General features: G+C 41.5%; 1 protein-coding gene across 4 annotated transcripts; it reads right to left on the bottom strand.

Moving 5' to 3' along the window:
• Positions 1-11954: 11954 nt before the first annotated feature.
• Positions 11955-107937, bottom strand: ITGB8 (integrin subunit beta 8). Of its 4 annotated transcripts, XM_014581219.4 has the most exons (15): positions 107784-107937; positions 83678-83763; positions 71313-71487; positions 59685-59931; positions 55693-55858; positions 51043-51201; positions 40678-40773; positions 40497-40586; positions 37367-37507; positions 35924-36058; positions 30847-31252; positions 24299-24524; positions 19988-20091; positions 18419-18582; positions 11955-18326 (listed from the first exon to the last, which is right to left on the bottom strand). In XM_014581219.4, exons 1-15 carry the CDS (start codon positions 107908-107910, stop codon positions 18204-18206), a joined length of 2445 nt encoding a protein of 814 aa, XP_014436705.1. In that variant the 5' UTR covers positions 107911-107937; the 3' UTR covers positions 11955-18203. The 4 variants fall into 4 exon arrangements, with proteins under 4 accessions (XP_014436705.1, XP_006138404.1, XP_075778354.1 ...); XM_006138342.5 differs by lacking the exon at positions 37367-37507; XM_075922239.2 differs by lacking the exons at positions 71313-71487; positions 83678-83763; positions 107784-107937 and adding an exon at positions 63144-71297.
• Between the last annotated feature and the right edge of the window lie 36242 nt (positions 107938-144179).

A 144179-nucleotide genomic window follows, 5' to 3' on the forward strand; every position in this document is an offset into this window, starting at 1 on the left:
GGCATCTAGAATCCCAGGCAAGCCCTGTAAAAATGAAAGGAAATAAATATAGCCCTGAAGTTGTAAAAACACAAAGCAGCTATGGAGATTTAGAATAACTCTGAGTTTACATGTAGAAACAATGGCACATGGCCAGTTTAGACTTCCAGAGTCTCCCATGCTCCAACAAAGGAGATTTCTGATAGGCATAATTCAGAAACAGATGAATAAAGAGTATTTGTATTAATGTCTGACCCATTCAAGTGTGGAGGAGGGATTCTTGATTTGTAACAGAGTGTTCCCTTGAGATTCGAAACCACTGGCTAGAACAGAAAACCCCCATGTTAACTCCCACCAAATACTCTTTCACAGATTGAAGACATCACTGTTAAGTTATAACTTGTTTTTCATAATGGAAACAATCCTTTTTAATAGAAATACTGATATTAAAATACTAACAATTGCCATACTAGGTGATGCTGTTATAAAAGGGATATTAGCATAGTTCATTATTCAGTTTTCCTGAGAATTACACTTTAGAATCAGTGTCTATATCCAGTTCATAAAACAATTCTCATCTTTAAAGGGATAGAATTCATTTTCTTTTTTAAATTTACATTTCTCTCTCTAAAGAAAGGTCAATTGCTTGCAACATCCCTGCTCCACTGGCACAAATGGAATCTGGAGCTGACACTGCTAACTGGAAGATGATTACTTTACAGTAGGAGGCTCTTTGGGTAGTGTAGAGCCAATGTATAGTAGGGTGTGATGTTGCGACTTTTTAATGTCATGGGGTTACCGTGTAAATCAATGTGTCAATTTACAGTGTTCATACAACATATGAGAATATAATAGTTGATATAGAATAAACATACTAATTTTATTCTGAGCGCTTCAATACCACAAATAGCAACTCATTGTTTAGTAGAAATTGAAGTGCATGTTTTCTAACAGCCAGCTCTTTACAATGCATATATCCTGGGCCTGATTCACCGTGGCACTTCTCTAGCTTTATAAATAGGGATCTATCTCATTTGTGGCTATGAAAATCAAGTCAAAGACCATGAAATTTGGTCTCCCTCATGAAATATGGTTTCTGATCATGAAACTCTGACAGTAGAGAGGAGACCAAAGGCTGCTGTCTGGGTGCCTAGCTCTGAAGGCAGTGTTGCTGCCAGCAGCAGCACAGAAGCAAAAATAGCAATATAACAACCAATCAATAGGCTTGTGACCCCTTTTGGGTCGGGGCCCCCATTTTGAGAAATGTTGTGGAGAAAGCATGCATTTTTAATAGGTTGGTCATGGCATAAATAACATTTCATAAATGTTCTACTCATCCACCTATCTTGCTTTTTATGCTGTGACCCCCACCTATGAAAAATCTGTGATTTCTCTGAATTTTAAGAAAACCCCTATTTGTAAATGGAATGCACACTGGTGTACCACTGGAGTAATGCCGTTATGGTTCTGCTCTTTACCTTTAAGTATATGTCTTTTTAAACTTTCACAATTAACTATTTGAAGCATTAAGGGTTTTTCCTCGCTCTGATCTCTAACCTGCCAGGGAAAATGAGTTACAGATTTTCTCTTTCCTACTTGTCAGAAACAAATTTACTGGGATATTTTTAAAAACACAATCTTGAGCAATATATTTGGAGCTCATCATCTCTCCCAATATAAAGCATGTGAAAATTCTAATTAACCAGCAAATGAATATAGTGTCCATAGTACCCTCTTTGTATGAACTTCCCCTCGCTCCCCAGTAGGGTTACACCTTTCTGGCTTCTATGCTGAATTAACTCCATTATAAATATTGAGTGAAATACTGAGTTCACAGAAGTCAATATGGCATGGGCTTTAATGGGGCAAGGGTTCCATTCTCTATCTTTATTTATAATGCAAAATTTTAGACAACTGTAGAACAAGCACCTCATTAATACAAAGAATGTTCCATTCCCAAAGCCAAAATTTAGGCTTAGATCCAACAACTGATGGCATATGGGTACACCTATGCACCCAGCCAGTCAATTGCAGTATTGTGGCTTTAAAAGGAGAACACCTTTTTTCAGCAATCAGCTTGTGAAAAGGATTCTATTTCTGAGACGTTTCATCAAAAGACCAGAAATGTCACCTGAGCTCTTGAATTCTATCATATCCCTGTATCAAGTAAACAAATGTCATGGTCTGATCTCTCACTGTAGTGAATCTAATATCCAAAGTGGACTGTGGGCTACACCCATTAAAATGTGCCTATGAAAATAAAACATGGTGGCACCTGTCCAAACCCCACACCTGCACATCCAGTCCATGTGATTACACATCTACTTGGGAGTATACGCAAAAACAATTTTTGGCAGGTGTGGCCAGGCCATTGCACCCATGTTTGGATTTGGTCCAATTCATTTTTCATTCAGAGTTCTTTACTTTTTTCAAAATACAAAATTAAAATTACTCCACTTTCAATTTAAACTGTCTAGCAGCCTGTCACTTTAAAACAAACTATATTCATTTTGTAAAATTAATCCAGTTCATGTTCAGATTGTATGTTGAGGGAGTTATACCACCTTAAATGCTATAGTATCGGAGTGCTCTTTGTGTAACCCTACTGTAGGTTGTATTATGTTTTACATTGTTTATAGAATTCCTGGGTTAGAGGTTTATGTTTAATATTAAAGGTAGCTTTTTCCCTGTAATTTGATTATTAAATAAGAGTAAAATGTTGTAGAATGGATTAAACTTACTTGTACAAATACTTTTCTTTGCCAGATTGGATTTTTTTATATAAACTATTGGTCAGCAACTAAAGGCCCAACTCTTCTTCTCAATTACACATGAGCAGTTGCTTTCACCTCCAAATTTTGAGAGAAGAATTTGCCCTTTACAATTCCAGTTCAATAAGCAAGCCATAACTTCTACACTGTAATAGTTCAAGCAATGTTGCAGAAGCCCTGAAAAAAAAAATCACTTTTCTTTGACCTTGGCCAACACTTGCAATTCTGGTTTCTATTGTGTCTGACTCAAAGTTTCTACATGAAAAAAACTAATCTGTTTTTTCTGTCTGCTTAGTGCATGTTAGATATGGCCTTCAGCCATATCACCCTGGATTGTGATCTCACTGGGTCCTAATGGGGTCAATCCACTTAATACCTTAGTAAAAAGCCATCAATAAAATATATCATTCAGTAAAAGTGGTGTTAGCAAAGGTGGCATTCTGCCATTGAAGTCAGTACTATTGCACAAAATGTCCCATTAGCACAGCAGTAGGGGACACTGTGCTCATGAGAAGAAAAATTATGGACTTTACGACTTGTGCTCCTTGGAGAGTCCATAACGGTTTTTATCTACATCAGAGGTGTTAAGCCCAGCGTACTACAAAGTTTTGCTATGTGTAATTACATTCTAGCTACTTAAATTCCATCTGCAGTTTCAATTGGATAAGCAGTTCTTCATACCATTCTGTGCTGCGTTGTGTAGTGCTACTATGCATAAATGGGTGTTGCAGTCTAACATATCCACAGCTGCATTTAAGTAGTGGGTGAAATAATTTGTTAAAATAAACCAACCCTCTCTCATCTAAAAAACCCCTCATACAGGCATTATATCCAGGCATAACTTGGCTAAAGACAACATAGTTGCTATACATTAGGGCTATGTCTACACTGCAGGTTTCTAGTGCAAGAACTGTTTTACGGAAGAGTTCTTGTGCAAAAAATCTTCCACAAGAGAGCGTCCACACTGCCATGTGCTTTTGTGCAAGAGATGTGCTTTTGCACAAGAGCATACATGGCAGTGTAGATGCTCTCTTACTCAAGAAAGCTCTGATGGCCATTTTAACCATAGGGGCTTCTTACGCAGGAAATTCATGTTGCCTATCTATACTGCCTTCTTGTGGAAGAACTCTTGCGCAAGAGGGCTTATTCCTCATGGGGAGAGGAATAACTCCTATGTGTCCCTGTATATGTGGATAGTCTTGTGCCTACCCTAATACAGGGTCACCCTCTGTAGTCCAGTAACATTTGTGGTCTGGCATTCCTGGCTGGAGACTCATGGGGAAAAGCCAGGGCCTGTGCTCAGCAACTCCTACCCCACCCTCCCAGAACACCACAAATAGCTCATTTGTGCACTCACATTCAGGGAGGAAGGGAGAGGAGTGGGGCTGAAGAATGCTGGGGAGAAGAGGCAGGGTGGCTGTGGAATTTTGTGGCCAGGTGTACAGCCTGGCAGCTGCTGGGATTGGTGCTTTCCTATGGATCTACCCTGCTGGCTCCCAGCTGTGGGGCTCTGCAGCCACCTTGCTCTTTCCTCACGTGTCCCCACCAGTCTCCACTCGGTCAATGCCAGCCTCTCTGCTGCCATCAGAGCAGAGCCCTGTAACTAACGGAAACAGAGAAGCCGGCATTGATCTCCCCTGGTCTGACAGATTCGCTAGTTTGGGACCAGTCAAAACCCAGGGTGTTGGACTAGGGAGGTACAACCTGTACAAACACTAAAAAATAATAGAAGAGCAATTGCAGCTTTACAAAGGTTTAGCTGCTACAGATGTGATTTCAATTAGAACAGCAAGTAGCCAAGTTAAACCCTACACATTTGTTTTTATTGTTGCTGAAGATAGCACTAGAAATGACCTTGTTTGTATGGAAGCTAGGTAGGAGGAGTTGCACAAGTGAAGTTTTCTCACAAAGAGCAAATAGTATGCAAGTTATCTTCAGAACTATTTTGCCATTCCAAACATGCTTAAAATAGCTTTACATTATTATAGAGAAACATTTTCTACATATTCTCACGTAACATTTCTAACTTCTTAAAGTGACACATATAGCATTCCTGATCAATGCAAAATCAGATCCTGATCACTGTAGCCCAATGCACTCTTTTTTCTGGGCCTTGTCTGTCTATGCTGGAGATCAGTCTGATTTCAGCTATTAGGAGCCAGCTACAAATGAAAGTGAATTGGTATAACCTCCTATTATGGAGACATACTACACCACTGGGACTTTCCCTCACTAAAACTGACCAACTGTATCAGTGGTTGGCCATTGATGGCTGAAATAAGGACAGATCTGAAATGGGTGTGCTACGCTGATGGTTGGCAACTGGTAGCTGCAATTTGGAGCAAACAACATTTGGTCTTATTTTGTCAGGTAACGTTCCTTGGCTAGAGGAGAGCCTTTGGCATTTTATTTCAGATTATCTATACAGACCTAGGTCTTTTCTTCCAGAAATATAATGAAAGTCAAAGATATTCCCAATAAAGCAGAGCACTGTAATTTTGCCAGATGAAATGACACTGGAACTGTTGGGAGGCAAAATCATGTATATTACCAGAAACCATGCAAAAGATACAGCTGGCTAGTTTTTAGGAAAACACTGGCTATGGACCAAACCATGCCTTCTATTCATGTGCAATTCTCATTGAAGCTAGGGGGATTTGTACATGACTAACAGCAGTGTACAGTCCCTAGGTTTAGATATCACTGTGCTCAATTTACTTTCATGCTTATTTTTTCAAATGGACAGGATTTGGCCTTTTGAAATAGACTTTCATAAATGCAAGTCCTCAGCCTTCCCTTCTCATTGTTTTTCTACTCAATGAAAAACAAAAGTGGAAAATATAGTTTGTTGCTGGTGTAACCACCACCAGGCGGATTTGAACCTGGGACCTCTGGAGCTGAACCTCTACCCACTGAGCTAAAAGCCAGCTGGCTCCCAGTCCATGATTTAGAGGTCTCTTGATCTTAACTGTTGCTGTGGTCTAGGTGCCACTGCATGGTAACCACACTAGGGCTATGTCTACACTCGCTGCTTCTTGCACAAGTATGGCCATTCTTGCGCAAGAAGCCACAGAGCATCTACACTGCCGGCCCACTCTTTCACAAGGAAATTTACAGTATGGCGTGGTAAGAGAGGGCTTCTTGCGCAAGAGCTATGCTCTTTTTTAACAGGTGTAAGCCCTCTTGTGCAGGAGCTCCTGCACAAGAGCGCAGTGTGGACGCTCAGCAGGGATTTCTTGCGCAAGAAAGCCCTATGGCTAAAATGGCTGTCGGAGCTTTCTTGCGCAAGAGAGAATCCACACTGCCATGGGAGCTCTTGCGCAAAAGCACAGCGCGCACATGGCAGTGTGGACGTTTTCTTGCGCAAGACTTCTTGCACAAGAACGCTTGCGCAAGATGTTCTTGCGCAAAAAGCTGCGAGTGTAGACATAGCCTAGATGTGTGGGTTATACTGGCAGGCCATTGCTGACCATATTGATCAAGATTTATATGTAGGATGGTATCACCTCCCCTAGCAAGGGCCTCCAGGCTACGGTCCCAAGTTAATTCCTTTATGGAGCTTCAGTGGTTTAGACTGCAGAGTATCTTTTAAGGGCCTTCTGCATGGAGATGGGATTTGACCTTCATGTCAGCACCATCGCCATTCTGGGCTTGTTTTTTTTTCTGACCTACCCATATCTCATTACAGTATCACTAATGCAATAGACTGTATTCTGGAGCCCTACTTTCTAATATGGGTATACTATTCTATAAAGAGTGAGAGCCTGTATGATGAAATGTGCTATAGGAAGGTGAAATATTCTATAGGTCTATTTTAAAGATTATAATCAGCCTAAGAGCCATTTGACAGTGATTTAATTAAAAATCCACACTTTCTTTAATGAGATCTTTGTACCATCATCTTTGGATTTACTGAGATTTCTGGTTAATTTAGAGTTTATTCCGGAGGTTTCAAGGATAACTAGGTAGGAATCTGAGATGTGATTTTACACTGCATATAACTGTAGTAATCCAGGCACTATCGTCATAACAAAATTGTAACACTGCCTTCACTGCCAAAGTTTGCAAAAGAATAATCATTCCTTTATCTTAAAGGCCACTGCACTTAGCTGGCAAACACCCACATTATGCTAAGAGAGACATAGTAAGCAGGTACTGATCAAATAAGCAGAAAGAATTTGTCAAGTTAAGCTACTTGAATTCCACATGTATTAGGTCACTAGTATTCAGCACCAAATTGCTCATATGAGATTACTTAAATTTAGTAACACACTTTGTCCTGTGAAGATGTCTGCAGTAATGCTGGAAGCATGGTCCATTTGATTACATTATATTTGTCAAGAAAATTTTAGTATAATCATTTTTATTAGCAAACAACAAAAAGTAGCTAACCAGGAACATCGATTTAGGCAACTAATAAGGTATGCAAAATAAAAACAAAACAACATAATTTAAGTATTTTATATTTTACATTCTTGGAGGCTTTCAAAAGGCTTTACAAACATTAATTCATGCCATCACTTTTGTAATTCAGATACAATTACACTATATCCATTTTCGGAGGAGAGATTAAGGACTTGATTTTCAAAGGTGATGAAGTGCTAACCTTTCTGACTGACTTCAAATGGTATTTTGGGTGGTCAGCAAACAAATCTAGCCTTATTAAATGATTGTACAATAACAGAAAAAACATAGTGAATAAGCCAAAATTCTCAAGTCCCAATTTCATACTTTACCCACTCGATAAAAATTTTCTCAATTGGAGCTTTGGAAACACTTGAAACAAATCATAGAAGAAAATCTTAAATCAAGGTTATTAGAAAAGCATTGACACCAAAAGGCCCTGTTTTTTTTAACTAAAACTTGAGCCAACTAATTATTATTTTTGAGATAATATGTAACAAAGTAGATGGTTCATTTTCCCTCATTCATGCAACAATGTATTTTCTTAATAGTAAATTCAACTTTCTGCTGATTTACAAAATAGTCTGCTTAAGCATTTTCTTGCATATCTAATCTTAAAGAAGAATGAAAAAACACTGACTTCCTAATTGTTTGTTACATACAAGGTCACACATTCAAAGTCCTTTCCAATAAATGAGCTACGGAAAATATGCATGTACCCATTACACATGCAAAATTATTTTCTCCTCTATAAGGGCATGTCTCCACTGCACAGATCAATGCTGCCGTGGCTGACCATCTGGGGTTTGATATAGCAGGTGTAGTATAAATCAACCTGCTAGATCGAACTGAAAGGGTCTTCCTGGTACGCCTACTCCTTGCAAGGAGCAAGAGAAGCGTTTGTTCCCATCAGCCTCCCGCTGTGTGGGCAGCGTGGAACACGATGTAAGATATGTCGATTCTAGTGATGCAATTTATGTAGCTGGAGTTGCATATCTTATTTTGACCTTCCTGTGTAGTGTAGACCAGGCCTAAGTGAGTAAACTCCCTGCATTTCCATGTGCACAGATACACAGAGAAATTTGTTACACCGGTGCATATTTGTGCTTGCTCCCAACTATGATATTAGATGTGCACATTATATGGTATAGCCATAAAGTAGACAACAACTTAGCTGGAGAACCGCTCTGTTCATTTTAGGCTGTATTGTCCCAAAACAAACAAACAGTGTCTTTTCTATGTTCTAAGAGAACTAAAGCCTGTAGCTGCAGAGCAGGTCAGTTTGACCTATTTGAGGGTCACTGTGCCCTGCTGAAATAGACTTCCTTCAAATAAATAGAAAAATAAAATAAATAAATAAATAAATATTACCAACATAGCTGAGAAGGCCCTTTGTTTGACTGGCTGAGATATCAACAGTAAAGGGTCCTCAGAGGCAGAATTCAGTTTCACCATCAGCTGAATTCAGACCTGTTGATTTCAGTGAAGCTGCGCACCCCTTTACAGAAGTAACGAATCTGGCCAAATGTGTTGGTTGCTAATTAAAATCTGACTGATTTTAAAAATATATTGCATAGCATTCCTTCAGCAACTGATCGTAGTTTGCTTTGCTGGTCATAGCTATAGTGCATCTCTATTTACATTTACCAGTGTCATTAAAGAACAACAATATTCATACTTGTGGAATTATTTGGTCTGAAGGCAAGAAAATAAATAAAGGCAAGGTGATGATCAGGGATGAGCGGAAAATACGGAGCTGAAGCTCTTGTAGCTGAGGGCCCAGAATCAGAGCTTGCTGTGTGCTGTGCACACATTACTTCCCACCAGGGGGAACTGATCTTATTTATTGGGTTAGCTAGCCTTTTAAGGGTCAGTTCTTTGGACACGCAACCCCATGCTCTCTCTCTCAACAGCATCAATGGGAATTGGCAGCTTCATCACCGCAAGCTATTTGCTCATGCTTACAACACTGGAGAGATCTTCTGAAATACTTTCAGGCCATGCAAGTTTTTCATATAGTTAAAGTTTTATTTGTTTTGTTATAAATCCTCGGTAGCAAGTTTTATTTCCAAGGTTCTTTTCTTTATTGTACATTGAGAGGACACTCCTCTTCACCAACAGAAAAAAACCAAAAACTGCAAAAAACTCTTCTACTAGTAATGCTCAGCTTTACTCCCCATCACACTGATCCCTTTTAGTTGCTATAGTGCAACTGTGTACTACAGATATTTACTTGAACCATTATTGTACTTTTTAACACAGATCTCTTTTGGACAGATCTCTCTTTCTTTCTCTCCCTCACACAGACACAGACTCTGCCACTTCTTTAGGCATGCTGCGTCAAATCTAGTCCTTGGCACAGAGGAAATCGTGCAGAGACTGAAATTACACAATAGAAAAATACACCTACATCATTGTTGTAAAAGAAGTAGTGAAGTCAGGGCCTCTTTCATCCCTAGGCACTAAAGGCTGTATTGCAAGTTTCTCTCCTCCTCTGAGAGCTTAAACTACAAGTCCCCCGCCCCCCCCCTGCTTTGCCAAGTGTATCTGCAAAACAATATGAGTAGCATTAGACTGTAGCCAAACTACCTTCATGCCTATTTGGGCCACTGACTAGACAATAAGGTAAATTATGTGAATAATTATAACACATTATATGCTATCATATGCCAAAATTATCATTATGTGGACAAAAAAAAACCAGTTTAATTAAACAGTCCCACTTAATAGCTGCATTTCACATCCTATGTGGAAATAGAGAAAGGCTTCATAAAGCTCTCCTACCACCATTCCATAACAAGAGTGAGCATTAAGAAGTACACAGCATAGCTTGGTACAAGGACCATTGTTGTTCATGGGGAAAGGGCTTCTTAAGGTCTCCTTTACATTTGACAAAAAAGATAGCAAAGACATCAGTTTCCACTTCACAAATTCTTTCATGAAAAAACTAGCATTTCTCAGCCTTCATTGCATTTGATATGCTTACTGGCTTTTTATGTGCATAAATTAATTTCCTATAGCTCATATACTTTCCAACAGTTCCTCAACTTTGTCCTCTTCCATTGAAACTATGCAAATTGTGGTTGTTGTTCTAACTTTGGAAAGAAAAAAGAGGTAAAATGATATATTTTGCCTTTTCTTAGTATTTATAAAACTCTTTATTTTGCCCTATATCATTTCCAAGATTTCTCTCTTGCATTGTTGAGTCCAAGAGCTCATACATGATATACAGATTGTCACAAACACAACCCTTACTTGAATGCCAGTCCTTGTCCCACCACTGTTGTGCAATTTCCCATTACACACACACAAAAACCCCCTTTTGTGTCAGAATTAGCAATTTATGGTCATGTTGAGAGAATGACAAGGGGCTAGGAAGCCACCAAGTAAAACGAAACAGAGCTAAAAAAGTTAATTTGCTAATGTCACATTGTGGGCAAGTTTTGAAGCAGCTCTGCTCATTTAGCCTAGTGGATACATCTACTCTACAGAGAACAATTGAAGCTGTTGCTGTCGATCTTCCAGGGCTTAAATTAGTAGGTCTAGTGTAGACAGCTAATTCAAACTGAGAGGGTACTCTTGCCAATGCCGGTAGCCCTGCTTCCACAAGGAGTAAGGGAAGTGGAAGGAAGAGTGTTCTCCCTTCGACTTCCTGCAGTGTGGACAGCCACAAAAGTTGAGTTAAGCTACTTCGACTTCAGCTACACAATTAGCGTGATGTAGACAAACCCTAACTGATCACGTATGTTCTTAAAGCATAGAAGGCCTTTTCATGTCAAAGGTCTGGCACAGTATTTTGTAGGAAAACTTATGAGTAGAATCAACACCAGAACAAAATGCATGCCCTTCACAACTTACAGATACCGTTTTGGCCAGTGTTAGTAAAGTAGCATAACTGTGTCCTATGAAGATACAAATGTATGCACAAAAGTACACCTCCTACCACAAATCAACCCTAGCAAGCCAATTCTTACCAAGAGTAGGAACAATCTGTAGAGGAGGGATATTTTTAGTTGCGTATTAATAGTCAGACCATGCCTTTAGCTATACTCTGTTACATTCCTCTGAGGTTCAGAGACAGTCTATGAAGCTGTGTCTCAGGAATGTTTCAAAGGGCATTTCTGCACTGCATCTGCCTGAGAGCCTCTTAGCCCAGGTCTACAGACCTGTGCCAGTGGGGCTCATGCTAGTGCTCTAAGAATACATGTGTAAATCTTGCAGCTCATGCTGTCTACAAAGCTGACAGGGGCTTGAACTGAGAGAGTCAGGTACTATTCCAGCATACTCAATGCTGCCCATATGGTTGCTGACGAATTCCTAGCTGCACTATCAGGGTATGTTTACACCTGCACCCTAGTTCGAACTGGGGATGCAAATGCAGGCATTCGAAATAGTCAATGAAGCGGGGATTTAAATTTCCCGTGCTTCATTAGCATGATCTCGCCGGTGTGCTAGTTCAAATCATAGCTGATTTGAACCAGGAAGTGCGTGCCAGGACGCGTTAGTTCAAACCAAACCCCTTGGTTCGAACTAACGTTACTCCTCAAAAAATGAGGTGTGCAAGTATAGACACACTCTCAGAGTGTTCTGGGCCACCATAAACATGCTTCCTGAGAGTTTGTTCCAACACTCTTTTTAAAGTCTTATTCCACCATAGACCAGTTCTAACCAAGTACCTCTTTCCTTAACATTGTCCTGCAGTTTATGTAGGAAGTGTTACAATGAAAATAACTAACTTTTTAAAAAGCATCAATGATAAAATACAATTAGTGTATTACAAAACATCACACTCCACAGGGATGAAATACTGCTTTTTTATTAGAGAGCAAGTACAATAATGTTGCATTAACTTAATGCTATGTCATAGCTGTTACAGTATTGATAGAAAAATAAACATCTCACAGTATACTACAGTGTCAATTTATTAATAAATATAATCAAAATAGAAGTTAGTAGTCAACTGAAATGAATAACCAGCTACAAAAGTATATTATTTTAAACAAAATAGTCAGTACATTTTCAAGCAAATTTAAGTAGTGATTCATTTTTAAAATGTCATTTCAAGCTGAAAATAAGAGTTACAAATCTATTAAAAACCTGCTTCCCTTCCTAACATTTTCTATGTATCAAACTTTCTAAATCTAAAGAATTATTATATATCCATATATATTTTAACAAAATGCAGCACATGTTAAACATGAAGATAACCCCCATATTACTAATAATTTTGTCATGCGTTTGCTAAATGAGACAGTTTGAAGTAATTAAAAAAAACCAGTAGTAGTAAGTGTGAAATAGATCTCAGCAGACATGTCCAAAACTAATGTGTTTGCAAACAGGAAAAAAAACAGGTAACTAGGGTAAAGATGTGGCCCTACTGAAAACTCCCTAGACTTGAAAGGGGACAGGATCTCAACTTACATCAACACATGCCAGACATTTTATGCATTTTTCCCTAACCACGTACCTTGTTTCCAAGTGTGTACAACAGAAAAACAAAACAAAGAGGAAATTCTAGTTGAAAAGGAATTTCTAAAACAAACGAACTTTCTGAAAATCAACTTCCAGTATCATGAACAACATTAAAATATATTGGCTCTAATTCTAAGCTGGTTTCCACTCTGTGCAACTGATTTGGCCCACTATATACCAATATTCCTGGTATGTCATTTTAACCTGTTTCTGTCATTAGTGCACTCAAATTTCCTTTAACTTCTATCAGTGTTCAGAATATAGAACAATAGTTAAAATCACTAACATTCTTCCTAACTACTGCTTCAATATTGTTTATCTTATAAGTCTTATTTTTATTTCAAATGCATGGCATAAACATTATGGACACATTTCATTTCTAATTTGACTGGACAGTTTGAACTTCATTCAGCACAAACAGACTGATAAATCAATACCATTTCTTGCTCCACACCATGGCATTTCCAAATAAAAATCAATGCAGATGTATCTTTCAGAAGTGCATTTTTCTAACTATAACTGAACTATGACTTAGGGCCTGAAGTCAAATGAAAAAATTCTCACTGACTTCAATGGGCTTCAGTTGAGGCCCATGGGGTCCCAAACTACAACCCTAGCTCAAGTAGCCTCTCTTAGTCAGTTGCTAACATTGCCCTTTTGGTTTACCCCAGGAGACAAGGTTAGGTACAGAGGATGCAAACAGCCTCCTCATCTATGCCAGGGTTAAACACAACATTTTCTTACACTCTACTATGTCCAGGGAATGCCTTGCAATGGCCTCTGCCAGTCTAGCCTCTTGAAAGTGTATGGAAAGTGCCATAGTTTCCTGCACAGGTTGGGCACAGAGGATGGATATAGTACTCTCTTCAAGGGCTCTATACAAACCGCACTCCCCAAAGCTCTCGGATCTTTCTGCCTGATTTAGACACTCTGTCTCCTTCAAGCTCCTGCTAAGGCAGTGCATTTCTGCACAACCCGAGCTATGCCTTAAAAAGGCATCATAAAGCCCAATGTGACTAGTTGGAAGAACAGGTTGCTTGAAAAGTAAGTTTAACAGGTTCACTATGGCAGTGAGCAACAGTCAATCAGGGACATCTATGGAAAAAAAAAAACTAATTCCCTAGTGTGACTTGAGAAAGTAAGGGTATCATGGTATTTTATCAGCTATGGAAAATGATTTCTTCTAATACAACAAAAAAGCATACTTTACACAGGAGTTGTAATGTTGTCACACTGAAAAAAATTAATACAGTTCAAATAAAACATAAAGTCAGACTAGACAAACAAGATTTATTTTTAAGGTCCACTTTAAACATTGCTCAGGAATATATGGGAGCCTTTCAAACTAGCACAATGAAAATGCCACAGACACCACGTGCACATTTTCTGAAAGAAGAAACCATTTCCCCATACTTATCTGTGATGTTATAATAAATGTATTCATAGAAGTTGGAAGAAATTCATAAAATTACATAACTCTGAATTGTTTTTTTTTTTAAATCAGAAGTAATGTGCACATTTTTTACTGCATAAGCATATGTCCTTTCTAAAATACATGCAAACAAGTAGTCAGAGATGACTAGGCCTCAGCTCTTTCTACACTCAAGTATCTAGAATAATTAAACCCTTCATATAGATGTTTAAACAAAGACCAACAATTTTTCTGCAGGTACTCATGCAACTATAGTACTTATGAGGCATAAAGTAAAATCAAATTTAAAAATCTCCAAATGATCACTTAACAATACAAATATAGGACCCAGGTGTATGTCTTTAATCAAATTTTTCATATTTTGGAGCTGGGTTACTGTAAAATTATTTTATATTTGCTTCATTTTTCAGTAGGCTGAATTTTCTCCCATAAGTCTGTAGTGACTTTTGCTGAGGCCAATTTTTTGGGGGGGAGGGAAAATGGCGGAGGGTTGGAGTGAACATCTTAGAGGCACAATATAGAAAGAAGAAATCAAGATATCAGCTATACAGAATTAACTTATTTACAACAGCTCACTACACAAAGCACAGACATAGTACCATAAGTGCTGATCAAATCTCTTGTGAATTATGGGCTAAGTGCTTTCTCATTTAAAGTTTTGTGCAAATGGGAGCACATACGAGTCCCATGATTGTGAGATTTTTGTTGGGTCATTCTTTCTCTGCACTGTCCCTTCTGAAAATCAGGGCCAGGAGCAGAGAGGACAGCTAGCAGGCAAAGTCACATTTTCTCATGCATGGGAGCCATCCATGAGAATTGGGCACTGTCTTGGGGATCTTGTTCTGTCTGACCTCCCCTCAGGCCTTCTAAAGATTAGCTTTTGGCCTGCATTGCTAAGCAACTAATTCTTTGTCCTCCACCACACATTAACACAATGCAAGGAGGAGTTACAATTACTTCAGGACAGCAGCAGCTTACAATGAAAGGTATGTTGCAAAGTTCTCCTGACCTGAGTGGAATATGATGCGCTGAGCAGCTGTTCTGATGGCAACATGCTTGCCATGCCCCTATTTGAGGAGAACTAGAGTTCCAACAACGTGCAACTGAAGGAGAGAAGTAGCTATAGGATGTTATTTTGGAGGCAGGAGGAAGATGTTACCATAAAGACCCATTTCTCTCCTGTATACAAAGTCTCCAACTCCACTTCTGTTCCATAATTTGACACTTCTCAGAAATGAGTTATTTTAAACATTACCAATTATGTCATTTAACTATATGTTGTCTTAAGAGCTACTGTATTTAATTCCAAGAGAATTAGGTTAAAGTCATGTTTCATTATTTATAGATTCACATCTTTTGTGACGAACATGAAGTATTTCAGTTAAATAAATAATTACATAAAACTGAAGCCCAGACTGTACCCTGTTTCCGTCTCTCTTTGATAAGAACATTATCTATCCGTATTTCTCATGGGCCTTTTTTCTGTTCCTAGTAAAGTTAATGGTAATCATCCCATTAACTTCTTTCTATGAGAGGATCATTGAATCCCATACTGTGAAAAATAACTGTAGCTAAATACATTATAAAGTTTAAATGATTCTCTATGGAAAATGTTCCAAAAAGCTATAAAATAAAAATGAAAGTTATGACTAATAAAATCAGTGTAATCTATTCCAATTTCTAGCGAGACATTTTTAAGCTGTCTGAACTGAAATTCAGCTACTACTGTGATGTGTGCCACAAACATTCTTACACAAGGAGTTTAAAAGGTGGCTTATTGGGGGAGTATGCAGTGATTTCCACACTGATATTTAAAGCTTTTAGAACAATGCCAATGGAAATTCTGAGCCATTGTCTTTGTATGTCCCCTCCCAATCTCAGTATGTATCAGTATGTTAGGGAATGCTATCTCTGAAACACATCCCATAAAGCTGATTATCTATTCCATATTACATGTACATCTCTCATAAATTTCAGTGGGACTTTCTTGTACAGAAGGAATGCAGAATGGGGAGAATTTGTTTTCTCATTTCTTATAAATATCTCAGTGATGTCTATTTTGCTATTTTTTAATATAAAGACATTTCAGTGAAACAAATATTCTCTGCAATAGGCATAGACTAATATAGAGTATCAATTTTTAGGAATGATAACATACATCATCTCAGAGAATTTTTTGGCAACTAGACTTTAGTTCATATTTCAAAGAGGTTTACCAGGACTTCCTAACTTTGGGTACGTCTAGACTATGTTTTATTTTCGAAAAAGTATATGCAAATTCCGCAGGATTTGCCTATCTTCTTCCGATCACTTTTTCGAAAGCGGGTCTTTTGAAAGTGAGAGTAGTCTGGACGTGGTTTTTTAGGAAAAGAAACTCTTTTTTGAAAAACTTTTTAAAGGAGGAGCGGTTTTTCAAAAAAAGGGGATTTTTTCAGAAAAAAATGCATCCAGACTACTTTCACTTTCGAAAGACCCGCTTTCGAAAATAAAATGTAGTCTAGATGTACCCTTTATGATAACGTAAAACAAACTAGTCTGACTGCTTGGCTGTACACTTTGTAAGATGCACAGCAGTGGTGGGTAATGCATACGGCTACGTCTACACTGCAGGTTTCTTGCGCAAGAGCGCATCCATACTGCATGGATGCTCTCTTACAAGAAAACTCTGATTGCTATTAACAGAATGGCCACCAGGGAAACCTGTGCTTCTTTCGATAGGCTGTTTTTGCACAAAAAAACCTTGTTTCCCGTCCACACACACCTTTTTGTGCAGTTAGCAAAACTACCCTATCTCGGGAGATTATCTTGGTTATTACAATCTTGCAGACCACTGAGATGAAGGAGGGTCATTCATGCAGCCCACTCATTAGTTTAGGTTGTCCACTGTTGGCATATAGCAATAAGAATGCGGTCTCCCTCACTGAAGAGTTTGTTCTATGGAGAGGTGGAGTGTCTTTGTACAATTTATTCTGTGGTACAAATTCTGCTCTCATGCATCCCACGAATATGAATCTAGGAAGGACCTTGCCCACTTATGAAGGCTCAATGTCAATCTACCTTCATCAATTCAATTCACTGGTTCTTCTAGGAAAATTCCTCTCCTATCTCTATATTCTTTTTCTTCTTTTGAAACTGACATCTTTCTCATCCTACTGGATACATATCCCAGTGCACAGCAACAACAATTTAGGTGGCTAAGAAAAGGGATTCATGCAAATGGATTCTCTCAGCTAAAAAATAGCAGATGTGGAAAAATCAGGCATAACAGATATTTAACAAGAAGAGAGTGCTTATTTGGCAAAACACTGAAATGTAGCTAGCAGACCAAATACAGCTCCTCTTGCCAACACCAGAGCTGAATTTAGCCAGTGTGTTTAATTATTATCTAGAGTATTCCAGCCAGATAAAACAAAAACCAAAACCACACAAGACTAACCCTCCACTCCTTTTCTTTATATTGACTCAGTTTTCATATATCTTAAAATATATACAAAAGCCTCTATTTTGGAACAAAAGGAATGGTAAAATGTATATACTTTATAAGGTGAAGAATATATCCTGTTTAAGTGACATTATCATTTGTAGACTTTTAAAAATACCAGTAGTAACTAAGCACTCATTAATCCAGTCATTTTATAAGTAACTATAAGAAGATGAACTGATGTCAAAGCAGAGAAGATCACTGGAACTTAGATAGAAGAACCACACAAAGTTTTAAGAAGTATCATTTTTACATGTACAAGTAGTCCAAAAGCTCCATCTATTGCCACAATATATAGGAATGTTAATATTTTAATCACAGTTTTTCCCACAGCGCACATCAATACTAGCTACATGTAAAGTGAGATCAGTGCTTTGTCACCCCTGTTCATATCTACATTCTATACCATAACTAAATAAATTATTTTACATTAAAGTGCTACACCAACACTAATGGTCTTGAACAGTAGTAATGCACATTGCTCTTTCAAAAAATACAGCAGCCATAACTTCAAATGTCGTCACATTATGTGACTATGCTTACATGTTGGTTTGTTACAGTATTAAAAAACTGCATGCCACAAAAACAAATAGCTTCAGTCAAGACTCTTACACAGTAAAAATAAGAAAATGAAGGAACTAACTATTTGCAGAAAAAACAGTCTTCAAAACTCGCACTTGAAAGTTTCATTTAATCGTAACTTGCTGATTTCGATATTTATTTCTTCTGGTTTGTCACGTCTGTATGTTACTGTTCTTGAACAAACAGTTGGCAAAAACATTTTATCCTTGAAGGAGAAGATACAGTTTATCAATAAATAGCTACAATATATACGCAAACAAAAAAATACTGAATATGATTTTCTCTGAAATAAATTACCTTCTTTGTTGCAGATGCTCTGTAATCTGAGGAAGATTTAACTTTATTGCTATTCCACTGTAGAATTATCTGTCTGATAATAAGTACATTAAGCAACCCGATCAAAAATGTAACTATAAAGATTATGAAAAAGATTCTGAAGTAGCTTGGGTCAGAGAAACATTCTGCAATAAAAAGGAAAAGAAATGTGTAAAGCTTAAAATATTAATAATTGCTATCCATTACACAAGTTTGTATTTAAGTCTGCACATTAATTTAGCACAGCTTCACCAAGCCAAATTCCTAAAATAACTCCAAATGATTTTACTTGTCAAAGTATTTAATAAAGTAATAATAGTTCAGATGGCCATATACAAACAATTTTTAAAAGAACTTTATCAGAAAAAAATCCAATTAGGAAGATATAGATAGATGGTCTTGGTTTTTTAATTCTTTAATCTTACAATAGCACTTTGAGGTCCCAATTAAAAATCAGAACTCCATTGTATTAGGCCCAAACACATAGCAACAGATAGTCCCTGAAAGAGACTTTATAGTTTAACCAGACAAGAGAGAGAAAGGATGGAAGGTAAAACCCAGACTTGTGATTTTCCCTGATAGTCAGTAGCAAAGTCAGGAATAGAACCCAGCTCTCTGTCCTCTGGACCAAACTTCTTCCCTCAACAGTTAATGGTAATGGTATTAAAAATCTACGGACCCTTCTCATAAATCCCAAATACAATTGCTGTAACTTCAATAGCCACTTTAAAACAAATTGTCTACAGAAAGCTATTAATTGACAAAAAGTGGTTGCATATATGTACTTTTTTTGCCATCAGGGCCCTGTCACTTGAATGGACTTTGGATGTGTTTATTATTAATTTCTTCTGCACTCTCTCATTACCTTACAGTTGTGTACAATTAAAGACACATTAAAATGTTTAATAGAGCTATGTGTTCTATTTCATTTGTTCAGCTCTTGTAATGTTAAATAATGTAAACATATGAAAAGTAGTAAAAACATACAGATACAATAATAGATTTATGTAATTCTCTCTTTAAACATTATGGAGCCACAGGACTAATTATTGGAGGCAACTTCTCAAGAATCTGGGAAATCTGACACAGTAATGCTGGCCAGTCACATTTCCTGTTATTATTTATCCTTTCATTTCCCCTGAAGCAAAACAAACTTTCTTCAAACAATCACAATCTACATTTGAAGGAGAATATAAATGCTAACTAGAGCAAGGAATGTTACTACAGAAACCCCTGTGCATCAGTGAGGTTATCAGATACAAAATATGTACTACATTTTGCAGGGCTGAGGAAGGCATTTCGGGAAGGAAGAATGGACACTTTTTTACAATTAACTATTGATTAATAATTAAGGGGGAAATTCCCCCCAGTGCAGAAGGCCTATACAAAATCCTGAACACAACTTGCACTTAATTTCAAAGAATTAAATATTTCCTGAGTGTTGCTTAGCATGTTGTGTGGGTTCTTTATGGTAGGATGAATTTCACTATGAATTCTGATAGTTTTTACACTTTTATTAAAGTGACTAGGTAAAACTAGGTTTTTACATACCGAATGTTGGATCAATATAATGCACCATATAAGCACATGAGGCTTTGCACTGGTCACGTGTTGTTTGTGATGCATTGTCAGAATGATGGCACTGAACACAATTTCTGAAAACGAAAATATAAATATAACATTTCACCACTACTATAAATTCATTGAATTTACTTAAAAGACTAAATTGACACAATAATTATTGTGTTCAAATAATGTTTTCTTGCTGTGAGAAAAATACTATAGCATCTATTTATTAACTTTGAGACATGTGGTCTCTCTCTCTCTTGCAATATTTTAATCCACTGTTATTTTCTGTGATGTTGTAGCTGAGTTGGTCCCAGGATATCTGAGAGACAAGGTGGTGATGATCAGGGCTCGACAAATCCGTTTATCTACTCGCCTCTGGCAAGTAGATTTCAGCCGGTCGCCCTGTTCACCAGCGGTGCACGCATGCACAGTGTGGGTCTGGCACATGCGCGGTACGGGGCTGGCGAGTGGATTTCACCATGATTTGTCGAGCCCTGGTCATTATGCTATCTTGTTTTGGGCCAGTTTCTCTTGGTGAAAAGAGATACGCTTTCAAGCTATATCGAGCTCATATACAGAATGATGGTCCAATAAAAGATATTACTTCACTTACCTTATCTTTCTACTTTAGCTCAACAACATTTTTCAAAACTATTTGGTGAAAAGTAGTGAAGTAAAATAGATAGATGCTGGCTCAAAGCCACCCATCCCTGGCCCTGGACTACATCTTTCATGCTGTATATGTAAACAGGTGCCGCACAGAATCCACCCCATGTATTCCTTAGTTTTCAGATCCACAAACTTCACAGTAGCTACTAAAATAAAGGTGGGTTCTTTCCTTGCATGCATCATCACTAGTAATAATGATCCTGCTGTTCACCTTTTCTCTCTTACCCCACGTTTTCACTGTGTTCAGTGGGATGCACAGGAATTATGAAAGAGAAACGTTTAGCCTTGCAAGTTTAATTTTTTTGATTATACATTAGGAAGAATGGACATGAGTACATTTTCCACACAGGGCTGGGGCTGCAGTGCCTACAGAAGTAAAGTAACAAACAACTTACTCTTGTTACCAAATGTCAACAGATCAGACTGAATATAAACAGGGAGTAAGTGGTGCCATTTTTACTACTAATTTCAGAGTGGAACTGAACTTTAAATGACTACAAAAGACAAACATCATCAAAGTTACCACAAAAAGTGCAACTGACTTATTAATTAAATTGAGATACATTTTTCATAGACAGAGGCACTAACTCCCTTTGACTTGCAATGAGCCTAACAGACAGGATACAGGCAGTCCCCGGGTTATGTACAAGATAGGGACTGTAGGTTTGTTCTTAAGTTGAATTTGTATGTAAGTCGGAACTGGCATCCAGATTCAGCCGCTGCTGAAACTGACCAGCGGCTGACTACAGGAAGCCTGAGGCAGAGTTGCTCTGCGCTGGGCTTCCTGGAATCAGCTGCTGATCAGTTTCAACAGCAGCTGAATCTGGACACCTGGGACAGAGCAGCTGGGGCGCTGTCGGGTAGGTCCCCGCAGCGCTGCACCTCAGCGCTGCGGGGACCAACCTGGCAGCACCCCAGCAGCTCTACCCCAGGTGTCCCCAAGTCAGCCGCTGCTGAAACTGGTCAATTTCAGCAGCGGCTGACTTGGGGACGCCTGGGGCAGAGCAGCTGGGGTGCTCTACCCCAGGCGTCGTCTGCGAGAAAAGCCTGGTCTGCTGGGGGGGTGCACTAGCTGCGCCCCCCCCCCAGCAGACCAGGGAGACGCGGGTGGCGGGACCACCGAGACACGACGCGGTCCCGCCTGCATCCTCCACGGCTTTGCTCCGCGTCTCCCTGGTCTGCTGGGGGGGGCCTCAGACCAGGGAGACGCGGAGCAGCTTTTCTCGCCCCGGAGGACGCGGGCGGTGGGACCGCAGCGCATCTGGGCGTCCCGCCGCTCGCGTCCTCTGGGGCGAGAAAAGCCTTGTTCGTAACTGCGGATCCGACATAAGTCGGATCTGCGTAACTCAGGGACTGCCTGAGTTCTACCTTTCATTCATTCTGCCAAGTCTTAGCATTCATCTCTTTCAACTTGGTCTGGCGTTTACCTCCATGAGCACGTACAATAACTAGATCAGAATTCCATGATGGATAACAATTCTATTTTTACTGTGTTTACTTTTTTAGATTAAGAGTTAGATTGCCCACAATGGGAATTGCAGAAAGATGTAACATTTGAGCACAAGCTGTTGGAAGCAGCATGCCTGAGAGATTGGCTAAAGCCTTCAGGAGCATATAGTTCTTGCTACAATTTTTGAATGGGTGGAGAACTAGCGGGGAAGGAGACACAAGGCTGGGGTCTGATCTACATGAGAAAATTAGGTTGGCATAGCTATGTCACTCAGGAATGTAAAAACTCTGCACCCCTGAATCGAGTAGTTTAGTTGCCCTAAGTCTCTGCACAGACTGTAGTAGGCTGACAGAAGAATTCTTCTGTTGACCTAGCTACAATTTCTCAGGGTAGATGGAAGAATGTCTCTTATCAGTGTAGTGTTACACCAGGGGTGGGCAATAAGATGGTGGCAGTTTGTCAGGGTTAGTTCCTGGAAGCCTGCTGCCTCTATATTTATCTGAGCATCAGCAGGTATGGGTGCTTGCAGCTCCCGTTGGCCCTGTTTGCTGTTCCTCGTCAATGGGAACTGTGGGAAGTGGCACGGATCAGGACACTGCTTCCTGAAGCTCCCATTGGCTGGGAACAGCGATCCACGGCCAATGGGAGCTGCAATTGCTCATGCCTATGGAGGCACAGGTAAATGTAGTGGTCGTGGCCCACCAATGACTAAACCTGGTGAACCAGATCATGCCTGGATTTGCCTGCTGATGGTTTACCCTGAAGTGCTACAGCAGTGCAGATACAGCAGTGCAGCTGTATTACTGTAACATTTTGACTGCACACTAGCCCTTTTTCTCCAGGCTCATTTTTCCTTGTCCTCTTTGGGAGGAAGCACAAGGACAGGGACTGTGACTAGTCTCTCTTCAAGGGTAAACATGGCATTAGGATTGATTCTGTTCTGCCTCTTTGCACATGGGAACAGAACTAGTCACCCTAATATCTGCCTTTAAAACTCAAAGCTGCACATCCCTGTAGATTATGCATTTAGAACCAAAAATAATGAATACCCTAACCTCCTTTATTACTATTTCCCCAAAATAACTGTGTTCCCTTAAGCAAAATGCAGGACAATGTAGCACTTTAAAGACTAACAAGATGGTTTATTAGATGATGAGCTTTCGTGGGCCAGACCCACTTCCTCAGATCAAATAGTGGAAGAAAATAGTCACAACCATATATACCAAAGGATACAATTTAAAAAAATGAACACATATGAAAAGGACAAATCAAATTTCAGAACAGAAGGTGGGGGGGAGGGGGGAAGGTGAATGTCTGTGGGCTAATGATATTAGCGGTGATAATTGGGGAAACTATCACTTACGAATAGCTACGTTTTCACTGGCAGGAAGGTTATTTTTTATGTTGTAACCTTTCTGTTAAAGGGTTAATGATCTATGTAGCAGATACCATTTTCAGACCTTCTCTAAATTATTCCAGTTTAGTAATAATGCAATGAGAAAATATGTTGCTATGATCATCCTGTATTTATAAAGAAATATATGATGTTATACAACAATCATCTCAACTACGATTACTAGGACACTATTTTTTAACCTGAAGTAAGTTTCAATGTATTGCATGTGAATCTAGGCTTGTCAGCCTCAGGGATGTAAAAATGCAGTTAAAAAAGTAACTGTGTAACCACTAAAAATAGCCATTACATACTCGTAGGGTTCATAGAAGCCCACAACGAATCCTCCCTGGCAGCAGGACCAGAGAGGCTTCACTGCAGGATTTGCAGCTTCCAGAGAGCCAGCACATAACCTGCAGTGGTTGGTGTGACAGCTGGGCCCACCACAGACAGATGCTGCTCCGGCGGGCTCCACAGGGCTGGAGCAGTCCCCTTCCCGTGGCAGATGGGAATCTTCTCCAGCCCCTACTCATTACTGAAACCAGTAAGCCTCAACCATTAAGTGTGAAGCTTTCCGGTTAACAGGTTAACTGGCTAATCTTTTACATCTCTAGTCAGTATGAATAACTCAGGCACAAATGAACTGCATAGTCCAAGCCTCAAGTCGAGACTCAATGCTTCATGCTTCTGTAAGATTACACTGATAGTAAAATTCTAATGCATACAGAATCTGAGTGGGAATATTAAAATTAAAAATGGAAATGTAGCATTAGAAACATACCTGTTATCATCACAGACATTGTTACAAGAAGGGCAATATTCACACAAACGGCCAAAACTTCTTGGATCAGTGCACTCGCATTTTCCACATACACATGCTCCTCTTCCACTGCAAATCTGGCCTTTGGAATTCATGCAGTGTTTTGCTGACAATGATGAACACTGGCAGCGGTCACCTTCCCAGCCGCGGAAGCATCTGCATTTCCCAGTTTCACATTCACCATTGCCTACAACAACAGATAGGCCTCAGTATATAAGCATTGAGTTAAACCCTCACCTGCCTTAGTAAGTGCAGGTCACATCTTGGCCAGAACATATTCAAAATTCTTCACATTCTCCAGCTTCCTGAGTCAGAAATAATTAGATTTAAATTTAGAAGTGTGAAATCCCTAATTAATTTGGCTTTGTCTACACTACGAGTTTCTTGGTAAAAATATGCTAATGAGGGACTCATTTGCATGAGTCACTATCTCATTTGCATATTTTCTGCCGATCTGCTGGGGGGTTTGCGCAAAAACAAGCAGTGTGGGTGTTTTCTTTTTGCGCAAAACCCCCTTTTTCTGCAAGATCCTTATGACCCAAAAAGGAGGCTTACCGATCTTGCAGAAAAAGGGGGTTTTGTGCAAAAAGAAAACGTCCACACTGCTTGTTATTGCGCAAAAACCCCAGCACAAAAATGGATTGGCAGAAAGTATGCAAATGAGTCCCTCATTAGCATATTTTTTGCTGAGAAAACTCATAGTGTAGACGTAGCCTTTGAGAACAGAGGATGTCTATAAGCAACTGGATACAGCAGTTGTTTCTATTTCACCTTGGTTTTCCCTTATTAAAAAAGCCTTATTTTTATGCCTGATATTTAGAAAGTTTACTTAAGAACTCACTAAGAAGGGCCTTTTCAGTGTTCTCTTTCCAATCCATGCAGATGGCTTACTTAGAAGACTGATTCACTGACATGGTGAAACATTAATTGTCTCTGCCATGCAGCTCAGGATCTACCCCATTAATTATTAGGTCGTGTTGCCACTTGAGGTCAAAATGTCTTTCTGTGTTTTTGTCTCAGATGTCTTTTTCTATGATCACTCAGGCTATGGCTACACTGTTGCCTTCTTCTGGAAAAGCTTATGCAAATGAAGCAAAGTGTGGATATCACCACACTTCATTTGCATAGTTAATTAGCAGCCGCTTTGTGCAAGAGGCTTTTGTGCAAAAAGACGGCATCTTCCTCATTTTTTTAGGATGAACAGCTCTTGCGCAAGAGGGGGTTTTTGCGCAAAAAGGAGCCGTCTACACAGCTCCTTTTTGCACAAAAGCCTCTTGTGCAAAAGCAACTTCCAATTAATTATGCAAATGAAGCACAGCTTTTTTACGGAAGAAGGCTACAGAGTAGCTGTAGCCTCTGATAATACAATATTTGTTAGGAACTGTCACTGCATCTGTGATCTGAGACATTGCACGATGTAGAGGATGGTACTAGATTACCTCTCGAGTTCCCTTTCAGTCTTACGCTTCCATAGTCAGCTGCTAAAATAATGAAAATGAAAGTGGTATGGTGATCATTTACAAATTAATTGTTTATGTCTCTTTTAATATGTATTTTAATGTTTTACAGTTTTGGATATAGTTTTAAGTTTTATTGCAATATTAAGTTTCTGACTAGCTAACCAAGACTAAGCCACTATTAATAAACTAAACAGGTAGTAAAAATACATCTACATCATTACTGCTAAAGCTCTAAGTTAGAAAGGAAAGTCTAAATCAAACCTAAGCACATATTTTGCTCATAACTTACGGAAACTTTCACCTTACAGGCTGAAATTTGCATGATATATACATACTGGTTTTTTTAAATCAAAACATGAGCAGTTACACTGCTCTCATAAAATGTTATTCTGTAATTTTCTAAACAGATCTTACATTAAAGCAGATAGGGTTAAAAAGTGTACATCTTGAAAGGAGATAGTCTTTAGGGATGAAAAAATCATGTAAGTGCTTTAATGAAAAATAGTATGATTTGGCCAAACTTTAAAGGTTTGAAAAACATTATTTATGAATGGCAGTTTGTTTTTGTTTTTAAAACAGGACTATAACAACCATCTCCTATGAAAGAGGGCTGTATCTAATTTAGAACTACAGCAACAACAACAACAAAATGTAATAAGATCTATTTCATTTAATGGGAATTTAAGCATACTTTCTGAAAGAGTCAAGGGCTATACAGAAGCCATTACCTCTTGTGAAGTTTTCCGCTGTGAAACTGCAAGGGCCTGAGGTAGCTACAAATGTGCACAGGCGTGTGTTTTACACTTTGTAAAACACTTTTATAGTTTCACTGATAGTGTTAGATCCTTCTTCTCCCTCCACCCCGGAAATGTGATTAAAGATGCATTTCAACTTTGCATTTTCGGAGCAGGAGTTATAAATATATAAAGCATGTGTTAAGATAACAGTGAAGTGGCAAATCTATGCATTCAAAATCAGGAAAAATAAAGTAAAACTTAACTGCCTTCTCTCATGCATTACATTACAGTACATATTTAAATGATCATAGTGTTATTTCCATTTTATTTGAGCAAAGTTATTTCCATGGTTACTGTGATGAACTGGGAAAATGTTTTTTTATGGATATATTTAATTGTTTCCCTATTCTGTTTTGTGCCTGTATTGTGCCTAAGTGAATACACACAGCTATACCAAAGGAGGTTGTAAAGAGGCTGTTACAGTAAAACTATGAAGGTATACTCTCAGGTATCTTGATTTTTTTCCATGGAATTAATATACTGGATGGGCCCTCAAGCTAGCAGGAGAAGTTATCTGGCTGGCTCCATCCATGTTAGAATGTTTTACTCTTCCCAGGACTAAGCAACAGACCAAAGGAGACCTAAAAAGACCATGAAAGATTAAAAAGGTGGCAGAAAAATACCGGTTGTTTTTTTGGAAGTAGGGAGTCCGCTGGGTGGCCCAGGTGTGTCAGGAAAAAGCTAATATACTATGAGGTCTCTGATGAAGAATACTGTAGGCAGCATAAACTGGTTCCCCCAACTCAGAGATGGGAAACAAGCCAGACCAACCTGAGCAGTGAACAGAAATGTTAAGCTTAGTAAAGGGAACTTGTGTGTAGGCCTGTTATTTTAAATCTACTTGTCTAAGCACTGTGCATCTTTTGGACAAAATAAAAAACAATTTAGGATGAAAAAACTGTTCCTATATCAGTGCAAATGTATGCTGTCACATGTGAACATAAGAACATAAGAACGGCCGGAATGGGTCAGACCAAAGGTCCTTCTAGCCCAGTATCCTGTCTGCCGACAGTGGCCAGCACCAGGTGCCCCAGAGAGGGTGGACTGAAGACAATGATCAAGCAATTTGTCTCCTGCCATCTCTCTCCAGCCTCTGACAAACAGAGGCCAAGGACACCATTTTATCCCCTGGCTAATAGCCTTTTATGGACCTAACCTCCATGAAATTATCTAGCTTCTCTTTAAACTCTATTATAGTCCTAGCCTTCACAGCCTCCTCTGGCAAGGAGTTCCACAGGTTGACTACACGCTGTGTGAAGAAGAACTTTCTTTTATTAGTTTTAAACCTGCTCCCCATTAATTTCATTTGGTGTCCTCTAGTTCTTCTATTTAGGAAACTAATAAATAACTTTTCTTTATCGGCCCTCTCCACACTACTCATGATTTTATAGACCTCTATCATATCCCCCCTCAGTCTCCTCTTTTCTAAACTGAAAAGTGCCAGTCGCTTTAACCTCTCCTCATATGGGACCCGTTCCAAACCCCTAATCATTTTTGTTGCCCTTTTCTGAATCCTTTCTAAGGCCAAAATATCTTTTTTGAGGTGAGGAGACCACATCTGAACACAGTATTCAAGATGTGGGCGTACCATAGTTTTATACAGGGGCAGTAAGATAGTCTGTGTCTTATTTTCTATCCCTTTCCTAATAATTCCTAGCATCCTATTTGCCTTTTTGACCTCTACTGCACACTGCGTGGAAGTTTTCAGAGATCTGTCCACGATAACTCCAAGATCTCGTTCCTGATTTGTCGTAGACAAATTAGCCCCCATCATACTGTACGTATAGTTGGGGTTATTTTTCCCAATGTGCATTACTTTACACTTATCCACAGTAAATTTCATTTGCCATTTTGTTGCCCAATCACTCAGTTTGGTGAGATCTTCTTGGAGTCCCTCACAGTCTGCTTCTGTCTTGACTATCCTAAACAATTTGGTATCATCTGCAAACTTTACTACCTCACTGCTTACCCCTTTCTCCAGATCATTTATGAATAAGTTGGAAAGGATTGATCCCAGGACTGACCCTTGGGCAACACCACTAGTTACCCCTCTCTAATCTGAAAATTTACCATTTATTCCTACCCTTTGTTTCCTGTCTTTTAACCAGTTCTCAATCCAAGAAAGGACCTTCCCTCTTATCCCATGGCCATGTAATTTACACAAGAGCCTTTGGTGAGGGACCTTGTCAAAGGCTTTCTGAAAATCCAAGTATACTATATCTACTGGATCCCCCTTGTCTGCATGTTTGTTAACCCCTTCAAAGAACTCGGAGGGTATGTCTACACTACCATCCTAGTTCGAACTTTTTTAAATGTCCGCTAGTGCGGACTCCGTGCCGTGCAGTTACACGCAGCACGGACTAGGTAGTTCGGACTAGGCTTCCGTTACGAGAAGTAATGGTAGTTCGGACTAGGAAGCCTAGTCCGAACTACCTAGTCTGTGCTGCGTGTAGCCGCGCGGCACGGAGTCCGCACTAGCGGACATTTAAAAATGGCGGCGCCCAGCTTTATGCAAATGAAGCCCGGGAAATTCAAATCCCGGGCTTCATTTGCAACTCCGGTTGCCTACATTACCACCCTAGTTTGAACTAGGGTGGTAGTGTAGACATACCCTAATAGATTAGTAAGACAGGATTTCCCTTTACAGAAACCATGTTGACTTTTGTCCAACAAATTATGTTCTTCTTCATGCTTCACAATTTTATTCTTCACTATTGTTTTGACTAATTTGCATGGTACTGAAGTTAGACTTACCGGTCTGTAATTGCCAGGATCGCCTCTAGAGCCCTTTTTAAATATTGGTGTCACGTTGGCTACCTTCCAGTCATTAGGTACGGAAGCCAATTTAAAGGATAAGTTACAAACCACAGATAATAGCTCAGCAATTTCCCATTTGAGTTCTTTTAGAACCCTTGGATGAATGCCATCCGGTCCTGGAGATTTGTTAACATTAACTTTTTCTATTTGTTCCAAAACCTCCTCTAATGACACTTCAATCCGGGACAGTTCCTCCGATTCATCACCCACAAAGGACGGTGCAGATTCGGGAATCTCCCCAACGTCCTCAGCCATGAAGACTGAAGCAAAGAAATAATTTAGTTTCTCTGCAATGTGCTCAGAGAAAAAAATCTTGCTGGTGCCAAGCTCACTGTACGTGCTAAATAACATGGCTGGAAACCAGGGAAGTGACACAGAAACCCAGCTGGAGAGTGGTTGGACTGTAACATCTCATCCCCGAAAGAAGTGGATGCCTGATACCTGAAAGGGGTACACTCTGAAGGGACTGGAGAAGGGCTTCAGAATGGGCAGCCTACTCAGCCACAGCAACAGTTACTGTAATGCTAAACTGGAATAATAATACAGAAGTCAGGAGTTGATCTAAATTTACACCACTGTACCTGTGACTTAAGTTTGACCCTCAGTGCACAGGTTGGGCACTATATGGAGAAGTGAAATTAAATACATGGATGCATTTTGTTGAACAGCACGGATTAAAAAAATTACAGAATAAATTATTTTAAAATAAATATTTAAATGTTACTTCCATTGAGGAAAAAAAAATTGGCTGGCAAATAACAATGGTACAGGGCACAGTCTGCCTCTTTGCTCCTGTTGTAATAGTCTTTTGACATTCATGTCACACTGCTACCTCAGGCAACAATTTTCATTTGTACCTTTGGTTGTGCACAAGATTTCACCCAAAGAATGGAATGAAGGTCTCAGGTACCAAATGAACAGCTCATTTGTTTTCATACTTCTCATATAGTCCTGTTTCTGACTTAGGTGTTTTGGGCTATGTTAGTATACTTTCTAGTATACAAAACTGAAGATCAACCTAAGGTCTATAATTATAGTATGCTATGCTATTGCATCTTCTGAATCCATGCCATAATGTAACCAGAGATGAGCCTGAGAGACAAAATCAGATGCAGAAAGATATTTCCCAAAGTTGATTGTGTTCACAGAGACTCAAATGTAGAAGTGGCTTCTCTTTTTTTATAGAAATATCCATGACAAAAGGATTATCATCTCTAGAAAAATAAGAGAATTTAGTCTTGATATTTTAAATTTGGAGATTGAATAGGTCCAGGGTTTTGCTTCAGACAATCTCAAAAGTGTAGAAAATTTTGAGTCAGCTGTAGTTAACAGAGGACGTCAGTCAGTGTTTGACAATCATATTCTTTATTGTTCGACTTCATACTGTATATAAACACATGACTGAGCAAAAACATACTTAAGTTCTGTAGCTTACCAGCACACAGGTTTCCATGGTAATATGGGCAAGAAAAGTCATCCATTTCACAGTATCTGCCATATACTTTGCCCAGTTTGGTTCTGTGACAGAGGCATTTTCCACCTATGCAGTCACCTTGACCACTGCAGATGGGCTGGTCTGGGTGTAATTTACATCTCTCAGAAGAAAACATATCTTCACTGGAACTACAGTTAGTGTCTTCACAATGGGTGCTTTCATCATCGAGAAAAGTTTCATCGGCACATATTCTGCTGTGCTTTGTACTGTCCTCACAATGACAGGCACAGTTTTTGTGTATATTAATTATAGTGGTTTCATTGAAACCAATAGGTTTGATTACCACATATTTTCTTCTTCCACTTGTACCACATCCTTTCATTGCAACTGACACATTAAAAAGCACCTAAGACCAAAACAAACAAACAAAAAAAATCCCTGCATTTATAAGGTAGTAATTGTTTCCTGGAAATGGTTTCAACATTCCATCAAAAATCAAAGAAATCCTACCACTTACAATACTTACCAAGCAATAAGACTGAAGACACAGTAACTACTTATGAATGCATAATATTTGTGTAATGACAAAAGTAACAAGTATTATGAAATTCAATCATACAGGATGATCAACAAGCTGCCTTTCATGTGGAACGGGCATGATACATTATCTGCAGAATGCAGATTTAAACAAAGGAATATAGAATTAGCAAAGGCAGCTGTTCCATTTCTAACTTCTGACACTGGTGTTAGAAATTTCCTTCTCTTGTTATGATTTATATTATGAGAGCTCCAGGAGCCTCGATCATAATCGGGACTCTGAAGAGCAAGGCACCAAATAGACACATCCCTGCCACTAAGAGTTTACAATTTATGCCAATATAAATTTATCAACCTTTCAGAGTTGCCTATTATCAGTGAGTTGATGTGTTGGCAAACTTTGTGACACTTGAAGACATAAATAAAAGTATTTGAACAGCATATACATGCCTGTTGCATGGTTAAGCCTGTAACATGACTTATACTTTTTGGCATTTCATCAACACTAGCCTACCAAATAAAAAAAGTTAAAATATTACATATCTGAAGGTTCACTATGCAATCTGAATGATACCATATATATGTATCCTTTGGAGAACTGATCTGGCTTTTATGCCTTCTGCATGAATGCTCTGGGTTAGGCCAGGCACAACACTGCTACTTGAAGATTATATAAACTTAGTTTCCAATATACAAAATATCACCGTGATCCCTAGCACTAAGTGTTGCTCACAGCCTAATGAATGCATGGGTGGGTTCTTCCCTTCATGACTTATAAATAAGTTAAAAGAGGAGGACAGACTGTACATAATGAGATCTTTCTGGCTGCTAATTTGTGCCCACTGCCAGCTAACAGAAACCAGTGAATCATCAAACCTTCTTCCACCAGACAAAAAGCCAGCTGGAGAGGGATTATGAAGATCTTCCTCTAAGAAATCTTCTACTACTTTCTAGTGGTAAGACATGGGAAAAACTCTCTTCAATTTCCTGGATCTTATACAAATGTAAAAAAAATAACAAGAACCAGCCTTAAGCTTGAGCATAGGATACATCTTACTCTTATCCTGTGATACAGCAAGCCTATGGGAACTTTTCATGGTTATCCAGCTTCCAGCAGGGGGCAGAAGGACAGATAGACTCAGAACATAGACCTGCAGAAAGCGAAAGTACAGTACAGGAGGCCCCTGACTTGTGACCACCTGAGTTCCGACCCCCTGCACATACAACCATTTTTGTAAGTGTGGAAGGGGCCGAAGCCCCCCGACTTACATCCTAGGCCCGCATTTACGAGGGCGCACGGCACCTATTATAAATGCAGGTTTGAGTAACGACGCCCCCGACTTGCGGTGCTTCCCCAGGAACCAATCGAATCACAAGTCGGGGGCCTCCTGAAGTGGTGCTGCAAATTACCTCTGCAGAGCCATCCTTTTTTCTTTTTGCACTTCTGCCAATGGATGCCCATACACTCTGATATGGCAGACCTCTGATTAACTAGCATCCATGACTTTTGGAAACCTTGTAGGCACTAGATACTTTCCCAGGGGTTGGGTCAACTGACTATTGAAACTTTCATTTCTATGGTACTGCCTATGGAGGGAACCAAGCATGGGAGCCTTTTCTGAAAATCTACTTAGCCTGCTAACTGGAAAGAGAATAATTTGATCTGTCTGTGTTCATAAGAGCAAGAATATAAACAGAAAGAAGGGGTGTTAAAAGAAAAGAAGGAAATGTTTTATTTTAGTGTTCCCTAGACTAAGTAGATTTGTAGATTTCTAAATTAAAGACCAGATGCAGAAAACATAAGAAACTGACTATTGTATTTACACAAGAAGTTTGGAATAAGTACGGGAAAGTAAAACTGCTTTCTCCTTTTCTTCTCCACCCACCTCTCTGACCCCCAGCTGGAGAAAGTCAGCCTTTGTTTGGCAGTTACAGCTATCTTGGGACCAGACTGAAGAAAGCCTCAGACCTGATTTGTACGTGGACAACATAGGGATGTTAGCAAGTAGTCAACTGGGGTATCGACTACTCGCTCCTCCCCTTCCCCACTGCCTCTCTGAGAAGCAACAAGGGGCAGGGGGACAGGAGCCAGTGATGGGGGGAGTCAGCTTAAAAGCTGGTTCTCCCCAGAAGTGTCTCCGTGGGGCCATCCTGCCCTCCCCGGCTGCCTCTATCAGAGGCAGCGGGGGCGGGGCGGGGCGGGTAGGGGACACTGCTGCAAAGCAACCTCTGCCTGCTGCAGGCCAAGGCTTGCTGTGGGCAGAGGCTGCTCCAACAGCAACCCCTATCCATAGGGGGTCCAAGCGCAGGGCTGGCCTTGCAATAAGGCGAACTGAGGCAGCTGCCTTAGGTGCCAGACTGTGGAGGGCACAACTACAACCCAGAGTGTAGAAAATTGTGTCAGCTGCTAGTGCATATGTATTCTCTCTGCTCTAGTTGCACAGAGATGGTGGAGTGCATCTGACAAAGTGGGTCTTTGCCCACGAAAGCTTATGCTCCAACACTTCAGTGTTGGAAGGTGCTACAGGACTCCTTGCCGCTTTTGCAGATTCAGACTAACACGGCTACCCCTCTGATACTTGACACAGAGATGGTGGAGTGCCATGAGAGGAGCAGAACAGGAAGAAGGCAGAATTGAGACCTTTCAAAGTTTTGGAACAAGCGAGTGGGCATGGGGGCGTCATTGAGCTCCCCGACTCCGGTGCCAAAATATTGTGGGCCGGCCCTGTCCCAGCAGGAAGGTGGGCCCCCCCACGGACAGGGGCTGCTGCCACCAAGCAGCCCCTGTTCGCGGCAGCTTGGGCTGGCTGTGTGCAGGGGCTGTTCCAGCAGAAGCCCCTGGCCACCGTGAACAGGGCCTGCCGGACTCCGTGCAAGCCAGGACCAAGCAGACCCAGCTCATGCTGGTTTGGGACGCTGCACCACTGCACTTCAAATGTAGTAAGTGCCTGGTGGCTCTTGCTATGTTTAAAATGCAGAGCTGCAGTGCATGTGGCTCCTGGAGCTGGCACAAGCTCGGATTGCTCAGTCCTGCCTTGAGCCGGCTCCTGGAACTACCCTCACTGTGGCTCTGCAGAGCGGTTCTTATTAACTAATCGTGTAGTTGATACAGATTGTATTGACTACACAATTAGCCAGATAACCACAATCCTTAGGACAAAAGAGTGAGAAAGGCTGTGCTTCTAAGCAGCAGGACACAGTATATTGTCTGTCTCCTGTGTTTTCTTGGTGCATGATCCTAAAATTGTGAGCTACATGTTTACATTATAAGTAGTAACATGCTTTTAGGGCACAGTATAAATACTATTAAACATTATGACAACCCTTACTGGTCAAGACAAGCTGAGCTGCCTGTATCCTGAAGTGATCACAGAATCTTCCAAAGCACAGAACAGTTGTGTGTTTTGGTAGGAGGGGAAAAAAGGAGGGTTGTGCAAGGAAAGGAATGTGAGAATTAAGGAAAAGTATTCTCCAAGTAAACAAATACTGAAAGGAAGATTTACTGTTAAGAAGTTAACCTCTTGAAGAGGGCTGATTTTCAGCTGCTGCTTGCTTTTAGGACCACTTTTGCTCTCTTTTACAATTAATTGGCTTTTTTTTCAATTAAAGAGAAACAGATAAACATTTATTTTTCTGTTCATTAGACAACAGAACTAATAACAATGATACTGCCTATGGCAAGCGTAGATGGGAACATTGTGTGAGCTTAAAGGAAAAAACTAGCAAACCCATCTGGAACTAGTCATGCAAACAAAATCCACACAAGTATAAACCATGGTGTAATTTCTAAATTTCACAAAGCAAATCCACTGATTTGTGGCTGTATGCATACATACAGAGACACAAGTGACATTATCTAAGCTACATACACTTGGTAACAGGAATAGAACTCCTTGATCTTGTACTCCAAAAACAAACAAAACAAAAAAAACCCCACAAACCTCTTCTTAATGAGCTAAATAAATTACCTTGCTAAAGATAAAAATGCATGACCAAATAGAACTAATTACATCACTAGAGATAATGCTCCAGGTGGGCATTGACTCTTTAATCTGATTTACACATTTTACCAATTACCAGGATCTCTGGGCATATATAGAAGATACACTTTTTAAATAAAGAAACAGGAGGTGGAGGGAAAGCTCCAAGCCATGGCCAAGCACTTTTCCGTCTCCCTCTAAATGACTCTTCCCCTCTACTCACATATCTTTAAGGCTTTTCAGCTGAAGAAACCTTTCATATAGAACATGAGCACATTCAGTAATGGTCTCTGGGGAATAGTCCTCATAAATATTATTTATGGTTGACAACAATGCTTTGAGCTTTATCTCCATGAGACGCGTGAGAAGAAACATTAGCTTTTGATTTCAAATAAAGTTCAGGAGAAATACCTCCAAGGAGAATGCAGAGAGTTCACGGCCAAGAACATAGAAATCTACTTTTAATTCTAAAAACATCCTAGAAGATACCATGAAACTGAAATCTAATAAAAGAATAAATAAATGGCTAATTTCCTTTGAGACTGAGAAACTCAACATACTTCGTCGTTATAGGCCACATTTTTACATCCTTCCATGCCTGCTCTTTTACTTCCATCAGGACAGATTGCAGTTATGTTAAAGTGTAGATCTTGGATCTGGTTATCCACCTGAATTTTCACTTCAGAGATTAGTTTCTGTAATAAAAAAGAATTTTTAATTACATTGCATTTAAACATATAATAATATGAGCTAATGTTTAAAACATGAGCATGTTTGACTGAATGGATTTAACTGAATTGTGTAAATCTTGTTTGTCTGAATAAAAGGAATGAATTAAGCATTTGTTTTCCATATAAACTCAGTTATAGTCCATATGCATGAAATTAGTTAGCTACCAAAGAAAAAGATAAAAACAGTAACAAACCTAACATATCTGTAAAAAATGCAGAGTCCTATGGCACCGTACAGACTAACAGATTTATTAGGGCATAAGCTTTCATGAGTAGAACCCACTTCATCAGACGAATGTAAGATTACCCACAAAAGTTTATGCTCATGTGTTGCTCATGTTCATTCCAGTATAAGTGTGTGCATGTTGTACGCAACATCACCAGATGTTTTTCCTCTAGTGGAATCCATTAGGTTGGCATCTAACCTCCAGAGAATCTAGCCTCTGCTCTTGCCTATTAGCATGAGGCTTGGGTAAAAGATGGGTAGAAAAATGTCCTGGTTAGTGTGATATGAAACCACTTTCAGAAGGAAGGACAGATGTGGATGAAGTTGGACCTTGTCTACAGAGCCCTGTGCAGATACAAAATCCACATCCATAGCTGCAAAAATGAGCTGCAGATATCTGCATCCACAGATGTGGATACCAATGGATACTAAACATATCCGTGGATTTGCAGGGCTCTCCTTGCGTATGAAGAAAACAGTATACGGCAGTTCAGAGGTGAGGGCCATTGGCTCTGACTGTGGCCCTGTCAGTCTTGACAGTACCAAAGAGGCAGGGGTAGGTGCACATGTGGATACAAATGCTCTAATCCCTTCCAGAATCAAGCATAGATTGGATTTGAAAATATAGACCAGCCATTCACCTCTGTGTGGAAGGCTGTGTGGAAAGCCAAGATTGCAGCTAAGTGAACCCTGATGGACAATACCACAAGAAATTCCTTCTTCAAATACAGCAGTATAATGGGCAGTCAGGCCTCCAAAGGAAGGGTCTTTCTCCGCAGCGACCACAGGGTAAAAGTCTTTCACTTAGCCAAATATGCTGTTCTAGTTGACTGCTTTCTGATACCCATAAGGAAGGCTTGCACCAGTGCTAAGCAGCCTTTTTCTGCCTCACACAGCCATGAAGCTTCCAAGCCATCTAGTGTAGGCATCAAGTCAGGCAGCACCAGAAGGCTGACAAGTGTCTCTATCAAGAGAGCCAGCAAGATCATGAAACAATGTTGGCATGCCAGTGCTATAAGGATTGTGTGTGCCTTGACCCTCCTTACCTTGAACAACCACCACTTCTGCTCTGGTCGTATGGACCACTTGTGATGATTGGCGAAAGATCTGCTCAGGAAGTCTGTCAGCCTGTTCTGAGTGCCTGGTAGGTAAGCGGCTTCCCAGGCTTCCCATAGCCTCAATGCTTCCTGGCATAAGGGAGAAAAGTGAGCCTCCCTTTGTTTGTTTGTGTAAAACGTTACGGTTGTGACATGAATTTGCCATGTAAGTTGTAACAAAATGCCTGACAGGCTATCCGTGCTGTTCTTAATTCCCTGACACTGATATGTAGGGTTAATTCTTCTGGCATCATGAGGGGGGCCCAAGTGGGCTCCCCATTCCATGTCCGAAGCATTGGAACCTAAAGACAATGAAGGGGTGCCATCATAAGGTTTGCTTGTGGAATGTTGCATACCATTTGAAGCTTTGGGACCAAAGCATGTCTGCAGCCCCAGGGAACACAGGAGCTTAGAAGTACTCTATCTTAGCTATCTGTTGATGAATGATTAATTGAACTTACTCACATTAAGGAGTATTTGCATGCAGAGTAAGAGAATGACAAGGTTAAAGCAACCATCATAGAAGGGAAAAAAGAACTGAGGAGGTAGTTAGGCTTGTGACTTTATACCATACCACTCCAATGGGCACCAGAATTGACCCGAAAAATACCACCAGGGGAAAAAACTTCTGGTGACGGTGCATGTGACATGCTCACACCTATATTAGAATAGATGTAAGCACGCACTTGAATATTAGGGTATCCATATTAAAGTTTTCTTCTATTTTAAATAGTTTTGTGACTATGTATATGACCACTGAAAAACCTATTGTAACGACTGTGCAACAAAAACTGGTTATTGTAGTGACAATAATGTCTTAACAGCAGTCTTTAAATAAAAGAGCAAGTCTGCATCTTTTGTTATCTAGCAGGAAAAGTTTCAAATTATCTCGACAGTTCCACTTCTGACATTTAGCATCTGCTTATGAAAAAGTTTCTCAAGTCTCAGGTTATTCTAAAATCTATACTGGATTAGACTGACTGATTTATTCAGGACAGATGGTATTAAGCAGGCAACAAGCCAATCCTCATTGGGTATTTCAGTGCAACTATTGTATGAATCAAAATACCAAACATCATCAAAAATTGTCTGCCTGTTCATTTTAGTGGAAATATTGCTTCTATTTGATTTATGACAGATTTATTAAAAATGGGGATGTAAGGGACGAATCGAGCAGTCGAGTAGTTGCATAATTTTATCAGATAGTCCAGTAGTTGCTTCCCTCTTTACTTCTCTATCAGAAGCAGCAAGTGGGGGGAGCAGGAGCCGGTGCTGGAATCAGCTGTCTCAGCTCGTGCGGGGTCCCCCCACTTTACTTCAGCCTTTTAAATGTATTAAGAGCCTGCTGGCTGTTAATACATTTAAAAGGCAGAGCTGCAGTGAGGTTAGCTCCTGGAGCCAGGAGCTAACCCCTCTGTGGCTCCCCCCACTTATCAACTAATTGATGGAAATTCCATCAACTAGTCAATTAGATGATTAAAGTAAATTTTAACATCCCTAATTAAAACTGATTGTTAAAAACTAGTATCTGTACAATAGTGACTCATCTAGGGTATTTTAGCCAAGGATTTTCAGCTAGTGTTTTCCATAAACAAGTCAATAGATTTCCCTGCTTAGAACACAAGTGCAAAAGGCCGATTATCTAACATTCACAATACATTTATTTTCTTATATAATTATATTTGCTTTCAGGAAGACAAAACATTCAAGTCATTCAAAACATTGTGTAACACACATGGTAAGACCATGTTAAAAACTGAAAGTACCAAATCCACATAATATGAGGATTAAAAAATAATTAAAATAATAATAATAAAAAAAAACCAGTACAAGAGGAGAGAGTGGGTGGATAAAGCAGGAAAGTCCCAAAGAACCGTCTCTGAAATAAAAACGTTACATTGTGAAATTTTCAGTTTCTATCATTGCATATCTGTTCAGGAGCATCTTCTAGAAATTGGGATGGAATATTTAATGACTAACACAAATGTGCCACATTACTGATTAGAAACTGTTAACAAGTAATAATCCACGGATACTACAGCATGTTAAAGAGGACAGTTGCCTTAACCAAATGCTGCTTAGCATACACCTTAGGAGTTTTCTGGAGATCAACTTTCAAAACTAAGCATTTTAACATTATGAGAGACGGCATGACACAGAGATTAAATTCACTGAAATAAACTGATTTATATGAATTCAACCACCGCTGCCTTTGTCTGGCATTCACTATTGCATAATGCCTGCTTTTAACATCATTGCAAGTTAAATGTGCACTGACATACTTTACTGATTTATTTGATATGCTTGACAATCCTCAGACCTAAAAAGATAATGGTTTGTAAAACTTTATCCTGGCATGAAAGATGGCAAATGCTCTAATATCTTTTTGCAAATCCAATCTTAACATAATTATCCTGTTATGGCAAAACCTACTTTAAGACTATATCACAAGTGGACATCAGTAAGACACTCTCAACTGCTAGAAGTTAAAAAATGTTGTAATATACAGTCATATCATAGATACAATGTATATTGTTTTATATTATATTTCTGAGCCTTTATGTAATATTGATATTGGGAAAAATAGCTAAAAAATAATGTACGCATGTGGAAAACAAAATAAGTAAAAAATAAGAGAAAAAGGAGAGAACAGATTGAGAACAGAATAGTAAGAGGAAGAAATAAAGAGAAAACAAAAAAATAAAAATGAGAGAAGGCAGAAATGATACAAAACTGTTAAGGAAGGCAGAGACACAGAAAACACTTCCTAAGAAGTAGCGTGCCCACAAGTGCAAAGGTTCCCCTTGAACAATTAGGAGCAATTAAGGCACCAATAAAATGAGAACCCATCCTAACCATCAGATGGCTAGGTCACTTTAATGTTCTTCAGTTATGGACCTCAGATTGGGAATTTCAAAGGATCCAGGAACCCAACCACTATTGACTTTCAATAGTATTTGGGAACCTAATTCCCCTAGGTACTTTTGAAAATCCTCGCTTTCGGCTGTAGTTTATTACATGTAAGAGAACTGCACAAATAAGGAAAAGAAACTATACAAAATCCTCATGAGAAACATACCTGATAGGCTTCTACCACCAAATCATTGAGATTAGCTGCTTGTGATTCTATCTGTCTTGCAACAGTACCAGGCAACAGAGGCAAAAGATCCTATGAAAAATGCAATCATTTATTCACAATTACAATCTTTATATTTCACTTTTTAAAAAGCAATCAGTAGCAATTATGACTTTTAACACACCTTATACCAGTGAAACTGGTTTCCTTGAACTGCAAAGATAACATTGATGTTGTTGTCTATGAGTTTTTCAGAAAGTTGCCCAAGCGATGGATGTTCCTGAAAAATATAATCAATATAAAATACTGCAGGTAGACAAAACTAATATTAATCATTTTCTGTGGCCTCTGAGCAGTGAAATAAACATACATGGGAATTATTCCAATCTTTGAATACTTAACAAAAATAAAGCTAAACACACATGATGCATGGGAAAGCATAGGGAACTAATTAGGACTTGAGCCAATAATTCCCAACCCTTTGACAGAGACACTATCTTCCTTTGTATTGCTTTATGGACTCTGATCCACTGATGCCAGGCCCTGGTATCATGGCTGTTACCTATTAAACTTCCTTCCCCTTACCTCTCTTGTATTGCTCTGTGCCGGTTTTCTCCTGCCACTGTCCCTCTCTTGTCTTGTTTTTCACCCTCTTTTTGATTGTTTATTGTTTCCCTTCTTTTGTTTGCTCCTAGGCTTCTACATTCTCTTGTTCACCAAAGGACAACATGCTACTAAAGATGATGAAAGTGGTAAGGACATATATGAAAAGTTGGGACATTTTTTGGTGTTTCAATAAGAGCAGGCTGCATATGCCTGTTATTGACAAATGAGGTGGCCCTGGAAGCAGAGAAGAGCAGGTGCTAGTGCTAGTAAGCTGTTGCTTTCACTTGCCACATGGAGGGAAGGAAGGAAGCTCATAATTCAACCACAGGAAGATGCACCTTATCCATAATTATTGGAGTAAAATAATAGGATTTTGTAGAACCCATCCCTTTCTTCCTATTCACATCACTCCCACCCACCTGTGACTAAGAGAGCACCAATCCTGGGACCCACCACTCAGGCAGAGAAAAAATGGCTAGATCAAACTTGTAAGTCCCAGCAAGGAAATTGACAAGGGGAATTGACTTTTCTGTATATATTTCAGCAAACTTCTGAATAAAGGCTATCTTGATAACCTCATGTGGCATTTTTACAAAACTCCTACAGTACAGACTGTTGTAGAAAAACAAATTAGAAAACTGAAAGAAATACAACTTCCTTTATAAAACAGGACCACCCAAGCAGCACCATTGGTCTGTATCAATGTGGGTAGGAGGAAGAAATTGTGGAGATGTTATTTATTCGAATCACTATGAGATACAAATGGGAAGACTAATTGTATGATTTCAGCTGCAATAGCTCCTGTTTATATTAGCACAGCAGCATAACATGCTGGGTGCAACAGTGCTTAGCTTCACTCAGAACAAGTGCAGTCATAACAGCAGACTGAAATCCCATTCACCAAAGGAGGAATTGTGTGAGTGGATTCAACGTGTTTTTTATAGAGTTACAATATCAAAATACTTTTGTATAGACAAGGCTTAGTACGGCTGGTGAAATGCAGTTTGAGAATCTGGCAGAATTCACTTTTGGCTGAATTCTAAAAAATAAGGAAAACAACTGTGAAAGGATCAAAACGGTTCTGAATCAAAACTGAATTTTTTTCAGTGGGGGAAATTTTTAAAAACATTAATTATGGTTCAAAAGAAACTATTTTCCCTGGAAAATTTTTGATCACTGAACTCAAAAATCAATTATTCCCTCAGCTCTATTTCTGAGTTTGTGCAACCCAGGCCAGGAGTCAAACTGCAGTAACAAAAATTCAAACAAAGTCAACAAGAGGCAAATCTGAAATCAGTGGCAAAACTCTTATGTTCTGTGGGAGCATGATTGGGCTCCTAGGCCTGATGAAACACTCACTCATACAGGGCTCAATGAAGTCTTATGCAAGTAATGGATTGAGTCCTAAGTTTGTAGCTGGTTAATTTATGAGTGCAACCTACAGGTTACCCAATTTTTCATTTTACCTCATTGTAATGCCCAAATTTGTTACATCATGTATTAAAATGTCATTTTAGATGAGTTTGAAAAGCCTTTTCTTATTTTTTTAAAGGCCAAAGTAAAAAATGTCAACAGAAATTTTTAGAGAATAAATTTTCTCTGACATTACAAACATATTATAATGTCATAACAAGGCACAGCTGGCAACAGGATTAGTCATCTACATCCTTTTGCTTCCTGTAAGAATTTTAGTATGTTTCATGCATTTTATCTTATCTTTTCTCTCTATTATTCAGGAAATTGTACTCTCTTTTAAGACAGCCTTTCTAGTTCTAGATACATCATTGTTTTCCCCCTACTTGAACCTACTGTTTTCTTGAGTTTAGAAGATAATTATCAGAGATACTAAATATTTTATGGTAAAGGGGAAGGAGTGAACCAAGGACATTTCTAATTAAAAAAGGGAAGAATGTCCTTCCTTTACATCACTCATAGTTCTTTGGAACCTTAGTAAAAGCCAGAAAGAAGCAAAGGAAAAAAGGAAACAATTTCAGTCTTAAAAGTGAATATTTTAAATATAAATACAGTGGAATTCTCTTAACTGGCTCAGCTAAGTGAAAACAGAAATACACCAAATACACTCTTCTCTTATTCCTCCTTTTACTTAGAGAGGCCAGCAGGAATATAGCCTAATGGCAAATGGTTCTTCTACTTCGTAAAAATATTATTGGAAAGTAATCTATAAGGAAGCAGAATGAAACCAAACACAAATAATTGTCAGTACTTTTTGTTTTGTAGATTTTTTTAAATGAGGAAAAATGTTCATGCCTTCTTTCTAAACCAAAATAGGTTTTGTTTTGGTGTGTTTTTAAAAAAAGTCAGCTCTATGTACTTTTTTCTTAGAAGGGTCCATAGATAACTATAGGAGTAGTAGGATTATTACAGATATCAAGAAAGTAAAACAATCTATGGAGAGGAGGAAGACTATTTTTTTCAGGTTTTATAATAGCTTATTAAAAAGTGAGTCCCCCCAGTCCCTTGATTGAAGGAGGAATAAAAGGAAACCTCCATCAACAGGGTTCTGGGATGTGACAGCCCTGATATTCCTACAGTAATTGGAAAAACAGAAAGACTAATCAATCAGTGTTCCCAGGTGTTCTATATGCAACAAATAGCATCAATCCCTATCTCTCCCAAAACTTTGCTGGTCATCCCTAGAAGAAACTGCAACTAGAAATCTGATCTATTAAAAGGGCAGGCAAGCAGCCGGTAGTGCAAAACTGACCTAAAGCACTATTAGATATTTTCCATCTCTAAGATCAGGCTGGCAGGGACCACCAGACATACTAGGTACTATGGATTAAAAACTAGAGAAAAACAAAGCAGTTCTTTGTGTAGGAAACTGCATGGCAACCTTGCATGTATACATGTTATACTGCTGCATCACGTTTATTCCAAAAAGTCTTGATATTGTGAAAGATTCATGGTGTAAAGAAACTTTTTCCCATGTCTGCTGTTACACAACTTCCCACATTTCTGCTCACATCAGCCAATGGCAGAACTAGAAAGAGGGTTAACAGAGCAGTTATATCAAAACATGCCTCATTGTGGGAAATCCAGGGATAACTTGATTTGGGAATTTAAACCTACTGCCTATTCCACAATAATTCCTCCATCAAAATTCATGTCAAAATTTGACTCCAGATGGAAGTATCCATGCACAGAAGAGTAAAACCCCAAAAGCCTTTACTTCAGAAAGATGAGTTAAAACTCCTGCAATCAGCAGCCATCCTGGCTTAATAAAGTAGCCATTTTGTTTTGTTTTGTTTTATACAAAACAAAACTGAAAACTGAAGTATCAACTAAATTCTCAGTAATCACAGAAAACAATGCATTTGCTTTGTAACAGATGGACTATCTATAACATCAGAAGGGCCTCGGGCACCAGAGGAAAAATCTATATTTAAAACAACTGTTTAATATAAAGAGCCAAATTCTCCTCTGTTATAGTAGTGCAACTCCTTGGAACTAAAAAGATATTATTATTCACAAGTATATAGTCTTTTGTTCTGAAGCCAGTGGATTACTTTCATGAAACAGATTAAATGGAATGGTTGTTTACATCACTGGATCGGTATAACAATCCTGAAACCAAAACAGGCTAGCCAAAGGGGAATAAACAAGTCTAATAAGCAAAGGGAAATATACAAAAGGTGACGGGAGTCAATTAATGAAAGGACATTTGATAATTTGAAATCCAAACAGACTTTCAGTCAGTCTGCCAAGCTTCTAAACACCCACTTGTTCTCAGAAGCATTTCAGCTTCAATGATCACACAACACAAAGTGGCTATTCTGGTACTTTACTGTGACATTCCTACGTACACTGGACTTTTGGGATCAAAGTCAGGCCTGGCATACAAAGGTGAGATTTCTATTGATTTCATGGGGATAACTGCCATCTTACACTATAGCTAAATGGGTGTCTTACAATATGAGCTCCTTCCTAGAGGCAGCAATGTTACCTGTTAGCAACATTTATCTCATGGACAATGCTATGTTGCAAGGGCACTGCATAAACCAAAGACTCACCTGTCATTTCATATTTCTGGTCACTGCTTATTTGTAATGTATGGATTAGGCAGTGATTCCTATTCCCCCAATTAAACTAAGATTAACCAATTTCACTAACCCCTACAAATCTGAGAAAATCTGATTTCCAAAACTGTAGAATCTTTCATACATTACTGAAGATGACTTTTGAAAGCTAAAACAAGTCTGCTGAATATAAACAGTTTATCGTTGGATGCCAGTGTACAGGCAGTCCCCGACTTACGCGGATCCGACTTATGTCGGATCCGCACTTACGAACGGGGCTTTCTCGCCCCGGAGGTCGGGGCGAGAAAGCCCCGTTCGTAAGCTGCTCCGGTGCCCCTGGTCTGCTGGAGACCGTCTCCAGCAGACCAGGGGCACCAGGCGGGTTCCCGCGCTTCTGAGGCTTTGCCAGAGACCATCCCCAGCAGACCACAGGCACCCAGACTGAAGCGGCAGCAGCGGCGGTTCCCCGCGCCTCTGAGGCTTTGCTCTGGCTGTGGCTTCAGTCCGGGTGCCTGTGGTCTGCTGGGGACCGTCCCCAGCAGACCACAGGCACCGGGACTGAAGCCGCAGCCGCGGCGGGGTCCCGCGCCTCTGAGGCTTTGCCAGAGCAAAGCCTCAGAGGCGCGGCACCCCGCTGCCGCTGCGGCTCTGCTCTCCATGTCCCTGGTCTGCTGGGGGGGGGGGGCGCAGCTAGTGTGCTCCCCCCCCCAGCAGACCAGGCTTTTGTTTTGGACTCTGGGGCAGAGCAGCTGGGGCGCTGCCAATTGGTCCTGCAGCGCCGCTCTGGGCACTACTGGACCAACCCGGCAGCACCCCAGCTGCTCTGCCCCAGGTCCTGATTCAGCCGCTGCTGGTCAGTTTCAGCAGCGGCTGAATCAGGATGCCTGGGGCAGAGCAGATGGGGTGCTGCTGGGTTGGTCCAGTAGCACCGAGGAGCGGCGCTACTGGAGCAACCCAGCAGCACCCCAGCTGCTCTGCCCCAGGCGTCCCAAGTCAGCTTCTGCTGAAACTGACCAGCGCTGACTACAGGAAGCCCCAGGCAGAGTTGCTCTGCCCCGGAATTCCTGGAATCAGCTGCTGATCAGTTTCAGCAGCAGCTGACTTGGGGACGCCTGGGGTTCTTAAGTTGATTCTGTATGTAAGTCAGAACTGGCAGTCAGTTTCAGCAGTGTCTGAATCTGGACGCCAGTTCCGACTTACATACAGATTCAACTTAAGAACAAACCTACAGTCCCTATCTTGTACGTAACCTGGGGACTGCCTGTATTTGATGTATTTTTTGCATGAATACATAAAAGAGTAAGCATGTTGAATTCAGATGTATCTAAATATGTGCTAATTCTTTAAAGCCCTCTGGCACAGGACTCCTTTAAGTGTGCCAAGGTTGAATTAGTTTCTTACTATTATATACTAGCCAATTAGCCCATCATAAGACTGGATTTTCAGGTCTTCTCTCCTGAGCGCTCTCACTCCGTGTCTCTCTCTCTCTCTCTCCTCCTACTGCCTATCCCCCCTCTCTCTCAGCTCTCCTCCTCCTCCTGCCTCTCACTCCCCCTTTCTCTTCTCCTCCTTCTCCTGCCTCTCTCTCCCCTCCGTCTCAACCCCGCCCCTCTTCCCCTTCCCCTTCCCTCCTGCCGTGGTGCTTGGCTGAGTGCTGCCTGCCACGAGGGAGAGGGGCAGGGCGGTGATGTATACGGCCAGGGGGCAGAGCCATGTACGTCACCGCCCTCTTTTCCCCTCCCACTGCCGGGAGTTAAAGAGTGGAAGTTAAATCCTAGGGAGGAAAATAGAAAGGAGCATAAACTCTGACAAATTAAGTGTAAAAATATAATAAGGAAAGCCAAAAAAGAGTTTGAAGAACAGCTAGCGAAATACTCAAAAAGTAATAGCATAATGGTTTTTTAAGTATATCAGCAGCAGAAAGTCTACTAAACAACTAGTGGGACTACTGGAAAAAGGAAATGCTAAAGGAGCACTCAAAGATGGTAAGGTCGTTGTGAAGAAACTAAATGAACAGCTTGCTTCAGTCTTCATGAGGCTGTTAGGGAGATTCCCAAACCTGAACAATTATTTTCAGGTGACAATTCTTAGGAATTGTCCCAGATTGAGGTGTCATTAGAGGAAGTTTTGGAACAAACTGACAAACTTAATAGTAACAAGTAACCGGGACCAGATGATATTCACCCAAGAGTTCTGAAAATACTCAAATGTGAAATTGCAGAACTATTAACTGTGGTTTGTAACCTATCCTTTAAATCAGCTTCTGTACCTAATTACTGGAAGATAGCTATTATGGTGTCAATATTTAAAAGGGGCTGTGGAGGTGATCCTGGCAGTTACAGGCCAGTTAGTTTAACATCAGTACCGGGCAAATTAGTTGAAACTATTAGGTGAACATAGGTGAACACATAGGTGAACATAATTTGTTGGGGAAAAGTCAAGATGGATTCTATAAAGGGAAATCATGCCTTAATAATCTACTAGAGTTCTTTGAGGGGGTCAACAAGTGTGTGGACAAGGGGGATCTCGTGGATACAGTGTACTTAGATTTTCAAAAAGCCTTTGACAAGGTTCTTCATCAGAGGCTATTAATTAAAGTTAGTTGTCATGGGATAAAAGGAAAGGTCCTCTCATGGACTGATAACTGGTTATAAGACAGAAAACAAAGGGTAGGAATAAATGGTAAATTTTCAGAATGGAGAGAGTTAACTAGTGGTGTCCCCCAAAAGTCCATACTGGGACCAATCCTATTTAAATTATTTCTAAATGATCTGGAGAAAGGGATAAACAGTGAAGTGGCAAAATTTGCAGATGATACTAAACTGCTCAAGAGAGTTAAGACCAAAGCAGACTGTAAAGAGCTTCAAAAGGATCTCACAAAACTAGGTGATTGGGCAACAAAATGGCAAATGAAATTTAATGTTGATAAATGCAAAGTAATGCACATTGGAAAAAAATCCCAACTATACATATAAAATGATGAGGACTAATTTAGCTATAACCAACCACTCAAGAGATCTTGGAGTCATTATTTATAGTTCTCTCTATAGACTCAACGTGCAGTCGCAGTGAAAAAAGCAAACAGAATGTTGGGAATAATTAAAAAAGGGATAGAGAATAAGACAGAGAATATCTTATTGCCTCTATATAAATCCATGGCATGCTAACATCTTGAATACTGCATACAGATGTGGTTGCCTCATCTAAAAAAAGATATATTAGCATTGGAAAAGGGCTACAAAATGATTAGGGGTTTGGAACAGGTGCCATATGAGGAGAGATGAAAAACACTGGGATTTTTCAGTTTAGAAAAAGAGGAGACTAAGGGTACGTCTACACTAGCGCCCTAGTTCGAACTAGGGAGGCTAATGAGGGCGACCGAAATTGCTAATGAAGCGCGGGATTTAAATATCCATGAGGTTTAACTGTTAATTTGAACTGAGGAGTTTAATCTCAGAATTGCGCTTCTCTGCCGCATGTAGACTCAGGCAGTTACTTCGGGCTAGTCAGTTTCCAAAAATGGCAACTGGCCGGGAATATGCTAATCAAGCACGGGATATTTAAATCCTGTGCTTCATTAGCAATTTTGGTTGCCCTCATTAGCCTCCTTAGTTCGAACTAGGCGGCTACTGTAGACGTACCCTAAGGGAGGATATGATAGAGGTCTATAAAATCATGATGGGTATAAATAAATAAGGAAAAGTTCTTTACTTGTTCCCATAACCTAAGAACTAGGGGTGACCAAACGAAATTAATAGGTAGAAGGTTTAAAAACAAACAAAAGAAAGTTTTTCTTCAAGCAGTACACAGTCAACTTGTGGAACTCCTTGCCAGAGGATGTTGAGAAGACCAGGACTTCAATGGTATGTCTACACAGCAACATTTATTTTGAAATAACTATAATTATTTCAAAATAACTTAGTCTGCATCCACACAGCAGGCAGGTATTTCAAAATAGTGTCAAAAATACTGTTGAGCTGGAGAACTTCTTACTCCGACTCCTGTAACCCTCATAGTACAAGGAGCAAGGGAAGTCGGAGGAAGAGTGTTCTATTTTGAAATACGTAGGCTGTGTCTACACTGGGCCACTTATTCTGGAAAAGTGGCTGCTTTTCCGGAATAACTTGCCAGCTGTCTACACTGGCCACTTGCTTTTCCGGAAAAGCAATGACGATCTACTGTAAAATTGTCAGTGTTTTTCCTGGAAAAACTATGCTGCTCCCGTTCGGGCAAAAGTCCTTTTCTGGAAAAACTGATCCGGAAAAGGGCCAGTGTAGACAGCACAGTAGTCTTTTCCGCAAAAAAGCCCCGATTGCGAAAATGACGATTGAGGCTTTTTGCCGGAAAAGCACGTCTACATTGGCCACGGACGCTTTTCCGGAAAAAGTGCTTTTCCGGAAAAAGTGCTTTTCCGGAAAAGCATCCTGCCAATGTAGACGCGCTTTTTCCGGAAATACTTATAATGGAAAACTGTTCCGTTTTAAGCATTTCTGGAAAAGGGTGCCAGTGTAGACGTAGCTGTACTGTATAGACACTCCCAATTTCAAAATAAGCTAATTTGAAATATGTTACGCTATTGATGTAGTTCAATTTGTGTAGCTTATTTTGAGTTAAGCCCTGCTGTGTAGACATGCCCTAACAGAGTTCAAAAAAGAACTAGACAAGTTCATGGAGGTTAGGTCCATCAATGGTGATTAGTCAGGATGGGTAGGAATGGTGTCCCTAGACTCTGTTTGTCAGAGGTTGGAAATAGATGACAGGAGAGGGATCACTTGATGATCACCTGTTCTGTTCATTCCCTCTGGTGCATCTGGCATTGGTCAATGTTGGCAGACAAGATACTGGGCTTAATGGACCTTTGGTCTGTAACAGTATGACCACTCTCATGTTCTTAAGATTCCTGCAAATTCCTAGCATATTCTCATACAGAGTAATGTAACAGAATGATCATTCCCCTTCTTCCCTTTTACAATCTGTACAACAGATACAGATGATCTATCAGATGGTAACTTACCTGCTGAAAATACCCTATTATATTGTGCTGCTCAGAACATGCCTGACCCCGCCAAAAGAGTTACTGAAATATTTTACATCAGATAGAAAGCATGTCAATAATTTTATTTCCATCACACTTGTTCTTGGGTCCTACATGCTCCTTACTGAGGAAAATATTAATGTTTTACTAATTTAATTTGAAGTGTCAATTTAATAAGAACATAAGAACGGCCATACTATGTCAGATCAAAGGTCCATCCAGCCCAGTATCCTGTCTTCCAACAGTGATCAATGCCAGATGCCCCAGAGGGAGTGAACAGAACAAGAAATCATCATGTGATCCCTCTCCTGTCATCCATTTCCAGCCTCTGACAAACAGAGGCTAGGGACACCATCCCTACCCATCCTGGCTAATAGCCATTGATGGATCTAACCTCCATGAATTAGTCTAGTTCTATTTCAAACTCTGTTAAATTCCTGGACTTCACAACTTCCTTTGGCAAGGAGTTCTATGGGTTGAGTATGCACTGTGTGAAGAAAAATTTCCTTTTGTTTATTTGAAACCTGCTACATATTAATTTCATTTGGTGACCTCTAGCTCTTATATTATGAGAACAAGTAAATACATTTCCTTATTCACATTTTCCACATCAGTCATGATTTTATAGACATTTCATATCCCCCCCTTAGTCTACTCTTTTCTAAGCTGGAAAGTCCCAGTCTCTTCAATCTCTCTTCATATAGGACCTGTTCCAAACCCCTAATAGTTTTTGTTGCCCTTTTCTGAACCTTTTCCAATACCAATACATCTTGAATATTTGGCAATATTTAATGTCAAATTAAAATCTTGATATTTAAATTTGACAATGCATTGGGTTCCCAAAGGTAAGACCGTATGACATATACCTTACCATGCTTGTTGCTTTGATGTACACATTATCTTTCAGATGGCAATTTCCATCATTGGGAATTACTATCCCAGCCAATTTACTATCAAGGGCCAGATGAGAGGTCTGGTCTGTCATCACAAGAAGTAATCGCTTTGCTTCTTTGCGCCAGCCAATATGGCTCTAAAAGAAAAAAGTAAGAATGAGAATGGAATGTAACTCTTTTAATTCTATAATAGCTAAATATGAACATGGAAGTCCATTTTAAGTCTACTTTCAGGTACTGCATTGTTTAAAAACAAATCATAAGAACTGAAGCACACACTCAAAAGCAGATAAAGTAGTTAAAGTACTAATTCTTCACATACGGGGCTGGGTAGTAGTCCTGATCCTGCAAAGCACTTATGTGAGGAAAGTTCTGCACATTTAAATGCTATGCAGGATTGAGGCCCAGAGTTAGCAAGTCCACAAGAAATGATAGTTTCAATCTAACTTGAAGCAGATGGATTTATTATCCATTGACTTATTTTCCTCTCTCTGACTTTTTTTTAAAGACACATCACACATAAAAATTGGATCAGAAATATGTGTGTGGAATATGTGTTGATACAGTAAAACTGCCTGCTTCCGTTGTGATGTTAGTACCTACCAACTAAGCTGTACAGTGCTTGTAAAATTCCTTGATTCAAGATCACTACGTACAGAAAACAAAACAAAACCCACACAAATTCTCTGAATGAATGTAACACATTTTTAATATGCTTAATGATACCATAGTCAAAATAAGAGAAACTCTGATTTTTGTAAATTCCTTCTACTACACATCTTCTCTAACGGGACACTACACATAGCATTAATTAAGATATTGCACCATTCTACTAAACAAAGTTTAACAAGAAAAAAAATCACAACTATCAATATCATCATGACCCAATGCTGTCAAGACTCTTGTCTATACAGTATCCAGCAGTGGTTCCAGTCCCGAAGGACTTACTTACTTTGTTGGCAGTTTTGCCTGAGTAATGACTCACTTTGAGTAAGTGCCTTACTTGAGCAAAGGCTCCAGAATTTGCCTCAATTATTTTTCTGTAACATTATAGATTTCTGGAAAATAACATTGATAGCAATTTACTTCTTCCTTAGTTTTTAATAGATTCTAAGGGCAAAAGAGTCCATTATGATCATCTGCTCTGACTGCCTGTGTTACTCTTTCCAGGGTAAACATCCCTGAAATAATACCTAGAGCATATCTTTTGGAAAAAAGTCCAGTCTTGATTTTTAAAATGATCAATGATGGAGAATCCATGATCCTTGGTAAATTGTTCCAATGTTTAATTATTCTTACCATTACAAATCTGGAGTGTGTAAGAGCACCAAATAGGTAGCATACTTCTGCTACATTAACTATGATATGCAAGCCCTCACTGGGGCCGTGTCCAGACTCAGGGGTTTTTTCGGGAAAAGTAGCCTTTTCCCGAAAAAACTTCCCCTGCGTCCAGACTCAAGCCGCGTTCTTTCGAAATTATTTCGAAAGAACGCGGCTTTTCTTTCGATGGCGGTAAACCTCAATTTACGAGGAAGAACGCCTTCTTTCGAAAGTTCCTCTTTCGAAAGAAGGCGTTCTTCAATATAAAGAGGCCGTCTTCGAAAGAGAGCATCCAGACTCGCTGGGTGCTCTCTTTCGAAAAAGCGGATTTCTCTTTCGAAAGATCCGCCTGCAGTCTAGACGCGATTTTTTGAAAGAGGCTCTTTCGAAAGATGCTTTCGAAAGAGCCTCTTTCGAAAGAAGCCTGCAGTCTAGACATAGCCTGATGGAGGAAGTGCTGTGCACAAGTAAAGTACTAATCCCCTATGGTCAGACCCAGTCATCAGGGTTCTCTGACATAGCTAGAGGATGGAATGGTTCACACTGCAGTGTCCACTTCAGAATGACCACGTCTTTTAGAAAGGGAGAGGAATATAATGTTGGTGCAGAATAGAATGGTCTAAGCTTGTGGCTGAAGGGCTGGGGGTCCTACTCAATCCCTCATATCAGGGATCAAGGTCTTATGGACTGAGACCCCACCTTTAGGCTTCTACCTTCCATGCTTGCATATACACACTTGCAACCCTTCCTCCATGCACAGTGGAAGAGCCACCCACAAAAAGGTCATCTAGACTGGTGGAAGTGTTGGATGACAATCCACATCCCCTCTAATTTTACTTGTGGGCATGGAACAAAGGGCTGCCTGAGCTCAAGTTTAAAAGCTACGAACACAATCTGGCCCATTACTCAGCCCCCTTCACTTCTCCGTCTGCCCCTTCACTTACTCATTCATTCTTTCTTCTTCTTCAGCTCAATGCCTCACATTTATTATCTCTTCATCTCTACGACTCACCGCTCCAAGGCTGCCAAGTTCATGCATCATACAGGACACTTATGCATTAAGCAACCCAAGGATATATTCAGCTGAGCTGCAGAGCAGGCTTGTGGCTCCTACTGCAAAGAGGTGCTGTGGTGCCTGCTCTGCCTCCTTTCTCTTTTCTGTCCCTGAGTAGGGAAGTACTAGCTGCTGGCAGTGATGGTGATAAAAAGCAAGTGCATGGGACCCAGTGGTTCTCCCAGCTTCACTGCCAACCACGATCAAAACCCAGGCAACATCCCTGGCCAAAAGCCATACTCTACTTCCTTCCAGAAACCCAGACGTCATCTAACCCAACAGTCCCATGTAACTACCTCAGCAAGCCCAGAAATGTCCTACTGCCTACTCCAGCCACTGCTGCCAAAATTTGTGTATCTCCATGTCCTTACCTGCTACTGCTTGGGACCGGGTACATTGACAGTAAAATAAAAGTGTATAGATAAAAAATTAGTTCATTAAATAATTACATAAAATGTCACATGGAGCTGCACAAAATTTATTAGCTATGACTCTGACAAGGATGCTGAGTTGTAGGATGGAGCTGTCAAGTATTACCCTAAATAATTAAAGCTAAACTACACTTGTAAAAATTAGTGACCAGAGAATGTATAAGTAATATGTTCCTCCACCCTCAGCAGTTTCCAATTCACTCTCTAATTTGTCAGAATGGGAATTGGCAATGAGTCTCTTACTCAGAGCAAGTTAGAAAAGTTCAACTCTATAAAAAAATTAGCTGGCATTAATGAACTTACAGCTCACACTTGTTATGAAACGCACATTGTTCTCAGCCATTTTAGTCCACAATTCAATTAACAGGAAAGACTGTCTATAGTCATGAATGTTTCCATTCTATTATGTTTGGAAGCCTATAATCCCTTTCAAACTTGAATGTCATAAGTATGGAATGTATCCAATGATCAACATATAAATGCGAGAAATCCTTTCGGTGTTTCAGAGTAATTTGTGTAGCAGCTGTGAACAGGATAGCTATGTTTTGTGTTTTTCATCTACCTGCTTTATACTCTTCATCTCTTAAATATAAAAAGGCCCACAGTTAAATTTGTTTTTGGTGGGCTGCTTTTTATGGATTGTTTCCCCAATTCATTTCTCTGTCCTAAAATAAAATATATAAATGGGTAAGAAAGAACCACCATGGAAAAGAAGCCCGTCCTGACTCTCTAGACATGAACAGCACCATTGTCCAGAAGTCCTGCCTACTAAACTGGACAGGCATTGTATTGCTTGACGTAGCAAAAAGCAAGAGGATTGGATGGACACTTATCTTTAAATATGATGTAGGTCTTTCCTCATTCTTTTCTACTTTGAGGTGTGCAGAGATGTTTCTGTAACCATGTACTGTAGTAAAGGTTTTTTTTTTAAGTACAAATTATTTACAAGATTGAACCGATACTGAAATGCATGCTAAAATCATACACAGCAACACAAATGTAGTAGTCAAATATTTTCTAAAATCAAGGATTTTAGAAAGTTCAATCCACATTCACAACCCTTAGAAGATAGAGGAAGGACTTTGTACTGCTCAGTGGAACCTTTCTTTTTGGTAGGCTGAAGAATAGGTCTGCTCATTAAAGAGCCTAAAATTGTTATATGGGGTTTTATCATTATTGTGTCACAATGATTTACAAATATAAAATATGTTCAGTTTATAAGGAGTTAAGCTTTTTCTAACTGCCAATCCTGAAAACCAAACCTAGGATAGGAGAATCAAGGTGGGAATTTTCCATTACCAATAATCAAGTTTTTCAAACCAAATCTGATCCTCAGTTAAACTCGTTCAGCTCCTGACCTTAAATTACACCTTTAATAACTTGTGTAAGTGCAACTGATTGGAGCTTAGTAAACAATTCTGTTGATGCGGGAAAACTTACTCCCAATCAGTCTTCCATTGCAATGTTGGCTCTGCTGGGATAACAGGAATAACATACAGTAAAACTTGTTACCGAAATCAGCAATCTTGTATCTGATCATGTATTTTCATACAAGAGCGACATCAATTACCAGCACTGAAAATGATTCCCCTATTCAGTCCTCCTCCAATAAAAGAGCAGTGAGCTTCAAGGAGATCCTTGATGATGATTTGGAGATTGGAATGGGGGTGGAGAGAAATGCCATGCCACTATCAAGCATAAAGTTAAATAGGAGCATAATTAAGATATTATAAAGGTTTCAATATAATCAAGAATAGAAACAATGATAAATATAGATCTGTTGCTGAATTGCCATTCAGTTGTTTGTACAGAAATCACCTTACCTGGCACACAGCTGCCTGAAGCATAGCATCAAACCCCCCTTCAGGGGTATCGATATTCCCAGAGATCTTTTGTTTATTCACTGCATTTTTGAACTCTGCTATGTTGTCAGTCAGGGAAAGTACATGAATGTAACCATGAGGTGGCATACAATCTAAATTATAATCACTGCAGGACAAAACAAAGCAAGCCAAATATGTTGAATTATTATTTGAAATTAATTTTAGTAAACTCCAGTAGTAAGTGGGTTTTATGGAACACATTAATATAGACATTTGGAAAAAATATAATAGAATCTTCATTAGACTCATTGGAACTACAAATATTTCTAGTTTATGTTGAACAAAAATTAGTGCATGTTATGTTTTCTTCTATTTGCATGAAGAGTGTATTCGGTCCTAATTGCTTTCATGAAAACCATAACAAAAAATAACAATGCTGCTGCACAGAATGTAATGTACTACAAAATATGGGAAGAGATAGTATAATCTCCAATAGCACACTATCCATTTGGATTCCTAACGGTACGTCTACACTGCAAGCTTACTTCAAATTAAGCTATTTCATATCCCCTACTCATAACTCCGGTCATCTGAAGAAATGGGCTGTGCCCACGAAAGCTCATGATACCATCTATATGTTTTGTTAGTCTATAAAGTGCTACCAGACCATTTGTTGTTTATTCCAGAATAGTTATTCCAAAATAGCTTATTTTGAAATAGCATATCTACACTACAGGGAAGCCTCAAACTTAGTCTGAGGCAGGCTCCTCTAATGTAATCTCTATTTAGAGCCCCAGGAGATACTGGGGAGGAATAACTTAGAATGGCCCTAGTGAAGGGCTATTTTGAAATAGCAGTGGTGGAGTGTTTACACCTTATTTTGAAATAGCTAATTTGGAATAGGCATTATTCCTCAGAGAATGAGGTTTACAGATTTTGGAATAAGCTGTCCGTTATTTTGAAATTATTTCGAAATAATGGAATGGCTGTGTAGGCTCTTGCATTGTTATTCTGAAATAACTCTAGTTATCTCGAAATAACAGTGCAGTGTAGATGTACCTTAAGAGAGGGAATAATTAGACTTCATATTCAACTTTTCTGTGTCCTGATAAAAAATTACTACATATTAAGGACCAGATTCTGTTGCAATTTCACATGAATATGAGCTACAGAATCAAAACTTTAAAAAACCCATCAACTCTAAGGCGCATAAACTCATGGATATATTTCACACTGAGATTAGTAATAGTTATATAGCCACATGGATAGGAGACGAAGTTCTCAAATTCTCAGGGTATGTCTACACTACAAAGTAAATTCGAACTAACGGACGTTAGTTCGAATTAACTTTGATAGGCGCTACACTGGCGCTCCGCTAGTTCGAACTTAATTCGGAGCGCTTAGTTCGAACTAGGTAAATCTCATTGTACGAGGACTAAGCCTAGTTTGGAATTACTAGTTCGAATTAAGGGGTGTGTAGCCCCTTAATTTGAACTAGTGGGAGGCTAGCCCTCCCCAGCTTTCCCTGGTGGCCACTTTGGCCAACACCAGGGAAACTCTATTGCCCCCCTCCCGGCCCCGGACCCCTTAAAGGGGCACGGGCTGGCTACGATGCCCATGCCAGGTGCAAGCCTGCCAGCACCCAGCTAGCAGACCCTGCACCTGGCACGGCTCGAGCCAGCCACCTGATGCCCCCCGCCCTCCCCCTCTTCCCGGGTCCAGGCTGGCGGCTCCCGGGAGCTTGCCCAGGACAGCAAGAGGTGGGCACCTGCCTGGTCTAGTGCGGACATAGTTGACCTCATCCACGACCTCCGCACTAGGCACAGGAAAGTGGCCGTCTAGGGCAGGGGAGCTGCCAGCCTAGCCACCCAGGAGCAGGTGTGCATGAAAATCAAGGTGGTCCACTGAGACCCCCGACCCTGAGCTTACAATGGCCGTACTGGGTCAGACCAAAGGTCCATATAGCCCAGTAGCCTGTCTGTCGACAGCGGGCAACCCTAGGGACCCTGGAGGGGATGGACCGAAGACAGTGACCAAGCCATTTGTCTCGTGCCATCCCTCTCCAGCCTTCCACAAACTTTGGGCAGGGACACCACTCCTACCCCCTGGCTAATACTACTCCATGGACCCAACCTCCATGACTTTAACTCACTTCTCTTTAAACTCTGTTCTAGTTCTAGCCTTCACAGCCTCCTGCAGCAAGGAGTTCCACAGGTTGACTCTTAGCTTTGTGAAGAACAACTTTCTGTTACTAGTTTGAAGCCTGCTACCCATTCCTTTCCTTTGGTGTCCTCTAGTCCTTCTTTATGGGAACTAATGAAGAACTTTTCTGTATGCACCCTCTCCACCCCACTCATGCTTTTATAGACCTCTATCCTATCCCCCCTCAGTCTCCTCTTTTCTAAACTGAAAAGTCCCAGTCTCTTTAGCCTCTCTTTATATGAGACCTCTTCCATACCTCTGATCATTTTAGTTGCCCTCCCCCTCCCACCCTCTCTCTTCCCCTCTCCCACCTCCTTTTCCCAGTCTCCCCGAGTTGTGTTCAATAAAGAGAGATTATATTTTTGACCACACGTTTTCTTTATTTTGTACATCAGGAAGGGGGGCTAGGAAGGGTAAGTAGAAGGAGGTGATGGAAGAATGGGGTACGAGCCCCTGATGGGGAGGACTGGGCTGGCTCTGCGGGCTTCTGGGGGTGGAAGCTCTCCTGCAGCCCCCCAATTGCCCCCTCTCCCCAGATGGCAGCCTGCGGCAAGTGCAGCCGGTCTGATGGCCGAGTGCTGTGATGTGCCCAGTGTGGGCACTCAGGGCACTCCAAGCCAGGACTGCTTTGCAAGCGGGGCACCCCTGAGAACTGTCTGTCCGGGGTGGGGGTCGGGTCCCTTTAAGCACAGCCCTCGGCTAGCCTGAGGCAGCAGCTCCACACTCTAAGTCCTCATCTGATGCCCTGCCGGCACTGCTTCCGGCCATCCTTAAGCCCGGTTCAGGGTCCACTTAATGTGGACATGCTAGTTCGAATTAGCATAACGCTAATTCGAACTAGTTTTTTAGTCTGGATCCGTTAGTTCGAATTAGCTTAGTTCGAATTAACTAATTCGAACTAAGTTAGTTCGAATTAGCGCTGTAGTGTAGACATACCCTCAGAGGTTAACCAATTCTTACAATATTAAGGAAGCTTTGAGTAAGAAGTAGTTGAGCTAACTCTACAACCCATAGACTAAGCCCTTTTTCTGGAAAACAGTTAAGCATTGACTTCAGTGGGACTGAGGTAAATACATACATTCCTAAAAGATTAAGAGATACAGTTCCTGATCCAAAGCCCATGAAATAATGGAAAAGATGCAACTTATCTAATGGACTTGGGATCAGGCCTTTACAGTAGACCTACTATAAAGCAACAAGAAATTAATATTAATTACTTGTAAACAATTTGGATTCGTTGTGTGGAATCTTGTTCTATAAAGGTTATGGACAGTGATCCCTCCACTTACATGCATGTTGAATACAATGAAAAAAGTGTTACCACATTCAAAAATAGTGGGTCCAATCCTATACCTTTTTTCCCCTGAGTGAGAATGGCAAAAGCAAACCAAAAAGGTTCTTACTTTGTTTGCTAAACAGATCAGAAGAAATATATATTACAGGGATAAAAGAGAAAATTTCAAGGAAAACATTTTGAAAAACACTTGGAAATAAAAATGAAAAATAATCACAATATGTGACTGTTTTAATAAAAAAATATTTAAAATGTATGAAATATATGCCATAATCAGTTCTGAAATTTTAAAAATTATCACTGAATACTGCATGAAAGTGGCTTTCCCCCCCCCTTAAACAGAACACTTATTGGAAATCAACCTGATATCAAAAAGAAAAAAAAGACTCATTGTGAAATTAAAAAAATTATAATGGAGCATAAGATAATCAAATAATTTATTTATAACCACGTTTGTCACTTGGCATTATCCAAATAAAGACACATCATGATATACCTGCACTGATTATGGATTCTTTCTGGATGAATGCTAATATAAGGTGATACTGTCTTATCCACATATGATCCAAAGCCAAGTCGAAAATCAAGAGAAATATTTGCCATCTTTTTAGATAGATCAAAACCCACAGAATTTAATTTTTCTATGTTGTTGTGCATAGAAGCTGAGACATCAACTAAATAATAAAGGTCCACAGGATACTTCTCTAGAGGATGGACTTTTAGCACAAAGCTTGCTTCACCTCCTGGTTGAAAGGAAACAAAAAGTTTATTAAATATTTTCAAAATGTACCCTTCTAAAAATACTGCAGTTTTATTTTTAATGTTGCAGGCACAGTAAACATTTGCAGGCAAACAGAAAAAATATATTTTTTTAAAAAAGAGAAGGTTTTAAATGCACATCAAAATAAATCTTGAAAGACCTGTTTATAAAATTTATCTGGCCTCCAATATGGGTTATCGTTAAAAACATGTCTTTTATGATTGTCTTTTAAATTCTTGATTACACAGTCCAATAGTACTATACTAGACACAAACCATGACTCAAAAACTGAAAGAATTTCTGTCATTACAGGGCTGACCATTTCTAACTGTCCAATTTTACTTTGCTAATAAATGGGTCCATTATCCTCGCTAGGTGTGTGTCCAACTCTGTAAGTATCATATATATGCATAGCCCAAGATAACAGGACCCAACATGCCTAGTTATGTAGGGCTTCAAGTTTTCCATTTCATTGTTGCTAAAGAAGTCAATGAGAATTTTTCAAGGGTTAAAAGAAAAACCAAACGCAAGTTTAAGAAGAAAAACCCCTGTGGTTACCTCAGACAAAACACAGGTAGCCTTTTATCTCAGGGTGACAAATGTCTGTCTGTCCCACAGAGCTACATTACAATCTCTTATGTAAGAAAAGATCACTAACCTCTAAAAAGATCAGCTTATTGTATTTGGTTTTTCTCAACACCAGCAAAAACAATAACATGAATACACGACTAGACAGCACTTTAATTTCTTTATTGTGAAGTCTGAATTATTATTCAGAGCATCCAAAAATGTGCTACACACTTCTCAGAATAAATAAGATGGCATAATCCCTGCATAAGGAAGTTACAATCTAGTATGAAATGACACAATGAGGCAATAGCAAACCAAAGGGAAGGGACAAGTGCAGGATCATAGTTACAGCAGAGATTATTGTAGCTGCTCAACAAAGGCTAGTGTGCAACACGCTTGGACCAGAAGTTTTTTTAAAAAAAATCATAAAAAGTGTCTATGCATTTGTCAGATATTAGTCTAATGACACTACTAGACAAGATCATCAGCAAGATATTAATTGGTGAACTTTTGTTGACTACATCACAGCTATAGCAGTTTACACTAGATGAGGATCTGCTCTTTTGAGTTAAAATGAAAAATGCAAATACTGTATCTAATTCAAAGATGATTTACCTGATTATATTTTGGGAGAGGATGAAGGGCAGGAAGGTATACATATGAACATTTTCATCTAAAAATTTGAGATTTTGTCCATGACCAGTGTTTTATGAACAAAACAAATATTTCAACATACTGAAACTCTGCCTATATACTACCTACTTGCCAATGAAAACATTTTTTTGTAAATGAACTTCATAGTCTTTAATTTGCAAAGCAACTCCCTCAATGTTAAATATTTTGTCATAAACAGAGCTTTTATTTTTTTCCACATATATCCTCGCTTTTTTGAATATGTAAGTGAATCCGAAAAGCCAGGATTAAAAAAAAATCCTCCCCCCCATACACTTTTCTTCTGCATAGCATACCATTCAAATGCCATAGAGCAAGCCAAATTCCTTCCACAGTTACAGCTGTGCAACTACACTAGGTATAACTAAGGGCAGAACGTTGTCAATCTATTAAATTCTGAGTCTTGGTACCATGGCTATTTCAGTGATGTCTCTCTTGAGCAAGGACTTGCAGCTGCTCTTACTCTGTGAAACTCTGCGACCTGCATACATACTCATTTAGGACTAAGGAGATCTCAAAGCTCATTTTTACTTATAGAAAGCAAATGCTTAAACTGGCTTTTTAGAAGGCTGTGGTGTGCATTAGCCTTCTTAAATGAATTTAACTACAGCTGCTATATAAGCCCAGAAACATGGCTATGGCCCAAAAGCATTACAGAAATGTATCTTCTTGCTTCTGTGATATACTCCCCACCCAGTTAGATTATAAACCTGTTAAGAAACAGTGTTTAAACTCAGATTAGACCATAGGTTAAAATTCCATAGTAGATATAAAAGAATTATGGTTTGGTCTATTCAGTAAAAAAAATAATTATTATAATACAGTTGAGTCCCAATCATAATTCAGAGCTGTGTTTGAACAAGCTCATTTTAATCTCATAAACAGCCTAACAGATATCATCATAAGAAAGTCTCTTGCATATATTTAGCCTAAATCATCATCTTTGTTTCATTGCTCCAAGTTAAACCCTCATCTTACAGTAGTAGAAATGATGAATTCTGCAAATTTAACAAATATAATTCTGATGATTGTAAGAAAATGGAAAAGGTTTATGGATGTATCCATTAAGGATAGCACAACTTACAAAGTGCACTATTCTCTTTGTTCTAGTAGATCCATGTGTGAGAATGTAGTTGTGGGAGATGATTTTTATATTGCTATTCCTCCCAGATATGCCCAGTGTTTAATGTAGATCTATGACAATTTAATACTTATTAAATATAAATACACCTGAAAAAGTCTGACCATGTAAGTGCACATCTCTCTCTCTCTCTCTCTCTCTCTCTCTCTATATATATATATATATATAAAATCATTAAATCTGTTTAATGATTTGTGAACCAAAGTGCATAATAAAGCTGAAGCATACAAAATGGCTTGGATTTTTCAAAGGGAGCAAAGAAAAATAAGTGCTAATTCCCACTGCAAATCAATGGGGTAGAGTGGACAGCTGTGGGCCAGGGCTGAATTATAACATGGCCATTGAGCTGTCCAGGAGTTGTCCAGGAGTTTGGGTTCTTGAGTAGACAAGGGGATAGGGCATTTCCCTGGGAGCACAGGGTTGGGGACTTGAGTGGACCCTCTGAAGGGAGGTGGAGTGGGATCTCCAGTTAACTCGGGGAAACTACATCAGCCTCTAGAGCGCAGAGTGGTGTGCTCGATTCCTTGGCCCACACAGGAATAGGAAGCTAGCTGGGGAATGGTCTAGAGAGGCAGGCATTACAAGCTATGCTCCAGGATCAACAAGATTGGGGCCATCTATGCAGAGCTCTCATGAGTGTTCATGATTAGAAGACCTACAACCACTGCTCCCATCCATGAAGCCATTAGATCAGGACTAGTCAATATAATGGTCTTCTTTTGATATGCATTTTAGTAGTTAAATCCTGAACTGTCATTGCTCATGAAAAGTGTTGTCATATGGGTGGAAATCAGGTAAGAGGAAGTTACAACCTTATGCAGTAACAATGGATCTTCGAGATGCGTGTCCTCGTGGGTTCTCCACTGTTGGTGCTGGGCTCATCCTGGCGCAGCAGATCGGAGTTTTGAACAGCAGTAGTCAGCCGGACCACACATGCGTGGTCAGCGTCTCATGACATTCATACCCTTTTCCTTATGCGTGCAGTCCAGCTCCCGCCAATTCCTCTTGTCCATCCAAGAATCTGAAACAAAGACTATTATTAACATAGACTCTGAAGCAGGGAGGAGGGCAGGTAGTGGAGCACCCACAGGGACACACATCTCAAAGAACCGTTGTTACTGCACAAGGTGAGTAACTTCCTCTTCTTCTTCAAGTGATGTCCCCATTGGTGCTCCACTGTCAGTGACTTTGTAGCAGTGTTCAAGAGCAGCTGGATGGCGGGTCTCGGAATCATGATTTAATGGCTGTGGAAAGTACTGCTCAGGCCACCAAGGAGTCCATGGCTAAATAGTGTACTATAGCATAGTGTTTCATAAAAGTGTCATTAGAAGACCATGTATGGCAGATGTCTCTGAAAGGGATCCCTCATAGAAATGCCGTGGATGTTGCTATGGCTATAGTAGAATGAGCTTTGGGTGCTGTTGCAAGTGGCTTGTTTTGGATGGTGTAGCACTTGTTGATAAAGGAAACTAGGAGGTTCAAAATGTGTTGAGAGGAAAGTGGTTCTCATTTGGAACGGTCCGCTAGAGACACTAGTAAACGTTGGGACTTACGGAAGCTGCAAGTCCTTTCAATGTAAAAGGCTAGTGCTCTATGCATATCAAGGGAATGTAAGGATGCTTTTCAAGATGAGGTATGAGGCTTGGGAAAGAAAGACAGGAGAACAACTGGTTCATTGATATGAAATTTGGAACACATCATAGGGAGGAAGACTGGGTGAAGACACAATGTCACACTATGTAGTTAAAGACAGTGTAGGGCTGCCAGCTCACTGACCCTACGGGCAGAAGTAATGGCCAGTAGAAAACCACCTTCATTGTGATCATTGGAAGTGGTGCTGTCGCTAACAGTTCATAGGGTGGTTGAGTGAGGTGTCCAGAACTAGATCTAAGTTCCATGGAGGTGGTGGAGGCCTCTGGGATGGCTTGAGGTTGATCAAACCCTTGAGGAACCTCTTGGTAGTCAGGTGTGCAAACACTAAGGTGCCATCTATAGAGTGTTGGAAGGTGGTGATAGCCGCCAGGTGTACTTTGAGCAAGGCAATAGCTAACCCAGAGTGCTTTAAGGATAGGATATTCAAGGATTTCATGCAGGGGCACTGCATGTGGGTCCAGCTTCTTGTTAGTGCACCAGAAGACAAACCTATGCTACTTATGAAGGTAGGTTGACCTTGTGGTATCCTTCCAGCTATTTATCAGGACTTGTTCGACTTGTGAAGTGCAGAGGTTCTCAGAATCAGAGAACCAGTGAGAAACTATGCTATCACTGGAGAACATGAGGCTATGGGTCAAGAAGGGCCCTGTGGTTCCAGGTCAGTAGGTCAGGAAGTTTGAGAAGGGGATACGGTGGCAGGCGAGACATCCGATAAAGAAAGGGAAACCACGCCTGGTGAGCACATGAGGATGCTATGAGAATCACTTTGGCTCTGTCCCTGTTGATCTTTTCTAAGGCCCTGGGAATGAGCATGGTGGGCAGGAATGCATATAGAAGCAGACCTGTCCAGTTGAGGAAGAAAGCATCGCCTTGGAGAAACTTTGCCAATCCCGACCCTGGAACAGTATCATCAGTATTTTGAGTTCTTGTAAGAAGCAAAAAGGTCTATTTAAAGGAAGCCCCATCAGCGGAAGATATATAGGAGAACATTTTTCCAGAGTTCCCATTTGTGATCTGGTGCAAAGTGCCTGCTTAGGGCATCCGCAGCAGTGTTGCTGATTCCTGGTAAGTATGATTCGATCAGTATGATCTTGTTGCAAACGCACCAATTCCAGAGGCAGACCACCTCCACACAAAGGGCTTCCCCCTTGGCCATTGATATAATACATCATAGTGAAGTTGTCAGGAAGTATTCTGACCATAGTGCCGGAGATATGCACTCTGAAATGTTTGTAGGCATTGAAAACAGCCCTGAGTTCCAGGATATTGATATAAAGGGTTGTTTCCTGTGGTGCCCATCAGCCCTGAGTGGATAGGTCATTCATATGGGCGCCCCAACCAATAAGAGAGGCATCTGTGGTGATATGAATGGATGGTTGAAGTCAATGGAATAGAACTCCTGCAAGGAGGTTATATGACTCAGTCCACCATTTGAGGGAAGTTATTACAGCAGATGGTGGAGTGACCCACTTGTGGACGCTGTGTCTTGTGGGAACATACACCAATGCTAACCAATGCTGCAGGCACCGGAAGTGCAACCATGCTTGGTGGACCACATATGTTGTGGCCGCCATGACCCAGAAGCTGCAGACATGTGAGGACTGGAACTGTAGGGCTCATAGTAAGTATCAAAACTAGGCCCTATTTAGCTTGGTACCTTTGTGCAGGTAAGTAAACTCATGTTGTGGTGGAATTGAAGAGAGTCCCTATGAACTCCAGAGTCTGGGTTGGCTCTAATGTGGATTTCTGGTTGTTGGTGATCAGACCGAGAGACTCAAATGTCGTGAAAATCATGTGGGATGCTTTGGACGCAGATGGGCCCTTTACAAGGCAGCTGTCGAGGTCGGGGAAGATTATAATGCGCTGTTGATGTAGGTGCACCGTCACCACCATGAGTGTTTTCGAGAACACTCTGGGTGCTGAAGAGAGTCCAAAGGGCAGAACTTGATATTGGAAGTGGTCTCCTCCAACTGTGAAATGAAGAAACTCCTGTGAGTGGGATGAATGGTAATGTGGAAATACGCATCTTGGAGGTCGAAGGCTGTAAACCAATCCCCGTGATCTAGTGCTGGAATTATAGTAGCAAGAGTTACCTTTTTGAACTGCTGTTTCTGACAGGCAGACTTCCCCTGTTGGTCATGTCACATCATGCAGACGAGTCTTGGCAGCTCTGGTCTTAGGCTGTGTCTTGTAGGTGAGTTCTTCTTCCAGGTCTTCCCTCCTTCTTCTTGGTGTTCCTTTCTTCCTTTCTCTTTTCCTTCTTTCATCTTGTCCTCACTTTTCTCCTTTTTCTTTGTCTTGCTCTTGGTTCCCAGTTTATATAGTGAAACTTGAGTCCTGCTTAGCTATAACTTAACCAATTATTTTAGTATAATTTTACTAACCAATCATAACATACTGTAACAGAATTATCTAACCAATCATACCTCACCACCCTTAGTTGATTCTCCCCTAGCAAAATTAATTATACAGCAGACAGAAACAGTTACAAACCAGACAGAGATCACAGAGACAAACAATAGGAAGGTAAGGACAATAATCATAGAATGGGGATTCCACAACCACAACTATTGGTAAACAGTTTCTTGCCAGACAAAATGCTGTTAACTAAGTTTTCTCTACCCATCTTGAGATCTGTTTCTTTATCTGGTGACAGTGGGGGTCATTACAACAGGATCCTTCTCACAGCCCAGTGTGACACTATTTTAATGCAATTTAGCTGGAATGTGAGTATGTGACTCCAGGCTTTACAGCTAATGGCTGCTGCTCTTTGGTCTAGCTGCAGAAGAAGGCTTTCATTTAGGCCTACCAATATGGCTATAGGCCTTCCAATATGGCTACAGAAAAAACATATTGTTACAGAGGTGTATGCATACCGAGGATATGGAGAGTGTCTCTGGAGTCTTTGCTTGAGTGGAGGACCTTGTTGGTCTTCTTGGTCCTCCACTTTGGTCTGAAGTTCTCGTGGGACTCTAGCAGTCTGTAGCCATGAGGAACTCCTCATGACTATCACGGTAGCAGTGGAAGGAGCCGCTCTGTCTGCTATATCCAGTGCGATCTGAAGTCCGGTTCTAGCAGACACGTATCCCTCCTGGACTATGGACTTCAGAATGGGTTTCTGGCGTCCGGCAAATGTTCCATTAGTGCAGTCAGTTTGGTGTAATTGTCAAAGTTGTGGTTCTACAGGAGAATGGCATAATTGGTGATGCACATTAATAGTGTTGAAGAAGATTATATTTTCCTGCCAAAAAGGTCCATGTGCTTGCTTTCTTTTTCAGCTGCACCTTTCTTATACTGTGGAGTCTTTGACCTGTGTTGGGCTGCATCCATAACTAGTGAGTTGGGGTGAGGTTGTGAGAATAAAAACTACATACCCTTAGCCGGGACAAATCGCTGTGAGTGAGAGGATCTGTAACAGCAGGGTGACCAGTGTCTAGAATAGGAGGGCTGGTGTTGATGATGGTCAGTTGTCCAATATGGTGGGCAACTGTGGTAGTATCTGTGGTGATCATGGTATAAACATCTTGGAGATGAGTGCCTGGAAGAATAGACGCTCCTATGCTTCTCCCAACGTGTTGCACGCCACGATAAGGCTAAGGAATGAGGAAGTATTACCAAGCCCCTGAAGGAGGAGAAAGATACATGTGTCTCGGCTGTTAGGAGCGTCCAGTGCCAGGGGAGGGTGGGATGCCCGTGCTGGCATGGCTGATGGTGTCAGTGCAGGGGGTTGTGTTGATTGTGGTGCCGACACCAGTAGCAGCATTTTTGTAGATGAGGCTGCCCGTGACAATGGTGCCTTCAGTGCCGGATGGCAGAATTCTATTCCCATTGTTGGCATTGACAGTGCCCTTTGGCGGACTTTTGGGTCCGAGACAGCCCTGGGACATGAAGGAGTGGTGCCGGACGTACCTGGCTTGTCCGCAGTACTGACCCTGCTCGTTGGCACAGATGGCAGGCAGTGTGCTGGTGAGGTGTGTTTCCTTGCTAAGAACCCCGTAGTGGGGGAAGAAGCCCTCCATTTCTGGGCCCTGAGGGGTCCAAGGGAGCCTTGCTAATAGCTGTAGCACTCTGTCGAACAGGAGCATGTGGAGATGCATCTCTCTGTCTCGACAAGCTGTGGCTGTGAGCTTCAAACAATACATGCATTTCTGAGGCACATGGGCCTCTCCCAGACATATGATGCAAAAAGAATGCCCGTCGGAAGCCGGCATGGTTTCACAACAAGTGTCACATTTTTTTTGAACCCCAGTGAACCTGGCATTGTGAGAGGGGTACTGTTGTCAGTTCTCCTCGACTATGGCTTCTTCTTTTCTCTCTGGGTATGTCTACACTTGCAGCCTAATTTGAAATAGGGCTGCAAATGTAGGCATTTGAAATTGCAAATCAAGCCTGCAATTTAAATATATTTCGAATTAGGCTGCAAGTATAGACATACCCTCTCTCTTTCCTTTTTATCTTCTTTTTCTCTTTTTTTCTTTTTTTTTTAATGGCTTGAGAAACGGCCGGTGAACCAAAAAACCCTTTCTTTAAACGAACGACGAAATTGGTATCTGTAACTATAACTATGAACTAAGAATATCAACTAACTAACTAAGGGTATGTCTACACTACAGCACTAATTCGAACTAATTTAATTCGAATTAGTTAATTCGAACAAAGCTAATTCGAACTAGTGCATCTAGACCTAAAAACTAGTTTGAATTAGCATCTTCCTAATTCGAACTAGCATGTCCACATTGAGTGGACCCTGAACTGAGGTTAAGGATGGCCGGAAGCAGTGCTGGCAGGGCATCAGATTGGGGCTTAGAGCGTGGAGCTGCTGTCTCAGGCTAGCCGAGGGCTGCGCTTAAAGATATTTTGGCCTTAGAAAGGATTCAGAAAAGGGCAACAAAAATGATTAGGGGTTTGGAACGGGTCCCATATGAGGAGAGGTTAAAGCGACTGGCACTTTTCAGTTTAGAAAAGAGGAGACTGAGGGGGTATAAGATAGAGGTCTATAAAATCATGAGTGGTGTGGAGAGGGTGCATAAAGAAAAGTTCTTCATTAGTTCCCATAATAGAAGGACTAGAGGACCCCAAATGAAATGAATGGGTATCAGGCTTCAAACTAATAACAGAAAGTTCTTCTTCACAAAGCAAATAGTCAACCTGTGGAACGCCTTGCCACAGGAGGCTGTGAAGGCTAGAATTATAACAGAGTTTAAAGAGAAGTTAGATAAAATCATGGAGGTTGGGTCCATGGAGTGCTATTAGCCAGGGGGTAGAAATGGTGTCCCTGGCCTCTGTTTGTGGAAGGCTGAAGATGGATGGCACGAGACAAATGGTTTGGTCACTGTCTTCAGTCCATCCCCTCCAGGGTACCCAGTGTGGGTTGCTGTTGGCAGACAGGCTACTGGGCTAGATGGACATTTGGTCTGACTCAGTATGGCCGTTCTTATGTTTTTATGTTCTAAGCTCAGAGCTCAGGGTCGGGGGGTCTCACTGGACCACCTTGATTTTCATGCAAACCTGCTTCTGGGTGGCCAGGCTGAAAGCTATCCTGCCCGAGATGGCCACTTTCCTATGTCTAGTGCAGAGGTCGTGGATGAGATCCACGATGTCCACACTAGACCAGGCGGGCACCTGCCTCTTGCAGCCCCGGGCAGGCTCTTGGGAGCCACCAGCCTGGTCCCAGGAAGAGGCGGAGGGCTGGGTGTCAGCGGGTGGCTGGCTCGTGCCGTGCCAGGTGCAGGGTCTGCTCGCTGAGTGTTGGCAGGCTTGCACCTGGCACGGGCACTGTAGCCAGACCGTGCCCCTTTTAGGGCTCCGGGGCTGGGAGGGGGGCAGACAAGTTTCCCTGGTTTGGCCAGAGTGGCCACCAGGGCAAGCTGGGAAGGGCTAGCCTCCCACTAGTTTGAATTAAGTGGCTACACAGCCCTTAATTCGAACTACTTAATTCGAACTAGGCGTTAGTCCTCGTAGAATGAGGTTTACCTAGTTCGAATAAAGCGCTCCACTAGTTCGAATTAAGTTCGAACTAGCGGTTTGTATGTGTAGCGCCTATCAAAGTTAATTTGAACTAACGTCTGTTAGTTTGAATTAACTTTGTAGTGTAGACATACCCTAAGAGAATTCTTATTTTCTTTTGTGACTAACCAGTTAAGGAGAAGAGCTCGCTTTGTCTGCAACTGAGGGTGGTAATGAAGGAACAGGTGGGAGCTGGACCACACACATGAGGAAAAGAGCACGAATGTTGCGAGATGCTGACCGTGCATGTGTGGTCCAGCTGAGTACTGCTGTTCAAAATTCTGATCTGCAGTGTCGGGACGAGCCTGACACCCACGGAGACATCACTCAAAGAAGAAATATTGCATTTTATTAATATAAGCAGAAGTGACTTTAATGGGGCTTGTGTGTTGTGTAGTCTTGCCTTAATCTTTGTATTCTTGTCCATCAGTGTGAAAGAAGCTATTTGCACATATTTGCATATATATTTGCAACTTAAGTTGCGGCCCTAGGCATGTGCTGTGAGTATCATTATGGCCTCTGGGGCTTACCAAGTTCAGTAGCTCTGCATTAGATTCTCTCCCCTCCTTGTAGATGAAGCAATTTTGGGGGTTCTTGTGGCTTCTAAGCCATGTATATTTTATATTTTTTCCCTTTCTGGGTTGTTTTCACTAAATGGGATGACATGTTTCTAAATGTCTTTTCTTGTGTTTGGGTGCAAGAACGAGTAAGCCACTTTGTAAAATGTTGTTAGATAGTCAACATTATGGACCAATGGTTAAGAATTTAGTTTAATGAGGTGGGTTTCAATCTTCCAATTCTGGGATAATTCAAGCAACAAAATTACAATCTGTCTTCTATGAGTCTCTAGAACATAACCTGCATATTTCCAAGTGCAAAACTCCATTCTTAACATTAACTTGGTGGATCTTGATGAAAATAGCAAAAAATGAGATAGAACACTGATAAAAGCTTCCATCTTCACTTCCATGTCACTTTTTGTAAAACTCAGCGTAGTCCAGGCCAACTGCCAGTAGATATAATACATTTTAGTTGTACTCATAGCCAGGACTCGCCGAACCGCGCTGTCCGGCAATCTGCGCATGCGCAGATCGCCGGAACCCGGCTCTTCTGGGTTACGATCTACTCACCACAATCTACTCATCACCATTTGTCGAGCCCTGCTCATAGCATTGCAGCTATCCTTCTACAAAGTAGTTTTATAGATTAAAGGTAATTAGTTTCATTCTTATGAATAGTAATTACAGCCATTGCCTCTCAAACTAGAGTGAATATCCCTATATTTATATTTAAAACAACAGTAACATTTTAGATAACCAAACCTGGACGCAGTTGGATTGAAACCTGTCCTGGAGTTACTTGTGTATTAGCCTTGTGGTCACTGGGTACTGTTACACGACTGGTGGGATTTTCAATAAATTCCGATTGGCAGCCTTTTTTTATTAAATTAAAAACCATGTCACATCGTCCCTTCTGTGTTGCTTCTGCCATGAAATCCTGTATGAAATGGGGCAAAAAGTACAAAACATTTTAAGTTTTAAAAAAATCTGTAATTTTCACAGGAACTCAAGTTACCGTTTAACAAGTGTTTCAAACAATAAAACGTCATTATAATCACATAGGCTGTTGTACAAGGCTATGGAAGGAACATGTTTTTAATGACAACGACAAGAAAATATTTAAAATAGAAGTTAAATCTAATTGCTAACATTATTTTTTCTTTCAAGGACAAAACGTTTTGAATAGAGAGGATTTTGCACAATTAGAACAAGCTGCTTTTGGAAAAACATGGTATGTACTGTCATTATGTCACTGCAAAATTGTTTGTGCTATATTCACTAAAGCAGTTCCACCAAAGTTATGTGATCCACACTTACCTATTTTACTTAACAAATTTTACTGGGTCTACTAGAAATTTTGTTTACAATGATATTTTAAAATTAGGACCTCTGTTTATGGTTAAGTTTCTCAAGAAGTGGCCAGACTTTTAAGTATTCAGGAAACACAGCAGCTCTTACTGAAATCAGAGGGAACTGCTAGATTTTTGAAACTCTTTTCTGGGGCGGTTGGGATAATGAAAGGTTATTTGAGTGTTGATGAGAAGGAATCCCACTACAGGCAGTCCCCGGGTTACGTACAAGATAGGGACTGTAGGTTTGTTCTTAAGTTGAATCTGTATGTAAGTCGGAACTGGCATCCAGATTCAGCCGCTGCTGAAACTGACCAGCGGCTGACTACAGGAAGCCCGAGGCAGAGTTGCTCTGCCCCGGGCTTCCTGGAATCAGCCGCTGACCAGTTTCAACAGGCTGAATCTGGACGCCAGTTCTTACATACAGATTCAACTTAAGTACCCCAGGCGTCCCCAAGTCAGCTGCTGCTGAAACTGATCAGCGGCTGATTCCAGGAAGCCCAGGGCAGAGCAACTCTGCCTCGGGCTTCCTGTAGTCAGCGCTGGTCAGTTTCAGCAGCGGCTGACTTGGGGACGCCTGGGACAGAGCAGCTTGGGTGCTGCTGGGTTGCTCCAGTATCGCTGCTCCTCGGCGCTACTGGACCAACCCAGCAGCACCCAAGCTGCTCTGCCCCAAGCGTCCTGATTCAGCCGCTGCTGAAACTGACCAGCAGTGGCTGAATCAGGACGTCTGGGGCAGAGCAGACGAGGTGCTGCCGGGTTGGTCCAGTAGCGCCCAGAGCGGCACTACGGGACCAACCGGCAGCGCCCCAGCTGCTGTACCACAGGCGTCCGGAGCAAAGCCGCGGAGCACGGGGGCAGCGGGACAGCCCAGACGCGCCGCGGCTGTCCTGCTGCTGGCGTGCTCCGCGGCTTTGCTCCCCATCTCCCTGGTCTGCTGGTCCCCAGCAGACCAGGGAGACGGGGAGCAAAGCGGAGCAAAGCTGCGGAGCACGCCGGCAGCGGGACAGCTGTGGCGCGTCTGGGCTGTCCGCTGCCCGCGTGCTCCGCGGCTTTGCTCTGCTTTGCTCCCCGTCTCCCCGGTCTGTTGGTCTCCAGCAGACCAGGGAGACGGGGAGCAAAGCCGCGGAACACGCCGGCAGCGGGACAGCCGCGGCACGTCTGGGCTGTCCGCTGCCGGCGTGCTCCCCGGCTTTGCTCCCCGTCTCCCTGATCTGCTGGAAACCAGCAGACCAGGGAGACGGGGAGCAAAGCCTCTGAGGACACTGGCAGCGGGACAGCCGCGGCGCGTCTGGGCTGTCCGCTGCCCTCGTGCTCCGCGGCTTTGCTGCCCGTCTCCCTGGTCTGCTGGAAAACAGCAGACCAGGGAGACGGGCAGCAAACCCCGTTCGTAACTGCGGATCTGACGTAAGTCGGATCCGCGTAACTTGGGGACTGCCTGTACATCTTCCTGGCACTTGGGCTACTATAGATGAGCTGTACTGGGCTCAAAACAGGAGTAACTGGGTAAAATTCTATGATCCATGTTATACAGAATGTCAGACCACATGACTGAATGGTCCCTTCTGGCATTAAAATCTACGAGATGCTAAGCCCGTATGTTCCCTTTACATAAGCTATTAGAGACAATTACACCAGAATCCTGCTTGCTTTGTGGTTGTCTGTGTATGGGGCAGGAAGTGTTTTAAATTGTCAAAATACTGGGAGATGTGGATGACAGTAAAAGACAGTTTCTGCAAAGGAGCTTACCCTTGTGCATAGCTACAAAACTTTTAAGTCAGAGGTGGATTTGTTTCTCCTCTCCCCACCCCCAAACCTTGGGGGCGTCTTGAATGTCAGACTAAACAAACTATCAAAAGAGATATCTTTCATGGAAACTTACTCTATTAAATTCTGTGACTATAGATCTTTTTAATTGATTACTTTCACAAACAACTGTTTTTTAAAGAACAGATTAAATGCATGGGGACTTTTTAAATATCAAATAGAAGTAAATCAGCCAATTTTTATTTTATTGGCAAAGAAAATCAGGCTTTTCTCTCTCTCTCATAGTAGCACACACACAGTTAAGCAAAGAAATGCTGAATATATAAGATGGGGGAAAACACAAAGAGGATGTGGTTGCAAAACAAAACAAAACAAAAAAAACTTTAATACAGGGAGTTTTGAAAGATGGCCATAACAGGCACAGACAAAATGTAATAATTATTTTTGATACCAGAGCAATATGAGAGCTAGTTGAATAGTTTCAAATGTATGTGTGCGCAAATAATGTAGCAAATTAGCATTTTTGGGATACATTAATTGTTATTTGTGAGTTAACAATGAAAGTTTGCACATCTAGAAAATTTAATAAATTGTAAATAGGAACGATGATTTATCTGAAATATTCATATTGAAAGTGTGTTAGTTGTTATTTGATAGCCACTACCTGAAATCTCTTCAGCAAAAGAATAAAACAAGACAATCATTTAGCCAGGGAGTAGACACAACAACTTTCACCTCAAATGACCAACCACACATGGCAATGAGAAATAGTACAAGGGTCAAAGATAAACTTGATCTTCATTTAAAATTTAGGCTGATAGCACTATGCTGGTCTGCACTGTGAAAAATCCACTCATGAGCATTGTAACTATATTGACCCAACTCACAAGCTGTCTCTACACTGGCATGATTTTATGCAAAAGCAGATGCTTTTGCGCAAAAACTTGCTGCCTGTCTACACTGGCAGGGAGTTCTTGTGAAAGAACACTGACATTCTAATGTGTGAAATCAGGGCTTCTTGTGCAAAAACTATGATGCTTCTGCTCAGGAATAAGCTCTCTTGTGCAACTGTTTTTGCGCAAGAGGCCAGTGTAGACGGGCAACATGAATTTCTTGAGCAAGAAAGCCTGATGGTTAAAATGGCTGTCGGAGCTTTCTTGCGCAAGAGAGCATCTACACTGGCACAGATGCTCTTCGCAAAAGCACATCTTTTGCGCAAAGGCACATGACAGCGTAGATGCTCTCTCGTGCAAATACTCTAACACAAAAACTCTTGTGTTAAAGAGTATTTGCGCAAAATCTTGCCAATGTAGACATAGCTACAGTGTACACACTGCTATGTCAATGGGAGAATATTCCCTTTACCCTAGCTATCATTAGTTAAGGAGGTGTTGTTCCTAAAGTGATGGTTATGGCAGCAAAGCTATAGTACTGTGTCTATGCCAGTATCATCCCTCAAGCATACACATACCCAAAATGAAAGAGGAAGGGTGAAGTTTGTTCACAAACTACACTTGAACCTCTATACTTTTGGGCTGCGTCTAGACTGGCAAGTTTTTCCGCAAAAGCAGCTGTCTACACTGGCCGCTTGAATTTCCGCAAGAACACTGACAATCTCCTGTAATGTTGTCAGTGTTCTTGCAGAAATGCTATGCTGCTCCCATTTGGGCAAAAGCTCTCTTGCACAAATGCTTTTGCGCAAGAGGGCCAGTGTAGACAACATGGTATTGTTTTGCGCAAAAAAGCCCCAATCGTGAAAATGGCGATCGGGGCTTTCTTGCGCAAAACCACATCTAGATTGGCACGGATGCTTTTCCGCAAAAAGTGCTTTTGCAGAAAAGCGTCCGTGCCAATCTAGATGCTCTTTTCCACAAATGCTTTTAACGGAAAAGCTTTTCCGTTAAAAGCATTTGCGGAAAATCATGCCAGTCTAGACGTAGCCTTGGTGTCCCTAATCCAGGAACAACGTTCAAGTGTATTTGACGAACACTTGGGGATAATAACTACACCTGTAGAAGTTGGAGTCAGTGCATAAATAGAAAGAAAAGTAGTATAATGAGTTTCAATTAACAAGCTTTAAAATGATCAAATTAATGATTCTTGTACTATGTTGAAGAAATATAAAAATATACATTTTGAAGATTTCATATACAAAAATTAAGCTAATGAACAGGAGCGATGAACAGAAGTATTGTGAATATGTTCTCCAGGTGAAGGAGGAATGATTACATGACTCTTGGGATAAGTTTATTGTCTGTAAGGTATGCACTTATATTTCAGTTGAGCGGCAAGCACGCTACTAACACACCATGTGGTCTATGCTATCATGTGCCGAAAGTGTCCGTCTGCTATGTACATTGGACAAACATCTCAGACACTTCGCCAAAGGATTAATGCCCACAAAACAGATATCAGACAAGATCACAAGGAGAAAACAGTTTCTTGCCATTTTAACCAGAAAGGACACTCTCTCAATGACTTGACCACCTGCATTCTGCTACAAAGACCTTTTACATCTGCACTTGAAAGGGAATCCTCTGAACTGTCATTCATGTTAAAATTCGACACTTGCCAACAAGGACTTAACAAACATTTGAACTATCTCACCCATTACCAAGACAGTTTCCCCAATTATCACCTCTAATACCATTAACTCACAAACATCCCACTCTCCCTACCTCTAATATCATCAATTCACAGACACTTACCTTCCTTCCTTTCCCCCCTCCCCCCGCATCCCCCTCCTGTTCTGCAATGTGATTTGTCCTTTTCATATTTGTTCATTTTTTTAATTGTATCCTTTGGTATACATGGTTGTGACTACTTTCTTCCACTATTTGATCTGAGGAAGTGGGTCTGGCCCACGAAAGCTCATCATCTAATAAACCATCTTGTTAGTCTTTAAAGTGCTACATTGTCCTGCATTTTGCTTCAGCTACCCCAGACTAACACGGCTACATTTCTATCACTACTCACCATGTGGTCTGTTTGTTTGGGGGACTCTGTGCTGAACTTACTATCCTGCTAGGTATGGCTGAGAGAGCTTTTGAATAAGGCTCTGATCCCTAGCCCATTTAGCACCCATCAACCCTTAACTAGAGGGCAGGGCTACTCAAGTGACCAGAGGAGTTTTTCAAAGTAGTTTAGAGGAAAGTGTGGGTGGGAAGGTCTAGATACACTTCACACTAAAAATACCCTCTGATAAAAACAAAACATCAACAAAGGAACAAATTGTACCACAGAACGAGTTGCAGAAATAAAAAGAGAATGCAGGCAGGAGTCCAGCAACAGAGTGGGGGCTATCCAGTTTATTGCACTCAATGCACCATGTATGATTACCTGCCCTATGAGCAGGTGGTATGCATTTGGTGCAAGGAACTCCTGGCCTTCAGAGACCCTGTGCAGGTTTTGGAGACTACAGGGGCTGAAATGAAAGACAGAGAGGTATATAGATGAGACTTTCTGGGACACAGTAGAATGGTCCAACTCCCATTCTAACAGCCTTTGTGCTATTGAACGAAAGTCTCAGAAAAGGAGAACATCCAAATGGAGCAGAGGAAAACAACTCACAATTGGGAACCTACTTCTAGATGATGTTGTGTTATCCACTAGCACTGAGGATGCCTCCCCAGGGGAGGGAACTCCAGTTACTAGGAAGAGATAGGTAATAGTTATTGGGGATTTGATCATCAGAAACATAGATAGCTGGGTTTGTGATGTCACTGCATGGTGGCTTGCCTGCATGGTGCAAAAGTTATGGATCTCTTGAGATATCTAGATAGATTTATGTGTAGTGCTGGTGGTTGTGGTACATGTAGATACCAACGGCATAAAAAAGGACAAGAGAGAGGACCTGGAGGCAAAATTTAGACTGCTAGGTAACAGATTGAAATCCATGACTTCCGTGGCAGCATTTTCAGAGATACTTCCAGTTTATCACAGGGCGTGTTAGGCAGGCACAACTGCAGGGTCTCAATGCATGGTGTAAGTTAAATGTATTCAAAATTAGGGAAAATTTTGTAAAAGTGGATGCCTAGAAGGATGGATTCCATGTAAGCCAAAATGCAACCAGATATCTGACACTTAAAATAAAAAAGGTTGTAGAGCAGTTTTTAAAGTAGAGACTTGGAGAAAGTCAACAGGTATGGAAGAGCATGTGGTTTGGACACAGACATCACTTAGAAAAGGATCTATTAATGGAGATTCTCTATGATGTCATAATAAGGAGAGAATGGAATATGATAAAATACAGGTAGGATCCGATTAGAAAACGGTCAAATGAAAACAGTCCTATTCAATTACATCATGTAATGGCAGACAACTAAAACATAACAAGTTTTTAAAGTGCTGATATACAATGCTAGTAGTCTAAATAATAAGATGGGTGAACAAGATAAAGTGCCTTGTATTAAATTAGTATATTGATATTATAGGCATCACAGACCCTTGGTGGAATGAGGATAATCAATGGGACACAGTAATACCAGCATATAAATTATAAGTGCAAAATAGGTTGTACCAGTGAGAGAGTGGCACTGTATGTGAAAGAAAGCATAGAATCAAAATGAAATAAAAATCTTCAGTGAACCAAATTGTACCATAAAATCTTTATGGATAGTAATTCCATGCTCTAATAATAAAAATATATCACAAGGTAAAAATTCCTGATTTCAACCATTCCTATTCTGATGGGGTACATGTCAACTAGGACAGGATACAGACATAAAGTTTCTTGACAGCTTAAATGACTGCTTCTTGGAGCAGATAGTTCTGGAAAACACAAGAGGAGAGGTAATTCCTGAATTAGTCCTAAGTGGATCACAGGCTCTGGATTGTATATAGCTGAAACTCTAGAAACAGTGAGCATCATACAGTGTTTAATTAAATTTAACATCCCAATGGTAGGGAAACACCACAACACCTCAACACTGTAGCACTTGGTTTCAGAAAGGGGGACTATACAAACATGAGGAAGTTAGTTAAACAGAAATTGAAAGGGAGTGCCAACCGTGAAATTACTGTAAGCTGCATGGAACCTTGTTAAAGACACTCAACTTAAATAGGGTATGTCTACACTACAGCACTAATTCGAACTAACTTAATTCGAATTAGTTAATTCGAACTAAGCTAATTCGAATTAGTGCATCTAGACCTAAAAACTAGTTTGAATTAGCATCTTGCTAATTCGAACTAGCATGTCCACATTGAGTGGACCCTGAACCGAGGTTAAGGATGGCCGGAAGCAGTGCTGGCAGGGCATCAGATTAGGACTTAGAACGTGGAGCTGCTGTCTCAGGCTAGCCGAGGGATGTGCTTAAAGGGACCCAACCCCCTCCCCAGACAGACAGTTCTCAAGGGTTCCCCGCTTGCAAAGCAGTCCTGGCTTGGAGTGCCCTGAGTGCCCACGCTCGGCACATCACAGCACTCGGCCATCAGCCCGGCTGCACTTACTGCAGGCTGCCATTCGGTGGGAGGTCAATCGGGGGGGGGGGGGGGCTGCAGGAGAGTTTCCACCCCGAGGAGCTCGCAGAGCCACCCCAGTCCTCCCCATTGGGGGCTCATACCCCATTCCTACCTCACCTCCTTCCACTTACCCCTCCCTATCCCCACCTTCCTGATGTACAAAATAAAGGACACGTGTGTTCAAAAATAGAAACTCTCTTTATTGAACAAAACTCGGGGAGACTGGGAAAAGGAGGTGGGAGAGGGGAAGAGAGAGGATGGTAGAGGGGAGGGCAACTAAAATGATCAGGGGTTTGGAACAGGTTCCATATGAAGAGAGGCTAAAGAGACTGGGACTTTTCAGCTTAGAAAAGAGGAGACTGAGGGGGGATATGATGGAGGTCTATAAAAGCACGAGTGGTGTGGAGAGGGTGCATAAAGAAAAGTTCTTCATTAGTTCCCATAATAGAAGGACTAGAGGACACCAAATGAAATGAATGGGTATCAGGCTTCAAACTAATAACAGAAAGTTCTTCTTCACAAAGCAAATAGTCACAGAAAGTTCTTCTTCACAGCAAATAGAGGCTGTGAAGGCTAGAACTAGAACAGAGTTTAAAGAGAAGTTAGATAAATTCATGGAGATTGGGTCCATGGAGTGGTATTAGCCAGGGGGTAGAAATGGTGTCCCTGGCCTCTGTTTGTGGAAGGCTGGAGATGGATGGCACGAGACAAATGGCTTGGTCATTGTCTTCGGTCCATCCCCTCCAGGGTCCCTAGTGTTGGCCGCTGTCGGCAGACAGGCTACTGGGCTAGATGGACCTTTGGTCTGACCCAGCATAGCCATTCTAAGCTCAGGGCTCAGGGTTGGGGGTTTCACTGAACCACCCTGATTTTCATGCAAACCTGCTCCTGGGTGGCCAGGCTGGCAGCTATCCTGCCCTAGACGGCCACTTTCCTGTGCCTAGTGTGGAGGTTGTGGATGAGGTCCATGATCTCCGCACTAGACCAGGTGGGTGCCCGCCTCTTGCGGACCTGGGCAGGCTCCCGGGAGCTGCCAGCCTGATCCCGGGAAGAGGCAGAGGGCTGGGTGGCAGCGGGTGGATGGTTCGTGCTGTGCCAGGTGAAGGGTCTGCTGGGTGGGTGCTGGGCTTTAAGGGCTCTGGGCCGGGAGGGGGGCAGACGAGTTTCCCTGGTGGTGCCCAGAGTGGCCACCAGGGAAAGCTGGGGAGGGCTAGCCTCCCACTAGTTCCAATTAAGTGGCTACACAGCCCTTAATTCGAACTACTTAATTCGAAGTAGGCGTTAGTCTTCGTAGAATGAGGTTTACCTAGTTCGAATTAAGCGCTCCCCTAGTTCGAATTAAGTTCGAACTAGCGGTTTGCCTGTGTAGCGCCTATCAAAGTTCATTCAAACTAACGTCTGTTAGTTCGAATTAACTTTGTAGTGTAGACATACCCATATAGATCCCAAATTAAAAACATTAGAAGAGAACCAGAAAAGTTCCACCATGGCTAAACAGCACAGTAGAAGAAGCAGTAAGGATAGAAAGGCATCCTTTAAAAAGTGGAAGCTAAATCAAACTGAGGAATATAGACAAGAGCATAAACTCTGGCAAATGAAGTAACTACTGTATATTTTAGAGTTTGTCTGTCTGTCAGTTCAAGAACTCCTACTAAACAGTAAGAGCTAGGATCACCAGCTTCCTCTGATCATAACCTAAAGCAACGTAAAGGTTTGGCTGTGACAGGACAATGGGATGTGCCTGGAATGGGATTGTTTGACAAGGTCCCTCACCAAAATTCTTAAGCAAAGTAGGCTGCCATGGGATAAGAGAGAAAGTCCTCTCATGGATGCATCAATGGTTAAAAGATAGGAAACAAAAGGTAGGAATAAATGGTCAGTTTTCAGAATGGAGACAGATAAAAATAGTGGTGGCCCTCCGGGGTCTGTACTGGGATAAGTTTTACTCAACATATTCATAAATGAGCTGGAAAAAAAGGGTAAACAGTGAGGTGACAAAATTTGCAGATGGTACAAAACTACTCAAGACAGTTAAGTCCAAAGCATATGATGAAGCGCTACAAAAGGAGTATGCAAAACGGAGGAGTGGACAACAAAATAGGAGATGACATTCAATGTTGATAAATGCAAATCAAAGAACATTGGAAAAGATAATCACAACTATGCATATAAAAAGGATGGAATTTAAATTAGCTGTTCTGACTCAAGGAAGAGCTTTTGGAGTCATTGTGGACAATTCTCTGAAAACATTCCCTCAATGTGCAGCAGAAGTAAAAAAAAGCTAACAAATTGCTGAGAATCACTAAGAAAGAGACAAAAAAGAAGATAGGACTATCACATTGTCTCTATGTAAATCCACTGTATGCCAAATCTTACATACTGTACGAAGATGTGGTCATCACATCTCAAAAAAGATATATTAGAATCAGAAAAAGACTGGGACTTTCAAGCTTGGAAAAAAGACAACTAAGGGGGATTTGATAGAGGGCTTTAAAATCATGATTAGTGTGGAGAAAGTGAATAAGGAAAGTGTTATTTATTCCTCATAACACAAGAACTAGGGATCACCAAATGAAATGAAATTAATAGGCAGCAAATTTAAAACAAACACAAGTATTTGCTCACACAGTGTGAAATTTGTTTCCCGAGAATACTGTGAATGCCAAGATTATAACAGATTCAAAAAAGAACTAGATACATTCCTGAAAGATAGATCCATCAATGGCTATTATCCAGGATGGGCAGAAACGGTGTTGCTAGCCTTTGTTTGCCAGAAGCCGGGAATGAATGAGATGGGCTGGCTTACTGGATGGTTATTTCTGAAGTACCTGGCATTGGCCTCTGTTGGAAGACAGGCTACTGGGCCAGTTGGACATTTCATCTGTCCAAAAGGGGCTATTCTTATGTTCTTATTAATTTTTTAAAATTATTTTTCTTACAAAACAATATGGAAAATTATGCTAAGATTAAATGCAATAATTTTATTTTCTAACTGACCCACCATTCGTGAAGGCATGAAGTGGAGAGAGAAACCCACTGGCTGCAATCAGAGCATCAAAATATACACTTGTAAAGTCAGAAGATAATATCTTAAACTATTACTAATGTCCTAACTGTGCTCTTAAAAGTTTTTTGTGCATTTCTACTTGACAGTATACAATACTGCAAAAACCAAACAAACAAATAAACAACATTCCTATCAATCACACTTAAGATCCTTCAGAGTAATGAAAATTCATAATCTAAGATCCCTTTAAGCCGCATGGCCGAGGGAGCCATGCCTGAGCCCCCATGCAGCTACGCAGATGTCTAACAAGTCCCGTGAAGTAGCTCGGGGCTACTGCAGAGTGCCACCTCTGTCTACCAGCCATGGCAGTTCCATGTTGGGGCCAGAAGTGGATGCCTCTCCCCTGGTCATGGCAGCTTAATGCTGGGGCCAGGTCCTCTTCCCTAGCCACAGAAACTCCATGTTGGACTGGAGGAGTGCACCTCTTCACAGTCCATGATGCCCAACCCAGAGTTGTCAGAACTGATGCTCTGCCACGGAACAGGAGCCCCTTCCCCCAGCTGTGCCCGCTGGATGTGTGACAGCCACGGAGAGGCATCTCTCACCTAGCCCCAAGATGCTGTGATGAGAAAAGGCTGGGGGGTAGTCCTCCCTCCCCAGGGCAGCTTGTACCCCAAACCTCTCATCCTCAGCTCCACCTCAGAACCTGCACCCACAGCTAGAGCCCAAACCCCAACCCACAGCCTGAGTCCTGAGCCCCCTCCCACACTCTAACCTCTTGGCCGTCACACATAGTCCGTGTATGGAATGATTTTAGTTACGTGATACATCACCTTCATATTGCAACATATAATGAAAGTAATTCTGTGCATGGACATAAACAATTAGGGTATGTCTAAACTACATGGCTCCGTCGACGGAGCCATGTAGATTTGTTTGTTTGGCAAAGGGAAATGAAGCCGCGATTTAAATAAGTCTCTGGTAAATCACAAAACTGTAGGCTCCTTCTGTCAAAAATAGCAAAACATCAGCTTTTCCAATATGTGACAAAGGAAATAATGCAGGATGAAATTAAATTGACTCCTATAATTTCAAAACAAAAACATTACGAATAAAGTAATTTGTTTAAATGTAATAAGCACAGATATGAAATTGATTTGCTTCTGATATATAGTGAGATGTTTAGTAGAAATTACTGATAAGTTATCTTGTATTGCTGAGGCCAAAAGCTTTTGAACTCCCCAAAGTTACTTTTAGCCTGCCAATACTGTCCACAAAGCAGATGGAAAACATAAAATGGTTCACACTTTATTTAAAATTATTGTAATTTTTCAAATAAAAAAGTAAAATTTTCTCTTTTGAGAACCAAACGTATTTCACATGATTTCTCAGGTGCTGTCTTTAAGAATAAGTCTAAACAGATTTTTCTCTACTATTTCTCAAGATCTTTCTTGTTCATATTTTGGAGTAACTGCATCTGTATAAGTGCGTTAAAAGCCTCTAAAAATAAATAAATCCAACAAAACAATGAAATAGCTAACCTCTTGAGTACACCATCCACACTCTGGGCCCAGGGCAAGGCACATTTTGCATGTTACTGCATTTGAAGTGGCACATCTGTTTTCCGCTGTAATGAAACATAAAAACAAACATTCATGATTGTATTTGGGAACTATGTAAAATGACTAATTTTAAACTTTGATTAAATAAACTACTATTTAGCAGATTAAGACTGGTGACAAAGTTTTTGAATAAGAGAAGAACAGGATAAGAACATTAAAAGAGACGTATTAGGTCAGACCAAAGGTCCATTTAGCCCATATCGGCTGTGTCTACACTGGGCCACTTATTCCGGAAAATCAGCCGCTTTTCCGGAATAAGCTGCGAGCTGTTTACACTGGCCCTTGAATTTCCGGAAAAGCAACGACATTCTACTGTACAAAATTAGCCGCTATTCCAGAAAAGCTACGCTGCTCCCGCTCGGGCATAAGTCCGTATTCCGGAACACTGTTCCGGAAAAGGGCCAGTGTAGACAGCCCAGTAGTCTTTTCCGGAAAAAAGCCCCGATCGTGAAAATGACGATCAGCGCTCTTTTCCGGAAAAGCGCGTCTACATTGGCCACAGATGCTTTTCTGGAAAAAGGGCTTTTCCGGAAAAGCATCCTGCCAATGTAGACGCTCTTTTTCCTGAAATACTTATAACGAAAACTATTCTGTTTTAAGCATTTCCGGAAATTCATGCCAGTGTAGACACAGCCATCCTGTCTTCTGATAGAGGCTAATGCTAGGTGCACAGAAGGAATGAACAGAACAGGTAATCATCAACTGTTCCATCCCGTCGCCCATTCCCTCCTTCTAGCAAACACAGGATAGAGGCTCCATCTCTCCCATCCTGGCTAACAGCCACTGATGAACCTATCCTCCATGAATTTATCTAGCTCTTTTTTGAACCCTGGTATAGTCTTTCACAACATTGTGCATTGTGCGAAAAAAAATACTTCCTTTTGTTTGTTTTAAGCTTAGCTGCCTGTTATTTTAATTGGTAATCCCTAGTTCTTGAGTTATGAGGAGTAAACAACATTTCCATATTTTCTTTCTCAACGCCAGTCATGATTTTATAGATCTCTGTCATATCCCCCTCGGTTGTTTCTTTTCCAAGCTGAAAAGACTCAGTCTCGTTAATCTTTTCTTATATAGCAACAGTTCTATACCCCTAATCATTTTTGTAGCTCTTTTCCAATGTTAATATATTTTTTGAGATGGGATGACCACAAATCTGCATGCAGTATTCAAAGTGTGAGCATACAGTGGATTTATATAAAAGCAATATATTTTCTGTCTTATTATCTATCCTTTTCTTAACGATTCCCAACATTCTAGGGGTTTTTTGTTTTTGTTTTTTTACTTCTGCTGCACACTTAGGCTACATCTAGATTGCAGAGTTCTATCAGTAAAACCTATGCAAATTGCAAAGTGCAATTTGCATATCTTTTCCACAGTTTTTTTTGGAAGAGGCTTTTCCAAAATTTGGCCTGTCTACACAGGGCCAAATTTCAGAAAAACCTCCTCCTTTGGAACATCCCTTATTTTGCATACAATAAGGAATACAGATAAGCTGAAAGAACACATCTGCTTTTTCAGAAACTGTTCTGAAAAAGCGGAAGTGTTCCTTGGATGCGGTAGAGTTGTCTGCTGCAGTGTAGACATAACCTGAGTGGATGTTTTCAGAGAACTATCCACAATTACTCCAAGATTTGTCTCTTGAATGGTAACAGCTAAATTATACCCCATCATTTCATGTGCATAAATGGGATTATCTATTCCAATATGCATTACTTTCATTTTTTTTGTCCACTCACCCATCTTTGTGAGAGACTTTTATAGCTCTTTGTAGTCTGCTTGAGACTTGACTATCTTGAGTTATCTTATATCATCTGTAACTTATAACTTATTTGTTGAATAGTAATAGAGAGGTAGCTGTGCTATGCTGATCTTGGTAAAACAAAAGGAAAAAATATATAGCACTTTAAAGTCCTACATATTTTTTGCTTTTGTTTTATAACTAATTTACTGTTACTCCTTTCCCCCTATCATTTATGAATATATGGAATAAGACTGATCTCAGTACAGATCTCTGAAAGACATCACTATTTACCTTTTTTCCAATCTAAAAAGTGACCAGGAGCTCTTCCATAGTTTTAGCCTTAGAGTCTCTGCCTGCTTCTGTGCAAACTGATTGTGTTTCTTGCCAACAGTGATGCCACTATGTCTGCTGCACTTCAAATTAAATATACACCAGTGAATACTGAAGAGCCATAAGTTTCATTTTCCTAATGCTTCTCATCAGGGAGACACTCCAGTACCACAAAATACACTCTGATGTGAGAGACACTTAGGCTATGCTGCTACAGCTGCACTGTTGTAAGGAATACAATGTTGCGGGTTTTTGCTGTCGTGGGTTCTAGTATCACGAGTGTTCTTTGAGTGGGTTAACAAGCATGTGGACTGGGGGGATCCAGTGGATGTAATATATTTAGATTTTCAGAAAGCCTTTGACAAGATCCTCACTAAAGGCTCTTAAGCAAAACAGGCTATCATAGGATGAGAGGGAAGGTCCTCTCATGTATTGGTAAATGGTTAAAAAACAGAAAACAAAACACAGAAATACTAAAAGTTTGGAAGAGTTCCTTGCATAACTTGTGCTTACCTGATGACAGCTTGGGAACTCTTGGTATATATAAAAATAGATCAATGCTCAATATACTGTGATCTTAATGTCCAATCACATCTTTCAATTAATGGCAAAAATCACAATGACTTAAATAGAAGCATGATCTGCCTTCTATTACATACAAGCTGTGTCCAAACTGTTTTACAATTATAATAATCAAAATAATTCAGAGAAAGAATTGAACACATATGAAAGGGAGAAATACATTATATATACGTTTATTTTCAAATGAGAAGAGTGTAACACGGGAAACACAATTTTAGATCAGAAGAAATGCTGCAGAAGAGAAATTGCTTGAATGGGCAAAGAGAACGTTAGTGCTAGGTAAGTGGAGGAGCATGAAAGAAAGTAAAAAGAACAAAAACAGTCTATGAGGTGTACATTTGCAAATCCAGATGATTTTTTAAAATTTCAACATGGTAAATTTGGATTACAACTGAAATGAATTCAAGGCACTTCAGTACTGTTCTTTGATACCATCAAACTTCTTTGAATTTTTGACATGGGCTTGAGCATCCTCCACTTTCTGAAATCCAGAGAGCTGGATTTTGGATGCCCCAGAGAAGATGGTGCTACAAATTAAAAGGATGGAAGAGGACAGCACTGATAAGGATTTTAGTCAAGGCAGCACATTGGCAAGGTTGCTGAGTTGTTGATAGACAGATTTGTAGGCATAAGAGAGTCCAGAATGATGCCAAGATGTTGGAGGAGGAAAACAGAAAGGATGGAGTTGTATTTGAGGATTTCTTTGCTTAAGAGAATCACTTTTCTCTTCAATTCAATATCTACTGAAGTAGAGAAGAAGCCACAAGTTTATTGGGTCATGACAGACAGAGGCCAAGTCTACACTTATGTGGAAGTTCAAATTATGATATGCAACTCTGGCTATGTTAATTGCATAGCTGTAATTGACATATCTTAATTCAAACTTTGGTACCATCTCCACAATAGGAGGTCAATGGGAGCAAACACTTCCATTGCCTTTCCCTAGCAAGGAGTACCAGCATTGACAGTGGCACCTTCAGCATTCAACTTAGTGGGCCTTTACTAGACCTGCTAAAATCCAACACCAGAAGATGGATCACTGCTGTGTCAATCTTCTGGGAAGTGAAGATGTGGCCAGAGAGAGGAACAGGGAAAAGTCATAAAAGGTTCCAAAGGGTATAGAATGGCTGATCATCATCCTAAGGATGGAAACTAAAAGAAAAGTTAGGGAAAAGTTGGACTGAAGAGAAAAGAGGCTAAGGCCTCAGCCATGATAACGTCCATTGAGATGGAGCAACATCTAACAGAAGAGCTGTTGGACATGTAAGAGCTGGGGATGTAAGTGACTAGTTGACTAGTGACTCAACTATTCGCTTTCCCGATGCTTGCTGACTCTATCAGAGAGAGACAACAAGGGAGGATGGGGGGGAGGGAGAGCAGGAGCTGTGCCGGGTGAAGCCAGCTTAAAAACTGGTTCCCTCCCAGCACCATCTCCTTCCCAGCACCATCAGTTGATTCCCGGCTTGTGCCAAGTTCCCCCCACTGTGCTTTTGCCTGATGGCTCTTAATACATTTAAAAGGCAGAACTGCAGCAGGGTTAGCTCCCAGGGCCAGGAACTAACCCTGTTGCGGCTCTGCAGTTTCCCCCCCCCTTATCAACTAATCAACTAGTGAATGGAAATTTCATTGACAGTCAATTCGCGGATTAAATGCCCAAGTAAGAGCAGAAAGTTTATAGGAGAAATCAACAGGAGAAAGTGGTCCACAGAACTGAAGGTTGCACTATGACCAAGGAGAACAAGGAGAGGAAAAGAGCCTTAATCAGAAATAAGAAGGTTGTGAGTTACATGTAAAAGATCAATTCTACTATTACTATTTACCTTAAGAGTTTTTAATATGATATATTGGCCTGTATGACTAAATAGACAAAAATGGGCCAAATTAATCCTTTGTAATCACTATAATCAAAGGAGTTAAACCAGGAAGCAAATGAATATAAGGAAGTCATTGTACCATATTAAGAGAGTGCTCACTACAGATATAGATTCCAATATACATAATACAGGTAATTTATTTACAGAGTTCTTGTATATACTGCTTAAACATTTCCCAGAATGAAAAGTTACTGCATGTGTAACATGATCTATATAAACTCACATCTGCCAATAAGGATAATGAATGTCAATCATCAACAGGATGAGTGGACAGCATCAGGAAGCTGAAAAAGTACAAAACTTCTTCCTGATTTTTTTTAATGTTATTGCAGGTGATGAATTTAGCTAGATTCTATTTTAGCAGAAATAACTAGGAGTGAAAACAGCAAGAAAAAGAAGACTCTAAACTCTAGTTTGGATTTTCCATGTGACATTGTCAGATAAAGACAGTTAACAAATGCGAACTAGAGAACTGTCAGAGAGAAATCTTTTTACTGGGAACTTTTCAGTGTCAAAAATTCTATTTTGCGGTCATGAAATTAATGACTTGCAATTGAAGGTCTTGGAATCACTGACTTAAAAGATTAATTCATTTGGAATGAATAGTCACAGAGAGGTAGCTATGTTAGTCTGATATTGGTAAAACAAAAAAAGCAGCCATGTAGCACTTTAAAGACTAACAAGATAGTTTATTAAGTGATTAGCTTTCGTGAGGCAGACCCACTTCTTCAGATCATATTCTGAAAGCAAATTGGCATGACCATTATATAACAGAGGGATACAATGAAAAGAGTAAAAAAATACAAACTGAAAAATCAGCTACATAGAACAGAAGGTAAAGGCGAGGGGGCGTGGGAAGTGACAAGGAAGGAGGAAATTGCTTACTGTAAGAGTCAATTAAGTGGCTAATTTGGAGTCACTACAAATATCAAAAGGTAGGGAGGCTGTCTCTGTAATGTGTAATATAATTATCATCTCGATTAAGGCCCATTTGCAAGGTGTCGAATTTTAGCATAAATAAAGGTTCTGACCTCACCCTCTGTGATCTGGTGTTAAAGTCTCTTTGTTGTAAAATGCATGTTGTCAGGTCTTTAAGGGAATTGCCAATTTGATTGAAATGCAGGCTGACAGGTTTGTGTGTGGAGATTTCTGATGTCTGATTTTGTGAGCATTGATTCTTTGGTGAAGTGACTGTCCAGTTTGTCCAATATAGATCGCAGAGGGGCATTGCTGGCACATGATGGCATTTATCAGATTGCTGGACGTACAGGAATATGAGCCCTTGATCATATAACTGACATGGTTAGGTCCAGTGATGGTGTCTCCAGAGTAAATACGTGGAAAAAACTGGCAATGGGGTTTGTTTTGGGTTTTTATCAATCTGGTATTCTGTCTTTAAGTTTCTGGTCCGCTCCAATCCCACTGACAGAGACAAAAAACTTACAAGATGTCTACCAAGCATTCATAAAACTCAATTACTCACCGGGAGAAGTAAAAAAACAGATTGAAAAGGGCAGACGAATACCCAGAAACCAGCTACTTCTAGATAGGCCCAAGAAAATCAACAACAGAACACCACCACTTGTCATCACCTATAGCCTCTAACTCAGACCCCCTCCAAAGCATTATCAATAACCTACAACCTATACTGGAACATGATGCTACAGTCCGAGAGGCTCTGGATAACAGACCTGTACTCTCCTAGCATATGTCTACACTACAGTGCTAATTCGAACTTAGTTCGAATTAGTTCGAATTGGCTTAGTTCGAATTAACTAACGCATCCAGACTAAAAAACTAGTTCGAATTAGCGTTTTGCTAATTCGAACTAGCATGTCCACACAGAGTGGACCCTGAACCGGGATTAAGGATGGCCGGAAGCTGTGCCGGCAGGGCATCAGATGAGGACTTAGAGCGTGGAGCTGCTGTCTCAGACTAGCCGAGGGATGTGCTTAAAGGGACCCGACCACCACCCCGGACAGACAGTTCTCAGGGGTGCCCCACTTGCAAAGCAGTCCTGGCTTGGATTGCCCGGAGTACCCACACTGGGCACATCACAGCACTCGGCCATCAGACCGGCTGCACTTGCCGCAGGCTGCCATCTGGGGAGAGGGTGCAATTGGGGGGCTGGAGGAGAGGTTCCACCCCCAGAAGCCCGCAGAGCCAGCCCAGTCCTCCCCATCAGGGGCTCGTACCCCATTCCTCCCTCACCTCCTTCCACTTACCCCTCCCTAGCCCCCCTTCCTGATGTACAAAATAAAGGACAATTGTGTTCAAAAATAGAATCTCTCTTTATTGAACAAAACTGGGGGAGACTGGGAAAAGGAGATGGGAGAGGGGAAGAGAGAGGGTGGGAGAGGAGAGGGGAGGACAACTACAATGATGAGGGGTTTGGAACAGGTCCCATATGAAGAGAGGCTAAAGAGACTGGGACTTTTCAGCTTAGAAAAGAGGAGATGGAGGGGGGATATGATAGAGGTCTATAAAAGCATTAGTGGTGTGGAGAGGGTGCATACAGAAAAGTTCTTCATTAGTTCCCATAATAGAAGGACTAGAGGGCACCAAAGGAAAGGAATGGGTAGCAGGCTTCAAACTAACAACAGAAAGTCCTTCTTCACAAAGCAAATAGTCAACCTGTGGAACTTCTTGCTGCAGGAGGCTGTGAAGGCTAGAACTAGAACAGAGTTTAAAGAGAAGTGAGATCAATTCATGGAGGTTGGGTCCAGGGGGTAGGAGTGGTGTCCCTGCCCAAAGTTTGTGGAACGCTGGAGAGGGATGACACGAGACAAATGGCTTGGTCACTGTCTTTGGTCCATCCCCTCTAGGGTCCCTAGGGTTGGCCGCTGTCGGCGGACAGGCTACTGGGCTAGATGGACATTTGGTCTGACCCAGTACGGCCATTCTAAGCTCAGGGCTCAGGGTCGGGGGTCTCAGTGGACCACCTTGATTTTCATGCCAACCTGCTCCTGGGTGGCCAGGCTGGCAGCTCTCCTGCCCTAGACGGCCGCTTTCCTGTGCCTAGTGCGGAGGTCATGGACGAGGGCCACGATGTCTGCACTGGACCAGGCGGGTGCCCGCCTCTTGCGGTCCTGGGCAAGCTCCTGGGAGCCGCCAGCCTGGTCCCGGGAAGAGGGGAAGGGCTGGGAGGCATCGGGTGGCTGGCTCATGCCGTGCCAGGTGCAGGGTCTGCTGGCTGGGTGCTGGCAGGCTTGCACCTGGCACGGGGATCGTAGCCAACCCATGCCCCTTTAAGGGGTCCGGGGCCAGGAGGGGGGCAATAGAGTTTCCCTGGTGTTGGCCAGAGTGGCCACCAGGGAAAGCTGGGGAGGGCTAGCCTCCCACTAGTTCGAATTAAGGGGCTACACACCCCTTAATTCGAACTAGTAAGTTCGAACTAGGCTTAGTCCTCGTGGAATGAGGTTTACCTAGTTCGAACTAAGCGCTCCGCTAGTTCGAATTAAGTTCGAACTAGCGGAGCACTAGTGTAGCGCCTATCAAAGTTAATTCGAATTAACATTCGTTAGTTCGAATTAACTTTGTAGTGTAGACATACCCCTATAGACAACCACCTAACCTCAGGAAGATTCTCACTAACAACGACAGGGCATACCACATTAAAACTAACCCTGCAAGTTTCCCTTGCAACAAACCCCGTTGCCAGCTTTGTCCACATATATACTCTGGAGACACCATCACTGGACCTAATCATACAGAGGGAGAGGACTTTTATTTATGCTAAAATTCGACAAGTTGTGAATGGGCCTTAATCAAGATGGCAATTATTTTACACATTACAAAGACAGCCTCCCCACCTTTTAATATTCATAGTGACTCCAAATTAGTCACTTAATTGACTCTTACAGTAAGCAATTTCCTCTTTCCTTGTCACTTCTCCTCCCCACCTTCTGTTCTATGTAGCTCATTTGTCAGTTTGTATTTTTTTTACTTTTTTCATTGTATCCCTCTGTTATATAATGGTCATGCCAATTCGCTTTCAGAATATGATCTGAAGAAGTGGGTTTGCCCCACGAAAGCTCATCACCTAATAAACTACCTTGTTAGTCTTTAAAGTACTACATGACTGCTTTTTTTTTTCATTTGGAATGAAGAAGAGGGAAAACTTGAAACTGATTTATTGATACCCAAAATAGCTTTTTGTAAGATCATTTATTTAGTTTCTAAGTTTCTGTTTCAACATGATCTTTTCCAGCAATTACATTTATGGACATGCTTTCATTCACAAAGTATTTATTGTTTAGTTATAAGCGTATTATAAAACCTTAAAGTGAAAAGCTTCTACTAAATCAGGTTTTTTTTAAAAACTGATTCCAAAAAGTAAGAAATATTTTTATGAGTTGGCTGAGAAAAAAGAAGAATTTTCTTGCCACTTCACCAACAACAGAATCCAGACAAGACTTGCCAAAGTTAAGAGCAAGTTTCTACTGGCTTAGAACTGATGTATGCCAAAAGGTATTTTAAACCAGAAGGGCCAAATTTTGTCTTGAGAACCATAAAGGCATAGGTGCATAATAAAAACTAAGTGTAGCACATACATAAAAGAAGAATTACCCATACAAATCATAATGATCACAGTTATTGCAGAAATGACTACAACAAAAGGGAACAAAGATAGGGAAAAATCTAGAGAACGGGGTAAGCATATTCTTTTTTCCACACACTGTGACTAATCTCACGTAGTGCATTCTAAAGAAGCATTTAATCCCAGAGATGGAGTAAACTCTGCACTGTTAAACACATATGCTGAATGTGTTCAGCAGTTGTGACTCTACATTATCTATTTACATACAAACATAACTTTGTCTCAAAGCAGACAAAAATTCAAGGTTACATTAACTACCATTGCACCTGTTTACATTACCTTGTGAACAGCACCAGGAAGCTGAATAAGCACAAAACTATTTGGCCTTCAAACTGTTTAATAAATTAGTACATGGTGTTGAAGGTCAGAATGGTCATTTATGATTATGTAGCTAACATAACAGAGGTTACAGAATTTCACCCAGTCACTTCTGTATCAAAGCCAGAAACTTTCTCTGAACTTAATCATGGCTATAAGAAAGACATCTAATCTTATTTGAAAGATTTAAATCCACTATGATGACATGTTTCAGAGATGAAGCCATGTTAGAATGTTTCAGCAAAAACAAGAAGGAGTCTACTGGCACTTTAAAGACAAATGCTCAGGGTATTAGAGCATAAGCTTTCGTGAGCTACAACTCACTTACTCAGGGTATGTCTACACTACCCTCCTAGTTCGAACTAGGAGGGTAATGTAGGCATACCGCACTTGCAAATGAAGCCCGGGATTTGAATTTCCCGGGCTTCATTTGCATAAGCGGGGAGCCGCCATTTTTAAAACCCCGCTGGTTCGAACCCCGTGCAGCGCGGCTACACGGGGCACGAACTAGGTGCCCCGTGTAGGCTTCCTAGTTCGAACTACCGTTACTCCTCGTGAAATGAGTGCGGTATGCCTACATTACCCCGCTAGTTCGAACTAGCGGGGATAGTGTAGACATACCCTCAGATGCTAAAGAGAAAAAGACAGACAGACAGATAAAAAGGGGAAAAAAGGATACTAGAAGGTAGTTTGGGAGCCATTGACAATGCAGAATACCCCTTCCTAACTTAGTGGAATATGGTCGGTTTCCAAATAACTGGGTGTCTAAGCAAGACATCTGTTGACATCTGAAATAGAACAGAATACAGAAAAAATCCTTTTCTCTATGATGATTGGAGTTACTCCTTCCCAAACATTACAGGAGCCATGGCTGCCATAGCCTGGTAAGGGAGAAACCAAGATTTGTGAAGGACTACTGTTTGAGAGGAGAATGGGAGTTGACTCCTTCACTGGCTCTACAAATCAAAGTGGATCGCTTGCATTAAGTCCAAATGTTCTCAATATTGGGTGAGCTGATACATGCAATTGGGGTGTGTGTGTTCTGGTACCTCTAATTATTGTGTGAAGCAAAGTCAGGTTGTTGTCTTATGTTTGAACTCATCTATTTTCAAAGATGTCTTTTTTCTAATATTACTGTAAAATATACAGATATTAAAATTACTGGGAAGGTAGCAGGCACTTACAGTAATTCCATGTTTGAGACACCAGTATGCCATGGGCATACAGAGAGCATGGGAGCATGCAACACCTTGTCTTTTTATATAAAACATGCTTACGATGTTGTCAGTGTAGACTCTGACATGTCTGCCAGACAGTGCTGGAAGAAAATGGTGGCATGCAAGTCTGATGGCTCTGAGCTCTAGAATGTTTGTGTGAAGGGTCCTCTCTGATGGGGACCAAAGACCCTGAGTTGTTGTGTTTGTCATGTGTGCTTCCTATCTCATGAGGGAAGCGTCTGTGGTGACGATAGCAGAGAGTTCTGGAGTTAGGAAAGGGATCCCTGTGCATAGATTTTTGGGTTTCATCCACCATAGTATTGCACCTTTCACTGTTGCGGGGATGGAAAGAGTCTTAGTCAATGAGTGGATATTTGCTTTGTATACTGTTCTTAGCTGTCCCTGAAGGCAATGCATGAAAAGGCATGCATTTGGTACTATGGGGCTGTGTCTACACTGGGCCACTTATTCCGGAAAAGCAGCTGCTTTTCCGGAATAACTTGCCAGCTGTCTATACTGGCCGCTTGCTTTTCCGGAAAAGCAATGACGATCTACTGTAAAATTGTCAGTGTTTTTCCGGAAAAACTATGCTGCTCCCGTTCGGGCAAAAGTCCTTTTCCGGAAAAACTGTTCCGGAAAAGGGCCAGTGTAGACAGCACAGTAGTCTTTTTCACAAAAAAGCCCCGATCGCGAAAGTGCTTTTCCGGAAAAGCATCCTGCCAATGTAGACGCGCTTTTTCTGGAAATACTTATAACGGAAAACTGTTCCGTTTTAAGCATTTCCGGAAAAGGGTGCCAGTGTAGATGTAGCCTGGGATTCCATGATTCCATGTGTCCCAACAGTTGTAGGCAATCATGGGCTGTGACTCGAGGAATGACCTGTAGCTTGATGACTATGTCTCTGATTCTTTCGAACCTGCTGGTTGGTAAGGAGGCTATGGCTGTTTTTGCATTTAGTTGCATTCCGATAAACTGTATTGACTGCAATGGTACAAACAGTGATTTCATCTTGTTTATTAATAGGCCCAGAGAGTGCTATGACCACGGAAGTACTGCGATGGGATACTGTTTCTTATTTTGCCCTGATCAAGCAATCGCCCAGGTAGGGAAAGATGATAATGTCTTGCTTCCTTAGGTAAGCAGTGACTACAGCCAGCATTTTGGAAAAAGCTCACAGTGCTGAAGAGAGTCCAAATGGCAGGACCGTATACTGGAAGTGGTCAGGACCTAGGACCAAGCAAAGAAAACATCTGTGAGTGGGATGAATCGTTACATGAAAATAAGTGTCTTGCAAGTTGAGAGATGAAAACCAATCTCCTTGCTCCATGCAGGGATGATTGTGGCTAGTGTCACCATCTTGAATCTTTGCCTTTTTACATATTTGTTGAGGGTTCTGAGATCTAGAATTCTTTTTTTGTGTGTGAAAAAATAATGTGAATAAAACCTTCTTCCCCTGTATTCATGGGGGATGGGTGCCTAGCTGAAGAAGGTGTTAGACCTCCTGATTCACCATAAGATTGTGAGAGTGGTCCCTGAAGAGGGACAGAGTGTGTGATTGGGAAGGAGGGACAGAGGTAAAGGGAATGGCATATCTTGATCAGATCATCTGGAGAGCTCATTTGTTAGATGTTATAGACTGCCATTTGGTGAAAAAAGGCAGGAGACGATTATGGAATGGTTTATAACCAGATGATGACACTGGAGTGGGTGACAGTGTTTTCAATTCCTTGACCAGAACCTTAAATTTGCTTTTTTTGCTGAGGGGGGGTTGGTTCATAGAGTTGATTTGCATGTATATATGTTGCTGTCTACTGTGACCACCATGTTGTTGTGGTCTTGCCTTTGGTGCTGGTAAGTATATTGTGGGTGCCTTGGTCTGGGGTGAGGCTGATTTCTGTACTGTCTTCTCCTGATTGCAGATGTATGTATTTCTAGAGAGTGAAGCGTGACTCTGAAGTCTTTCATAGAATGAAAGATCTCATCGGTCTTGGTGGAGAAGAATTTCTCGCCCTCAAATGGAAGGTCTTCTGTGGTTAATTGTATCTCGTGGGGAAAAGCTACAAAGTTGAACCATGAGGCTAGTCTCATGACGACTGTAGTGGCTGTGGATCTTGTAGCCATGTCCACAGTATCAAGAGCTGCCTGCAGAGCTGTTCTAAATATTGTGTGGCCTTTGCAATCACTGCCTTAAATTGCTGTTTATTTGCCTCTGGTATATTGTCAATAAAGGTGTTAAACTGGGAATAGTTATTAAAATCGTATTTGCTGAGTAATGCCACATTGTCCGCTACTCTAAATTGTAGGGTGGAAGAGGTATATACTTTCCTCCCAAATAGGTCTAGTCTCTTGCTATCTCTATCGGCCGGCGTAGAACGAGGATGCTGTTGCTTATTCTTCTGGTAGGCTGCTTCCACCACCAAGAAGTTGAGGGGTGGGTGGATAAAGAGGAATTCAGAGCCCTTGGGAGGGGCATAATACTTCCTATCTGCCCATTTACATATGGGCAGAATGGTGGCCAGAGTCTGCCAAACCATCTTTGCAGGGACCATGATCATTGGAATTATGGGTAGAGCAAGTTTTTACGATGGGGCTGTTTGGAGGATGTTGGTGAGTTCATGTTGAGTCTCTGTAACTTCTTCCATGGCAATGTTAAGGTCGGCTGCCACTCTTAAAAAGGTCTTGAAATGTAGTAAAATCATCCACTGCCATTGATGGTGGTGGTATCACTGCCCCATTGGAGGACGATGAGGAGTTCGTATCAGGAGATATACCTGGTCCTGATTGCTGAGACTGTAGTTCCTGCAACCCCTCTTCTATTCGTTGTGGTGATGGAGACTGTGGTGATGGGGAGGGAGCAGGTTGTATGTTACACTTCTTAGTATGCATCTTGCTATGGTTGTAGGCCCATCGGCTCCAGTATTGCCAATGCATCAAATATGACATGGGTGGTGGCAGCAATGGATGTGGTCCCTATGGTGAAATAGTCCTGCCTGGTGGGAGTCTCAAATTGGCATGAGCAGATAGTACAGAGACCTCAGTGCCAGGTGACATCTGGGGTGAGAAAATTATGCTCCCAACATTGTCATCGTCACTAGATGTAGGCAACGTGCAGTGTTTCAATATCACTGTACCGGGTGAAGTATTGGTATCAAGAAAAGGAGAATTGAATGTAGAGGAGACAAGTAAGTCCCTCTGATGCAGGTACCTCAGTGCGAGGAAAGATAGTGCTATTGTTGTCTGCACTGTAGCCAGTACCGATGCTGGTACTGTCTCGTCATTGCTGGTGCCAAGGTTTGCATTGGTGCTATGGTGCATACAGTGCCGACTGATGTTACAATGGTGCCAGCATCCAGTGTGGATGGTTGCTGCGGTGCCTTGCTGATAGTCCTCTCTACCAACATGGTGGCATTGTGATTGCTTGGTACTGGGTTGCTTCCTGAGTTATGTGTGGCAGGCATACTCAGGCCTCGGCATAGGTTCTGGGTGCACCATGCTTGTTAGTATTGTGGTCAGTACCGGAGATGCCCAGCACATCATATGTACTCAGACATAGTGTCATTTCAGCCCTCAATGCCAGTTTTCTACTCGTGAGCCATTTGGGTGACTGAGCCTTTTGAGGCATGGATAAGGTGTGTTTTCTGGGAGACTTTTTTCCTTTATCAGTTCAGGAGGTTGCAGCCAGCTCAGTACCTGGGTCAGAAGCTAGGTGTTGGAATTTCTCCAGCGTGATCGTTTTAAAGAAGAAATCCCTATTTCTGCGGGTTCGTGCTTTCAGTTTGGTGCAATGGTGGCAATTCTGCAGGACATGAGATTTCCCCAGGCATCATAGAGTGCCTGTCAGACACAGCCAAATAAGCAACAACTATGTTGTGGTAAGGCACCACATATGTATGTGGTTTGAAAGGAAATCAGTCAAATGGCTGGAAGGAAGGCTGCCATGACAAAGGGTTTTGAGCACAGAATGTAAAACAAAAGGTGAAAAAAATTGGAGAGTCTCACAATTGAGCTAAAAATATGGAGGACCTTCAGATGGGATGAGAATGTTAAAAGGAGACACCTCCTCCCCTTTAGGGACAGAAAATTAAACATATCTATGGAATTCGATACTATCAGTTTAGGACTCAAGAAGAATCTTAACTGGTTAAAGCACTACAAAGACCATTTCCCTTCTCTTGATATCCACATTTCCTCATCAACTGCTGTAAATGAGCCACTTCCACCCTGACTCGATTAACAGATTTAGACAAGTACCCTCTTTCTATTCTTGTCCTTATATATTCCCCTGCCTCTGTAAACTCCACTCCAATTCATCTGATGAGGTGGGTTTTACCCATGAAAGCTTATGCTCTAATAAATGATAGTCTCTAATGCTACGTCTGTACTGTAGCCTTCTTGTGGAGAAGCATATGCAAATGAAGCGCGGCATGGAATATCGCCATATTTCATTTGCATAGATAATAAGCAGCCATTTTTGCACATGAGGCTTTTGTGCAAAAATTAGTAGTGTAGACGGCTCCTTTTTCTACAAAAAACCCCTCATGAGTAAGAGCCGTTCTTTCTCATATTTTGAGGAAGAACGGTTCTTGTGTAAGAGGGGGTTTTTGTGCAAAAAGGAGCCATCTACACGGCTCGTTTTTCTGCAAACCCTCTTGCTCAAAAACGTCTGCTCATTACTAATGCAAATGAAGCGCAGCAATATTCCCTGCTGTGCTTCATTTGCATATGCTTTTCCGCAAGAAGACTACAATATAGACATAGCCTAAGGTACAACAGGACTCCTTGTTGTTATTACAGCTACACCTTTGAGACATAAATACTAAAACATAACATGCAGCTATACTGATGCAAAAGGTACAAAAAGAACATGCCAAAAAATTTCGGTAGTTTACATTTTTAACTCCAATCCTACGAGGCAATAAGCAATTTTAACTCCCAAAGAAATCAAGGGGAACAAAGACTAGTTTGAAAATTTGAAAAAAATTATTCTTTGAACAGCACATCTCAACCTGGGGGTCCAAGATTCCCTAGGGGGCTGCGAGCAGGTTTCAGGGGGTCTGCCAAAATAAACCAGAGAGCTTTGTTGATGTTAAAGACACTCAGAGGCTCAGGACAAAAAGCTCAAGCCACTTAGCTTTGCGGGACTGCTTGTAGTGTGCGGCCACCGGCAATTGCCCTTCTTGCTACCTCCTAATGCCAGCCCTGTCTTTTAATCCAATATATATGTTAGGGATGTTAACTTCCGGGTAGTTGTGTAAATGTGTAACCACTGGACATTTTAGTAGTTACATGTTTACATGCCTGAGGGCAAGAGGTGGTGGGAGCCAGTACTTGCAGGGAACGTGCTTAAAAGCCAGTTCCCCTCATGTACCAGTTCCCTCCTAACGCCACATCACCGTGTTGCTGCCTCTCTATGAGAGGCAACAGTGGCTGGCGGGCGGGGGGCAGGTGGCTCTGCAGGAGCCAGTGCTCATGGGGAGCCAGCTTTTAAGGCAGCTCCCCTGCAAGCACCGGCTGCCTCCAACTCATACTGCTGCCTCTGTGGGAGGCAAGGGGGCAAGTGGCTCAATGGATCTGGCACGTGTGGACAGCCAGCTTAAAAGCCAACTCCCCATGCATGCCGGCTCCTGCCTACTGCTCCGCACTGCTGCTTCTGTGTGAGGCAGCAAGGAGGGGAGAGGGCAGGCAGCTCTTAAAAGCCTTCTCCCTGCGGGTATCAGCTCCCACCTCCCCCTCCTTGCTGCCTTTGATACAGAGGCAGCAGGGGCGGGAGAGTGTGTGTAGTTGATAGGATGAACTGATAAGTCCAAGCTTATTGGTTAATCATGTAGTCGACTACACACTGACATCCGTACTGTATATGCAGAAAAACAGTTGTGGGACAGCTAGGATATGGAGTTTTTATAGCAGGGGGGAGTGGCTGAGAAAGAGAAAAGTTGAGAATACCTGCCCTAGAACACCCTGCTGCCTGCAGTCAGGGCATATTCCTTACAAAAGATGCTAATTAAAGAAAATTAAAAAGGGGGAAACTGCATAGTCTCCAGTTCTTTTAATAGTTATAAATTACTGTTAGTCATTATCGTTGCAAATTACCGGTAATAGCAGGTAGAAATTACTTCAGACTCATAACAATGAAGCAATGGAAAATGCAGAAACATAAGAAGAGAATGTTCAATTATGAACATTGCAAATACTTGAGCTTAGGCAAATACAGAACTTATTTCTGCTAGAAGTTGTTTTCTTGGCAGTTTTCTGATGCTGTAAATTCCTATCCTCCTGAAACACTTAACATTTTGCTCAAGGCATTATTCTTGTTCTGCCATTAGAACAAGAGGGAATCCTGAATGGCTGGCAAGGAGTTTACTTTTCTTCTCGAAAGGTTCCATTACAATGGACAGTACACTAATTCATTAGAGCTGTTCTTCCTTTTCAAAACACTGCATAAAATAGCTAAGTCCGTTTACATTAACAATCAAGTTCAATATTGAACTGCCAGAAATGGAATGATTTTAATTAATGCCATTCAAGCAGCTTAGAACAGAATAATGAGGCGTATTCTCTTTTGTTCATCATAATTTACTCTATTCTAAGCAGATGGGAAAGAGGCATTGAGTCTTTTCATGAGGTCAGAGAAAAAAGCAGAAGTTCGGAAAAGGGTTTTGACTTTAGAATTGACTGGGAAGAGAGAGATATAATTTGGAATGCAGACTCTTAGATGCTAAAAGTTTGATAAGAGTCCATTTAAAAATCATTTTTCTCCTCTAGTATTTTATTTTCAAAGCATTAGGTTTGATAAGCCAGCTTTACTTTAAATCGTCTGGACTACCAGGCTCCAGTATAAGCTTAGGGAATTTTCCATACAAAGGGCTTCTGATTTTAAGGTTTAACCAAAAACGATAAAACACTCTCTTAATAAACAAAAAGATAAATAACCCACTCTGAAATTGGCATTTATCCAATTAAGAGCAGAAATAGTTACTCTGTGCTGCCTTCACTGCTTTCCAGTGCACTTTGTTTATTAAGGTGAGATGTAAGCTCCCTGTATTGTATCTAAGAGGTTATCTACTTGGAGGACATGATTTCTAAAGCACACTAACCTGTAATGCATACATTTATGCCCATAGATCCTGCTGGTGCACACGACAGGTTCCATAGTGTGCTTTAACATAATGCTGTAACAGTAGAGTAATACAGTATAGTACACATATATATACCAAGGGAAAGACTCCCAAACACCTCAGGTTGTGGATTCAAAAATTACTAAAATACAACTCTCTATTTGTTTCCTGTGAACTGGGCACTTCTTCACCCACTTAGGAGAGACTCCATCACCACCCACCTGATTAGCAAAATGACCACAGCTAGGCTTTTGTTTCTACTGGTGGTACGCATTTGTACAGTACGGGTTGGTGCCTTAGAAATGTTAAAATGTGAAGTTTTTTGTCAATGTGTAACCGCAGAAATTTTTAGTGGTTACATATTTACCCATAGGGTCCCCGACCTGACCTGGTGCTTGCAGGGAGTTGTCTTACAAGCTGGCTCCCCATGTGCACTGGCTCCCACCTGCACTCTACCCCTCCACACTGCTGCCTCCTGCAGGCAGCAGGCAGCTTTACAGGAACTGGTGCTCACCTACCCCTCACCCCCATGCTGCTGCCTCTGTATCAGAGACTGCAGTATGGCGGGGGGAGGAGGGAGGGAGGGAGGAGAGCAGTAGGCTTCCCAAGATCTGCTGCGTACGGAGAGCCAGCTTCTAAGCCAGCTTCTTCTGAATACTGACTCCCCACTTCCTCTCCCCACTCTGCATGTAACTATGAGGAATAACCAATGAGCCCAGGCTCATCAGTTAGCTGTGTACACATTCACATTCCCAGTGCACATACAAATGTATTCTGCACATGAACGGAGAAATCCATATATGTATGGAAAAGATTAGAGGGAACTTTGCCCTCCAATGAAATCAGTCCTTCCTCCCCCTGAAAAAACAAAAGCCATATTTATATACCACTATTAAGGATATTATATGGTTTTTCACAAGTACTTTGGAAATATAGTTCAGTGTGAATTATCTCCTGAGTGACATAGTTACCAGATCCACTCAATGTTGCTTGGATAAGTTGAACCTCTCTTGTCTGGCACCCTCAGGACCTGACCAGTGCCAAACCAAAGAATTTGCCAAACAACAAGAGGTCAATATTGTCCAGCAGCATTACCAATATTTCCACTGCTTACTGGGCTATTAAAAGACATTTAGAGGTAAATTAGAGCTAAACTACACCATAGAACGCTAAAAGCCAGGACTGGTAGCTGTAAACAAACTTTATGGGACTGTATGAAATTTGGCCACACTCATGATAAGTGGACATCTGGCTAACTAAAACCATGCTGGACCATGGATGTTGCAGGACCATGGAGTACTGAACTAGAGTGGTTCAACCTATAGTTCTTTACATCCAGTGCACTCATAAAATTACACTCAGAGCATAAGATATACAGCAGTCACAATATTTATATAAATTATATAATCTTAATATAAAATAATAATGCTAGCATGTATCAGCTTTTCATCATGCAATAATATCCCTATGTTTGTGATCTCAGTTATTTTTCTGCACTGAGAGTTTAACGGTCAAGAACGGAAATAAGTTTCCATTCATTACAATGGAGTTACAATTGACTATGTTAATGATTAATTTGGCCTCATGACTATAGTCTCAAAAAATGCTAGCAGCCATCAAATAAGAAATATTTTCAGCTTATGCAATCTAATTATACTGTCATAAGCTTCCTACCTAACAGTGATCAAAACCTGATAATTGTAGTATTTTAAGGGATTACTCATATTTTGATTTTTAATGTTAAGGTTATATTGTTGGTGGCTTTATGTTTTGCTATACTTGTGCTTATTTCTGGTACTGAAATGGTTTCATCTTCAGGAGCTGTCTTTGTGATAGGTGTTTCTAACATTCTTATCTTCTCTTTTTAGGGAATGTTTGTAAAATATTTCAAGTACTCGTGCTCTTTGTTAATTCACAAGCAGATTATAACATTCACTTATTTCATATGTTAGTTGTCTTTGTTAAATGGCTGACCAGGTCAGGGTTTATTTGATGCAGATTTTCTTAACTCTGTTAAACATTACGATAAAGAGCAAACAGCAATATTTTACTGTTGCTCTGGATTGGATGTTTGACATGGATTACATTTGAATGAAAAGAGCCATCCATTTCAGATCTTTGATTGGTAGAATATGATTATCATTTCTAATAGAGGCCATGAGACTGCAATTGAACATGTTTGCAGCAATTACTCCAAAGAAGCTTAAGGAGCAGAAAAGCAACTGCTGTCCTTTGGACACCTGTAAGGGGACTCCTGGTCAGTACATCCCTAACTTCCATTCATTGCTCCTTTCTGCTACAGCATATTGGTTATATGCAGACAATCTCATCAATGGTGCATAAGGTGTACAGAGAGCCCCCTTCAATGGACATACTGCTCAGAACCTGTCCCAAACTAGAACAAATTTATGAGACTTCTATAGTGTAGAGCACTGCACCTGGGTCCTCCTCATAGGGGCTAATTTCCTTCATCATGGACAAGCAACAGAAAGAACATAAGAACAAGAAGATAATGCATTTGTAGTCCAGGCGAAGTGGGTACCTTGAAAAGCAAACTGTTTCAGCAATTCATGTCTTTGGTAAAAGATATTTACCAGGCATATTAAGAAGGAAATAATGAGTGGGTGAGCAGAAAAAAAAAGAACTACATGTTTAAGAGTAATTTTTTCTCACTTAGGCTTGCTTCTCTAAGGAGGAGAAGTCTCTTCCAAAAAGGATTACCCAAGCAAGCTTGAGGAACATTAAAAAAGAAATTTTTCTTCTTGCAGGATTGTTTTCATTTAAGACTCAGGAAAAAAGCAGAGCTTTCTGAATACTGAGTATTCTATACAATACAGCTTTCACTGACTCCTCAATGGAAATGAGCCAACAAGCAAAAGAAATCAACAGGCAGGCCTGCCCACATGCTTTAACTCACTACCAAAATACACTATTTGTTTCAATTTTTATCTTAGAGGCATTTCCCAGCCTCCTCCTTTTAAAATACATTTCCTTCATGGGAGGTTTGAATATTTTCCCCCAATACCATAGAGAAGTAACACATTAACGAAGTAGGAAACACTTGATAGTAAAACAAACATGACAATGAGATGTGCTAAGACTGGCAAAATAATAAAGGAGCAGCAGAGAAAAAACATGAGCATTATATTTGGAGTTAGAAATTGTTCTATTGGGTGAGACCAATAGACATCTGTCCATGCTATGACCACAGGATCTTCCACTCTCCTATCCCTCCCAACCAGACCCTTCTCCTCCACATAAAACTTGAAATAAAGAGAATATAAACTCAAATAATTAAAAGTTTTGTCAACTCTGGAGAGGCAGCTGTGGAACTGTTAACATAGGTCTTCCAAAATTCTGGCTCCAGATGAGAGAGAAAGATTCCACAACACCCAATGCCTGTGTAAGTGGTCAGGGGAAAGCTTGCTTACTTAAGGTTTACACAGGGATCAGAATCTTGTTATTTCTAAGGTTCCAAAGTATATGAACTTCGACAAATGTAAAAGCTTATTTTGAGCCACCTCTGGGATTTAAATCCACAGTCTCCTATTAATCTTTAGCAACTATTCCTCAGAATTTAGCTCTTTGAAAAGGTTCATATGTGTACATAACTAACAAAAACTGTAGAATTATTGTTCTATATAGTTGTCAACAAGATGAGTTAATTAATGCTGTGCCTCTATAGAAGTCAATAGCACTAGCTAGCTCAGGGGTTCCCAGCCTTTTTCGGTCCCCATACTCTCTTGGCTTTTAGTAAACCTTCCCGTACCCTCTATTCAATATGAAAGGAAATAAATTCTATACTCTAGAATCCACAACTTTTTTCACTAACACTACTACTTTTGGAATATTTCAGTTAGGATAATCTAGTTATTTACCAAATATTCCCCATACCCTCTTGACAAGTTTCTCGTACCCCCTCGGGGTATGCGTACCACAGGTTGGGAACCCCTGAGCTAGCTGATTAACATGGCCCAGTATAGCAATGTCTTCTATTTATCTTTATGTTCCATTCAGTGGTTTACTAAATTAGGAGGTATTTGTTTTTTAGTATTTAAGATTAGGATCTGTGTAAATGGCTACTTGGCAAATTTCATTTTGCGAAAGTTTCATTCTCATGTCAGGTATTTATTTTATTTGGCTTAACTGAACTGTAATTTCCTTTGGTAAAAGTTTCTGAACAAGAGATCCTTTGTCAGTGGCAGAAAAACTAATCTTTTATCTGTGCTTAGAGGTCATTTAGTGAGACGTGCAACTTTACAGTAGTTTCTCAGATTTTATTTTGTGTTCCAACCTTAATCCAAATGAAAGATCAAATTGTACTTTCATTTACACACACATGCAACTAACTTCCCATGTCACAGACTTCCATGGGTATAAGTGAAGATAGAATCTATTTTTAATGCAACTGTTAAGTAGAATTACATGTAACAGTTAAATAGAATAAAATAATATATTGGTATCAACAATACATAATTTAAAACAGAATTTCACTCATTCTTGTTGACATATTAGTCGTGGATCTGCATGCAAACATGTTTATTTTTCTCTTTCACGGGTGCAGATCAGCAAAAACACAGATCTGAATTGTGGCCTCTGGTGTTGCTTCCGTACACCAGCTCCACAAACATACAAAAGTCACAAACCAAAGTGGCTCCTTATGGAGGATACCTCAATTGGAATAGGGGGTATAGGAGGATGGAAGCAAGAACTTTGATCTTCTATCACACCTGGCACAGGGGCACACCAGGGAAGGAGCAAAGAGGCATGACTGCTCCAATTATTCTGTACTGCTATATGTTTCTCGAATGGGCTGTTGCAGCAGAATGAGAGGGAAGAGATGTGAAGTATTCAATAGTACAAAAATGGCTTAGTCACTCTAGCCACTCCCTCAAAGACAGCCTATATTGAACTCAGTCCAATCGCAGGTCAAAACACAAGGGCCAATGTGCTCATTCATTTAGTATAGAAGATACCAAATACAGGATGTCATTGCTTCGTAAGAAACTTGATATTAAACTGTTTTCTCAGTGACATTTAGTTTGGTTCATTGTTAATTCAAAAATAAAGCCAAAACCAAAAACACAACCACAAAACCAAAAAACCCCACCCCATAAAAATTAACTGAAGTTATTCCATATTATGTCATTTAATAGTACTGAGTACATCTTATTGAATTAGACATTAGCTTGTTACATATGCAACAATTAATAAAGGATAAGAACTATTGCCATCATAAATCTTATTTTATAAGGCTACAATTTGGACATTTTAATTAACTCCAAGCTGAAACTTGGCATACAATTCCAATACGTAACAGTACATTTTAGTCTACCAAATTACTAAAATTAGTTAAACCTGTTTCTAGTGCAGAAGGTTAAAAAGAGAAGGGGGGCATTCATTTCATGACTAAATTTCTTTATGAATTTAGAACTATTTGCATGGATGGCTTCAGTATGCACAAACCCCTACTGAACTCAATGGATATGTCAATGCATATCAGTGTCCCATGGCCTGCACTTTTGGGCTCACACTTGTTTGTAATATCACCTGTATATTACATGTAATGGAATTTAAGTTTTCAATTTGTCTCTCAACATTAATATTGTCTTTTCTTTTCTTTTTAGAAGATGGGCAGGTTAGGAGGGGAGGAGACAATTACCTTTACTTTGATCAGATGTTGCCCCACACTGAGCTAAAGACAATTAATGAATTTAATGTTTTTATTCCAACTATAAACTGTACCTTTGCGCCACCATTAGTACTGCAAAGATCTCTATTACCCATCCTAAAAACAGCACATTGGAATAACAAACTAGTGCAAAGAGAGTGTGACACCATGAAATTATGTGAATTACTTTCACCCCCTTAATTGTATGGGTTGCTCTCCCAGGAACGCTGAAGTTCTTTTTTTTTTATAGACAGTCGATTCAAGGACAGGGTCAGACAGTAGGTAAAATAGGCCAGCTGCACCTGACCTCAAGAGAGGCGGCGTTGCAGGGGCATACCGGGGAAGGCACTTGCAGGCATCCCCGACCTGTGTGTCAACCTATCGCTGTCAAGCGCTAGGCTCCCAAGACTTACGGCTCCTAAGCGGCGAGCAGTTTCTTATCAGTCAGGAGCGCTGCGCCTTTCAGGCGCCACTTTCTCCAAACGTGCCCGGCAGCTGCTCACCTGCCACTGCGCCCCATTCAACCCACTCGCGAGCGCGCAAGACACGCGAAGGCAGACAAAGCACGGCAACTTACGGCGCTGGCACAGCCCCGGCACAGCGGCGAGCACACGGGCTGCCCGCAGCACGGGGCCTGGCCCTCGCTGGCATTTCTGCAGAGAGACGATTCCAGCAGTCAGAAAAGCCAGGAGTGGGATCCACATAATGCGAAGCAGACGGCACCTCTCCCTGTCCTGGCGGCCAAGTCTCGGCTGAGCGGCTCGCTCGCTCTCAGCCCCGCCGTGGCCTCGGGTGGCTGCGGGGGAGGCGAGGCAGCTGCGGCGGCAGCGGGCGGAGGAGGAGGGGCGCGCCCTGCGCAGGTAGGAGGCACAGCAGGGGCAGCGCGCGGCGCCGCATGTCAGGGGGAGCGCAGGGACCCCCGAGCGCCGCGCAAAGCCACTTGGCGGCGGCAGGCGGCGGGTCCTTTCCGCGCAGGGACGGCGGGTGCCTCCATCCGCCCCCGGCCCGGCTCACAAAGGGCTTTTGTCTCCCTCTGCCCGGAGGCGGCGGCGGGCACTTGGCGCAGCCCCAGAACCAAGAGCGAAGCAGCTGCCCCCCGGGCCGGGCCCGCCAGGTGGCTCTGCCGGGGGAGGGTCAGTGGCCCGGGGCTGCCCCTCCCCGGGAGCAGGGAGGCTCCGCGGCGGGCGCTGGGGCTGCCGGTGCCGCTCGCCCCCCGCCGGCGCGCGGCGTGTCCGGCTCGCAGGGTCCCGCGTTGCTAGGAGACCACCAGCGGCAGGGGCAGCTGCGAGCTCGTCCGGCTGCGGGGCGCGGAGCTCCGGGGCGGCGCGCGGGGCGGGGCGACAAGTCTCCGCCCCCCCGCCCTGTTCCCTTTGTTGTGCTGGGCCGCGGAACCCGCCCGCGGTGCTGCCTCGCTCCAGCCCAGCTCCTCAGCCTCCCGGAGCCCAGCGCCAGCATCCATCCCTCTGCGCCTCCGCCCCTCGCCCCCACCGCGGCACCTTCCCTCAGACAGCCACGCTGCACCTCCTCCCCTCGGCGCCCCTCTCACCCCCTCGCTCCCCGGTCCCACTCCCAGCATCTTCCCTCCCTTGGCCACTCTGGCCCGCACCTCTCGGCGCTCCCGCCCCCATGGCACCTCGTCTCCCGGCACTTCCCCCTCTCCGCCTCCCTGCACTGTCCGCACAACTGCATCGTCCCTCCAGTCCTCTGCACGTCCTCGAGTGCACCGTCCCCACCACGGCACCTTCCCCTCACCTCCCTCTGTGCCAGTCCCTCTGCACCGCCTAGCTTCTTCCCCCTGCACCCATCCCTGTGGCACCGCCTCCTTCTTCACCCCTGCACGCTCTTACTCCCCACTCTCATCCCTGTGGCACCTCCTCTCCCACCTGCGCCCATCCTTACGTCACCACTCCTCACCCTGGTGCTCTTTGTGGCCCTATCTGGAGTCCTTTATCCCATGTCTACCCCCTCTTGCCCATATCCAGGACACATCACCACCTTTGCACCCCATCCCCAGGGCACCTTCCATCCCCTTCATGTTCCAGGGATGCAGGGATTCATGTTCCATCCTCTACAGTTCCAGGATCCTCCTAGCCTCCCGTCTGTGCAAACATGGGGAGAGGACAGTACACCTCAGTCAGATCCTGCAGCTAGGGCAGATCTGGCAGCATTGTGGGAACCATGTTACTCTGGCTCCCACCAATGTGAAGCATGAAGCCTGATCAGGGTATTTGTGCAGAATGTTGTTATTTTCCCTTGCACACATGCATTTTCTCAACCCCTCCCACCTTTGAATAATTCTCTGCTCTCTCCCACATCCCACCACAGGTGCTGCCCAGTTCTAGCTCCCAGTTCACCACCACTTGATTGCCTAGCGCCCTCTTCTCCTAAGATACCCTGTCCCCGTTGGTAGTGCCTGTGACTCCATGACAGTGATCGCCAACCTTTTTAAGCACAAGATCACTTTTTTGAGATTAAGTGCAATCCACGATCTACCTCAAACCCAAATACCCCTGCCCCACCTCCTTCATGCCCTTTCCTTGAGGCCCCGCTCCTGCTCATTCCTTCCTCCCTCACTCCCCCATTCTTCCTCCCTTTCACTAGTCTGGGGCAGAGGGTTGGGGTGCAAGCTCTGGTCTTAGGTCAAGGGATTTGGAATGCGAGGGGCTCTGTGCTGAGCCTGGGGCAGGAAGTTGGGGGGGCAGAAGGGCGTTCAGGGTACAAACTCTGTAAGGGAGTTTGGATGGGGGGGACTCAGGGTTAGGACAGGGGCTTGGGGTGCACGAGGGGGTTTATGACTGGGGCAGGGGTTCAGGATGTAGGCTCCAGCTGGACACTACTTACCACAGGTGGTGCAGTGGGGCTAAGGCAGGCTCACCTCTGTGCTGGCCCTGCACTACTCTCAAAAGCAGCCAGCAAATTCCATCCCAAGTCCTGTTGTGCCCCCCTCCATTCTGTGGAGATAAACCACAGGATGGGAGAGGGAACACCCTGACATTAGTGCCCCCTTCTTTTCCTTCCCTGCTCTGCCCAGCAAGTGGGGGATGGGGGAGGGGCAGCTCCAAGGCAAAGGGCAGGAGGTGCACAGCAGTGCGGGGACGGGCAGCTGAAGTGCCAGCGTTTGATAGCCTCTTGGACAAACCAGTCAAAATCACCTGCCAGAGGCTCCAAGATCTACCAGTAGATCCCAATTTACTGGTTGGTGACCACTGCTCTATGGGAATACCCTGGCCCCCTTCCATGCCGCTCTGTTAGTTTTCTTTTAATACTTATTTTATCCCCTTCTATCACCCCTCTTAGGCAATCTTCTATTCTGGGTTTCCACCCCCTCACAAAGTAGGAGTGTTCAAAGGAGTGTTCAAAGGTTAACACTACTCCTGAGTGAGTTAGTAAGTGAATGGAAAGTACCTTGCTTTCAAGCAAAAGCTAGGAAACTCCCTCCTTATCCCCAGGTGCATTTTGTCACTTCAAATCTTCTTAAGAGTTAGAATAATTAACAATTTATTAAATCATTTATTTGGGGCTCAGTTTCCAAAAGACTATGTGCTACCTTGTTTATAGCTGAGACCACCAGCATCTAATTAGCCATGTGTGAAGTTAGATATCCATGAAAACTTTACAAGCTATCTGCAGATACACATACATATCTGTACAACTTGTTCTTTATCAGTCAAAAGTTCAAGGGTTCTGAATACTGTCATGTTCCTTCAATTTCTGTTTTTCTTGATTAATTAGATTGTAGCTCATTAGGGGTAGAGAATGTCTTTTACTTTGTATTTTTAAATGGTGTCCAGCACAATTAGACCCCAGTCATCTAAACACAACTTTAATACAAATTAATAATTTAAAAATTTACCATCATACTTAAGCTTCCATTACTGTTGAACTGGCATCAGTGCACATGTAGGCATGATACTCATCCAGAAATTGTATCAAAGTTTGTCTTTGTGGATAAGTATAGAATTAATAACTCATTCAAATGTAACTAAGACATAATTCTAGACAAAGTAATACCTAACAATACTTTTACATCTAATACCCTTAACAATGTGCAGTGTACTAAGCCTCACAACAATACTGGATATCTTATTATCCACATTTTAGAAACTGGAAAAAATAAAGCTTAAGTTAAATCGCTTGCCCAAGATTCTGGAGGAATTCTGGGGCAGACATGGAAATGGAACTAATCTCTCCACTGCCAGACAGGTGTTTTAAAATATTACACCATTATTCTGTTTCCCTTCCTAAAATTAATTTTGGGTATCAGACCTCAACCTGTGAAAGCCCTAATGTGGGATGCAAACTTACCTGTAAATAATGGGAATAAAAATTATTCATTCAAGGAGCTTAGTGCTGTGGGATTCATTTGTTTGGCATAAATCCAGTTTCTGAATTTATAATTCTACAATTCCAGTTTTTAATGTAAATACTGTAAAACAATAAAAGTGAAGGTTTATATGAACCTATGTAAATTAGACTGAAATGAGAGACATTTGTGAAGCATATTGGGAACACCCTAAACTTGGTTCACTTCTATCTATAATATTTAAATCATTGTGTCAAGACAATCCAAACGCATCTGGAATATTTTAATTAGTCTGCAAAACCTGAGAACATCCTGCAATGGCATCCTGATTACAGATGACCTGCGTGATCAAAAATCTGTTAAAAATTGTCTGAGTGGCTAATATCTTTCTGACTGTAGCCTTGGAGTTTTATATACAAAGAAAAGCTTGTTTTCTACTTTAAAGCAAATATTATGTCAGAAAGTTGTATTAGAAGGGAATATAACTTAGCAATTTTATTTGTTTAAGGATATCTCACAGAATTTTCACTCTTTCACTTTCTATCACAGCACTGGCTATGAACTCTAACACTATTTAGTTGTGGAAGGCCTTACATATCACTCCCCCATCAGTAACTGGAATATGTGAGTGGTACAGCCCACTAGTAATTTCATTTGTCAGTTTCTTTTTTGAGTAAAATAATGAAATACTCACTTGTGCACAACTATAAAGACTATATTTACCACCTTAAAAACAAAATTTCTAAAAGGGGAGGTGAGTGGGTGGGTGAGAACCATATATGATGGTCTCTGCAGACAAGGACAATTACAGTGTAAGAACTCTTCATCAGGGGATTCTTACTCTAGGGCCATGTCTACTCTACAGATAAGATTGAAGTAGCTGTAATCAATCTCCCAGGGTTCAAATTAGTGGGTCTAGTGAAGACACACTAATTTGAATTGAGAGGGCGCTCCCATCAATACTGATAGTCCTACTTCTGCAAGAAGTAAGGGAAGTTGAAGCAAGAGTGTGCTGCCTTTGACTTTCCACAGTATAGACAGTGCCAAAATATGAGTTAAGATACTTCAATTTAAGCTATGGAATTAACGGAGCTAAAGTTGCGTATCTTAATTCGAACTTATCACCTAGCGTAGACCAGGGCTAAGGGTTAGGTAGCATGAGGAATAGCAGTACTACTCACTAGACCAGACAATGATGAAGATACAGGGTGATGATAAACAAACAACATATTTGATTGAATCAACAAAAGGATCAGGTACCTCCAACAGTGTGAAAACTAAATCCAAAGAGCTTCAAGGATGCATCCCATAAAAAGAAAAAAAGTTCTTAAAAGCAAAAGCACAGGACTTCCCAACAGAAACAAAAGCACCAGGGCAGGGAGAAAGTTTGAACCCCTCTACTTTGGAGATTGGCCTTTGAGCTTTTCATAATTGGAGCCCTACAAACCTGCAGATATATGCTTTATATCCACAGATGCAGATTTTGAGGATTGTGGATCAAATGGGGATAAACAATTTGTATCTGGGCAGATCTTTTTTTCAGTGGCATAGCTAAGACAGGAAAACTGAGTGCACACTGATCTTTGCATGAAAGAACAGGCAACAATGGCCTCCCACTCCTCACTCCAGCCAACCGTTATTGCTCAGCATGCAAGAGAATACGAAGCTGCCCAGGGCACATAGTCTGCAGGGCACATCCATGGGGCAGAGGGGACCCACCAGGGTTCAAGCTCTGTTTGCTACTCCCAACACCAGCTTGGTGTTTGTTGACACAGCCTGCCATTTCCCTCTCCTGATGGCACTGTGCGCTGCCCTAGTCTCTGGTCCCACTGGTACCACTCAGCCTTGCTAACAAGTGGCACACCCCTCACTTGGAACAACTAACGCATTCCCAGCCTATGGATTCAGGGCTGTGGGTAGGCCTAGATGCTAAGTGAAAGGACTGCAGCCCACCCATGGCTAGTGTTCCTTGAAAGGTGAGCACTTGGGTGACCACCCAGGAGAGATTCAAATGCCACCCAGCTGATTAACAGAGTGTCCATAGCCAGCAGCATGTATTTCTGCAGGTGGTGCACAGCTGCACATAAGTTGGTGCACATAATAACATTTATTCCACACATAGGTAGAAAAAATTAGAGGACACTTTCCCTATGATTATGTCCATTTTCTATTTAAAATCAAAGCAGGATTTGCTCCAGAAAAAGAATACAAACTATGTCTATCTGTATCTGATCAGAATTAAAACATTTGTAAGCATGATATTGAAAACTGTTTTACATTGGATAACAGGAACCTTTTTGTGACCTTTAAGTATATAGGTAATTCATCACATTAGTGAAAAATAAAAATACAGCTGTCTTTTTAGCAATAAGATCTGAGGAACTAGTCTCAGAAGAAACAAAGCTGGATAGACCACAAAGACCTTTAATCTAAGATAAAAAGCAAATAATCTTTTATTGTCAACATAACATATAGGTGAGCTGGTCTGGTTTCGAGCCATGAATTTGTCAGTGCTCAATGGATGCCTACAACTCTGTCAAGAGCTGACAAATACCAGTAGCACAGTTCTCTTTTGGGATTTATGTTAGCCAAATACCTAATGGGGCTAAAAACCATGTCTGAAATTAAGTCAGTCCCGAGACTCAACATGCATCTATTGAATATCAAGTCAGTCTCTGGTACAGAATATATAATAGGAAAAATATTACATTTCATATGCTCATGGCTTTCAAATACAAAATGGTAGAAACAAGTAAAAGTAATATATTTTAATGTACTCAAGAGCAACTGATCTACACATATGCAATGCATTGCTTTGGAAAAATAGTTTGGATTTATTTCAACTATGAATAATTAGGTTTTCATATATAATTTCAAATATTATGAGAAGTTACACAATATAATTTCAATATATGTTTACTTCACCCTCAATTTAAAAAGACAACTTCTGATATAACTAAGCTAAGTTAATTCTAAGTTTTATTGTGTTTCTCCACATCTCCTTTTTCTATGAGACCTCACTGGCTACATCTGGACAGCAGAGCTATTTCAGGGTATTAGAAGTATCCTGAAATAGCTATTCCGCATTTTTAAACACACCCTTTATTTTGAAATAAATAAATTTCAAAATAATGGGTGTGCTATTCCGGCATCCCTGTTCCACAAGGATTAAGGGATTTGTCAGAATAGTACTTTATTTCACAATTTGGCACTGTGTAGACACCTGTTATGAATTATTACCTTAAAGTTTATTATCTTTTTAGCAATTAGTTTTACATTTTAGGCTTTCTGTTGCTTCCTTTGACGTTAATCTGAACAGGTCCTTGTCTTTTGCATACAACTGTACAGAGGAGCTGTTACATGCAATGATACTTATTTTAGATTTTAATCCTATATTTGAATTTAAAAGGCATCTATTTTAAGTCCATTACATCAAACAGTACAAAAAAATCAGTATTTTAACTTGTTTTCTTGCTCCATAATGTGCAAAAGCTGGACTATTCAAACTCAAAAGCTCATCTCACAGAAAAGAGATACCTGCTGCTTCTGTAGAAAACAGGACTTCACTACTGACTGACAAACCTTATCTCCTGACCCACAAGGATGTATGCAAGTTGAAACTTGTAGTTCTCTGCTTATTAAGACCAACTACATGACAAAGGATGAACCTCTCCAGTCTGGCATCCTCAGGACCTGACCTGTAAAGACCAGAGAATTTGCCAAACCACAGGAGGTCAATATTTTCTAGCAGCATTACTAACTTTTCCACTGCTTCCGGGACTCTTAAAAGACATTTAGGGGTAAATTACAGCTAATAACAGCACAGAACACTGAGGGTGCATTTACATTGCATTAATATTTCAAAAGAACTAGTGTTATTTTGAAATAACAAGAGTGGCTACACATCCATTCCATTATTTTGAAATAATTTCTAAATAACAGATGGCTTATTCCAAAGTCTGTAAACCTCATTCTATGAGGAATAATACTTATTCCGAAATAGCTATTTCAAAATAAGAGGGCAGTGTCTACACTGCACCCTTTTTCCGGAAAAGGGATGCAGATTAGACACATCGGAATAGCAAAATCCATGGGGAATTTAAATATCCCCCGCGGTTTTTGCATTAACATGGCTGCCACTTTTTTCGGCTTGGGGATAAGCCGGAGAAAAGCGCCAGTCTAGACGTGATTCTCCGGAAAATAAGCCCTTTTCCGGAGGATCTCTTATTCCTACTCTGAAGCTCTCCCACTGACATAGCTCTGCCCACACTCGCGTTTAGGTTGATGTAACTTACATCTCTCAGGAGACTGTCAATTATTCACACCCCTGAGGAACATAATGTATACTGACATAAGCTGTTGTGTGTACATAGCCTATGTTCTTGACTTCACTTAGTATATGTATTTGTTATGCAGGAGACAGATTTAACAGTAACTTACCTGTCCTTACTTCTCAGTACAATGGAATTTGGTAAGTTGCATTTGTGAGTGATCTTGTTGCATTTATTTTGATTTAAATATAACATGAAAGAACTCCTCTCCTGGGTTCTAAGTATCAGGACTACTACTTTAAAATAAAGTAAAATTACAACATCTTTATGAACATCCGAAGAGCATGTTTCTTCCCTCTATTCTATACATACATCAATCAATCAATCAATCAAATTCCATGAATGTATATTGCAAATCAGAATCGTGCACTCTTCACACCCGCCTAAAAATACACAAACATCATTTCAACCTGCCTCACATGGGCTTTGCAGTGTGTCTAAATGCATAGGAAAAATGGGCTATTAATTCTCATCTCCTTTGTATTCAAAACTACTTTCCCTATTCAGCTTCCCTCTTTGCTTTCTCTATTTATTTTACTCTCCTTTCCACTGTTTTCTTCCCAATAATTTCAACCAAACACCTTGATTATTCTTCCAAATCTATAACAATATGGAGTCAGTTTTAACACAGGAAAGAAAGGAGTATCTGAAGGGATGAGTGATTGACAGACAAAATAAGTTATCATGCTACATTCATGACATTTGGTGGACTCAGTTATGAGCTGACAAGTACAAGTTAAAAACCCAAAAGCAAACTTTAATTGTTGACTTTTCCATTAGAGGTCACCAAGAGGTCATTAGTCAGTCTGATGTGAGGCATTTCAACTATTCAAGTGCTGTTCAGAGTTGCAATCTTTGAAATTTGGTGTGTTCATTATCTCTGAAATATGTTCTCTGACCTAATCCATAAAACTGCTATTCTCTCCTCCTGCAAACCCCGTCTCAGGATTCACTAAGGCCATGACAACAACAGACAGTCAGATAACAATTAACGGCCAGGAAGAGGGATAGTGGAGTCCAGCAATTGAGGAACATTTGTAGAAACTTATGTAATTATTTAAAGTGCATATATATATACATTAGGTATATTTTATTGCCTCCCTGTACTCCCTGCCCCACCACATGCTGCTATCTCTTTGGGGTAAGAACAACATTTACAGACGTGTGTGCAGCACATAGCACAACAAAATCCCAATTTTAAAATAAAAACAATAACTCATTATGCATAAGTCTTCTTTCACACAAGTCCAAGGGCAAATAAAGTGTTTTTTAAAAGAATGTGTTTCTTATTCATGCTATCGGACAGTTAAGTCAAAGGTAGAGTTATGGCTGTTGTTCAAGCAATGTATATGTTAACTTGTAGAACTTGTTGCCACAAGATCATAAAAAAAAAAAAAACAGGCAGGTGAAAGGGACCAGCTAGGGATGCACTGTCCCCCCATCCTGTACTGCCCCAGCCCCAGGCCTTCAACTTCCCAGACACCCTTTAGGGAGGGAAGGGGGTAAAGCTCCCCCCAATTTATATGGACACTTTGCTGGCTGTTCCCCTTTGTCATGGAGTGAGGGAAAAGTGGACAGTTTGCTGCATTCTTCATTCTGTTTGGGGAGCACAGGGGTGAGATGAACCTGGACCTCCCCAGCTGGGGGACATGCACCCCTCCCCTGGCTGTGCCCAGTGAAGCTGCAGTGGCCATGAAGAGGCGCTTCTCACTCGGATGGGGTAGTCCTCTCCCCCCAGGCAGTCTGCTTACAGCCCCACCTCAGAGCAATGATTTAAATGAAGCATATACATTTTCATTTTATTTTCTGAAAAACCAAAAATGCATTGAATTAAGGACCCGAGCAATGCTGGGTGAATCTTGTAACAGCATATAGAGGAGATAAACTTTCAAGTTCCAGAACAAAAACCAACCATTCACTATTTGGAGTTAGGGGAAAATAACTCCTCAAGTATATTATTGCATAATTGTTCATTATCATGCTTTAATACCTTTCTCAGATGCATCTGGTACAGGTCACTAGTGGAGACAGAATACTGTATTACATGGACAGTGGGTTTAACGCCATATAGCAATTCCTCTGTTCCTAATTTCATTCTCCTGTGTGGGAGAGAGGTTTCTAGTCACAGCTGAAGTGCTCATTAATACTTTAACACAGAGAGAATTTTGGGATCAATTGTGGGGACATGCTTAATCTTAGTCTATTTGTGTATACATGATAAAAGCCTGCCCCAATGGATCATGATCGTGATGTAGTGAAGTGACTTAAATATTTCCATGATCCCGAGAGCAATGCTGACAGTGGTTTTGCACTCTTGGTAGGCTCATCTAAGGTGGCAAGGTTGAAGATAAGGTTCCAGATGAACAGTAACCTGCACCCCGCAAGTCCTCAATGGCAGTGCAGGCAAATGAAGAGATAATTTGTCTCAATAATCATGAAAGCAGATGAAGGCTGCAACAGGATGGCAGTCTCCAATCACTTTTGTTCTCTTGCCATTGGATAATGATTCTCAAGGAATTTTTGGACACTGGGGTAAAATGTGACTCCTTGTTAAAAGACATTTTCCAAAATTTGTTGCTAATCTACAGTTGCACCACAACAAAGTGTCCACAATGGACATCAGAAATGGATCGAAAATGGAGGATCTCTTCTTAATCAACACAGGAGTCAAGAAAGACTGTGTCATTGTTCCAACAGTCTTTTCCATTTTCCTTGCTGACATCCTCCTTCTAATTACTGACAAGTTCCCCTCTGGATCTGGCATCCTATACAGAATGAACACCAAGTTCTTCAAACTCAATCACCTCCAAATCTAGACAGAGACTATTACTACATCAGTCACTAATCTCCAATATGTGGACAACTGTGCTCTGTTCTTCAATTAGAAAGAAGATCTTAAAAATTCCCAGCATCTTCTCTGAAGCCTACAACCAACTAGGCCTCATACTCAACACCAAGAAAACTAAAGTGCTCTGCCAACAGGTTCCAAACAGGTTCTGAACAACCAGGATTCTGCTTTTACAATCCAGATAAAAAAAGAGAACCTGGAAAATATCAATCAATCCTCTTACCTTGACAGCTATCTGTCGCAGGCAGCCAACACTGATGAGGAGATTATGCTCTGCCTCCAGTGCACCGGTGCAGCTTTTGGATACTTGAGTAAATGTTATTTCTGCTCTCCTATACAGGGTTGAAATCTGGATTATGTATAATGACATCTCAAGACTCTTAAACAATAACATCAACAGTGCCTGTGCAAGATCTTCTGAATCAAGTGGGATGACCGATACAGACACATCAGTGCTCTGTGCCAAGCCAAAACTTCACTCTTTGACATTACCACCATTTACCACCAACTCTGCTGGATTGGTCATGTTCTTCGATTGTCAGATAATTGACTCCGCAAGCAGGATATGGTCTTATAACTGAGCCATGGCCAATGGATGGTGAGAGTGCAAAAAAATCACTTCAAAAACACCCTCAAAGCCAACATGACGAAGTGCAACATCAACATAAACCCAAGGAAAACCCAAGCCCTCAACCAATTATAGTGGTGAAGGACACTGTGATAAGGACCCAGTATTTCAAGACGCAGCAAAGACAACAGGAAAAGAAGAAACAAGAAAGGAAGAAAGAATGTGCTGCAGTCTGACTCAACAATAGAGATTGCCCCCATCCCTTCCACCAGGAAATATATGTGCCAACTGTAATAAGATCTGTGGATTTTTGATCGGTCTCATTAGCCACCTGCGAGTCCATCAGCAATAATCTATTATTCATGGAAGACAATCATCCTCAAACTCTGAAGGATTGCCAACAACTACATGGGTAAAAGCATATAGCTACTTGGAACTCAGGAGCTAACTCCTCAATTCTGTATCTCAAACTGAAAGTATCTTGAGCAATATGGTGCGATCTAAACAACTGATAAAGTACATTAGAATTCTTTGTTGAAAGATATGACCAACAAGCAATTTCTAGCTGGAGTAATAGAATGGAGAAATTTGGGGCACAAGTAGAAGTAAACCAAGAGGATGTATATTTCTTAAAGATGTGGTATGATAGAAACAGCAATTATGGATTTAGTTCAGAAATAATGGAATGAGATTTTATGGCCTGTGTTGTATAGGACTCTGGACTCAATTATCCCTTCTGTCCCCTCGCCTCAAAAAAAATATGAATCTTTTAAACTTCTGTTCTATGAAAAATGAAATTTGTTATCCTCATGTGAATGCTGGATTGTATGAGGTGGATATGGTTAAAAACACAGGAATTCTGGAGTTTAATGATCATCATGCTACACAAAGTACTGAGAAGGAATACCTGAGGAGGGGAGGAAACATAACATAAGACAGGACAGGTGCTGTTCCTATGGGAGCCTGAGCTTTCTTCCTTAGAAAAACATGGGGTACAACACATGGCTGGAGGTACATAGGGCCTGTCTGGGTAACTGAGAAGTCAATCAGCATTATAATATGGAAAATATATGATCGTAAGATGTACTTTATACATAACAATGAAAATAGAGAAATAAATTGCCATGTTTGATCAGGATATAAGGATAATTTATAACCTGTTCATTCATTCTGAGAAGAGGTAAAGATTTTTGGAAGATATTAAGGAAAACATTATCTTAATTTTTTTTCAACTTGTAGGTTTAGACACTTTCCTTGTTATATGGAGCGCAGGTAAGAGGAGAACACAATAACTACGTTTTTTGTTCTTTGTAATTAACTATCTAAGGATAAGAGAGGGTAATATGTTGTAATCACCAGAGCTTGAAAATGAATAGCTATGCATTCATAGCAATGCAAACTGAAGGATTTTCATTTTTACAACAGGGGATTAAAGTGGTGATGTCAGTCAGTCTGTTCCCACAAGTGGGTGAAAGCCACCAGTTCTCTGTGGAGTCATGATTTATTTCTTAGTACAAAATTATTTCCAGATGGTCAATCCACTTCCTCATGAGAGCACGAGAGGTGTCATTCCTGGAGGAGGAAAGGGTAAACCAAAAATAAAGAATTTGTCTCTGTAGAGAAGCAAAGTAGATTTGGGTTTATGAATCAGGATTAGCTTCACAACCAATATTATTCTAGACAGAGCCTGCAGTGGTTGACAGAAAAAGAGGTCTTCATTATCCAACAATTCTTTTAACCTAAGACCTTCTCTTCTCTTCTCTTCTCTTCTCTTCTCTTCTCTTCTCTTCTCTTCTCTTCTCTTCTCTTCTCTTCTTTCTCTTCTCTTCTCTTCTTTCTCTTCTCTTCTCTTCTTTCTTCTCTTCTCTTCTCTTTCTTTCTTTCTTTCTTTCTTTCTTTCTTTCTTTCTTTCTTTCTTTCTTTCTTTCTTTCTTTCTTTCTTTCTTTCTTTCTTTCTTTCTTAACCGTGCATTACAAAAGGAAAAACTATATAGCACTTTAAAGACTAACAAGATGGTTTAATAGGTGATGAGCTTTCGTGGGCCAAGAGCTTTAATTCTGTAAGGGAGAGTATAACTTTTATGAGCTGCATATTTGAAAAGGTTTGTCTGGGGGTGTGTTTGTTTCTCTATATGTCTGTCTTGTTTTTTCAAGAATTCCTCCTAAACAATAAGAGCTGGACCACTAAATTTGGTATACATCTTCTACCTATCGTAACTTAAAGCAAGGTAAAGGTTTGGTTGTGTCAGGAAAATGGGATGGCTTCTCAGAAAACCATACAGAAAAAAGACAGAATCACTAGGTAGGTGAAAGGGGCTGACTAGGGTGCACCACCAACCCCCAGCTGCCCTTTAGGGAGGGCAGTTGGGCCGAAACTCCCCCACCATTTGTGCCCCTTTATTCTCATTTGTCATGGAGCAAGGGGAACATGTACAGTTTTCTGCATTCCTCACTCTGGCTAGGGAACACGGGGCAGATGAACCTGGACCTGTCCCAGCTGGGGGGCATGCATCCCTACATTGGCTGTGCCTGTTATAGCAGAAGCAACTATAGAGAGGTGCTTCTCACCTGGCTCCAAGCTGCTGTGGCTAGAGAGAACTGGAGTAGTCTTTTCTCCTTGGGGCAGCCTGTGTACTGAACCCTCATCCCCAGCCTCTCCCCTCCCCCGAGCAATGATTTAAATGAAGAAAAACAAAAATTAATTGAGTGAAGGACCTGAGCAATGCTAGGTAAATCTTCTAGTTATAAACTATTAATTCAGTGGTTCTCATACTATCACTCTGTGGATAATATTATGGGCAGATCCCCGCAGGGACCTCCTTTCCAGCATCCCAGCTCCCCATTCAAAATTCTGAAGAGATCTATGAATGACTGGTGATCAAAGGACCTCCGTAAGAGATTCATTGTATTAGGTTATCCAACCTAGAGATATCTATACATTTGACTATACTAGCTGAATAATAATTGTAGCATTGCCCTAAACCATTTTTAAAGTTCTTCTTAGAGTATGCACAGTGTGCCTCAGGTGGCATGTTACCAAGAGTCATCACTGAATTTGGTCCACTGGTTGGATCTTTAGCTTCTCCAGCACAGTCTGAGTACTGACAGGAGCATGACATGAACACTGATCTATGCTCACCTTTTATAAGTTACCTACATGTATACAATTCCACCATGTAAAACTGATTTTTTATTGAAGTGTTATCTTAATTTGTAATAGATTTCAGATACCTCTGTGGTTGGCAGGTATTATCCCCTTACTATAGATGGGAAAAATGAGGAAAAGTGAGGTTAAGTGGATTATTCAGAGTTACCAAGTGAGTTAGCATCAGAGTGGAGTTGGGAGTTCGGCAGGCAAGTGCACAAGGGGATTGTAGATATCAACCTGCCTTCTGTGAACTTCTGGAATGCTTTGCATTCCAGAGGACACATAGAGAGAGCAGTCCCTGATCTGTGGGGAGTGTAAGGACTATAACTGTGCCTGGCAGCTGTAAGGAACAGCATTTGTTTCATAAGGTTCCTCTGCAAAGGTGAATTCTGGCACTCTTACTTGTGAAGAAGATGTTATACTGCATATTGGCCTCCTCTTTTGCAATTTTGCCCTCAATTAGCTCAAGAACCCTCTATTGCTTAAAGACTTGAGGTTTGTTTGTTTTTCACTAACTCCAGGTGGATGGACCAGAAATTTGTTCTAATTTTTAGATCTGTTATGGCAAATCCAGAGGAAGTGCAGATGGGAAGAGTCCCTCTTTTTGGAGGGCTGTGAGATGCATAAAAGATTTGTTTTGTTTTGTTTTCATATCAGTTTTGCCCCTCTAAACCTATTGAAGCTATAGTGACCTTAGCTGTTGCTTGTAAAAATAGCAGGTAAACATTTTCCAGTGTGATTTTTAGGTTGATGGTGTCCCTTTCAAGCAAATTATGAAACCTTTAGGTGGCAGCCAAGGGCTACAATTTGAACTCCTAGATTTATTCTTGTGTGCGGTTTATGGACACTCATTCCAACAGTGTAGAGAATGAATAAGTTTTCAGTCTACCCAGAGACAAAATTAAATAGAAATTTAACACTTAAAACAAGACGTCCACTAAAAATATATTTGGATGCATTGGAATGTAACTGGGACCTCCCTTTCTGGCCTAGCCTCACATTAAATCTCCACTCTGTTCTCCTGAAAATGGGTCCTGAAAACATATTTCTTCCATGAAGCCTAAAATCCTAGTTGTTTTGCTAATCTGGCCTGCTTCCTCTGGTCAGGGGCTTATTAGTTCTTGGACATGCATCCACAGATGGGGTGGAAACACACAAAGTAGTCTCTTTCTCTCTCTTGACCTCCCTCCTGCATCCTGCCCAAGGGCCCATAGCAATAATAGGGATTGGGAGTAGGGACTGCCTGTCCTCTCCTTTCCTCCAAGTCATATGGAAAGGGGAAGAAGGTATCACTCTACCCATCCCCCATCCACCTTAGCACTGGCCAACAGAGGAAGGCCAGTTCTCTGGGAGAAGAAATCTGTGATAGTCCCAGAAGTGGTGCTTTCTGTAATTCCCTCTCAGTGCTCCCCAAAGGATGGCATAGCTCTGCCCCACCCCCACAGGGAATTGTCAAAATGGCACACTCTTGTCCTATGCCTGGGCTAAATGCCACTGCATTCAGTGGGATTTATAGTTATGCACCTGGGAAAGTCTTTGTAGGTTTAAGGCGTTAGGGTGTAAACTCCTGGGGTGGGGAACCCTTGTCTCTGATTTGTTTTGCACACTGAAGAGCACAGTGTCAGGCACTTAACTAATAATAATGTTTGGGTAAAAAACAAAATATATTTTATTAAAAAGCAGCCGTAAACATGCTTGTTATTTGAAACAGGCCTGTAAAATATGCAATATTATTTTGCTGCCGCAGTGCAATGGATTTCATAGACACCTTTAGTAAATCCGTATGGTATGTTATGGAATGTCTAAAGATGTCAAAATATTTATTATTTAAGATGAAACTCTATTGAAAGAAAACACAGGACTCTAGACAAAGACAATTTTCCAGTAGCCATAGGAAAAATCCATCCTTATGTTTACAAATAATATCTCAAAACTATGCTATGCCTATTGATGTGCGGACACCATAGCCACTCGGTGCCAATGGACAAAGGGTTCACTGTTTTTTACAAATAACTTCTGTCTCAGTCCTGGCAAACTCACTGTATCCAATACAGCACTCTCATGATATATGCCATGAGGCGTAACATTTGAGATTTCTACTGAAAGCTTGTAACTCATCGATACACATACGCATTGTGAGGTTTGTGTACAGGTGATATATAACAAATAATGCAAGTATACTGAAAATTATGTTCTTGTGGTCTTGGAGTGAACATGAGTCACCAGGGAATGATGTGTCTCAGTGCTGGTCCATTCAAGCAAGAGGGAGTTGTCTCCCCTCTCTGGCTTGCTGATTATCAGGAGCGGCCCTAGATGAGCTGCTGGCAACTGGCGCCCTAGGTGAAATGCACAATTGGCGCGCGATCGGCGCCACTGCCTCCAAAGCTCTCAACGGCCATTTATCTTGGCGCCCTAAGCAACCGCCTAGTTCGCCTGTATTGACGGGCCGCCACTGCTGATTATGTAATGTATTGCTCAATTTTCTACTTTTGCATCAACCCAGAGAAGTCAAGGGAAAACCATCAAAGATAAACAATAAACATCAAAACCACTTGATGGTGCATATAAGGAAACATTACTGCAGACAGTAGATCACCTAGTCTGGGAAGAAAGAGAAAAGACTGACTCAGTATAGCACAGGATGAAGAAAGAGACTCCTCTGAGAAACGTCTTGCTGAGCAGGGGTGTTTCATGAAAGACTGGATCCTGGTTCTTAGAAGCCAGCCAGCTCTGCAATCAACTGAATTATGGAGCACTAGAAATGGTGACTGTTTGTATGAGTAAGCCCTAGTTTGCATTTTATGATTGTATTTTGTATTAGAACCATTTGTTTCAATCATTCTTTCATTTCTAGTGGAACCTCTATTCTTTATCATTATCATAAGTCCTCACAAGTATGGTGCGTTATATAGGAGCAGTAATTTGAGGTAAAACTGGTAAACTAGGGTACACATAGAGGAATTTTTCAAGGGGACTCAGAGACTGGGGTGCACCTGTTGTTATCCTGGAAGATAATGATAGGTCTGGCAGAGCACAGGAGATTAGGGGCTGAAAGGCTGATAGTGTTAGGAAGGTAGCACCCAGTTACCACAGGCAAGATTCCTTCTTGCTAGAGGCAGGGGTAAGAAGGGAATTCATAGTTCTGCGTACTTGAGATCTATAACAGCAAGGAACTGATTTTTCTTTCTGATTATCATTTTCACTTAAGAACATTTGTGACTGCAGCATACACCCTGTAGTTTTAGAAATGGGAAATCTGAAAAAAAAAACTTTTAAATAGCAGCACTTATTTACTTTATAATCTTCAACGTACTTTACCTAATTAACAACTCTGTGTGGAAGAGACACAGTTTGTATAGCCAATAGCAAAATGAAACTACCTCTGAAGTTAAATGCAGCACACACTCTTTTGTCATCTCTCAGATAAATTGCAGTATTCATAATGGCACTAGTAACCTTAGACAACAGAGATCAATTATCCAAATTCAGCAGTGATATAAGCTGGATGTGTTCCACATCAGATGTAGAATGATCAGAAAACAGGTGTCAGGGGCCAACCAATTTAGACCATCAATTTAAACATGACAGTGCAATGTCTATTTAAATGGCTTGCAAACTTTTGTGCTGGGATGAATTTATGGATGTTTGTTAAAGTAAGGGCTTGCTTTATCTGACACTTTCCCACACAGTTGTTTTTCCTTCTACTCAGCATATTTTGCAATTCTATTCTGCAAATTTTGTAAGTCACCTCGAATATTTTAAATAGAGAGGTAGGGTAAAATATTTTAAATAAATACATAAATATTGATTAAGTGCATGTCATACATCCAGGTCTACTGATGAGGGAGAGGAGGATTGAGGGGTCACTGCCCTGGGGCCCAATGATTCAAAAAGACCCAGGGCTTCTGGCTGTTGCCACAAGGAGCCAAAGCCCCAGGTCCTTCAAATCACCACTGGGTGTTGTGCTCCAGGTGATGCCAAAGGCTGACTGAAAGGCAGGAGGGTGCCCCTTCTGCCTGAGGCCCCGCCCTTTTAGGGAGTGTGGAGCTGAGCTCCCCACAATGTCTAGGGCCTGGAAATTCTGATGGCACTCCTGCATACATCCACCAATTTGCTAATGACTGCAAGCTTGGCTACAACTTTACTTTTTTAACCCATTACACCCTGGGGTGGGGAACCTTTTTAGGGTCAGGGACCACTGACCCACAAAAAATCAGTTGGGGCAGGAGCCAACAGGAGCTGGAGTGCCAGGGCGGGTTCCCCAATCTGGGGGAGGGGATAAAGGAGCCCTTAGCCCCAGGGGTTGGATCAAGGCAATCTGGGGATTCCATCATGCCCCTGGGTCTTAGATTCCCCAGCTCTGCTTTACACTCACCACTGAACCAACACTTCCCGCCAATTAAGTCATTTCTTGGTTTTACACTAAGAATTCCTAGCTGCAATGGTTTGAATTTGGCCAAGGAAGTGAAGAGCACCAAATCTAATCAAGGTAACAGAGGAACTTAGTTAAGAAGAATGTTGTTATCCATTTTGTAATTTAGCTAGGATGCAATAAAAGATTCTCCTACATTTGAAAGAAGTGCTATAGGATATTTAAATGATTTGAAGTGGCCACTACAGTCTTTCACGCGGAAGACACAATAACAGTTTATTTCATGTACATTTTCATCGATACTGGCACTTTATGTTCTTTTACATAAGAAAAAATTAAGGAATGAAATCTTAAGTGCTGCACAGTGCCACTTGTAGCACTTAGTAAAGGAGAAATCTACATTGATAGAAAAGCATCTCTTGTCAATGTATCAGAGGGGTAGCCGTGTTAGTCTGAATCTGCAAAAGCGGTGAGGAGTCCTGTGGCACCTTAGGGTATGTCTACACTACCCCACTAGTTCGAACTAGCGGGGGTAATGTAGTCATCCGCAGTTGCAAATGAAGCCCGGGATTTGAATTTCCCGGGCTTCATTTGCATGAAGCCGGCCGGCGCCATTTTTAAATGCCGGCTAGTTCGAACCCCGTGCTGTGCGGCTACACGCGGCACGGAGTAGCTAGTTCGGATTAGGAATGAGGAGTACAGCTAGTCCGGATTAGGAAGCCTAACCCGAACTAGCTACTCCATGCCGCGTGTAGCCGTGCGGCACGGGGTTCGAACTAGCCGGCATTTAAAAATGGCGCCGGCCAGCTTCATGCAAAAGAAGCCCGGGAAATTCAAATCCCGGGCTTCATTTGCAACTGCGGATGACTACATTACCCCCGCTAGTTCGAACTAGCGGGGTAGTGTAGACATACCTTTATAGACTAACTGAAGTGTTGGAGCATAAGCTTTCGTGGGCAAAGACCCACTTCATCAGATGCATGCATCAGATGCACTTCGTCAGATGCATGCGACATGCATCTGACGAAGTGGGTCTTTGCCCACGAAAGCTTATGCTCCGACACTTCAGTTAGTCTATAAGGTGCCACAGGACTCCTCACTGCTCTTGTCAATGTAGATACTCCACCTCCCCAAGAGGCAGTAGCTATGTCAACAGGATAAAAGCTCCCATCAGCAGAGCTCTGTCTACACCAGGAGTTAGATAGGTATAATTACGTCACTGGATTTTCCACACCCTTGAGTGATGTGGTAATATTGACACAAGTCTGTAATGTGGACCAAGTCTCAGAAGCATAACTGCTAAATGCACTTTGTTTTTAAATTATGTAATGTATCATGGGTAACCATCCCAGGCAGGCACGCAGTCTTTCTTTTGATCCTATGCTTCATATCATATTCATATTTCAAACACCTGCAATTAGTGGATCATTTATGTTCTCTCTCAAGTTACAGTATTTCTGTTGGATTGTAAGACGCTGCCTTGTTTGTGAGAGAGCTTTTATCCAGCCAGCTGTATACATCACACCTCAGCTGTATTGTAGCAATGTAATATAGCTGGGCATGAAAGCTTCAGACACTCCAAGCAGTTCAAAAGGCTGCAGCGCTTGTGTTCAGCAACACAAGCTACTGCAAGAACATCACATTTGTCCTCTGCTCCCCTCTATTGGCTTTTTATAGACTATCAAGTCAAATTCAAGGTCTCAGTCCTTATCTTCAAGGCAGTCCATAGCTTGGGACAGGCTAGGATATCTAAAAGCTTGCCTGATGGTCTATGATGTAGACTGTAGTTGACAATTATAACGGTGTTAGAAAGTTTCTAACCTGACAAAGAAAACACCACAATTTGTATTCAGTTATTTACTCTTTAATATAGTCACCCTTCAAACCAATGCTTTACATGAAGCTTGTCTATGGCTGTCTTGTAGATGTTCTTGTTCTGTATGTCCATAAATCCATGGACTGCTGTGATCACCTCATTATCATCACTGAAACTCTTCCCATGAAGGTTTGGGGAACAGGTAGCCATCTAAGGGCATGTCCACACTAGGAAATAATTTCAAAATAAGTAAAACTGAAATAATTGAAATGGAAATAATAACTCAGGACAGGACACCTGACTGAGACCCACCATCCCCTCACAGAAGCGTATCATCACCCTGTAGAAGCTTTTGGGGGCCAAACAGCTACTACTCCGTTGGGAACCAGGTTGCAGTGGGCCGTGTTCCTGCAAGTAGACAAGGTCACAAACCACATGCTGTGATGGATGGTCATCACTCTGGGAAAAGACAACAGCATCATCGATGGCTTTGCTGCCATGGTCTTCCCCAACTGTGGGGGAGAGAAGCCTATTCTGGTCCCCGACCTTCGTGCCTCAGACTACATCAACAGGAAGGGGCATTTGTCCATGCTGCTGCAGGTCCTCGTTGACCACAAGGGACACTTCACCAACATCAACATTAGCTGGTCGGGGAAGGTGCACAACGTCCACACCTTCCAGAACTCCTGCCCCTGCATTCCCTCGGTGTGCCTTTCCTCCCCATCCCTCCCTTCCGACCTTCTCTCCCCTTCAGAATAAACAAAAAAGCCTTTTTTTAAAATAGACTGTTTATTTGGGATATATACAACAGAGGAGGGACTGGGGAAAGAACCTGGCTTGGGGGAAGGAAGAAGCAGACTCAGGGATGGGGTAGGACTGGTGCCTGCCTTGGTCAGCTCTGGAGGCTTCGGCTGCCCAAGAGGTCCCACCGCCCCACATCTGGTGGCCCCGGCAGACCCTGGTGAGGCTAGGAGGAAAGACATGGAACGGGGGAGGTGGCTGGTGGCCTGCTCCATGCACAAGGCCATATGGTCCATCCCTGAGGTGAGGGAGGAGCACATGGCCTTGTGCTGGCATGCCACCTCATCCCAGAAGGTCTTCTGCTGCTCTCCGTCAAGCCAGTGCTCCTCCCAGTCAGCAGCCCACTCCTGGCACTCCTCTTCGTGCCCCAGATGAGGGACTGGAGGCAGGCTATCTGCTCCCTCATTAGGTCTTCCCAGGTGCATTTCCTTCTCCAGATCCCATGGAGTTGGGAAGATGGCATGGGAGGTGATAGATATGCCACACTCGCAGCCGGCCCAGCTGTGAAGAAAAGTTACAAGGGCAGTCATCCCAGGAGACACTGTGTAAAAAGCCCAGCCCTAATCTCTGAGTCAACACAGAAGGTCTCAGTTCAGATGATGGTGATGGGCTTCGAGCAAAGTCATATGTTGCCTTGATATCAGGCACTGTCCTGCAGGGGCACGGATGTCCCAGGGGAGCCTCACTACCCCCATGTCCTGGGGACAAGCAGGCATGGGAAGGTGCTGACCAGGCCAAGAGCCTGCAGGTGGCAGTGGGGAACAGAGCAGCTCGGCTTCCTACTGTGTCCTGGCTGGATTCGACAATGGTGGGGGAGGGAGAAAAGGTGACCAGCCCCCATCCCAAGATGGCACTGAGCTGTTCATAATAGTGACGGTTGTGTGGTGCTGCTCCAGAGCATCTGCCCTGCTCCCTGGTCTTTTTGTAGGCCTGCCGGAGCTCTTTTATTTTCATTCAGATCTGTTCGAGGGTCAGATGTGGCTTTTGTCGGGAAGGCTAGTGGCCATCTGGCCATACATGTCGGCATTGCACGTTCCTGGAGATCCTGGAAGTTGGTCTCCTCACCCCAGACCTCAAAGTCCAGGATCTTCACACCAGTCCAGGCCAGTGCTCTCCTGTGTCCCTGGCAAGTGGCAGCTGAGGGTGCTGTGGGAGTGCTGACAGCCATAGGAGGGCTCAGAGGAAATACTGGGGTCTGCCATGGCTCCGTCAGCTGCTGTGATATGGCACAGGGTTGCCAAACTGGCCACATGCCACAAGCCCTTCTCCAGCAACTTGCTGTTTTAAGCTCCACAAGAAGAGGGGAGCAGTGGAGCTGGTAGGCATGGCCAGAGCAGCTACAAGGGCAGCTGTGAGAGGTCTCGGGAGGTCAATTATTTCAAATTAGCAACAATGGAGCATCCACACTAACTCTATTTTGAAATAACAATTTGGAAATAAGCATTATTCCCTTAGGAAAGCAGGAGTACAGATTTTGAAATAACCAGCCTGTTATTTCAAAATAACGGGCTAAGCAGTGTGTACACTCAGCGGCTACATCTACATTAGCCCCTTTTCCGAAAGGGGCATGCTAATTTGACAGGTCGTAATAGGGAAATCCGCGGGGGATTTAAATATCCCCCGCGGCATTTAAATAAAAATGTCCGCCGCTTTTTTCCGGCTTTTCTAAAAGCCGGAAAAAAGCGGCGGACATTTTTATTTAAATGCCGCGGGGGATATTTAAATCCCCCGCGGATTTCCCTATTACGACCTGTCAAATTAGCATGCCCATTTCGGAAAAGGGGCCAATGTAGACGTAGCCAGTTTGTTCTTTTGAAATAAGGGGAGTTATTCTGAAATAATTCCCTAGTGTAGACCAGGGCTAAGGGAATTCACCAAATCTTGTGAACAAGCCAGATGAGGAAGCAGTTGAAAGGTCTGGCCACTGCAACCTGTGATGGCTGGGGTGATTAGAATCTCACAGTTCATAAGCATAATACTCTCCACTGATTGTCTTGCCTCTTGAGGATTTGTCAATAATGATCACTACTTTACTGTCCAAACAATATAGTAGCCATGACATTACCAACTGAGGCCATCTTGAATTTCTTGGGAGGTATGAATTTCTGTTTCATACTCTGCTATTTGATCTCAGGATCGAAGTGGTGAACTCATATTGCCTCCTGAGTCACAATACTTCTCATGAATTTCTCTGGACATGCATAAAACCACCTCCAAATTTCCTGGAAATATTAAGTCACATTATTTTCTGATTATCAGTCAACCTTTTGAGCACCCATCTTGCTGACACTTTCCTCCTGCCCAAGTCTTCATTGAGGATGGTGTGCACTGACGTAGAGCTGATGCTCACTGTCTCAGTGAAGTGCCCAGCTGTTGATCTTCTGCCATTCATCACCATCTTATGGATTGCATCAATTTTTTCTTGTGTGCTGGCCTCACTGCTGCCATTAGCTTATCCTCACTGCTGAGTCTCCCTTGCTTAAATTTAGCAGTCTGGTATTTTACCGTGGTATATGTAGGGACATCATTACCCTGTGTTGCCATCATGTCCTCACGGATTTCTTTTCAGGCCAAGGAGGATTTTGATGGCTGCTCTGATTTTATTCTCAATTTTTCAGATCTTTGAGGACTGATTCACTTTGGCAAATCCTCATACAAGTTCTGCACAAATGAAAAAAATGGCTGCTAATGAAGCAGCACATCAAAATATCAGTACTTTGATCTGTTGAATGTGTTGAGTCCTAACATATCATTAAATAGACACTTTCTGAGGGTACGGCTAGACTGGGGTTTTTTTGGGGGATACTGTAGGTATCCAAAAAAACTCTGCTGCGGCTAGAGAATGTGTTTGCTCTCTGCTTTTTTTTTGCAGGAGAGCAAATGCGCTCTTTCGGAAGCCCTGTATTCCTCGTTCCATGAGAAAGAAGGGGGCTTTTGAAAGAGGGGTATTTTTCTGAAATTTGGCCCAGTCTAGATAGGCCAAATTTTGGAAAAGCCTCTTTCAATAAAAGTATCGGAAAAAGATACACAAAATGCGCTCCACATTTTGTGTATCTTTTTCTGATAGATCCTTGCAGTCTATCCGTACTCTGAATGACATTTGTACTCTCCTCTGGTGTAACAGAGCTCTATAATAAGAATAAAGTCAATCTGTACAGGACACAGAACTTTCGCATGGATAAGTTCAGGAACAATAGAATGAAAGATTAGCACAAACTTCATCACTGTCCACCCCAAGTACAAGGCACATTCCTTTGTCTTATCTTTAACATAAGTACATAGCAACATGTATGTAAAAAAAATCAAAACAAGACACTCCTCTGCACACACTTCTCCCTCTGAGGAGAGGATGAGAGAACAAAAATCACATGACATATAATAGTCACATTACTTAAACTACTGGAAGGTGCTCAAATATAATGGTGGTGAGGCAGTGTAAAATACTATATATACTGCCATAGTCTTACAAGTAAGAGAATTATCCACTTTATTCAACTGACTAATTATGTAAATGTTTACCTTCCTTTATGAATCATACATATTCCAACCTTTGGTACACCATAGCTTCCAATATGACTATAGGCAAAAGGCATTTACTTGCTATGTGATCCAAAACACACACACAATTCCCACGGGCTTCCACAGACAGTCCTTGATTTAAACAAAGAAAGTTTATTTAACCATAGCTTTATGTGATTAACTAAGGGCCCTCCAAATATTCCTTTAGCATGAAAGAAACTACTTATTTGTTTTCTTTTTAACAATGGGATTTCATTGCTGTAAATGCTCCTTATTTCATATATTTTTTAAAAATTGTATAAAAAATTGTATACAATTTTGTATACAAAAATTGTATACAAATTGTATAAAAAATTGTATAAAAATTCCTCAGTATTTTGTAACATATTGAGAGTTTTGTTCATTTTGCTTTTTCACATATTTCAAGACCTTGTGTCACTCTTTTTATGTATTTGTTTGTTCTATTTCTCCAAACAATATAAATATGTGTTTTTCACATAGGCACAAGAAGTAGAGGTTTTGCACCCAGCTTCCCCACACCCAACGGCTGGTCCTGCTGCTGGCCTCCTTTGTTACCCCCCAGGCAGTCCCTCCTGGGTCCCACTGGTTCCACCAGCTTTGCTACCTCTCATGAGGTGTCTGGATAGCAGGTATTCAAACACCATGGCTGTGTCTACATTGGCCCCTATTCCGTAATAGGGATGCTAATGTAGCACTTTGGAATAGGCAAATCCGCGGGGGATTTAAATATCCCCCGCGGCATTTGCATTAACATGGCTGCCGCTTTTTTCCGGCTTGTCGATAAGCCGGAGAAAAGCACCAGTCTGGACGCAATCCTCCAGAAAATAAGCTCTTTTCCGGAGGATCTCTTATTCCTTGAAAGTAGGAATAAGAGATCCTCCGGAAAAGAGCTTATTTTCCGGAGGATCGCGTCCAGACTGGCGCTTTTCTCCGGCTTATCGACAAGCCGGAAAAAAGCGGCAGCCATGTTAATGCAAATGCCGCGGGGGATATTTAAATCCCCCGCGGATTTGCCTATTCCAAAGTGCTACATTAGCATCCCTATTACGGAATAGGGGCCAATGTAGACACAGCCCATGGCTGTGTCTAGACTGGCAAGTTTTTCCGCAAAAGCAGCTGCTTTTGCAGAAAAACTTGCCAGATGTCTACACTGGCCGCTTGAATTTCTGCAAGAACACTGACGATATCATGGAAGAAATCAGTGCTTCTTGCGGAAATACTATGCTGCTCCCGTTCGGGCAAAAGTCCTTTTGTGCAAAAGCGCGTCTAGATTGGCATGGACGCTTTTCCGCAAAAAGTGCTTTTCCGTTAAAAGCATTTGCGGAAAATCATGCCTAACTGTCAGGGTGGTCAAATATTGGAATAAATTGCTAAGGGAGGTGGTGGAATCTCCCTCTCTGGAGATATTTAAGAACAGGTTAGATAGACATCTGTCAGGGATGATGTAGACGGAGCTTGGTCCTGCCTTGAGGGCAGCGGGCTGGACTCAATGACCTTTTGAGGTCCCTTCCAGTCCTATGATTCTATGATTCTATGCCAGTCTAGACGTAGCCCATGTGCTGAAAGGAACTAGAATATGTCTTTAGTTTCCTCAATTCTGTTGAAAATCTTTTAATTTTTTCTTCATTCTTCACATATGATTCAAATAAAGAATTGTTGAATGACAAGCATTAAGTGGACTTTTCAAGAGAAAAATCCTTTTCTATGCATTGAAAGTCCAGTTTTCAAAAACAGCTTATAATTCTGAATACTTTACTTTTACAATACGCTCCAGATAGCTTAGTACCTGATGTTCAGAGAAGCTCAAGCACCGTAGACACCAAGTAAAATAAACTGGATTTCAGACTTAAAAGTTGAGATGAAGTATTCATGCTGCAAATACTTTCTCTTTCTCTCTTTGGGAAAACCGGTGTTAATTCTTAACTAGAGCATCATTACAGCTGCATGTATCCTAGGTTAACACTACTGAGCTTCAGTATATCCTTCTTTAAAGGAATATGATCAAAGTTAGAAAACTTTCAGTGATATTTTGATTAACAATCTAATAATTATGAACAGTTTCCCATTACCATTATCTTTAGTTTTTATACAAGAAGAAACCAAAGATACTCTCTTTTTTTCATTATCACCTTTCATCAGAATGAACACTTTTTTATCTATTAAAGATACCTGAATAATTGTATACCATTTAAGTATAGTGTCATTTATATCTGGATATTATTTTATTTTTCTAACTGCACATGTTTATCATATCAAGTAGATTTTAAAAATATTTCTCTATTGGCTGATGGTATAATATCAGTCTTGTAAAATGATCATGCCAGTGCAGTGTGTAAGTGACAAAAGTGTCTCTACACAGCCTTTGTCTAAAGCTATCAACTACATTATCAGCAGTTCATTTTCTCCTTTTTGTTTGTGGCCTATGCTTGAAATACAGCATTGTGACTCACTGTTATATAAACAGGCTCATAATTTCTTCTCCACTGTATGCCTCCTGTCAAAGAATCCACATGCCAGCACTAATGTGGAAGTGGCATCATTGGGAAAGAATGTGCAGGAAGAATAGCAGTATTTATTCCTTTCACCAGAATATTTTACCTATTTAAAGATCTGAGAGCAGGCAGATGGGAAATGCCTAACAAAAATACAGGCCAAAGGAATGGAGAGAAAGAATAGGTTAGGATAGAACATCTGTGAAAACTTTTTCATGTCAGATATCACACTTGAATAGTTGGCATAAAAATGAAAGTCTCATTATCTCCAGATGATGAGAGGGTTGGATCTGTCTTAAACTATTACAGAAATGCTTTGACTTTAGTAGCGGTAACATAAGATAATGCTGGTAAATGTTTGCTATCATCTGAGTTGATTCAATAGGTTAACCCCTTTATATTCTCTTGCCTCCCCCACCAAGATGTCTTTTTTATACTAGTTTACACATAGTTTTTCAGTGTCATTATATTGTGCAACATAAGAAGATTGATTTTGGTCAGAAAAATTTGGCAATTCTATGTGAATTCCTGAAAACTGAAGTGGGTCATTTTGCCATTAAAATTACAAAGACTGCTAATTTGGTACGTGAAATCTTACTATGAAATAACAAAGAAGATCTAGTTAGGGATTCAATTGTTCCCATTTTTACTGGTTATTTTTATGCCTAGTAAATATACTAAAATAATTTTTCTAGGTTTATCTAAATTGTGATCAAATAAATTTAAGCAAAAAATCAGTTGTTTCACTAGCATTGGAATAAATATAAAATGTTAAAAAAAAATAAAAGCCTTAAAACAATTCTGTTATTTGTACTTTGTTGCCATACAATAAAAAGCCATTGTTGCTGTGTGTGCCATTGGCCATATTGTTGTTGTGTGTGACAAATGATGAACTACAGATAGGATAAGCAGGAAGTAGTACCAACTATAATTTACAGTGGACAATCTGAAGAGGACTTGTCTTATTTCAAATATCTTTTAAAATCTATCTTGCCCTTCTCCTCCCCCAAATTATTTAATTTCTAACCAAAAATTGGAATCCCTGTATGAAAGCACAATAAGTGAATAAGGGCATGTCTACACAGCAAAGTTATTTCGAAATATCAGCCGTTATTTCGAAATAACTTTCCTAGCATTTACACAAGCCAACTGCTATTTCGAAATTAATTCGAAATAGCAGAAGGCTTATTTTGAAATTGGTAAACCACATTTCACGAGGAATAGCACCAATTTCGAAACTGCTATTTAGAAATAAGCACTGTGTAGATACTTATTTCGAAATAGGGGGCCTCCAGCCCTTCCCAGGGTGCCCTGCTGGCTGCCCTGGCCAAAAGGTAACTTCTGACCTGATGCCCTGTCGGAACCAGTTCCGGCTGGTGTTAAATTCAATTCAGCGTCCAATCAGTGTGGACGCACTATTTCGAAATAGCAAAAAGGTATTTCGAAATGCATTTTATATGTAGATGCGTTATTTTTAAATAAGGTTATTTCGAAATAACTATTTCGAAATTAGATATTTCAAAATAATGCTTAAGTGTAGACATACCCCAAGTGAACCTTTCAAATTGGAATTAAAAAAAACCAACAGATTTTATAATAGTTGCTAAAATCATGTGTATAAACTTGCTCCCAGTCTGAACATCAGCAAAAGGAAAGATCAAAGGATCAAATGATATCTAGGACATGGTGATAAGAAGCCCTGGCCACTAAATATATTTTTTGTTTCTTTTTATGCTCTTCTTGCCCAGAATTATTCCTTAAAAGCAAGAATCCATATTTTAAAAATGTCAGGCCTAATTCAAAATTATTATTATTCTTGCTCCATGGGAAAAACTATGTTGCTATGGAGATGGATTGTAGCAAAGGCAAAATATAGATACAGATAGTTTCCCTGGAGGAACTTAACTCATGATATAAGTTAACTACATGAATACCATAAGCCATGTCCAGACATGTCTTGTTTTGGAGAATTCCTGCCTCAAAGATACAATAAAATACCCATGATCTTCCACTATGAGTGGGAACTGCTTTATGAACAAGATTAAACACCTGCAGCAAAAATCAGAGATTAGAACTTTGTTAAGGTAAACAGAAATCTCTATATAGTGGCGCTATTTCGGGATAATGTCCATTATCCCTAAATAGCATTGTGCACATTTTAACAGCACACCTGTTGTTTTGAAATACATTTGAAATAACGGGCGGCTTATTCTGGCTTCTTGTAAGCCTTGTTGCATGAGGACAAAGGAAGACGCTGAAATAGCAATTTATTTGGAAATAAGTGCTGTGTAGACAGCACCAAATTTCGAAATAAGCTATTTGAAATAAACTATGTAATTAGACGTATCCTTGGAGACGTAACTCTCTCCTTGGTCACAGTAAGACTGGCTAGACCCAGACAACTGCCCAGAGTCACACTCACCACCCCCGCTTGCCAATCTCCTTGTTAGTTACAGGTAACACAGAAGAGTTACATTCATACATGTGTAGGGGCTGGGTTAACCTAATTAAATATATCTGCCATGTCAAATCAAACCAAATACCAACACAGTTAAACATTATACTCCCAAGAGGACACAATTTCTGCTGTTCTTCACATTTTTTTATCTGGAGTTCAAGTCTGAAAGTTCTTTCCTCAGCTTGCCTGGCTTTTCTCTTTAATTCAGCAGCTTCTCTCTCCAATTCAGCCATCCTTTCTGCAGCGTCTCTGTCCGCCTTAGTCATTCTCTGCTCGATTAGCAGATGTAACTCTTCAATTTCTTGTTTATATTTAAGTTGCTTTTTCCTCACTGGAACCTGCAAGCTCATTTCTTCTGCAGCATCTGTAGCCACTAATAGGCTGTGTCTACATTGGCATGATTTTGCGCAAAAGCACCTGCTTTTGCGCAAAAACATGCTGCCTGTTTACACTGGCGGGGAGTTCTTGCACAAGAACACTGACGTTCTAATGTGTGAAATCAGTGCTTCTTGCGCAGGAACTATGATGCTCTCACTCAGGAATAAGCCCTCTTGCGCAAATGTTCTTGCACAAGAAGCCAGTGTAGACAGGCAACATGAATTTCTTGTGCAAGAGAGCATCTACACTGGCATGGATGCTTTTGCGCAAAAGCACATGCCAGTGTAGATGCTCTCTTGCACAAATACTTTAACACAAAAAATTTTGCGTTAAAAGTATTTGCGCAAAATCTTGCCAATGTAGACGTAGCCATAGAGATCTCAGTTCCTGATCAGAAGTTTTCTTTGTAAAGGTGATTCCTTTTCTAGAGAACAAATTTTCCAGGGACCTTTTGCATATCGTTGCTGACCCATTGTAGCTGCACTTTAACCAACAAAACTCTCAATCCCAAAATTCAAATTTAGAATCGCGTGAGGTCCTGATCCAAAACTCAATTGACCTGGTTCTGTATATCCTGCCAACTATGCCATTGTAATATACCAAGGTGGTCTGGGAGCACCGCTTAGAGGGTCAAATCAGGGTGAATTACTTAAACAAAGATGGACAAAGAAAAAGATGGAGGTATCCCCAGGATCCTTTTCTAAGCTTGCTCATGCAGAGGGAAATCCACTGTTCTCTTGAGTAATGGTAGCTCCCAAAATGGAGCTGATCACATGATCAACTAACTGTCACACTTTAGGCAAATAGCCATAGTGTGCCTGCTTGTCTACATGTTCCCAGTCAAATTCCTCAGGTGTTTATTGTCAATAATTAAGAACCATTGTCCATTCTGCATTGCTATTCAGCATAGCTAGTTACTGAACAACTACTCCTTACAATAGGTGATTGATGCCTATTGCTGTCTCCCAACCAGAAAACATTTAAAATATAAGTACATGACATTACATACAAAAATCATACAAGTATAAGAATAGCATAGACAGAATCAGCTAAGAATAAGCTTTCTTTAGACATGTTACATAGCCCACTCAGCACAGAATTCGGGGCAAACACATGACAGTGGGTGAAACAGTGGTCTGCATTTTTCTACTAAAATCCAATAACGTGACATAGGTCCATCAATGTCTATTAGCTGCATGGGGACACAATTCCATCCCTAAACCTTCAACTGCCAAAATCTGAACTGTATGCCAGGAGATGGATCACTGAAAATTGCCCTGGGTATGTCTACACTATGAAGTTAATTTGAACTAACAACTGTTAGTTCGAATTAACTTTCATAGGTGCTACACATACAAACTGCTAGTTTGAACATAATTCGAACTATGTAAACCTCATTCTACGAGGACTAACGCCCAGTTCGAATTAAGAAGTTCGAATTAAGGGCTGTGTAGCCCCTTAATTCGAACTAGTGGGAGGCTAGCCCTTCCCAGCTTGCTCTGGTGGCCACTCTGGGCCAAACCAGGGAAACTCTTCTGCCCCCCTCTCAGCCCCGGACCCCTTAAAGGGGCAAGGTCTGGCTACAGTGCTTGTGCCAGGTGCAAGCCTACCAACACCCAGCCAGCAGACCCTGCACTTGGCACGGCATGAGCCATCCACCCGCTGCCACCCAGCCCTCCGCCTCTTCCCGGAACCAGGCTGGCGGCTCCCAGGAGCCTGCCCGGAGCCGCGAGAGGCGGGCGTCGGCCTGGTCTAGTGCAGAGATCGTGGACCTCATCCAGATTTGGGGGGAGGCCTCCAACATCCACGACCTCCACACTAGGCACAGGAAAGTGGCCGTCTAGGGTAGGATAGCTGCCAGCCTGGCCACCAAGGGCCACATGCAAACCCAGGATCAGGTTGGCATGAAAATCAAGGTGGTCCAGTGAGACCCCTGACCCTGAGCTTAGAACATAAGAACATAAGAATGGCCATACTGGGTCAGACCAAAGGTCCATCTAGCTCAGTAGCCTGTCTGCCAACAGCAGCCAACACCAGCTACCCCGGAGGGGATGGACCAAAGACAATGACCAAGTCATTTGTCTTGTGCCATCCATCTCCAGCCTTCCACAAACAGAGGCCAGGGACACCGTTCCTACCCCCTGGCTAATAGCACTACATGGACCGAACCTCCATGAATTTATCTAACTTCTCTTTAAACTCTGTTATAGTTCTAGCCTTCACAGCCTCCTGTGGCAAGGAGTTCCACAGGTTGACTATGTGCTTTGTGAAGAACTTTTGCTTATTAGTTTGAAGCCTGCTATCCACTCATTTCATTTGGTGTCCTCTAGTCCTTCTATTATGGGAACTAATGAAGAACTTTTCTTTATGTACCCTCTCCACACTACTGATGATTTTATAGACCTCTATCATATCCCCCCTCAGTCTCCTCTTTTCTAAACTGAAAAGTCCCAGTCTTTTTAGCCTCTCTTCATATGGACCTGTTTCAAACCCCTGATCATTTTAGTTGCCCTTTTTGGAACACTTTCCAAGGCCAAAACATCTCTTTTGAGGTGAGGAAACCACATCTGTACACAGTACTGAAGATATGGCGTACCATAGTTTGATACTTCCCATCCTCCTTCTTCCCATGGCTTCCCCCTTCCAGCTCCCTCCTCCCAGGTTTCCCCTTCCCCTCTTCTACCCCTCTTCTACCCCCTCTGTCTACTCTCCCACCTCCTTTTCCCAGTCTCCCCAGAGGTTAATCCCCCCCACCCCAGTTTTGTTCAATAAAGAGAGTTTCTATTTTTGAACACACGGGTCCTTTATTTTTTACATCTGGAAGGGGGACTAGGGAGGGGTAAGTGGAAGGAGGTGAGGGAGGAATGGGGTACGAGTCCCCGATGAGGAGGACTGGGGTGGCTCTGTGGCCTCCTCGGGGTGGAAAGCTCTCCTGCAGCCCCCCGATTGATCCTCCGGATGGCAGCCTGCGGCAAGTGCAGCCGGGCTGATGGCTGAGTGCTGTGATGTGCCAAGTGTGGGCACTCAGGGCACTCCAAGACAGGACTTCTTTGCTGTCCCTCATAGAGGTAGACAAGCAAGCGGGGAACCTTGAGAACTGTCTGTCCGAGGTGGGGGTCGGGTCCTTTTAAGCACAGCCCTCGGCTAGCCTGAGACAGCAGCTCCACGCAGTAAGTCCTGACCTGATGCCCTACCAGCACCTGTTCTGGCCAGCCTTAACTTCGGTTCAGGGTTCACTCAATGTGGACATGCTAGTTCGAATTAGCAAAATGCTAATTCGAATTAGTTTTTAGGTCTAGATGCACTAGTTCGAATTAACGTAGTTCGAATTAACTAATTCGAATTAAGTTAGTTCGAATTAGTGCTGTAGTGTAGATATACCCCCTGTTACGTCCATTCGCTCTGAAGCATCTGGGATTGGCTACTGACAGAGGCAGGAATGTGGGCTATATGGACAATTGGTCTGACCTGGTATGACAATTGTTACGTTTTCTCTTTCTCTGTATACACTGTCATCTTTTTATCCTCACTTTAATTCCTAGAACTCTTCCATTTCTTTTCTGTGTGATTTCTTTCCCCTTATTGTGCTTCCTTTCTTCCTCCCCTTTTTCTCTTTGTTGTCTTCAAACAGCTTTTGAGTGTGTTACTAATGGTCTTAAATTTCTGCATTTTCTTTTGCTACAGGTTTCCTCCACAGTTGCTAACTTTTAATTTTGCCCCTTCCACACAACTGTCAAATGAATGCTCTCCTCTATATTACTGCCCCTCTTTTTCCCTTTATAGTTATTCACCACATGTTGGAACCTTTGGCATCTGTAGCATTTCAGAACAGGACAGATAAATGGCATAATCCAGAAACTCTGGTTCCCTATTGTCAGGGCTTGACAAACGGTGGCGAAACCTACTCGCCAGCCACCGGTGAACAGGGCGACTGGCTGAAATTGACTCACCACGGGCGAGTAGATTCAGTGATTTGTCGAGCTGTGCCTATTGTCACTCTTTCTGGCAGAGGCCCTCCTTTATATGTAACTTAAACTGCTGTTGAAGGGTTGCTTTACCTCCCCTCCTGCTGATTTAAATACTTGACATCAATCACCTTATTATTATGAATACCTTCTTATTGTATCTTCAATCATAGCAATCAGAATACCATACACTCCCCTCTAGTTGCGATCAGAAATTTGAGCTACTGACAACTTACTTTCAGTCTTCCTAAATCTTCAACCTTAAGTTGTTTCCCCACTTGTTCTTTGCTTTTACATTCCTCTAATAACTCACCCCATGTAGTTTTTAGCTCTGACTATATCCTCATACCTTTTCTGAATCCAGTCTGCTCCTCTCAGGGGGTTAATATCCCCTGTCAGTGAATTTTCATATAGGAAGGATTTTCCTCATTCTTTGCTACTCCTTCTGGATCAGGAGAGCCATCCTTTTCTTTTTTTCTAACCTTTAAGCATGCCAGCACCTTCTAGGTTTTTTTAAACTAGCTTCAGTATCATTCATTAAATCTTCCATTTCTGTTTGTTCTCTTTCTTTGTGTTATGGAGCAGCTCATTCCTCAGACCAATTACCTCTTCCTCCAGAGCCTGGAACCTGGCTGTCAGAAGTCTCCTTTTGAGCAGACTTTCCTATGTTTTCTAAAGTGGTTACTGGATCGGTGATGCAGACAGACCAGCTCAGACCAGGGGAACAGAACACTGACCACTGTTCTCCATTATTGATCAATGGGAGCTGCAGGAGTGGTGTCTGCTGGCAAGACCAGCATGTGGAGAACCCCGGCTCTGACCTTCTCAGGGGGCTGCAGGGACATGCCAGCCACCTCCAGGAGCACAGCTAACCCTAGGGATAATTACTCCAGACATGACAGGTTGAATGGGCCAATACATACATCTAAAAAGAGATGTTGACTACATTGTTTTTGCCTGTCTATATCCTGTACATAATTAGCCTCAGATTGAAATGTGTGTTAGTGTTTAAATATGAGTTATGTTTACCTATTGGAGACTGGAGTCTTGGAAATGTAAATGAAAGAACATGTTGACTTTGAAGCAAAGGTTGTACTGTGTTCAACAATGGGAAATCTATCGATCCATGCAGTGATAAAAATGCTTGATAGACTATCTTCAGATGTAAGAATGAACCCTGAGAGCAATTCTGAATCTCTAGTCTATTTGGATGCTGTCAGGCAATTTTCTCCTAGACAGGGATCTCCACAGTCATTTAAGACAACCCTGAACAGCTTATGGGAAATTAGCAGGTACCACATCACTGCTATCATGGGGTATGTCTACACTACCCTCCTAGTTCGAACTAGGAGGGTAATGTAGGCAACCCGCACTTGCAAATGAAGCCTGGGATTTGAATTTCCCGGGCTTCATTTGCATAAGCTGGGTGCCGCCATTTTTAAATCCCGGCTCGTTCTAACCCCGTGCCGCGCGGCTACACGCGGCACGGACCAGGTAGTTTGGACTAGGCTTCCTAGTCTGAACTACCGTTACTCCTCGTGGAATGCATTTACCCTCTGAAAACTGGTAGCAAACATGACCCTATTAAACTTTTATCAAGAAGAATGTCCACACAACATAGCAGACACATAGGAAGGCAAAAGAAGATAATAGAATTCATCAGGCATAAACAATATATTAAAAATGATTAAGTCCTCAGTCACGTTGAATTACTATATTCAGAGTAAAACCATATTAGTGTTAGACAGAGACAGTCAGGCCAGATGCTCACTTCTTAATTCTGCACAAACAAAGCCACATTGCCAAATATTTTGGAATGGGCATGTCAGTTTTGTGTGTCCACATCATAAATTTGTAGTGACACTAAATTGTAGCAAATAAAATAAAGGAACATATTTGGGGATTTCCATTTTACATCCAATTCTCCTTCCTTATATAAGACAGACATTGAGT

The sequence above is a fragment of the Pelodiscus sinensis genome, chromosome 2, assembly GCF_052426305.1.
Source record: "Pelodiscus sinensis isolate ZL-2025 chromosome 2, ASM5242630v1, whole genome shotgun sequence".
In the NCBI taxonomy this organism is placed as follows: Eukaryota; Metazoa; Chordata; order Testudines; family Trionychidae; genus Pelodiscus; species Pelodiscus sinensis.

Coding starts and splice junctions, on each gene's coding strand:
- ITGB8 (XM_014581219.4), bottom strand. CDS start 107,910: ATGTGGATCCCACTCCTGGCTTTTCTGACTGCTGGAATCGTCTCTCTG. Junction 24,525..30,846: donor CCATGGAAACCTGTGTGCTG/GTAAGCTACAGA, acceptor CTGTTGTTGTAG/GCAATGGTGAATGTGAAACT. Junction 18,583..19,987: donor TTATATTGATCCAACATTCG/GTATGTAAAAAC, acceptor TTTTTATTGCAG/AATGTTTCTCTGACCCAAGC.